The sequence below is a fragment of the Chanodichthys erythropterus genome, chromosome 24, assembly GCF_024489055.1.
Source record: "Chanodichthys erythropterus isolate Z2021 chromosome 24, ASM2448905v1, whole genome shotgun sequence".
Lineage (NCBI taxonomy): Eukaryota > Metazoa > Chordata > Actinopteri > Cypriniformes > Xenocyprididae > Chanodichthys > Chanodichthys erythropterus.
The window spans coordinates 6,223,494-6,344,182 of record NC_090244.1 but is presented as its reverse complement, the minus strand read 5'-3'; the positions used below and the strand labels follow the sequence as shown (position 1 = coordinate 6,344,182).

The 120,689-nt window shown below is 37.3% G+C and overlaps 3 protein-coding genes, 2 long non-coding RNA genes and 1 other non-coding gene across 17 annotated transcripts in view; 3 read left to right on the top strand and 3 right to left on the bottom strand.

The window, feature by feature from the left end:
• Positions 1-20,551: 20,551 nt before the first annotated feature.
• LOC137014747 (plexin-B2-like) lies at positions 20,552-53,904 on the bottom strand. 7 transcript variants are annotated; one of them, XM_067379256.1, is made up of 11 exons: positions 53,795-53,839; positions 53,635-53,696; positions 41,003-42,114; positions 36,458-36,646; positions 29,507-29,632; positions 28,896-28,996; positions 28,319-28,445; positions 28,059-28,215; positions 26,208-26,307; positions 21,642-21,758; positions 20,552-21,568 (listed from the first exon to the last, which is right to left on the bottom strand). In XM_067379256.1, exons 2-10 carry the CDS (start codon positions 53,648-53,650, stop codon positions 21,728-21,730), a joined length of 1,959 nt encoding a protein of 652 aa, XP_067235357.1. In that variant the 5' UTR covers positions 53,651-53,696; positions 53,795-53,839; the 3' UTR covers positions 20,552-21,568; positions 21,642-21,727. The 7 variants fall into 7 exon arrangements, with proteins under 7 accessions (XP_067235357.1, XP_067235356.1, XP_067235359.1 ...); XM_067379255.1 differs by having other exon boundaries at positions 20,558-21,543; XM_067379258.1 differs by having other exon boundaries at positions 20,561-21,543; positions 21,642-22,485; positions 53,656-53,696; positions 53,795-53,840.
• Positions 30,185-65,502, top strand: LOC137014749 (uncharacterized). The gene is made up of 4 exons (XR_010893890.1): positions 30,185-35,235; positions 64,425-64,517; positions 64,994-65,050; positions 65,347-65,502. It is a non-coding gene; the product is annotated as an uncharacterized lncRNA (long non-coding RNA).
• Positions 64,367-71,916, bottom strand: LOC137014750 (uncharacterized). The gene is made up of 3 exons (XR_010893891.1): positions 71,814-71,916; positions 64,619-64,717; positions 64,367-64,500 (listed from the first exon to the last, which is right to left on the bottom strand). It is a non-coding gene; the product is annotated as an uncharacterized lncRNA (long non-coding RNA).
• LOC137014748 (beta-1,4 N-acetylgalactosaminyltransferase 2) lies at positions 69,680-89,539 on the top strand. 2 transcript variants are annotated; one of them, XM_067379260.1, is made up of 12 exons: positions 69,680-69,818; positions 69,958-70,075; positions 71,610-71,666; positions 71,775-71,912; positions 73,170-73,276; positions 74,412-74,449; positions 74,683-74,863; positions 75,345-75,431; positions 76,595-76,776; positions 76,856-76,999; positions 80,726-80,951; positions 82,547-82,909. In XM_067379260.1, the coding sequence occupies exons 2-12, from the start codon at positions 69,966-69,968 to the stop codon at positions 82,726-82,728; spliced, it is 1,452 nt and encodes a 483-aa protein (XP_067235361.1). In that variant the 5' UTR covers positions 69,680-69,818; positions 69,958-69,965; the 3' UTR covers positions 82,729-82,909. The 2 variants fall into 2 exon arrangements, with proteins under 2 accessions (XP_067235361.1, XP_067235362.1); XM_067379261.1 differs by lacking the exons at positions 69,680-69,818; positions 80,726-80,951; positions 82,547-82,909 and adding an exon at positions 86,467-89,539 and having other exon boundaries at positions 69,825-70,075.
• Positions 89,540-92,098: 2,559 nt separating this feature from the next.
• Positions 92,099-92,239, bottom strand: LOC137015639 (U4 spliceosomal RNA). The gene has a single exon (XR_010894004.1). It is a non-coding gene; the product is annotated as a U4 spliceosomal RNA (small nuclear RNA).
• A 10,148-nt stretch (positions 92,240-102,387) lies between these two features.
• plxnb2b (plexin b2b) overlaps positions 102,388-120,689 on the top strand; it is a 195,003-nt gene continuing 176,701 nt past the window's right edge. For all 5 annotated transcript variants that reach the window (XM_067379119.1, XM_067379118.1, XM_067379115.1 and 2 more), the window contains exon 1: positions 102,388-102,638. The gene's annotated coding sequence lies outside the window, so the exon portion shown is untranslated. The remainder of the gene's footprint in view (positions 102,639-120,689) is intronic.

The following is a 120,689-nucleotide window of genomic DNA, read 5'->3' as shown; positions in this document are numbered from 1 at the left end:
GCAGCATTAGTTCAGCGTGAATGCCGCGAAAAACACATCCAAAACGGGAAAGAGCTTTGCGTTTGACTGTACAAATAGCTTTGACACAAACCCTGGGCTATATTTTTTAGAGACTGTGATGATATTTGATTGTTGTTACTTAAGAAAGCCACTAGATGGCACTGTGTTAAGTTATGTGTGGAGTACTATACAATTAAAATAAAAGAGAAGAAACCTAGCACATGTAAAAGCAAGAAATAAAAAGACAGACATGTTGTGACTGCACAGAAGACTCTTTATTAACAATGTCAAACAGAACATGGTACCAGGAGTTAAATCAAGAAAAGAACAGCCTTTTGTGAAAGCAACATAATGGATACCTTGAAGCCACCGGAGAATTTAAAGCTCACGGGAAATGTTGACAGCAACTGGCGCAGTTTCAGGCAGCACTTTGAGCTATACATGACAGCCATTGGGATGGACACAAAGCCAGAAACACGTAAGGTTGCTTTACTACTTACGATTGCTGGTCCACAGGCTATTGAAGTGTATAATACCTTTGTCTTTGATGAGAATGAAGACAAAAACAAGCTTGATGATGTGTTAGCCAAATTTACTGCTCACTGTTCACCCAAAAAGAACGAAACTTATGAAAGATATGTATTTCGTTCACGTGTGCAGCAACAGCAAGAAACGTTTGATAACTTCCTGACTGACCTCAGACTCAAAGCAAAGACATGCAATTTTGACCAGCTAAATGAATCTATGATAAGAGATCAAATCGTCTTTGGCATCAGTGATGCAAAGGTCAGACAACGTTTACTGAGAGAAACAGAGCTCACTTTGCAAGAGGCAATTAAAATTTGTCAGGCCAGTGAACTTGCTCAACTTCATGTGAAAACATTTGGTGAGATGATGCCAAAGACTGCGTCTTCAAATGCAGATGCCACAATCAGTGCAGTATCTTTCAAAGGAAAGCGACGCATGTCCAGAGCTGTAAAACAGAAGGATGGAGCTTATAGCTGCAAACGATGTGGTACCGAACATCTGCCTAAGCAGTGTCCAGCTTTTGGAAAACAATGTGCGAAGTGTAATGGTAAAAATCATTTCGCAAAACAGTGTTTTTCTAAAGGAAAAGTGAGACAAAAAGAGCGATCTGTCAAAATGATAGAAGAAACTGACCTGAGCGACACATTTTTCGTCGGCATGGTAAACTGTGAAAATATGCTAGAATCTGAGAACATATATAATGGACAGGTATCAATTGATGCACAAAGTCAAGAGGATGCTGTCAAAAATGACAAATGGATAGCACCACTGGAGATTAATGGAGCGCTGGTCACTCTCAAGCTTGACACTGGTGCAAAAGCAAACTTAATCAGCATGTCAGACATCAAAAAAATGACAGACAAGCCAAAAATCAAGAGAAAGTCAATACTGCTCAAGGACTACAATGGACAAAGCATTGACTCGTTAGGAATATGCAAGCTAAAAGTAGCAGTGAAAAACAAAGTGCATCATTTACTGTTCTCTGTTGTTGCTGAGAACCTGGAGTCCCTGCTTGGTGACAAAGCCTGCGAGAGCTTGAATCTTGTCAAAAGGGTGTACCACATTAACCATGACAACTCAGTGTTGAGCACAAGTAACTCTGTGGATGACATAATGCAGAGCTTTGCAGATGTTTTCAAAGGATTTGGTGTCTTACCTTATGTTTACAAGATCCAGCTGAAAGAAAGTGCACAACCTGTGGTGCATTCTGCACGTCGGGTCCCAGCACCTCTCAAGGATCGTCTAAAGAAAGAATTAGACAGGATGACCACATTAGGAGTAATCAAAAGAGTTGAAGAGCCAACGGACTGGGTGAACTCCATGGTGTGTGTGAAGAAAAAGAATGGAGATTTAAGAGTGTGCATGGATCCAAAAGATCTGAACGACAACATAAAGCGTGAGCACTATCAAATACCAAAGCGAAGAAATAATGAATGAAATGACAGGTGCCAAATATTTCACAAAGCTTGATGCCTCACAAGGATTTTGGCAAATACGTCTGGACGAGAACAGCTCAAAGTACTGTACCTTCAACACTCCATTTGGTAGATATTCGTTTCTCAGACTACCATTTGGAATTGTCTCTGCATCAGAAATATTCCACAGAGCGATGGAGAACATCATTGAAGGACTTGAAGGAGTCAGAGCATACATAGATGACATCATCATTTGGGGATCTTCACTTCAGGAGCATAATAACAGACTGACCAAAGTGCTGCAGAAAATCAGATCGAGTGGATTGAAACTAAACAAAAACAAATGTCAGTTTGGTGTGCAAGAACTTGTGTTTCTGGGAGATAAGCTGTCAAGTCAAGGGATACAGCCAGACAACGAGAAGATCAATGCCATTCTAGAAATGAAAAGTCCTACAGACAGAAAAGAAGTACAGCGTGTGATGGGAATGGTGAACTACATAGGAAAGTTCATTCCGTATCTTTCGGCAAAAACATCATGCCTACGAGAACTCCTACAAAAGACAACAGACTTTGTGTGGACAGATGAACATGAGGCTGAATGGCAGCAGTTGAAATTAACGTTGACCTCTGCACCCATATTGCAGTTCTTTGATCCAACTAAGAAAACCAAAGTGTCCACAGATGCCTCCAAGAATGGTCTTGGTGCAGTTTTATTGCAAGCTGATGATGATATCTGGAAACCAGTAGCGTATGCAAGCAGATCCATGACTGATTCTGAGTGTCGATATGCACAAATCGAGAAAGAGTGCTTAGGATTAGTCTTTGGGCTGGAGAAATTTCATAACTATGTATATGGTCTTCCCACCTTCACTGCTGAAACAGATCATCGTCCACTAATTGCAATAGTAAAAAAGAATCTGAATGAAATGACACCAAGGATTCAAAGACTAATGATGAAATTGCAGAGGTACGATTTCGATTTGGTTTATACGCCTGGCAAATACTTAGTGCTGGCAGATACCCTCTCACGAGCACCCATAAGAAGCAGTGAGAGTGCAACAGAAGAAGATGTTAAGATTCATGTGAACATGGTACGTACTGCTTTTCCTGTGTCAGATGCAAAGTCAAAGCAAATAGCAGAGGAAACCAAAAAAGACACTGAATTGCAAGCTGTCATTGACAACATGGATAATGGATGGCTGAGGGGTTCATCTCCAAAATACAATGACATCAGAGGTGATCTTTGTGCTGTGGATGGAATTCTCCTGAAACAAAACAGAATCGTCATTCCACAAAGCTTGAGACAAGACATACTATACAGAATTCATGAAGGTCATCTCGGTGTAGAAAAATGTAAGAGGAGAGCGAGAGATACAGTTTTCTGGCCTGGAATGAACAAAGACATCGAAAATCTGGTGAGACAGTGTGACACGTGTCAGAAATTCAGAAATAAGCAAATCAAAGAGCCAATGATAATTCCAGACTTACCAGCATCACCCTGGGAGAAGGTTGGAATGGATCTCTTCCATCTGAAAGGCAATAATTATCTAGTGGTGATCGACTACTACTCAAATTATCCTGAATTGGCTTTACTATCTAGCATGTCTACAAAGTGCGTAATTACACATGCAAAATCAATTTTTGCAAGACATGGCATACCACAGACTGTCATCAGTGACAATGGCCCATGCTTCAGCAGCAAAGAATGGCAAGAGTTTTCAGTGCAATATGACTTCAAACATGTCACTTCTAGTCCAGAGTATGCTCAGTCAAATGGCAAGGCTGAGAAAGGTGTTCATATTCTCAAGCAACTTCTGAAAAGGCTGCTGACAGCAAGTCTGATCCATACCTTGCTTTGCTCAATTACAGAACCTCTCCATTGGAGTGTGGTATGGCTCCAGCTGAGATGCTGATGAATCGGAAACTTCGCACCACACTGCCATCTTGTTCAAAACAAAAAGGGCATGTCACAATGGAGCAGAAACTCAAGCAATTGAAAGAAAAACAAAAGTTCTACTATGACAGGTCTGCAAAACGTCTGCGACCACTGGTGATGGATGACGTTGTCAGAATCAGGAGTGATGAGAACTGGAGCAAAAAGGCTACAGTTATGCAAGAAGTAGCTCCAAGATCTTATACGGTGAAAACAGATGATGGACAAATCCTCAGACGTAACAGACGTGATCTGCTAAAGACTGAGAAAGAAGTAGAAGACTTGGATCAAAGCAATGCTGTGTCTGACTCAACTGCGCTGTCCAAAACAACTGACCGCAAAACTGATTTGCACACAGATACTCAAACATCAGACAGTCACACAGTTGCACTTAGAAGATCTACAAGACATATTAAAAAACCTGATAGATTGAACCTGTAAGAAATTGCTTTAAATATAGGAGGAAATGTTATTATTTTTTTTTAGTTTATAAGTTTCATTAGCTGTTTAATAAGTGCAAGTTTGAATGTGTTATATAAATACATTAAGTTTATTTTTTGATGTTTTCTTTAAAGAAAGGGGGATGTGATGATATTTGATTGTTGTTACTTAAGAAAGCCACTAGATGGCACTGTGTTAAGTTATGTGTGGAGTACTATACAATTAAAATAAAAGAGAAGAAACCTAGCACATGTAAAAGCAAGAAATAAAAAGACAGACATGTTGTGACTGCACAGAAGACTCTTTATTAACAATGTCAAACAGAACAGAGACTGCTGAAAGCTACAGAAAAAAAGCAAATTGATCGCTGCAATTCAACGAAACAACTGGACTCCAGGAAGAAAAACATGGATTTGCAGTTATAATTGCCTACGAGTTTTAGGGCTGGACGATATATAACATTGATATAAGTGATCACTCCGATTTAGACCTACCTATATTGTATTTCTATAAAGCATTCACTTCACAGGCAGATTTGCTTAAATGTATTTCCCCGGCGTCGGAGTCAGGCACATTAATGTCACGATTCCTGGCAGATGTCAATATCCATGGATTAGTTTTCTTTGAAACGTTATAAGGAACACTTTCTAGCCCAACCTTTAGTGTAATTCGTTTGTTTCACTCTCGTTTTCGCAGTTTCCTCTATTGAATCCTGTCATACAGCAGCTTCTTTTGCCACTGAGGGAGCGCGTTCTGGCGGGAAACTTTTCTGTTTCGAATCGCTTGAAACACAGCATGTTGGGGACACCTGCTGGTCAAAACTATGTAAATGCAATGAGAACACAGACCTTTCACAAACCACGTTCTTATAAGCAGTAGCGGTTTTAGGCACGGGCGAACCGGGCAGCCGCCCGGGGCGTCATTTTTTCGTGACACATTGGGGGCGGCAGCACGAGCAGATTAAAAAAAAAAAAAAAAAAATCTGCGTCGCGAGGCGGTTTTTCATCATTTATATAATTTCACTGTGTGTGGAATTGGCAAATTGGCGCTCCCTGCAGCTGCCGGCGCCCCTACTTGCTGAAAATGTACCATGCACAGAAGCTGTGTGTTGTGAGAGAAGTGTAAAAGGGGGTGGGGCGAGAGGCGCGGGCGACATTTCACCTCTGGGTCTCTCTCAAATGGAACGTACAGGACGGGGGGGGGGGGGGGGGGGGACAAGGTTGCGTTCCAGTTCGGTTTTTAAATGCCCTTCCCTCGCTAACTTCACTCGGTCTCGTTGACTCGGATGTACATCATTGCTTACGTTGCACGAGTGCCCACTTCTGGCGGAACCTTTGTATGGGCTGAACTGGAACATCCTAAGCCCTTGATCACTTGGAATCCGCAATGGAACTGATTTATTATTTATTTTTTCCCCTTACAAAATTGTTTAATACAGCATTCTATGTATATATGTGTGTTTTAAATGTTTAAAAAATAATTCATATATCATAGAGTTGTTTGTGGTGGGGTAAAATAAACGCGATATGCGGTGACGTCACAATCGTGTTGCATTGTGGGTTATGGAGCTGCCTGAAGTGTACATATGAAGTAGACTCGCTCCCTCGGTCAAAATCGAGGGAGCGAGGGTCTGTCCATATAAACTTCCCTCGTCCACTTCACGAAGTGGAACGCACTTCAAAATGGCGGCAGGGATTCCCCCGAGGGGAAGTGTGTAGGGAAGTTCGCGAGAGCGTGTTTAAACCGAACTGGAACGCAGCCCAGTAATATAATTAATAATAGGCTAAAGTCAGTCACACACCTCGACTTTCTTCCAAACAATGCACATTTCATTCATAATGTTATAATACATATTTTATTTGTATAATATTCTTAATATTTTTTGTTGATAATAATATTGTTGCTCTCTGCTTTTGTTACTTTTTATATATCTGATTTTATATATTTTTGGCATATTAATATAGTGTATATTTATTTAAGTTCTGATAACTTATACTCATATTTTGTGCAGAATGGTGTTCATTGTCCTTTGGCAATGTTGGAGGTGGAAATTGTGCAATACCCCACAATACCCCACAAATTTGCCCCTATTTAAAAAATGGCTGGGTAAAAACAACCCAATCCATGGTTTTGTCCATATTTAACCCAGCAGTTTTTAGACTGTATAGCACAAAATTGTCCAGTCATGATTTCCTGTTCCACAGGAGTATAAACATGAGGAAACACAAAGGCCAAATTCCTGTAATCATTCATCACATGTGCAGCAAAAGATGGTTGAGCTTCACAAACTAGAGAGTGACTGTAAGAAAATAGCTAAAGGGTCATTCTACAGAAACGTCCACTTTTCTGTCCCTATGACTTTACAGAAATATTACACTTGAAAAAAACTTTAGGATTACAATTTTTTTTATATTTTAATATGAAACAATATGTTTTTTGAACAATTAAACCTTCTTGAGCCATCAGTGTGGCAATATATATATTTTTTTTATTAATTATAAAAATTCCAAACACCACAGAAGCTCTCGTCCCCAGCGTGCCGGACTGCGGTCAAGCCCGCCGCCACCCAGAAATGAGCGGTCAATCTAGCCGCCCCTATATTTCGCGGTCCGCGCATACACTTGGTATTACGGTAAGACTGTCTGTGAACCGATCTGAACGTGATTTCACATTCATTCATTTATTCAGTCAGTCAGTCAGTCAATAAAAATAACTAAAAAAAAAAATATTTCACAGCTCAATTTCACCTGAAAATGATAGTAAACCTCAAAGCCTGACATTGTATGCTGCTGAATTCCAAAATTAAAGCCCTCCAACACTCATACGCTGTTTTGTCCATACATTGTGAAACTGAATACATTTCACAGAACTATTTTACCTCGTGTGGAGAGGACACCTTATCACAGTGTTAACGGCATCGTTTCAGCAGGATATTCTGATGTTGGATTCCAAAATAAGAGCCCCCCAAAACTCATGTTTGTGCTGTTTTGTTCATATTTTCAGAAATTCATAAAAAATAAAATCCTAGTTTCCACAGACTAATTTCAACTCAGCTGGAGAGAACACCTTCTCTCAGTGTCAACTGCACCGTTTCAAGACATTCTGATGTTGCATTCCAAAATAAGAGACCCCAAAACTCATGTTTCTGCTGTTTTGCTCATATTTTCAGAAATTCATAAAAAATAAAATCCTAGTTTCCACAGACTAATTTCACCTCAGCTGGAGAGGAAACATTCTCACAGTGTCAACTGCACCGTTTCAAGACATTCTGATGTTGCATTCCAAAATAAGAGCCCCTCAAAACTCATGTTTCTGCTGTTTTGCTCATATTTTCAGAAATTCATAAAAAATAAAATCCTAGTTTCCACAGACTAATTTCACCTCAGCTAGAGAGGACACATTCTCACAGTGTCAACTGCACCGTTTCAAGACATTCTGATGTTGCATTCCAAAATAAGAGCCCCCCAAAACTCATGTTTCTGCAGTTTTGCTCATATTTTCAGAAATTCATAAAAAATAAAATCCTAGTTTCCACAGACCAATTTCAACTCAGCTGGAGAGAACACCTTCTCTCAGTGTCAACTGCACCGTTTCAAGACATTCTGATGTTGCATTCCAAAATAAGAGACCCCAAAACTCATGTTTCTGCTGTTTTGCTCATATTTTCAGAAATTCATAAAAAATAAAATCCTAGTTTCCACAGACTAATTTCACCTCAGCTGGAGAGGAAACATTCTCACAGTGTCAACTGCACCGTTTCAAGACATTCTGATGTTGCATTCCAAAATAAGAGCCCCTCAAAACTCATGTTTCTGCTGTTTTGCTCATATTTTCAGAAATTCATAAAAAATAAAATCCTAGTTTCCACAGACTAATTTCACCTCAGCTGGAGAGGAAACATTCTCACAGTGTCAACTGCACCGTTTCAAGACATTCTGATGTTGCATTCCAAAATAAGAGACCCCAAAACTCATGTTTCTGCTGTTTTGCTCATATTTTCAGAAATTCATAAAAAATAAAATCCTAGTTTCCACAGACTAATTTCACCTCAGCTAGAGAGGACACATTCTCACAGTGTCAACTGCACCGTTTCAGGACATTCTGATGTGGCATTCCAAAATAAGAGCCCCCCAAAACTCATGTTTCTGCAGTTTTGCTCATATTTTCAGAAATTCATAAAAAATAAAATCCTAGTTTCCACAGACCAATTTCAACTCAGCTGGAGAGGACACCTTCTCTCAGTGTCAACTGCACCGTTTCAAGACATTCTGATGTTGCATTCCAAAATAAGAGACCCCAAAACTCATGTTTCTGCTGTTTTGCTCATATTTTCAGAAATTCATAAAAAATAAAATCCTAGTTTCCACAGACTAATTTCACCTCAGCTGGAGAGGACACATTTTCACAGTGTCAACTGCACCGTTTCAAGACATTCTGATGTTGCATTCCAAAATAAGAGCCCCTCAAAACTCATGTTTCTGCTGTTTTGCTCATATTTTCAGAAATTCATAAAAAATAAAATCCTAGTTTCCACAGACTAATTTCACCTCAGCTGGAGAGGACACATTCTCACAGTGTCAACTGCACCGTTTCAGGACATTCTGATGTGGCATTCCAAAATAAGAGCCCCCCAAAACTCATGTTTCTGCAGTTTTGCTCATATTTTCAGAAATTCATAAAAAATAAAATCCTAGTTTCCACAGACTAATTTCACCTCAGATGGACAGTTCACCTTGTCACAGTGTCAACTGCACCGTTTCAAGACATTCTGATGTTGCATTCCAAAATAAGAGACCCCAAAACTCATGTTTCTGCTGTTTTGCTCATATTTTCAGAAATTCATAAAAAATAAAATCCTAGTTTCCACAGACTAATTTCACCTCAGCTGGAGAGGGCACATTCTCACAGTGTCAACTGCACCGTTTCAAGACATTCTGATGTTGCATTCCAAAATAAGAGCCCCATCAAAACTCATGTTTCTGCTGTTTTGCTCATATTTCCAGAAATTCATAAAAAATAAAATCCTAGTTTCCACAGACTAATTTCATCTCAGCTGGAGAGGAAACATTCTCACAGTGTCAACTGCACCGTTTCAGGACATTCTGATGTGGCATTCCAAAATAAGAGCCCCCCAAAACTCATGTTTCTGCAGTTTTGCTCATATTTTCAGAAATTCATAAAAAATAAAATCCTAGTTTCCACAGACTAATTTCACCTCAGCTGGAGAGGAAACATTCTCACAGTGTCAACTGCACCGTTTCAATACATTCTGATGTTGCATTCCAAAATAAGAGCCCCTCAAAACTCATGTTTCTGCTGTTTTGCTCATATTTTCAGAAATTCATAAAAAATAAAATCCTAGTTTCCACAGACTAATTTCACCTCAGCTGGAGAGGACACATTCTCACAGTGTCAACTGCACCGTTTCAAGACATTCTGATGTTGCATTCCAAAATAAGAGCCCCCCAAAACTCATGTTTCTGCAGTTTTGCTCATATTTTCAGAAATTCATAAAAAATAAAATCCTAGTTTCCACAGACTAATTTCACCTCAGCTGGAGAGGAAACATTCTCACAGTGTCAACTGCACCGTTTCAATACATTCTGATGTTGCATTCCAAAATAAGAGCCCCTCAAAACTCATGTTTCTGCTGTTTTGCTCATATTTTCAGAAATTCATAAAAAATAAAATCCTAGTTTCCACAGACTAATTTCACCTCAGCTGGAGAGGACACATTCTCACAGTGTCAACTGCACCGTTTCAGGACATTCTGATGTGGCATTCCAAAATAAGAGCCCCCCAAAACTCATGTTTCTGCTGTTTTGCTCATATTTTCAGAAATTCATAAAAAATAAAATCCTAGTTTCCACAGACTAATTTCACCTCAGATGGACAGTTCACCTTGTCACAGTGTCAACTGCACCGTTTCAAGACATTCTGATGTTGCATTCCAAAATAAGAGCCCCTCAAAACTCATGTTTCTGCTGTTTTGCTCATATTTTCATATTTTCAGAAATTCATAATAAATAAAATCCTAGTTTCCACAGACCAATGTCAACTCAGCTGGAGAGGACACCTTCTCACAGTGTCAACTGCACCGTTTCAAGACATTCTGATGTTGCATTCCAAAATAAGAGCCCCCCAAAACTCATGTTTCTGCTGTTTTGCTCATATTTTCATATTTTCTGAAATTCATAAAAAATAAAATCCTAGTTTCCACAGACTAATTTCACCTCAGGTGGAGAGGACACATTCTCACAGTGTCAACTGCACCTTTTCAGGACAATCTGATGTTGTATTCCAAAATAAGAGCCCCCCAAACTTCATATCTATGCACTGTTTTGTCTATACATTCAGAAAATCATAAAAATAAAAGTCTTAGTTTTCACAGACCAATTTCACCTCAGCTGGAGAGTACACCTTCTCACAGTTTCAGCTACACTGTTTCAGGACATTCTGATGTTGTATTCCAAAATAGGAGCCCCCCAAAACTCATGTTTCGGCTGTTTTGTCTATACATTCAGAAAATCATAAAAATAAAAGTTCTAGTTTCCACAAATCAATTGCACCTCAGCTGGAGAGTACACCTTCTCACAGTTTCAGCTACACTGTTTCAGGACATTCTGATGTTGTATTCCAAAATAGAAGCCCCCCAAAATCTCATATATACACTTTGTCTAAAGGATTTTATTTTTTATGAATTTCTGAAAATATGAGCAAAACAGCAGAAACATGAGTTTTGGGGGGCTCTTATTTTGGAATGCAACATCAGAATGTCTTGAAACGGTGCAGTTGACACTGTGAGAAGGTGTCCTCTCCAGCTGAGGTGAAATTGGTCTGTGGAAACTAGGATTTTATTTTTTATGAATTTCTGAAAATATGAGCAAAACTGCAGAAACATGAGTTTTGGGGGGCTCTTATTTTGGAATGCCACATCAGAATGTCCTGAAACTGTGTAGTTGACACCGTGACAAGGTGTACTGTCCACCTGAGGTGAATTTGGTTTGTGGAAACTAGGACTTTTATTTTTATGATTTTCTGAATGTATAGACAAAACAGCGCACTTTGTCTATACATTCAGAAGATCATTTAAAAGAAAAGTCCTAGTTTCCACAGAACAATTTAATGTCAGATGGGGTGTACACCTTATCACAGTGTCAAATACACCGTTACAGTACATTCTGACGTTGTATTCCAAACTGTGTATGAAGTTTGGGGGGCTCTAATTTTGGAATACAACATCAGAATGTCCTGAAACTATGTAGGTGACACCGTGACAAGGTGTACTGTCCACCTGAGGTGAATTTGGTTTGTGGAAACTAGGACTTTTCTTTTTATGATTTTCTGAATGTATAGACAAAACAGCGCATAGATATGAAGTTTGGGGGGCTTTTATTTTGGGACACAACATCAGAATGTCCTGAAACGATGTAGGTGACACTATGAGAAGGTGTATTCTCCATCTTAGGTGAATTTGTTTTGTGGAAACTAGGACTTTTATTTTTATGATTTTCTGAACGTATAGTCAAAACAGCGCATAGATATGAAGTTTGGGGGGCTCTTATTTTGGAATGCAACATCAGAATGTCTTGAAACGGTGCAGTTGACACTGTGACAAGGTGAACTGTCCATCTGAGGTGAAATTGGTCTGTGGAAACTAGGATTTTATTTTTTATGAATTTCTGAAAATATGAGCAAAACTGCAGAAACATGAGATTTGGGGGGCTCTTATTTTGGAATGCCACATCAGAATGTCCTGAAACTGTGTAGTTTACACCGTGACAAGGTGTACTGTCCACCTGAGGTGAATTTGGTTTGTGGAAACTAGGACTTTTATTTTTATGATTTTCTGAATGTATAGACAAAACAGCGCATAGATATGAAGTTTGGGGGGCTCTTATTTTGGAATGCAACATCAGAATGTCTTGAAACGGTGCAGTAGACCTTTTTCACAAGAATCGGAAATCACGTGACGCAGGGTAAAGTTAGTTCCGCTATGCGTCTACGGCTATTACATTGATATGCTCTTTTCTCAAATATCGCTTCTTACCTTTTCTGTTTTGTCTGTTTTCCAAATAGCTTTTGTATAATCTACAAATAAATTATTTTCTACTTGTTTGTAGCTTATACAGCCACTCAGACCGTTGATCGAATTTACCGGAAGATGGATTTATATCACCAGTTGTCATACAGCAAAGGCTACGCATTCAGCAATTTCCCAGATCGTATTACGTACTACGAACATTTATATAATTTATTAATTAAAAAAATTAACTCCCAATATATACTTTAATGTGGGATATAAAGTCGTGAGATACATAATATTGTCGTGAGTTTAATAGCTACGTTTTAAAAAATATATAGCATGTCTCATATGGCATCACATCCCACATTCAAGCATATGTTATCATTAATCCTGATCGATTAAAATGATTAAACTAAGACATAATTTCCAAAACCACACTGTACACAACTATCAGTCTTTGCATGTTGCAATTGCACAACAATGCTGCGCATAATACACACTTTAAGATGATGATGACAGGAAAATGAGTGAGAGATGACTGAATTGTTTATATCCAGAAATATCATGGTGCGAGCAGTCCTGCTTCACGAATCAGAGGATCAGGCTTGTGTGATAAGGGATCTACCAGTCGATCATTTCCCCAGCACGTCGCTAAAAACACTCTATACATCTCATTATGTGCATACTATCCACCCTAAATAGTACTGAATATTAATAATGTCACATAGTATGCACGTTTAGACACAGACACTGTCTTTACAGCACATGGAGCGCGATAATGCACAGCCGCGCCAAACATACACGAAGAATATAACCAGTTTAACCGCCATCACTTCAAATTATTTATTAAATTTAGCTCTTAATGCGAGCTCTGTAGTCTCACCAATAATTCACCAAGGCCGTTCAAACATTTTCAAGACATTTAATTCGTAAAACGACTTTGATTCCCGAACTGGTTCTGATCGAGGCTATCTATCACTGTAACCGGAAAATCTTTTACACTGCGTGGCTCATTCCGGAAGCCAAAAACCCGGAAGTGTGAAAAAGGTCTGTCGACACCGTGACAAGGTGTACTGTCCACCTGAGGTGAATTTGGTTTGTGGAAACTAGGACTTTTATTTTTATGATTTTCTGAATGTATAGACAAAACAGCGCATAGATATGAAGTTTGGGGGGCTCTTATTTTGGAATACAACATCAGAATGTCCTGAAACGGTGCAGTTGACACTGTGAGAATGTGTCCTCTCCACCTGAGGTGAAATTGGTCTGTGGAAACTAGGATTTTATTTTTTATGAATTTCTGAAAATATGAAAATATGAGCAAAACAGCAGAAACATGAGATTTGAGGGGCTCTTATTTTGGAATGCAACATCAGAATGTCTTGAAACGGTGCAGTTGACACTGTGACAAGGTGAACTGTCCATCTGAGGTGAAATTATTCTGTGGAAACTAGGATTTTATTTTTTATGAATTTCTGAAAATATGAGCAAAACAGCAGAAACATGAGTTTTGGGGGGCTCTTATTTTGGAATGCAACATCAGAATGTCTTGAAACGGTGCAGTTGACACTGTGAGAAGGTGTCCTCTCCAGCTGAGGTGAAATTGGTCTGTGGAAACTAGGATTTAATTTTTTATGAATTTCTGAAAATATGAGCAAAACTGCAGAAACATGAGTTTTGGGGGGCTCTTATTTTGGAATGCCACATCAGAATGTCCTGAAACGGTGCAGTTGACACTGTGAGAATGTGTCCTCTCCAGCTGAGGTAAAATTAGTCTGTGGAAACTAGGATTTTATTTTTTATGAATTTCTGAAAATTTGAGCAAAACAGCAGAAACATGAGTTTTGGGGGGCTCTTATTTTGGAATGCAACATCAGAATGTCTTGAAACGGTGCAGTTGACACCGTGAGAATGTGTCCTCTCCACCTGAGGTGAAATTAGTCTGTGGAAACTAGGATTTTATTTTTTATGAATTTCTGAAAATATGAGCAAAACCGCAGAAACATGAGGTTTGAGGGGCTCTTATTTTGGAATGCAACATCAGAATGTCTTGAAACGGTGCAGTTGACACTGTGAGAATGTGTCCTCTCCACCTCAGGTGAAATTATTCTGTGGAAACTAGGATTTTATTTTTTATGAATTTCTGAAAATATGAGCAAAACAGCAGAAACATGAGGTTTGAGGGGCTCTTATTTTGGAATGCAACATCGGAATGCCTTGAAACGGTGCAGTTGACACTGTGAGAATGTGTCCTCTCCAGCTGAGGTGAAAATAGTCTGTGGAAACTAGGATTTTATTTTTTATGAATTTCTGAAAATATGAACAAAACAGCACAAACATGAGTTTTGGGGGGGTTCTTATTTTGGAATCCAACATCAGAATATCCTGCTGAAACGGTGCCGTTAACACTGTGATAAGGTGTCCTCTCCACACGAGGTAAAATAGTTCTGTGAAATGTATTCAGTTTCACAATGTATGGACAAAACAGCGTATGAGTGTTGGAGGGCTTTAATTTTGGAATTCAGCAGCATACAATGTCAGGCTTTGAGGTTTACTATCATTTTCAGGTGAAATTGAGCTGTGAAATATTTTTTTTTTAGTTATTTTTATTGACTGACTGACTGACTGAATAAATGAATGAATGTGAAATCACGTTCAGATCGGTTCACAGACAGTCTTACCGTAATACCAAGTGTATGCGCGGACCGCGAAATATAGGGGCGGCTAGATTGACCGCTCATTTCTGGGTGGCGGCTGGCTTGACCGCAGTCAGTCACGCTTTATTTTGTTTTTTCTACCATTTCAAATACAATAATGCATGGGCGTAGGTTTAGGGGGGGACGCTAGGTACTAGTCCCTATCAATATTTTGAGATGACAAATTTGTCCCCACCAATATTTAGCAAGCTCCTTTGAACTGCTATTTGGATCTTTGCATTGGTTTTTGGATCGATTCTAACGGCCATGAGTCAGGACGACGACAGTACAAGAAACGCCAATTTGATTGGCGGCGAGGTATCTGACAGGCTACACGCGCGGGCGGGGACTACTTTTGTGCTTGCACTAGCAGGGCTGTCTCTCTGCCACATACAAAGGCCAGAGTAAAAAAACATTTTAATATTCCGGGTTTTTTTGCCCCTCTTTGAACTTTGTAGATGCCACCCAAGAAGAAGAAAGGGGACATAAGAAGCAACCTATTGACTAAAGATGAAAATAAAGCATCCAACTGAAGCCCAAAAATGAAAGCAGAAGATCATAGAAAATAGGCTAGTGCTAAATTACAAAAAGGGGAAAATATTTCAGTCTTTGCTGAGACATTATTATTATTAGGCTATTATTATTATTATTATTATTATATATTGCCCAAGCGTATTTACCCCATCGCCAGCTCTGCTAATGGTCAGCTACCGGGACTTTTCCATGCCTAGCCAATAAGTCTAGAGTTGTTTCTTTATTATTTTTTTTTTTACTATACATGAATTATCATGATGCACCGATCGAAATTAGCCTACTGAAAATATATTGTTAGACCAGCTAAAATAGCCTATATTGTAAGACCAAAAATATCTTATCGATTAATTAAGTAATAAAGACATGTAATAAAGTAATAAAGAAATTTATAAAAATAAATAAATAAATAAATAAATAAAAAAGGAAAGAAAGACGTCTATTGCTTCAGTCTTATTCAAAGGCCGCGGAAACATGGGTTCATTTGTTACGCAATCCATTCCACACTCGACGTTCTTGGTTTTCTTCCCATTTATTAAATATAGGCAATTGGTTGATGAAACATTGATTGAAATTAAGATACAATTTCTACAAAACGAAATTCACTTTAAAGAAAGACTTGCTATAAAACAAAACTTAATGAAGTGGTCAAACTCAAGTCTGACCCGCTGCATGTCTCCCAACATTGCGCATCCGTCATACTATTCAATTATCATAATCATCGAGATGAAATTAAATAATAATAATAATAAGCTATAGCCCACTATTGTTACAGATCCCGTGTTCCCCTGGACTCTATTTCCCAAGATCCTTCTGTTCTCCACACCTGCACTCACTTCCCTCGTCAGCTCCTCATCGTCACTCATCACCTGCACCTGGACTCTATTGTCAGCACTCCCCATATATTGCACTCACTCCCTTCACTCCTCGTCCGTTCTCTGTTTGTGTTAGTGTTTGTATGGTGTTCTCTGCCTTCGTTTATATTAAAGTATTGAATGTATTGTGGAAATCCGTATCTGCCTCATCTCTACACCAGCATCCGTAACAGAAGAACGGACCACAACCGACCGGATTTCCACAATCTAGAAATATGGAGACACTCCCCGGCTCCCTGGCTACCGCTCCTCCAACGCCTCTCACTCACCTTTCTGCTGGCGATCGCCTCATCGGGCTTCTTCAGGTTGGTCGTTCACTGGAGAGGTATGTGGAGGAGTTCGTTGAGCTGGCTTATCTGACTGACTGGCCCGATGCTAATTTAATCGCCCTGTTTTTGGACGGTCTGGATGACAACACTCTCCGTCTCCATGAACCTGATTATCGTCTCTCCTTAAGTGAAACTATCAATTTTATTTTGTTTTTGAATAATTCCAAATTCTATGTGGATGAGTGTTGGTCTCCAGTCCGTCCAGAAACACGGTCGGCTGGGCCAGTTAGTCAGCCTCCGTATTCCTCCGCTTACCCCTCTAGTGAACGTCCTTCCTGCCCCACGTTGGACCCAGACTCTCCTGCTGGGTCCGGAAAGCGGAAGAGGAGGAAAAAACCTGCTCCAGAGCCCGCTCCAGTGTCTCCAAAGCCCGCTCCAGTATCTCCAGAGCCCGCTCCAGTGTCTCCAGAGCCCGCTCCAGTGTCTCCAGAGCCCGCTCCAGTGTCTCCAGAGCCCGCTCCAGTGTCTCCAGAGCCCGCTCCAGTGTCTCCAGAGCCCGCTCCAGTATCTCCAGAGCCCGCTCCAGTATCTCCAGAGCCCGCTCCAGTCCCCACAGAGCCAGCTCCAGTGCCTGTGGGGATTTTAATTGTATTTGAGGGGATGAAATGGCCCTCAACCCCAGTCTCCGCCGAGCCAAGTTCTCCAGTCTCCGCCGCCGAGCCAAGTTCTCCAGTCTCCGCCGCCGAGCCAAGTTCTCCAGTCTCCGCCGCCGAGCCAAGTTCTCCAGTCTCCGCCGCCGAGCCAAGTTCTCCAGTCTCCGCCGCCGAGCCAAGTTCTCCAGTCTCCGCCGCCGAGCCAAGTTCTCCAGTCTCCGCCGCCGAGCCAAGTTCTCCAGTCTCCGCCGCCGAGCCTGCCGCTCCAGCCGCCGCCGCCGAGCCAAGTTCTCCAGTCGCCGCCGCCGAGCCAAGTTCTCCAGTCTCCGCCGCCGAGCCAAGTTCTCCAGTCTCCGCCGCCGAGCCTGCCGCTCCAGCCGCCGCCGCCGAGCCTGCCGCTCCAGCCGCCGCCGCCGAGCCTGCCGCTCCAGCCGCCGCCGCCGAGCCTGCCGCTCCAGCCGCCGCCGCCGAGCCTGCCGCTCCAGCCGCTCCAGCCGCCGCCGCCGAGCCTGCCGCTCCTGCCACCACCGAGCCCTTTGTTATGAACTTTGTAAGGACTGTGTTCCCTCCCTGCCTCCCTCTCCCGCCTCCCATGTGTTTCTTCACTGAACCTTCACCTCAAGCCCCCTCGCCCAGATCTCCACCTCGGACCTCTGGGCGATTACCTTCACCCCGGCTCCAACCTCCCTCTGCTCCACCGTTGTCCATCACTCCGTCCCTCAGTTCCAGTTGGCCTCCTCACTCCCCCCGGTGTTCGTTTTGTTGGCTGTCCTCCTGCTTCCACTGCGGCCTTCTGGAGCCCCGGCTGCGCTTCGGTCGGCGGAGCCTACAGTTCGGCCATCACCCGCCGGTCCCTCACCGCCGCCTGGGCTCAACGCCTCGAAGGCTTCGGCCCCTGACCCTGCATGGCTGCCCACGGCTCCTGACCCTGCATGGCTGCCCACGGCTCCTGACCCGCCATGGCTGCCCACGGCTCCTGACCCGCCATGGCTGCCCACGGCTCCTGACCCGCCATGGCTGCCCACGGCTCCTGACCCGCCATGGCTGCCCACGGCTCCTGACCCGCCATGGCTGCCCACGGCTCCTGACCCGCCATGGCTGCCCACGGCTCCTGACCCGCCATGGCTTTTGAGCCTGCCCTGGAGACCTCCACTCCAGTCTACTCCTCCCCCTGCTCCGGTTTGAGGTCTCCAGGGCGCCCGCGGAGGTACTGTTACAGATCCCGTGTTCCCCTGGACTCTATTTCCCAAGATCCTTCTGTTCTCCACACCTGCACTCACTTCCCTCGTCAGCTCCTCGTCACTCATCACCTGCACCTGGACTCTATTGTCAGCACTCCCCATATATTGCACTCACTCCCTTCACTCCTCGTCCGTTCTCTGTTTGTGTTAGTGTTTGTATGGTGTTCTCTGCCTTCGTTTATATTAAAGTATTGAATGTATTGTGGAAATCCGTATCTGCCTCATCTCTACACCAGCATCCTTAACAACTATAAATATTAAACTAAATTTGCTACATTTTATCCCTCTGGCCGACGAACGCGCCGGCGCTTTCTGATGGATTTTTTCCTCATGACAGCTGAAACAACTGAAAACAGGCCTTCCCTCATTTTTGGCGATAGCCTATAGACTAGTGCAAGACTACAAATGGTGTACTTTTATTTGTGTACGCTCACAATAACAACAAACCATTGTACTTTTGTAAAATAAAATAAATAAATGAAGAGAACTGCGTGCGCTTTCAGCTGTCTCTCTGCTAGAATTTTTCTGGAACGTCTCAGAAATTTTACTTAAACTCAGAGAATAATTGTACCTAAAAGAAAAAAAAAAAAAAAAAAAATTTCGATAAGAAATTCATAGGTCTGGTTTAAATAAGGCGATCAATCCGCTGGAACGTGTTGTTTCTGAAATCATGGCCAGTTCTCGTTGCTGCCGTTATCAGTTCTCTTGGCGCTCGTGCACACGCGCAGTTTTCACACAGACAATCGAGCGTTTCGTTCTGGTAAAAGCACAAAACAAAATGCACACAACGTGTCCTTGCTCTTGTTGTACAATCACTGATGAACACCTTTGGTTTTAATGAGTAAATTAGCCTATAGTTATTCCCACCAAAGCTGAGACCAAACCTACGCCCATGCAATAATGTATGTATAACTATCAAATATATGATTTAAATTACATTAAAAAAAAAACAAATGCTGAATAAATATTATAAAATATATAATGAATGTAGCGGTCCCCTGGAGTTGTGTCACTGGTGTTACCTTTAATAAAAAAAAAAATCACACTGATGACATCACTGGACTTCCCTCTTCCTATTTCCTGAAGATCCATGAAGAAAGGCCAATGGAAATTCCACTATCTCCTTTCAGTTATCAGACATTTTAATTAGAAAATCATAATTTCAAATGAAGCTTTTAGTTGGTCCCTGGTATCACCTTATTGTTAGGGAACTTTAAAAAACTATAATACAAATGGATTAAACTACTTAATTTAGTATATATATCATGATTGCCAACATGTGGGTTGATACCCAGCAGCAGGCATTTTGTAAAATGCATATTTCATAAAAAATGTCACTGGTGTTACCTGATAAACTTTATTCAAAGCTTTTTTTTTTTTTTTTATAAAATAGCACTAAGATTAGGTAGGCAGGTATGGCTAAATTGCTGAAAAGCAGCGACTTGACACAGAATATTTTACATTTTTAAAATGTTTATGATATTTTACTGACTGCTTTCACTAAGTGTCAGTGATAAGTCTTTGATTGTATACCTAATATAAAAATGTAGTGCCTTATACTTAATTATGGTTGAAGAAAAAGGATCTTTGGTCTTATGTATACGTCACTGGTGATTCATTGTATCACTGGTGTTACTGTTTTTTGTCTGTCACATTAAATAAAATGTGTCATATGTGTAATAATTTTACATTCACTGAATTCTGCTACACTCAAGAATTAAGATGTAAAGGATTGCATTATTACTTGTTTATAACTGTTTTTCAAATATTTTCATTGTTATAGCAAATACATGGTTAAGCAAATGAACTAACATCATTCAATCACTTTTAACAAACCAGATAAAAAAAAAAAATTTGCATTATCATTATTTTTCTGTAACTCTGACTGCATGTGCTGAAAATTAAAAAAATATATATATTTCATAAAAACATTTAAAATTGCCAGAGAAGGTAATGCCACTGACCAAAAAAATGGTACATGCAGTCTTTAAATAAATGCAAAAAAAAAAAAAAAAAAAAAAATCATTAAGCTGTCATTTATGTGTATTCATAAAGTCAAAATGTAAAATAATAATGTGGTCTAAGTTTAAATGTTAGAAAAAGAAATACATTTTAAGACATCTTGCCATACCAAAAGTGAACGTTTCTGTAGAATAACTAAAAAACCAATTTCCACCATCAGGACAATATTAATTTAATATCAACTAAAGATGTTACAAATCTGCCTAGAAAAGGACGTGTGTCTATATCGTCTTAAAGGGCTAGTTCTCTCAAAAATGAAAATTCTGTCATTAATTACTCACCATCATGTCGTTGTACACAAATTAAGATATTTTTGATGAAATCCGAGAGCTCACTGACCTTTCCACAGACAGCAATTAAATTTTTTGTAAGTAAAAACAAAACGAAAATAACAACTTTATTCAACCATCTCATCTCTTCCCTGTCATTCTCCTTTGCGAGTCGTTCCTGACTTTTCTGTCTCTATGATTTACTTACTCATATTTTCTCTAAAATGAGTCACATATAAGAAATGGCTTAAATTATTTAATTTAGGTCTTCCTTATCACTTAAACAGAGATAATAGGCATTAAAATACCATTATTTTTTTTTTTATTTTACACACCTTTTTATTGATATATGCATTCAATTTTAACCAATAATTGATCGGTTGTCTTTATTAGAGAAAAATAGCATATAAAACAGCTGGAAAACAACATTTACATTTTCGACAGAAAACAAATACAGCATTTACTTTGAATTAGAGCTTTCAAACAAAGGCAGAAAATAACATGAAATGATCTGTTCCAGCCGACTCGTCCTCACTGTAGCTCCTGTGTGAATCCACATCAACATCTTCCTCGTCTTACATTGACATTTCTGTCCTTCTCAGTGCTCTTTCTGTGTTTGTCTCAGTTTACCTCGTCTCCAGCAGCTGCAAAACAACAGTAACGTAACCACTGAAAACACTCAATCAAAACACTACAATCTAATAGCCTTTTTAAGAAGAGTTCCAGGCTACAGGAAACTTACTGTTTCTTTTTGGCTTTTTTTGACACAACCTTGATTGAGTGTTTCAGCTGGGCCTTCCCAAGGATGAAACTATGAATACTTCTTCCTCACAGCCTCATTATAAATCTTGCAAGATACCTAAAAGATATAAAATATGTTTAGTATCAGAAGATATTGTAAAACAATACAAAAATGTAAAGATTTCAACAACCTTCTGAACTTCTGAATCTCTGAAAATCAGTTGATATGGAAAAGAGAAAACATTATCGGAGAAAAATACAGTATATAGTTTTGATAATAAAATTTAATATATAAATAAGTTTTACACAATATAGATAATCAGTCTTACCTGGTTAGTGTATGATGTTGAAGTGGATTTGTGTGTGTGTGTGTGTGGGGGGGGGGGGGGTGTCATTTTATTTATGTAAAATATTTCTCAGGGGAGATACATTTTGAAAGCATGATTGTTTATTTATATGCAGTTTATTCAATTATTCATATATATGTATATATATATATATATATATATATGAATCATACATAGATATGTTCTCTACATGATAAAAAGAGATTAAAAAAAAGTGTTACGGTCGGTTAATAGCTATATTTGAGTTAAATCATATTAAGACTGCTGAGGCTGTTTTGTGAAACTTCCCTGGCTTACACCCATCCATCATCACAGGAAGCACCTTAACTGCTGGTCATTAACATGCAATGCCTTCATTCACAGCTGACAGCCATCAGCCATGTATGTCCGTAAAGTTTCATGGATTCCTGTCTGTGTACTCGGAGTATCTGGGTATTTCTGGAAATGTACTGTTCTGTTTAATTTGGTACAGGATTTTTCTGCATACATCCGGCAAACCTAAAATCACATGGAAGTTTTCCATGAACAGATATTACTGGAAATGACCCTTTTTACGCAGTGTAAGCAAGTCTCTATAGAAGCAAATTTATGAGTGAACCAGTGGTGTAGTCTACTTGATACGCAGGTATACGCCGTATACCCACTAGGAAAGATCAAGGATTTCCGTATACCCACTTAAAAAAGCACAAGGATACGTAACCATCCAATAAATCACAATAAGATTTGTGGTTTGTTGCTTTTGACATGAAACAAAGTTTCATATTTCAAATTCTGCCCATTTTGCAACTAAAAAATAAATAAATAAATAAATACCGTTTTGGCGCTCTTTGATGTGCCTTATCAGTTCAAGAGAAGCGGTAGCGTAAAGCACACATGAACTGACCCTCTACTCCGTTTTCATACCAGTTTCAGCGTTGAATAAACATGAATGAACTTCTAAAGGTATGTTAAAAGATACAGAACAACTTAATGAAATCCATATCATGTCTTGTGTATTCGCATAATCTGTGTTTCAACTGCGGAAAGACGTTAATAACAGCTTGTAAACAATGTCACGTAACGTCAAATTTAGGCTAATGTTCAGGCATGGAAATCCCTCACCTTTCGGCGAAATTCGCCGTTTTGAAACCAAAATAGGTGACCTACTTGAATCGTGTAGATTCGATGAGAATTTTTTTTTGAAAGGTGGGGGGGGGGGGGGAGATTCGGTGAACTGCGACCTGCGATTCAGTGAACTGTGAACAGATGCGCGTGTGTGCATGGAAATATTAAAGGTACAATTTGTGATATTTTTTTCCGCTAGAGGTCGCTAGAAGCCTATTCAAAACAAAGGCGTAGTTTGATGCCGCCAAGTTTTAGAGCGGAAACTTGGGACATGTGGTCTCCATCTCAACGGACGATGCAAAAGAATAGGGATTGGAGTCTGGAAGAACTCGATGCGATTATTAATGTTACTGTAGTATGAAGCAGAGCAGGACCGTGTGTTGCGGGAGCTGAACGAGGAGCTGGAGCGATTGATCAACACACGCCTCACGAGCAGCGGGACTTTTATTATGACACAGTCGCCGGCGCCGCTTCCTCTTTTCCGGTCATGAGTTTACGGGAGCTGTCCTTGTCGACAGAACCAGCGGCAGATGGTAAACAGTAATTATGTTCCATAAATAAGTAACACAATCCACCATAAAACGTGCAAGAAGTAAATAAGGAACTGCTTGAAGCAAGCTAGTGGTTTGCTGGACGCTAGACTCTACTTCCGCATTTGTCCACGGCACTGTTGTCATGTGGTTTCTACGTCAGTAAAGGCGGTAACAAAGGTAACTGCGTCATTGACAGGCGACTGCACTGCCCCGTGTCACTGTTTAGAATGGGAATTTTCTCATGATTTACAAGTAGTTGAAAACATTAGAAATATTGTTAGTAATCAGATGGACAAAATATATAACACTAGCCTAGTGGTTTTTGGATATTTTACTGCAAAAATTTTACATATTGTACCTTTAACGCGAAGGGCCTTGCATCACAGACCACCATCAGAAGCTGAAAGCACGCCTGGCCTCGGCGATTTACCTGACTGAATTTGGTGAGTGATGGCAGGGCTCGACAGGACTGCCCGATGGCCCGGGGCCAGTGTGAACGACGCTCGGGACAGTAGACGCACCGGTCACTTGCCCGATCGGGCCAGTGCTGTAGGGTGTGCGTTATATATCGTCTATAATATCGTAGGCTAATTGTTGATTAAACGTTCTGAAATTATCGAGTATGTCCCTCACTTTACAAAAACAGTCTTATGTTACTAGAAACAGCATAGTTATTGTTACGGTTAAAGTGTACGCTTTCACTGCGTGATTTAGTCTATTAAAATGCCCCCAAAATTCAAGATAAGGGGCAAAAATGGCCCTGTATATATTTCATATATAATTTAATAAAGTTTATCAATATTACACAAAGAGCTCCGTTTTTCTCCAAATATTAGCATGATTACAAATGTGATATTGATTTTATTCAGCATACAATTTAATGAACAAGAACTTAATATCAAGTGACTTACATTTTAGACACCAAATCGTCTGTTTCGCTGTATTTCACCAACGAAAATAGTTCCAAAGTCCACCGAATTGTTTTGCGTCTTTGAGCAACACTTCCTGAATGAATCAGCCGCTTGAATGAATCAGTTGAATCTCAATGATTCGCTCATTAACAGTGATTCAATGCCACCTACTGGCGGGTTAAATTTCACATTTAAAGTGTCTTCCTTTTTTAAAAATTTCAAATAACAGTATTTAACGTTTTATATTTTGAACATTAAAAACATTTTTATGCATCTGTAACTGCTCTTGATTAACTTTAATAAAGTTATCTATTATATAGTTATACATTAGATTACAATTTCTGTACCTGAAAATCTTCAAACCTACATAAAAAACTTGAAAAGCACCATTTCATAAATATGTTTGTTCTGTTGTATTTATTTGTGCTATTACTCGTAATTTGATTATTTGTTACTATTTTACTACTTACTGTTTATTTGTCTAATAATATTTAAAATAAATCTAGTAGCTTTTGGTGTCATAACCTTATGTATTGAAGTTAAATTTATCAAAAACAATGAAATCAATAACTATGCTTATTTTATAGGCCCATTTTCTTGTCTTTTACTTTTATTAATTTTTTTGTTGTGGGGCCCGGAAAATTTCGGCGGGTCAAGTAAAAATTTGAATCACTGGCCCAACTGGGCCAGCAGAAAAAATCCTTAGCGTTGAACCCTGAATGGTTTCAATAATTTTTATATTTTCTGGTATATAAGTTACCCAGGAGCTCTGTTGACATAGACTTAGCTAACGTTAGCTACAGCTTGATGAATTGAGTCATTGAACACAGTAGTAGAGAACACAACGTTAGCCAGCTAGCTAAAGCTCCGGTGGAAAATTATTAGCTAATGCTACCATTTTTGAGGAGTTAGATTTTGAGGTGAGGGGACTGACAAGGCAGAAGGTAAAGTGGTCCACTGTTCTAATAAGTAGACCTGCCAACCTGTACACAATTTACGTAGCGGATACGCATTTTGACTTCAAAGTACGCTGGTACGATTTGTAACTCTAAGCTACGCAAAAACCTGATGACGCCTCTGTGCACGCACAGTCCTCAAATCAAGCAACAGCAAAAGAAGAAGAGTTCGACCAATCATAGCGTTAGGTTCTTCCCCCAAATATACTGTAAATATTAGACCCAGTGACAGGCTGGCATGAAATGGCTTGCATAATACTTAGTAAGGAGGCCATAATCATTTTTGACTCATGGCTGAAGTTAAGTTTCTCCAGCTCTCCCCAGGTTGGCAAAAAAAGCATCTCAAAATGCATCGGATTGATGCTTTAAAATGTGGAATATTTAAAATTTTCTTCCGGGGGAGCATGCGCCCGGACCCCCCTAGAGGGATAATATCCTTCTCACCTTTTTCACCCCTGACCGGTTTTCATGCCTGTAATGTTACCTCAGAACAAATTTCAATATTCAGTGACCATAAACTCGTGACCAACGGGGGGGGGGTTCACAGTATACTCACTACAAAAAACTAGACTACACCACTGGAGTGAACCTCATTGTTACAGATGCTCATATTAATTATACACACTGTGGTGTCAGCATAAAGCGGAGACACACACACACACACACACACACACACACACACTTGCTGACAATAGAAGTAGAGACAGCAAACGTACGGTGCAATTTCTGCCGCTGTGCAGTTTTGGAAGTTGTACTCGCTGGACGCGACCTCCACGCTATCGTTCACAAAGATGCGGACCGGAACCGCCACGAAATCTACAGAGACGCAGGGGGTCAGATTAGCCAATCATAGCAAAGGTTATCTGCACACAGATGTCTTAAAAATAAAGTAGCAAAAACAACCTGAGGGTCAGAGAGAGGATGAAAAATGGTCATGAAACATCTTTGCTTCAAGAAACCCTGATGGACATAAATAGACTAAAAGCACCATATCTTCCAAATCTTCCAAAGCTGTGATGCTTCCAAAGCTTTCCAAAGCAAAACAGGCTGAATTTGAACTCGTATTGAGTTGAACTGATTCAGTGAAATGAATCAGCTAAAAAAATCATTCACAAATCAGATGCCTCCATTTTTCGAGGTAACAGTCAAAGGAGCTTTTTTATGCTGATTTTTGCCCTTTTTGTAGCTTGACAGATGTGGTTGAAATACAGGAATATGAAATTTCTCCTTTTAATGTTCCAAAATAAATAACAGCATATGGGTTTGAAATAACATAATAAAATGCAATAAGAAATAAAATTATTATTAAATGTACAATAACATTTTTTATTGTTTTTATAAATAAATGTTTTTATTACTAATAAAAGAAATAATTATTTTATTTAAACCTGCTTTAGAAACGTGCTAAATTATATGCAGCCAATTAAATACAAAAATAAACAAATATTATTTACAAACAATTTTAATTAAATTTAAATTAAATAAAAACAACAAGAACAATAACATTGAATATTTATTACAAGAAAAACAGGCGAATCTCAACATAACACCGACTGTGACGTAACAGTCGGGATCATTAATATGCACGACCCCAATATTTGCATATGCCAGCCCATGTTCAAGGCATTACACAAGGGCAGCCAGTATTAACGTCTGGATGTGCAGAGCTGAATCATCAGACTAGGTAAGCAAGCAAGAACAATAGCGAAAAATGGCAGATGGAGCAATAATAACTGACATGATCCATGATATCATGATATTTTTAGTGATATTTGTAAATTGTCTTTCTAAATGTTTCGTTAGCATGTTGCTAATGTACTGTTAAATGTGGTTAAAGTTACCATTGTTTCTTACTGTATTCACGGAGACAAGAGCCGTCGCTATTTTAATTTTTTTAAACACTTGCAGTCTGTATAATTCATAAACACAACTTAATTCTTTATAAATCTCTCCAACAGTGTGTAATGTTAGCTTTAGCCACGGAGCAGTATCAAACTCATTCAGAATCAAATGTAAACATTCAAATAAATACTATACTTACGCGATTAGACAGGTTGCATGACGAACAATTTGTAAAGATCTATTTTGAGGGTTATATTAGCTGTGTGAACTTTGTTAAGGTAAGCGCGAGTTCCGTGGGTGGGGAGCACAAGATTTAAAGGGGCCGCAGCCTGAATCTGCGCATATTTAATGATGCCCCAAAATAGGCAATAAAAAAATTAATAAAAAAAATCTATGGGGTATTTTGAGCTGAAACTTCACAGACACATTCAGGGGACACCTTAGACTTATATTACATCTTTTAAAAAGACGTTCAACGGCACCTTTAAACTTTAAACTCCAATTCTGGATTCAAACTGGATTGCTACGTTACATGTAGCCAAACAATAAATAAAATATTAATAAAATAAATATTTAAAAAAACATTCTTTATAGAAGAAGTAAATATTATATAACTATAATTATTTATAGAATAACTAACTGAATTAAATATGTAATTAAACTGTGTAAACAGTGTGTAGAGAGTCTGTAAACCTCTAAAAGGCTGTTGACAGTTCATGACGTACCTTGGTGTGCAGGTGTCGGGGGTATACGAAGCTGTTCAGGTGAGGGGCAAATGATTCGGCCGTCCACCATCACGGCGCTGCTGCGATAAGAGCCAAAGACGCAGTGGACGCGGTCGGAGTCTCTGAGAATCGGCAGCAATCGGACGTTTATCTCCACCTGAGGGACATTTTACAAACTCTGAACTCACACAGTTGTGTTGATATTACAGAAACCAGAAAACAATCCTTCATTTCAATCCCAGATCTTTGAAGGCTGGTACCTGCTGGGACTTCAAGCAGCTGAGATTTGGCGGGTGGAAAGAGACGATTTTCACACACTGTTGGCTTGGACTCCACAGCCATCCGTTCTTTTCCTCCGCACGACTGCACTCCGATCGCCTGGTGCATCTACACAATCGATAACACATTACAACACAACGCCTCTCACGCAATTAAATACAACAATATTACAATACAACACTTGTGTTCAGGGAAAACATGATTGTGTCTGTAATTTTGTATTCTGTAAATAATAGGATAAGAATCATTAATTCAATTATATATATATATATATATATATATATATATATATATATATATATATATATATATATATATATATATACATACATGCACATTCTCACACAAAATTATTTTGTATTATTAAAATTATGTCACATTTATTTAGTTATTTATATACATATTTCCTATTTTGTTTGCCAAGTACAGTGGAAATAGACAGGAAATACAGTGAGAGATGGAAGAATAGGGACCTATTTCTGGGTTAAAAACTTTATCTCCCATATGAACACCAGGAAGACATAAGCTATATTTTAAGAATGTTAAAAACGAAGGTACCTTCCCTCCAGGACACACCAGCCACAGTATGGATCTCTCTGACTGACGCAGGTCTGGCAGTCCGTCTTCAGATGGCAGGCCTGTACGGACACCTTCGTGATCTGCATGAACACAAAATAATACAATGATTCATTAAAGCTGCACTCAATAGAGCTGTACTGACCAATCAACATCCGCAAAACCAATCACAATTCAGTAGGCAAATTCGAATGACGTCTGTTTTAAATAGTTTTAAAACCCATGAAAAGTGAGGTAGTTTCTTAACTTTATACTGAAATGAACTGATCTAAACAAAGCCTGTATGTGAAGCAGTTCAAGCTGAATTAATTGCAGAAAATTACAGAGAAAACGACAAACAAAAAAGCTTGAGGGATTTGAATACATCACCGCCTCATTAACACTGCAATTACATCAATGTAAGGTCATAGACTCAGCAAGATGTACACTATACCGATGCCTTTTAAAAAATAATAACGTATATTTTGCCACCAACAGGAGCCGTAACAATAAAAGGCGCTGGAATAGTGGCAATCGTGTGTTTCCTGAGGTTGAGATAATCAAAGAGCAACTACTGAGCACACCGTCTATGATAAATGACTCCAGCCTCGTACCTTTTTCTCTGTGGTGATGTACAAGTGCGCCTTGGTTTTGTCAAAGAAAAGGTTCTTATTTACGTAGCCGCTGGTTTTGTAGCCTGGACCGGGGTTGTACGCCTCTGACTTGGTTGACAAATGTACCTGTGTAAAGAGAGAACAATAGACACAAAGAAGCCCATGTCAAGAGAAATGGAGTGTTCTCTTCCAAACAATTTGATAAAGATTTTAAAAGATATAATAAAAAGCAAAAAATTGCTAAACTTGAAGAATCTCTGGGGTCTATGAAGTTATCATAAGTTAGACAAAAACACATGCTGTGAGCTCGAGTGAAATGTATACCACATCCTGTAAAGGTGACAACTGTTGCATTATGTGTGTAGGTGAACATGGGTTCTGGGGGATAGAGGCATTGTTGTGTGTAACCGATAAGAATGAAGACAGTTAGGAAATCAATGTCTAGTAAGGTAGAAATCTGAAAAAAAATTATAATAAAAAAAAAAGTGTGTATTGCTTAAGCCATTGACGCAAATAGGAAATGCACTGACGCAAGTGAAAAAAGGTGATAAGACAAGTAACCTAGCAATTTCACGCAAGTAGAAACCACATGTGCGTAAAGGAAGAGATAAATTGCGTCAAAAGAGAATACAAATATTGGGGCCTTTTAGCTCTCTGAAGAGAGTAGTTGGAGTAGTAGTAGTAGTTGTGTAATTTTGATTAAGAAAGAAAGAGCATACAAGCAAGCAGCAAGAGGAAGACTTCGCCAGACCACGGCCCTCAGAAGATCAAAGAAGAGACCTGATTTTCTTAGAGAAGAACATATACTGAATAGAGAAGAGGGTAAGCTTTAAAAATGTAATTATTTATCTGGCCCATGGAACTTCCAGCTTAGCTGGCATAAAGTGGTGTATTTAGCTTTTGCCTTTGCAAGAAATAATAAAATGAGAATGAGGACTGCCCTCAAACTCTGATAGTATTGTCTCAGTCTGTTTATTGTTGTAGAGTGAGAATCCATTTGGGGTATCAGAAGTTGACTGTCTGAAAAAGATAGATTTTTATAAAGATATCCCGACGGACTTTACAAAGTCAGTCAAGGTTGCCAACCAGTCGCAACAGAGTGGGCTGTGGGAGTGCATTAGCAGGCATAGCTGTCCTCTGAGGGCGAACGGGAGGCTAACCCACCCCACCCAGGTAGGCTTGGTTGAGATCTGAACCGTAGGCCTAGGAGGAACGGTAGTGATCAGAAGTAGACCCTGAGATAATATAATCTAAGAAGAAAATATTATATGCCTACCTGACTCCTCCTGAATCTATAAAGGTAAACCTATTACAGGAGTAATATGAATATAGGAAGTGGCTCGTGACCAAGATAGTGTTACGTGGTCGCGGCAGAAACCACCCAGGGGGTGACGCGGCACATTTTGGCGCCCAACGTGTAGGGCACGAGCGAACTCTAGTGTTGAATGTAGGTGGCTAAGGGAAATGGCCAGCCTTTTGTGTGTGGATAGTTGTTTCTAATAGGATTGCTAAGGAAACGAAGTAGAGGGCGCCTCGGACAGAGCGCAACCAGAACTCTGCTGATCGAGTCTACTTAGGGCGTTTGACGCAAGTCTATTATTTGAAAGCCTCATTAGTGCGAAAATGAAGGTAAAACTATCTATTGTGCTGGTGGGACCTGGATGGCAAGGTAAAGACCATAGGGTCAGAAGGTTGTTACAGGAAGGTAGCCTGGAGGATAGGCAAATACAGAAGGCTCTTGAGACCAGAGCAGGGACTGTGGTCTGTGGTATTTGTCTGGTCAGGGCCCCTGAGGCAAAGGGGATCCTGATATGTTCATGTTACTTAAAAGACTCAAGAGGGCCTACACTCAGTGTGGCATCACCTCCTTGTTGAATGGATTAGATAAAGTTATATGTAATGCAATGTAGGGCCTAATGAAAAGAAATGAAACTATTACAACTAAGAAAGGCAGAGTAGAGGGGAGTGTGCAGAAAGCGGAGGTGCAAGCACTGTTGGAGGGTATGGTCCTATGTGAGCAGCTTAAGATCAGAAGCTATAAGGTAATCCTGGATAGTTATTATTGCTACCAGGCCTTGACAGATGACTTAAGTGTATGGATGGAGAATGGATTCAGGACAGCAAAAGGTAAAGCCATAAGTCATGAAGGAGAATGGCTGAAAATAAATGAGTTAAGACAAAAAGCAAGTATAGAAGTGCATCATCAAAAAAAGTCATGTAAAAAAGGGAGATTATTGGAAAGGAAACAGCGAGGTAGATATGTTGGTACAAAGTAGAAGGTTAGTGGTAATAGGGGCTAAAGATTGGAAAATGAGCGAGTCAGGAAAGGTTGCCGTACCGGAAGCATTAAAAGAAGAATTGGTTATTAGAATACATGAAGAAATAGGACATGCATCACGGGATGCAACTTTTAACAAAATTAAAGAACTGAGCTATGATTTAACTTCGCGTGAAGTAAGAAATGTATTACAGAAATGTGAGGTTTGTTCACAGCATAATGCAGAAAGAAGGGCCAAAAGGAAGGAAATATTGAGTATCAAATCGAGAATTATATGGGGCAGGGTAGGAATGGATGCGGCAGGACCATTATCAGTAAGGGGAAAAAGAGGATAAAAGTACTTTATAGTGTTGGTAGATGATACACTGTTGTAGGGTAGTCAATGCAAATAGTGTGAAGACATTATTAGACAGAGCAGTGGGAATGTTTGGTCCACCTTGAGCTTAGAACTGACAACGGGACGCCGTTTAGGAATAAGCTAATAGATGGGCTATGTGCAGATCATGGTATTGAGAGTTTATTCCCCCTGTTACGCTCCACAAGCTAATCAAGAAAGAACAATTGGAATAATAAAAAAATTATATAGCAAAATAATTTTAATGTGAAGGAATGGTCTGAAATAATAAATCAGGAAATCTACAAAATGAATGGTAGATAAAAAAAAAAAGGAATTATGGAAATATTGAAAGATGCACAGGAAGGGAAACCAATTAGAGAAAAAGAGATAGTACAGCCACAAGGACTTAGGGCAGGACAGTGCTGGGCTTGCAGTAGGCAAACTGATATACCAAAGTTCCATGGGCCAGGGAAAAATATGCCTATGATAATTAGGCAAAATACAGACCCGCTTTGTGTTGGGTGGCCTTGACTACTATGTACTTACATTTAGATTAATCATTTGATGCAATGCACTTGTTTCTACATTGTCAGCAAAAGTGTTTTGCAAATCAATATGAGCCCAATAAGTGCATTGTACTTATTTTTTGATGTGGGTGCATGGTGGTTGGGGCTGCTTGATATAAAGTGGGACCCAAAATACATATAAAAAGCAGACAGGCTTCGCTGGAGAGCTTGCTAGAGGTGTAAAACCACAAGTGCAGGTGAAGACGAGGTGAAAAGGGCATTCTAAGAAGAGTAAGCATTGACAGTGTTCCAAACAATAGGTTCAAAGAGCTAATGTTCAAAAGGCCATGACCGAAAGTTAACTTGAGGGGTAACTTGCACCCAGCGAGTAGCAGGAGGGGGTGAGTATAAAAAGGCAAGTATTGCAATTTACACATATTATTGACCAAAGACACGAGACAGATAGGGTCTAAAGAAAAAGAGAACAATGGCAAGCAATTCAAGCAACTTCACCAGAGCTTATGAATGCACTGAACACAATTTGGAATAGGTGAGATTTTCCTTAAGAATTTTTGTTTGGTGGATGTATTGCATCCTACCAGGGTCCTGGTACCCAAATAAAGGAAAATAGCATGAGGATTGGAATTGGACTTTTAATGATAATTAAACAAATATTAAGATTAGTCTACAACAGGTTTAACCTGATTATGGAATTATGGATTTTGAGTTTTATGACCAGATTTAAATTTGTAAAAGGGAGTATGGGAGACTTCCAAAGAACAATGCTGGTTATATATGGATTTTTGGATTGTGTAATTGAAATTCCACAAGAAAGAATTGAAAATCTGACGATTGCCTTCAGTGTGCTAGAGATAACAACTGCTATAATGTTAGTTTCAGATCTTGTGAACCCAATTATGCAATTAATGAAAGGACATGTGAAAAAATTGGAGACTAAAATAATAATAGGTAAAGGAATAATGTGGGTAATGGTGCTGACCATATTGGCAATTGCACATAAAGTAAAGAGAATTTAAATGTTGATAATTTTGTGGTTGGGATTATTTGAAGTGTTGTTCCACAGGCAAAAAGTAGAAAGAGTTAACGACATTGGACTTTCTTAGACAGGAACAATGTCAGATGAAGACGGGAGCTTCATGAGCAACAGAGGAGAAGAGAGGGGGCGGCTCAGGGGACCTATGGGCTCCTCATTAAGAAGAATTAGAGGGGTGATGGATCTCACTGAACATGAAACCTTATCCCAAAATGATTTAGATTACCCTCTTAGAGAAATTGACAGTCGTACATTGATGGAGATCAATGGGGGTGAAAATAAAGAAGATTTCAATGATGATGATTTTACTGATATAGAACCCTTAGATTTATCAACACCTGAAAATGATAACTTTAAGGATTTTGGAGGATATGATCGATTGGCTGATTTGATCAAAGAATGTGACCACAACTCTAGACAGAGTGACACAGTAGAGGAAGAGTATAGTTATGAAAGTAGTGATGATTCTGCCACAGTGAGAAAAAAGAGCACGAGTAGAGGAAGATACAATTTTGGAGAATATTGATAAATTAGAAGATTGTTTAGCCAATTTGATTGGGGAAAGAGAACAAGAGGAGATAGATTTGGCAAGAGAAATAGAAGCAGTGATAGTTGGGTATGTTAGGATAGTTAGAGGGTTGAAGTACAGGAATCAACGGGAATGGCAGATGGTAGAAGATAGAAAGCAAATGTGGATAGAAGATGTGGCAAAAACTGTAAAGATTATGATGGAAAAAATAGTACCAATTTGGAGTATGACAGAGAGCAAACTTAAGGAGAAATTGAAAATTGTTATAAATGAAGAAAACCCAGAACCCAAAGTAATTGAACAGAAGCAATGTTGGTTATGTGGTGAAGAAAAAATGTGTTGTCAAAACTCATGGTCCACAGAGATAGGAAAAATTCATGATGAATGTCTAGAAGGGAAATTAGATGTAAAAAAAATATTAAAAATCAGAAGGTGGTGAATGAAATATCAACCACAATAAGAGAAATTTTAGTTAAAGGACCTTATTATACGAGAGATTTAGAACTAAAAACATGTGAAATAGTGTGGAATTGACTTTCAGGGGGTTTCACAGAAAGATATATCAGCCATGGAGGAAAAATATTAAAAAGTATAAATGAAAAGGGGAGTCCTGAGTATTGGCAGCTGAACTAACAACTCTAAAAATTCAGGTCTAGCATTTGGAGTGCGAGATCTGGGTTAATTGTGAAAAACGCACCCTATGCAGAACCTGTCTTAAAAGGGGCCTCACCGGAAAGTGAACCTCTTTGACAAGAGAAGTTGAGATGCCAATCAACAGGATAGAATTGGCTTTAATAAATGTTATGTTTTTAAGAGACATGATTGTGGCATCTAAATTTTTAACTCCCTGAATTCAGGTCCAGTGTGGGGAATGCGAGCGAGGCACACCAGACTACGGGATTTGGGTTACTCGTGAAAAACGCATCCTCTGCGGAACCTGTTTGAGAGGAGGACCAGTTGGTACCAAGGACCAAGGACCAAGGTGGTTCCTCATTAATGGAGTGGTTAGGTTACCAATTACAAAGGTAGATATAGATTTGTTATTTAAAATAAAAACAAAAGGTCGTTTTTTTTAAGAAGTTCTTGGCTGGTATACCGAGATGAGACTTCACTGAAGCAAGGAATTGAAGTTGTAACTTACCAGTTGTAAGGAAAATTGTATATTTTATTGGAAACTATAGTAATTCAAGAAGGAGAAGGAAATCATGGAGGGAAGATCACACTCCAAGGAGGGGGTGTCAAGAGAAATGGAGTGTTCTCTTCCAAACAATTTGATAAAGATTTTAAAAGATATAATAAAAAGCAAAAAATTGCTAAACTTGAAGAATCTCTGGGGTCTATGAAGTTTTCATAAGTTAGACAAAAACACATGCTGTGAGCTCGAGTGAAATGTATACCACATCCTGTAAAGGTGACAACTGTTGCATTATGTGTGTAGGTGAACATGGGTTCTGGGGGATAGAGGCATTGTTGTGTGTAACCGATAAGAATGAAGACAGTTAGGAAATCAATGTCTAGTAAGGTAGAAATCTGAAAGAAAAAAAAAAAGTGTGTATTGCTTGAGCCATTGACGCAAATAGGAAATGCATTGATGCAAGTGAAAAAAGGTGATAGACAAGTAACCTAGCAATTGGAGTAGTAGTAGTAGTAGTTGTGTAATTTTGCTTAAGAAAGAAAGAGCATACATACAAGCCTAGGCTAACCCACCCCACCCAGGTAGGTTTGGTTGAGATCTGAACCGTAGGCCTAGGAGGAACGGTAGTGATCAGAAGTAGACCCTGAGATAATATAATCTAAGAAGAAAATATTATATGTTTATTATATAATATAAAAGTTATATTATTATATTATTATATTATTATAAAAGTTTATTAAGATGTTAAGATATTAAGATGTGTTTAAATAATATGTGTGTAAGTTTTATGTTAGATCCGATTAATCGATTTGACAGCACTAATTGAAAATTAACTGTTTCTGTTCCATAGAAGACAAAGCCGTACATATTTAGAACAACGTAAGAGTGAGTAAATGCTGACAGAATGTTCATTCTTGGGTGAACAATCCCTTTAAATGAATAGTTTATATTGCACATTCAAAAGTTATTCTGGATTGTGATTCTTACATAACATCAACACTTTCCCACATTTATAGAGGTCCGAGCTTAACTCTATGGGGTTATGGCACCTCAGATGAGGGTTTGAGCACAGTGTGAATGTAGTTTCTAGAATTTAACACAACTTATCTCACCTTGATCACCTCTCCAGCACTGTGCCCCAGAAAGGCAATGGTGTGATCATTCTCGACAGCCACAGCCACTGCGGTCAGCAGGTTTTGTCTGATGAAGACAGGATTGGCCTTCAAGGCAAACTCCTGCCGACTGGCCAATGGAGACGGAAGAAAATCAGCTCCGCACTTAAACTGGTTCACAATGTCTTTCTGCAACATAACAAAGAGTAAAGGGAAACAGACACTTAAATGAACATTAAATGTTATAAATGTACAAAATAAACTTCTTAACCCTCATGTTGTGTTCGGGTCAATTTGACCCGAACACCAATTTTCTTTTTCCCGAAAATACTAGTTAATGTTATCGCTTTGGACTGAAACTTAGTGACTTTGTTCCCAAAGGGTATAACTAAATCTCAATATTTTTTTGGACATTTTCTTAATTTTTTGTGGGGGTTTTGTTACCTTGTTACACTCGTGGTGTTCCCGGTCAAAAATGACCGGCCCATAAAAAATAGCTTATAAATCACTCATTATACCATATTTTCACCCAATCTTGGATTCAATCTTTTTGTCAACTTGTTCTCTTTCAATTAGGACTGGTTTTATATTTCTGTTTGCATCTGATTAATCATGGGCCTCATTTATCTGAGAGTAGGCATCTCATTTTTTGAGTAAATTTTTTAAAATTTTTGAATAATTTTGGAAATATTAAATAAAATCTGAAGAAAATTGGTATTGTTGATCACACTAGTCTACTCTAATGTTTCACCAGGAATTTTGTTTTGAAACTTTTGTTTTGTAAAAAATATGGCACATAGTCACACTTGTGGTGTTCCCGGTCAAAAATGACCGGCCTATAAAAAATAGCTTATAAATCACTCATTATACCATATTTTCACCCAATCTTGGATTCAATCTTTTTATCAGCTTGTTCTCTTTCAATTAGGACTGGTTTTATATTTCTGTTTGCATCTGATTAATCATGGGCCTCATTTATCTGAGAGTAGGCATCTCATTTTTTGAGTAAAAAACAAATAATTTGTGGGTAAATTTGGAAATATTAAAAAAAAATATGAAAAAAATGGCTACTGTTGATCACACTAGTCTACTCTAATGTTTCACCAGGAATTTTGTTTTGAAACTTTTGTTTTGTAAAAAATATGGCACATAGTCACACTTGTGGTGTTCCCGGTCAAAAATGACCGGCCTATAAAAAATAGCTTATAAATCACTCATTATACCATATTTTCACCCAATCTTGGATTCAATCTTTTTATCAGCTTGTTCTCTTTCAATTAGGACTGGTTTTATATTTCTGTTTGCATCTGATTAATCATGGGCCTCATTTATCTGAGAGTAGGCATGGTCAAAAATGGTCACAATGGCCGATCATTGAAAGTGAATGGGAGAGACTGAAAATAACAGAACAATTTAGTTTTCAGGAGCATGTTCATTATTTTCATGTACATATATGAGCATATGTGCTTGCAAACATCGAGCCCTTGGACCTGTGCATGTATCGATACATTTATACACACGCTACCCAGACACACACACGTTAAAACATACAAACTTTTTTGAGTATTACACACATTCTTTTCCACAGAGAGAAATTTGATCCTACCCTAACCTGCATCTAATATACATTTATCCATCTGACATTACCACACACACACACACACACACACACACACACACACACACACACACACACACACACACACACACACACACAAACACAAACTGGCCGTGACTGCAGTGACCCGGCTTCAAAAGAAGAAGGATTTGCTTTATAATTAAAATTTCCTGATAATTCACTCACCCCATGTCTTTCTTTCTTCAGTTGAAAGGAAAATAAGGTTGAGGAAAACTTTGCAGGATTTTTCTCCATATTGTGGACTTCACTGGAGTACAACGGGTAACTTCTTCATGAGTTTGACAACACATGTGCTGCAAAAGTTCACAACGCAACCAAATACAAAAACACGCTGCAAAAGTTCACAACGCAACCAAATACAGAAATGCGCTGCAAAAATTCACAACGCAACCAAATACAAAAACGCGCTGCAAAAGTTCACAACGCAACCAAACACAGAAATGCGCTGCAAAAATTCACAACGCAACCAAATACAAAAACATGCTGCATAAGTTCACAACGCAACCAAACACAGAAACGCGCTGCAAAAGTTCACAACGCAACCAAATACAAAAACATGCTGCAAAAGTTCACAACGCAACCAAACACAGAAATGCGCTGCAAAAATTCACAACGCAACCAAATACAAAAACATGCTGCATAAGTTCACAACGCAACCAAATACAGAAACGCGCTGCAAAAGTTCACAACGCAACCAAATACAGAAACGCGCTGCAAAAGTTCACAACGCAACCAAATGCAGAAACGCGCTGCAAAAGTTCACAACGCAACCAAACACAGAAACGCGCTGCAAAAGTTCACAACGCAACCAAATACAAAAACGCGCTGCAAAAGTTCACAACGCAACCAAATACAGAAACTCGCTGCAAAAGTTCACAACGCAACCAAACACAGAAACGCGCTGCAAAAGTTCACAACGCAACCAAATACAAAAACGCGCTGCAAAAATTCACAACGCAACCAAATACAAAAACGCGCTGCAAAAGTTCACAACGCAACCAAATACAAAAACGAGCTGCAAAAGTTTACATGCACAGGTCCAAGGGCTCGATGTTTGCAAGCACATATGCTCATATGTGTACATGAAAATAATGAACATGCTCCTGAAAACTAAATTGTTCTGTTATTTTCAATCTCTCCCATTCACTTTCAATGGTCGGCCATTGTGACCATTTTGACCATGCCTACTCTCAGATAAATGAGGCCCACGATTAATCAGATGCAAACAGGATATAAAACCAGTCCTAATTGAAAGAGAACAAGCTGATAAAAAGATTGAATCCAAGATTGGGTAAAAATATGTTATAATGAGTGATTTATAAGCTATTTTTTATAGGCCGGTCATTTTTGACCGGGAACACCACAAGTGTGACTATGTGCCATATTTTTTACAAAACAAAAGTTTCAAAACAAAATTCCTGGTGAAACATTAGAGTAGACTAGTGTGATCAACAGTAGCCATTTTTTTCATATTTTTTTTTTAATATTTCCAAATTTACTCATAAATTATTTGTTTTTTACTCAAAAAATGAGATGCCTACTCTCAGATAAATGAGGCCCATGATTAATCAGATGCAAACAGGATATAAAACCAGTCCTAATTGAAAGAGAACAAGTTGACAAAAAGATTGAATCCAAGATTGGGTAAAAATATGTTATAATGAGTGATTTATAAGCTATTTTTTATAGGCCGGTCATTTTTGACCGGGAACACCACAAGTGTGACTATGTGCCATATTTTTTACAAAACAAAAGTTTCAAAACAAAATTCCTGGTGAAACATTAGAGTAGACTAGTGTGATCAACAGTAGCCATTTTTTTCATATTTTTTTTTTAATATTTCCAAATTTACTCATAAATTATTTGTTTTTTACTCAAAAAATGAGATGCCTACTCTCAGATAAATGAGGCCCATGATTAATCAGATGCAAACAGAAATATAAAACCAGTCCTAATTGAAAGAGAACAAGTTGACAAAAAGATTGAATCCAAGATTGGGTGAAAATATGGTATAATGAGTGATTTATAAGCTATTTTTTATAGGCCGGTCATTTTTGACCGGGAACACCACAAGTGTGACTATGTGCCATATTTTTTTACAAAACAAAAGTTTCAAAACAAAATTCCTGGTGAAACATTAGAGTAGACTAGTGTGATCAACAATACCAATTTTCTTCAGATTTTATTTAATATTTCCAAAATTATTCAAAAATTTAAAAAAAATTACTAAAAAAATGAAATGCCTACTCTCAAATAAATGAGGCCTATGATTATTCAGATCCAAATCAAAATATAAAACCAGTCCTAATTGAAAGAGAACTTGTTGACAAAAAGATTGAATCCAAGATTGGGTGAAAATATGGTATAATGAGCGATTTATATGCTTTTTTTTATGGGCCGGTCATTTTTGACCGGGAACATCACATGTGTTATAGGGTTTTGAACACAACCTGAGGGTTAAATATTTGTTCTTGGACTTTTTGTCTTGTTAATCTTTCATCAAAATATAATTTGCTCTGACTCCAAGACATTTCCTTGTATCTTCTTTCACTCCATCACAGAAATAAAAGAGCACATTTTGTACACCTCTACCCTATGGGTGCTGTATGTTAAGCACAAAAAATCATTAGTTTCCTTTATTTCTAAGTAAATTATAGATTTAAATTAACTTTGGACATTTAAAGCCCTTTTAACTGACATTTAAAACATTTGGGTAGAGGCTCCCCAGACAGCAACATGGTCCGGATCTGGGCCGACACTATGTTTCTATCTGGGTCTTAATACATACAATGCTGGGTTTATAAAGACACTAAATAATTGTTAGTTGCTAAACTACAAAGAAATAACTTTTCTGCCTCAAAACAGAAGTGTGTCATTGATCAATGTTATGAAAAGCTGCTACTTACAACGTGTTTGACACATGGCTCATCTTTACTGGATGTGTAGGGACTCTCCACAACTAATCTGTCGTCAATCTTGCCGTTGTCCGTGTAACAAGCGGTAACTATGGCCAACAGTTTCTGGTTGATGTTTTTAAGGGGGTACATACACAGAGCTGATTCAGTGGCCCCTTCCTCTGAGCTAGCCACCACAAACAGGACTTTATCCCATTCCCGAACATTCCCGTACTCTCCAGATTCGGACATGGCCTGAGCCAGCTCTTTCCCCGGCTCTGTCAAATACGCGGCCTGGACTTTATTGTAGCGATTCTTCTGGCCGCAACTAAGCTGAAGCTCAGTGTACGAATAATAGTAATGGTCGTTCTCGCAGAGGCGTGAAACGAAAGTAAAGTTCTTGTTGTCCGTTCCACCAAGAGTGCGCGAAAAGAGGAAATAGACGAAGTCGTCGTTTTTGAAGGCAAAGCGGAAATCGTGCAGGTACTTCGGCACGAAGGGAACTTCTTGGACCGAAGACTCCTCGATGATGCTCTCGAACACGACCCAGTCTCGATAGTTCTCCAGGATTCTGGTGCTGATGAGATTCGCGCTGTCCATGCTTCCATAGCCCTTGCCGACCAAAAAGACGTTGAATGGTTTATCGTCGATTTCGAGCGTGGCCATGACGCCCACTACGGAAACGTGCTCTTCGGTGCTGGCGGCATAAGTCCGCTCCCCTTTGCTGTCGCTGTAGTATATCTGCTCTTTGACGTTGGTGAGGTTGAGCAGAGAGCAGATTCCTCGGTACAAACTTCCACAGACTATCAGTGACCCGTTAGCCGAATTAACCAGCAACAGTTTATTGGTGTTGTTGGTGTCTCTCAGGTCCTGGCAAGTAGACACAGGAGGTGTGCAACCCTTCGCATCTTTCTTAGGCCCCGTTTCTGCTCTGGCCTCAAGGTTCAATGAAGAGTCCAATTGATAAATAGCATTGACCGCACCCAGGTAAACAAGCCCGGTCTGGGAGTCCTGTGCCACATTATTGATGGTCGTGTCTGTGGAAAACTCGAGTATGGGCTCTTCAGAGGATGCAGCGGTTACTTGTAGCACCAGTAGGACCGCTGGTAACCAGGTGGCCATTGCTGTAAAAAGAGTTTGAATTAAAACAAATGAAAAAATGCTAAGTTCAGATGTTGGGGTCTCAGTGAGTATGAAGATGTTAATTAGTAGGGCTTGCTAAGGTAGACATCACTATTACTATTTTTCATATGCTCTTGAGCCCTACACAGCAAAATCTCCAGAGTTAAATCAACTCTGCTCAGAGTACATTTGGTCCCTCTCTAAATAGCGTTAAAGAGGTCATGAACTGTGTTGGTTTATTGTTTTATAATGTTTCCTGGGTGCACTTATAATGTTAGTAAGCTTTTTACATCCAAAATTGTCATAATTTAAAAATAAAAGGCATTTTTTCCTACCCTGATTTTTGCCCTCTGTTTTGAACGCTCTGTTTTAAGGGGCGTGTCTGCTGTGAGACTTCAGTGTAAACGCCCACTGCTGTGATTGGCTAACATCTTTGCATATGAAATGGCCAAGTATTACTCTGTCTTTTAGCGCGTTTTTACTATTACAGAATACAGATCTCAAGGTTAACTAATCGTGAAAAGTGTTGCATTATATTTAGATCAATGGCGTTATATTTAGATTGTGGCATGAAAGGTTGCAGAGATGAACACTGTAGCTGATCACAGACATGTTGAGTGAATAAAAGCAGTGATCTCCTCATTGAAACTCAATTTCTGCACACTAACAAACAGAGGTGGGTAGTCCAGGGGTCAGTGAGTAAAAGTCCTGCCATATTTTTATTCCACCCACTGAAGCATTAATGAGATCAATAAGTGTTTAATTAGGTGATGATTGAGCATTATTGAAGACACCTGATGATAACAAGCAGAATCACCAAAGGAGAAAATCACAATTTTTAAGTTACCATCATCGAGGTCAGGGTTTGTTTTAGTTGAGCTCTCGACCCTTGACTTTTTAATATCAGGTTTTGTTTGTGCAGTTTTAACTGCATTAAAACCAACCAGATAAGCAAAGTTAAAAGATGATCAGGTGGTGTTGGTTATGTTTTCACTGTTTAGCCCCGCCAACCAATTCACGCATTATATGAAATAACATAGGTAGCCTAAATAAAGAGAACACAAGAGGCGACACTTTGATACTTTTTGGGAAACAATCACTAGATAGCGCTCCGGTAGCGCGGCCGCCATTATGGGGTGAAAATACTAACTGGACCAATAGAATCCTTCACATCTTCACAATTTCACCGCCAAATCAGAAGCGCAATAGAACAGTGTTTTTTAATTAAGTCATCAGTAAATTGTATGGCTCCTACACTAAAAAAAAAAATCCTAATTTTATGGAAAATAACTGTGATTTTTTAGTCATTTTCTTTTATTTTAAATTATACTCAAAACTCTGTAAAAATACAATGTATGTAAATTAACAACTCGGCTGTTATTTTATGTTATGACATTAATGAAAAATTACATTAATTCACATATTTTTTACAGAAAATTTACTGTATTTTTTATACAGTATTTTTTCTGTTTTCTTAAATTACAAACAAATGTAAAATTACAAAAATAACCAGTAATTAAACAGTAACAAAACAGTTAATTGGTAAAAAGGTCAAATGAATGGCAGCCAAAAAACCCTGAAGAATTAAAGTAAAATATGCTAATTTAAATAAACTGAAAAACGCTGTTATTTTACAGGTATTTCCTGAATTATTACGATCAAATACCTTCACTTTAAAAAGCATAAAAAATGGTCAATCAACAAAGCTTTTTTTTTTTTTTTTGTGAGTTGATCTGAATTTTTTGTTGTATTTGTTTTTTTGTTGAGATTCTTATGCTAATTCTTGATGTCTGTGTGAGTCTGCATGACCTTAACAGAAAAATAAAATTGTTTATAGTACTGCAGCACTGCAAAAGTTTTGGTACTTTAAATTACAACTGATATTAAACACTTTAGATAGAGACCAAACTCCACTATCAGTGAGTCAGAACACTTTATGATGACTATCATCTGAGGATTTTTTTCTTTTTTTGCTATAACAAACATGCATCAGAAACACACAGTTAAAGCAATCTGAAAAATACCAATGTTAAAATGTCAAGGGTAACTCAACTAAAGCAAGTACTGATCGCCAGAATGGTGACTTCAAACTTTATTATTTTATTCAATAAAACATCAACATCTAAACCTCTGTTAATTCTCAATAATAAATTTAATATGAAAATATAGCTGCAAGCAGCAATTACGGGGCCAAGCACAAAAGCGGCACAACAAGCCAGCCAACATGGCCGTGAGCATCAGACCAATGACAACAGTGAGCAATTAAAGACTTATTAGGATCATTTTAGGCAAAAGAGCTGAAAAATCACATATATAGTCAATAATAGAGATTTACTGGTTTATCACTTTCCACCAATAGGTGGCCCTGTGACCAAATTAATGTGGTATGGTCAGATTGAGGTGACAATGACATTTGCAACGTTTGGCACCAATATGTCAAAGCATTGCAGAGATACAACTTCAAGAGTCGTTTTTGCGTCATGCCTCAAATCCGTTGCTCCGGTATACGAAAACGGTTTGACATCTACTTGAAACTATTTGTCGGCATGGTCTGAAGATGATACATTTCAATTTTGGTGAAAATCAGAGCAACGGTCTAGGAGGAGTTTGAAAAAGTAGGTTTTTAAAGAAAAACAATATGGTTGACAGGAAGTTCAGCCAGCTATGGCAAATTTGATATCTATGTTCTCAGCATGACCCAAGAAATCAACTGAGATCAGTTCCATTACAATCGGTTAATATAGTCAAAAGTTATTAGCATTTTTGTAAATTTTGTTATAACTTTTGACCACAAGGTGGCGCTGCACCAAAACTTTTTGAGTATTGTCAGGGCATGGTGTCAAAGACCCATACCAAGTTTTGTAACTATACGCTAATGCGTTCGTAAAATACAGCATTTTTGCACAAAATTCAAAATGGCCGAAGGTCAAAATGTCCAATATGGGAAAATTGGATTTCATTCGACTTGGCATGGTGCCTTGAATCTAAAACAAGCGATGTATATCCAACAAATGTATATCCAAATTTATGATTTTTGGACAAACCCATCAGAAGTTATAAGCAAAAATAGCCATTTTTCATATCTCCGCACCAGTAGGTGGTGCTGCACCGAAACACTGCAAGATGTCTCAGGTCATGCTTGTGATGACATGTACCAAGTTTGGTCTGAATACGATAAAGCGCTGCGGAGATACAGCCTTAAGTCTATTTTCGCAAGCGCTACGTACAATTCTTTCGCGTGTTTTACGAAAACGGTTTGAAGAATCGACTTGAGTTCCATAAAAATTGGAAAATTCGTGAAAATCAGAGTAACGGCCTAGGAGGAGTTCGAAAAAGTATGTTTTTCAGAAAATTCAAAATGGCGGAAAATTTTTCATGACGGGAATAATAGGGTGCATTCTAATCGGCTTGACCCAAGGAATCAGAGGAAAAATTTTGTTTCTAGCCCTTACGGTTCAAAAGTTATTAGCATAAACATAAGTGCAACTTTGGACAGCTGGTGGCGCTAGAAGGATTGAGTTAGAGACTCAAATTTTGCTATGGACAAAGGTCAGATTGTCCTCTAACTGTGTGCCAAATTTCACAACTTTCCCGCAAGCGGTTCTAAGGGCTGCCATAGACTTCAAGAGCGGAAGAAGAAGAAGAAGTAGAATCGAAAATAAAAATAAAAAGAACGCCAACAGATACAATAGGTGCCTCCGCACCTTTCCGTAACTTAAAGTCAGGATTGTAATAAGTGAAGATGCTGAGATCTTGAGAGATCTGTTAGGGTTTCATGTTCTGTTGGGATCTAGTGGGTTTCTATCATGTGTTTTGTGTGTCACCATTGTGCTGGAGAGTAGAGCCTGTGCTTCAGTCAAGGATGAGCCAGAAAACATCAATGTTATGCTGCATGTTGCATTATTTCAGAGGCAGTAACATATAGTTACAGTCATTCATGCATTCATGTGTGTTTTTTCTGGTTAAATACAAGAGATTTAACAGACATTCGACAGCACTGCAAAATTGAGTTGTTTATTGTTCAACACTCCCAATTTTTCTGATGTATGTTCTTAATTTAGTTTCATATGTTGTTATTAATTCACTGTTTATAATGCTAATAGTTGAACTTCAAAGAATTTTAACCCAAACTGAATGGTTTTCCAGAGAGCAAAGGTTTTGTGAAAAAAGTGGAAGACTTAAACACAAAGTGTGTAAAATAAACTGTAAAAAGGCTTTGATGATCACTAGTGATAGTATTTTATTCTGTGTTGTCATCGTTCAGGTTGGATTTCAGCTTTAATATACATTTTTTTTTTTTTTTTAAACAAAGCAGCTGATATTGCCAGAAACTAGTGGACCACAAAACTTTCACCACAAAATGGCGGAAACGCAGGGCTGCTGCTGGGCGCCGGTGTTTCAAAGGAACTTTCTATTGAGTGTCACTTCTTGTTAGTGTATATTCTTTGGCCTAAGTAACATAGGCCTACGTGGTGCTAAACCAGATCGAGCTACCAAGCAATAAACAAGCCGTTGTTGAGGATTATATTGTGCAGAACCTGGACTCAACAGTAACGCAACAACATGTCAGTAACTGTGTCCATTCTAATGCCTGATGTGATATTAATGATTCATGTACAGTCACCCACAGAGCAAACAGACTTGGCCCAAATGTGGCCTCATAATGGCACTGCTGGCATGTTGCCGGCACTGGCATGCATCATGTCAGCCAACTGTGGGCCTTCTCCCACTGAAGGGTGAAGACGTCTGTCGGACAACCGCTGTTCTAGGTAAGTGAAGTTATGTTGTGTACGACCTAACATTAGATGTTATGTTATGTTAGATGTTTTGAATCAATATTTGGCCTTTTGGAAAGAATTGAACTTTTTTTTTTTTTTTTTACAAAAAAGCCGCCAAATGCGGTTAAAACTCGCAGATTATTTTGGTTATTATGATTAATGAATTCCATCACTCTTTATGTAACAGCTATCTTTAAAAATAGAATAACAATCCATTTTTGGCGCTTTTTGAAATACATGAAACTCGGATGCCACTTTGTTCTTTATTGAAGTGAATTTTGCCTATAAGGTAGCTGATTCACTTCCCCTTGAACTTGAGAACCCAGATATGAGGATTGACGAGACCAGGGTGAGATAGACCGGCCTGCGGGATGTCCGAGGCGCGGTGCTTCCTGTCCGGTGTGGAACAATATAGCCTATTGTTGTTAAAATTATAGGAAAAATCACAGCAAAATCAGCAACAGTAATTTACTTGAAAGCTGAAAGTGATTCAAAGGTTGTACAATCAGATTTAATTATATCTAAATCTAATCTCTGACTTTGATAATCAGGATAGGTCTATGTCTGATATGTTTGTTTTAGCTAGTAGACATTCTTAAAACAATAAGAAAGCAATTTGTTATTTCGTAAGCATTTTGCATCAGTCATGTAGAATCAAATCTGGAATAATCATTGTGTCACATAAACAAAGACATGTTTTTGGTATTTGTAGGAGGTCATTGTTAGTTTACATTAACCTATGCAATAAGTAACTGTTTAAGACAGACCAGTACATTTTGAAATTAAATGCACTTTTTTTGAGGTGGAAATAAGATGTTATGCTTTGAATGCGTTACATTATCAGTACTTCAACAGTGCATTGGTTACTCTGTTTACACCACAGTTTCCATATCTCAGCATTTTTAAGGTTTTTGTTTGCTAAAATGGTCTTATTTGTCATAATACTGTTGTCAAACTCTGAAAAGCCAGTTAGTCATTCAATAGTGCCATTTTATTGGCAATCATTTCCTGTAAAAAACACCAAAGCAACCTTATTTTTCATTTGTTACTTACATTTATTTACAGTAGATGGATGAATGTTTGTATATGTATTTATTAATTTTGTATTATTATTTTGTCTTTTAGCTGCTTTGAGGAAAAAATTGTCTGACACCACCCCAGACAGCAACATAGTGTGGCCCGGATCCGGCCCACATCTGGTACATGTGGTTTACACGCGGACCAGATGTGGGCCGGATCTGGCCCGACACTATGTTGCTGTCAGGGACAAGACTAAAAGTCTACTCCTGATAGAGATGGAATAAGGAGAGAGCACTTGTGGAGAAATGAGGGGCTGCAGAGCTGTACTTCACTTCCTGAGGACAGTCCTAAATATGATCATGTTCTCCCTCACACATACAAACATTCTGATGTGTAAATTTGTTTTAACTATTTTTTTTAAATTTGCTCTATATGTGTTTAGAGTAAAATTATATTATCTTTACATTTCAGTGCTAGATTCATTCATATATTCATGAGGTGGTAATAAGATATGCTTTGATTGTACTCAATAAAATAGCCTTAACACAGTTACACAATTCTGAATGTGGTTATTATTATTATTGGCTTGTGCAATATTGTTAAATAAATTGAATTTTCTTGTGACTCATTTCACATGGTTTGGGTAGGATTAGGCTGGGTTATGGCTCATTTTTGGGGTTAAAGGGTGGTGGTGATATGGATAACATATGGCTGAGAATTGGTACCAATAATAAAACCTGTATTGGCCCAGTTCAGGGCCAGTTAAGGGTGATTAACTGGCTGAGATTCGGGCCGGTTATGGCCCATGTGTGACCCCTGTCTTTAATCCAGTTCTGGGCCACTTCAGGGCCGTCATTCTTTGCGGTACTTGGGCCGAGGGAAACGTGATTGTGTGGCCCGGAGCTGGGCCAGAAAACATTTGCTATGTGGGCAGATGATCTTTGTCTGTGTCAGTAAATCAAACCCGTGACTAAACGTCAACTTGCGTTGTTTCTCTTAGTAGGATGAAAATAATCTGTTATTTATCAGTGACTAATTTATATAAAGAAAGCGATCAAAGAAAGCCCCTTTGCAATCGTTGGAGCAGCGTGTGCTGAAGCTGTCAATCAAACAGCGCGAGTTTATCAGTGACTGACACGCAAAACTCCCGTTTTATTTAACAAATCTTTTAGTTATTTTGCGTTTGTACTGTTAGTGAAGATGAAAGCATTTGTTAGTGTGCAGAATTTGAGTTTCAATGAGGAGATCACTGCTTTCATTCACTCAACATGTCTGTGATCATCTACAGTGTTCATCTCTGCAACCTTTCATGCCACAATCTAAATATAACGGCATAGATCTAAATATAATGCAACACTTTTCATGATTAGTTAACCTTGAGAGCTGTAATAGTAAAAACGCGCTAAAAGAGAGAGTAATACTTGGACATTTCATATGCAAAGATGTTAGCCAATCACAGCAGTGGGCGTTTACACTGAAGTCTCACAGCAGACACGCCCCTTAAAACAGAGCATTCAAACCAGAGGGCAAAAATCAGGGTAGGAAAAATGCCTTTTATTTATAAATTATGACAATTTTGGATGTAAAAAGCATACTAACATTATAAGTGCACCCAGGAAACATTATAAAACAATAAACCAACACAGTTCATGACCTCTTTAAATCTCTTGTATTTAACCAAGAAAAACACACATTAATGAATGACTACAACTATATGTTACGGCCTCTGAAATAATGCAACATGCAGCATAACATTTTCTGGCTCATCCTGGACTGAAGCACAGGCTCTACTCTCCAGCACAATGGAGACCCACAAACACATGATAGAAACCCTCTAAATAACAGAACATGAAACATTAACAGATCTCTCAAGATCTCAGCATCTTCACGTATTACAATCCTGACTTTATTTCATATTAAAGTTATTATTGAGAATTAACAGAGGTTTAGATGTTGATGTTTTATTGAATAAAATAATGAAGTTTGAAGTCACCATTCTGGTGGTCAGTACTTGCTTTAGTTGAGTTACCCTTGACATTTTAACATTGGTATTTCTCATATTGCTTTAACTGTGTGTTTCTGATGCATGTTTGTTATAGCAAAAAAGAAAAAAAAGAAAAAAACTCAGATGATAGTCATCATAAAGTGGTTTGCCTCACTGATAGCAGAGTTTGGTCTCTATCTAAAGTGTTTAATCTCAGTTGTAATTTAAAGTACCAAAACTTCTGCAGTTCTGTAGTACTATAAACAAAGTCATGCAGACTCACACAGACATCAAGAATCAGCGTATGAATCTCAACAAAACAACAAAAAATTCAGATCAACTCATAAAATAAAAAAAAAAGCTGACCATTTTTTATGCGTTTTAAAGTGAAGGTATTTGATCGTAATAATTCAGGAAATACCTGTAAAATAACAGTGTTTTTCAGTTTATTTAAATTAGGATATTTTACTTTAATTCTACAGGGTTTTTTGGCTGCCATTCATTTGACCGTTTTACCAATTAACTGTTTTGTTACTGTTTAATTACTGGTTATTTTTGTAATTTTACATTTGTTTGTAATTTAAGAAAACAGAAAAAATACTGTATAAAAAAAAAAATTTTCTGTAAAAAATATGTGAATTAATGTAATTTTTCAATAATGTCATAACACATAACAGCTGAGTTGTTAATTTACATACATTGTATTTTTACAGTTTTAAGTATAATTTAAAATAAAAGAAACTGACTGTAAAAAAATCAGTTATTTTCCATAAAATTAGGATTTGTTTTTTAGTGTAGGAGCCATACAATTTACTGATGACTTAATTAAAAAACACTGTTCTATTGCGCTTCTGATTTGGCAGTAAAATTGTGAAGATGTGAAGGATTCTATTGGTCCAGTTAGTATTTTCACCCCATAATGGCGGCCGCGCTACCGGAGCGCCATCTAGTGATTGTTTCCCAAAAAGTATCAAAGTGTCGCCTCTTGTGTTCTCTTTATTTAGGCTACCTATGTTATTTCATATAATGTGTGAATTGGTGGGCGGGGCTAAACAGGCAGGAATGAAGTAGGCGTTGATCTTCTTCTGCAGAGGCGGTGCTTGCTGCCCTTTGACGTCATAGATCCCCACTTTGTAAATCCTGTCGTTTTCTGGGTCTGGTGTCAATTAAAGCTTTTATTGGACTAACAAGGAAGTTTTCAGCTCTGAAACTTACAGGATATTCTTAAAGTATGATGACAAATGATATGTCAAAAGCTCAAGGAAAATTTGATTTCTCAGTTCATGACCCCTTTAAAATAACACTGAAGCAGATTTAAAGTTAATGATATAATTAAGCAATTAATTAAGTGATGATTGAGCAATAATGATAAACAGCTGCTGTTAACAAGCAGAATCACTGAAGAAAAGAGAAACACAAGAACTACAACTGACTTCAGCCACAGCCTTAGATGAAATCAACTGATCAAATCAGATCTGATCAAACAGCTCCAGAAACAGCATTACCAGCTTCACATATTACTAACCAGACCGACTTTTTAGAGGTTTATTTGTTAAGAAAAGAAAAAAGATGTTTTCATGTATAAGCCTGAATAGTAATAGTTGTTCATTTTTAACACTGAAGCTTTATGGTGGCATTGGTACATTTTTTTTTGTTGCAATTTTGTAATAGCTGAATCTCAGTTAAAGAACCAAAGAGAAAGAATCTTCTTTGTGATGCTAATTTGAAATGGCTTTCAAAAAGCAAATTCAAGCTGATCTGCTGCTTTATTCTTTTAACTCAGCAATACACAAATGTTTGCTGTGAAAAAGTTAAGAGCTCAACTGAAACAAACCATGACCACCACGGTGGTGGCATGCTTTTTTGACCAATAAAACACCAACATTTAAACCTCTGTTAATTCTCAATAAGAACTTTTTGTGACAGTCTAGGTTAGTAATAAGTGAATCAGATCTTCTAATCAGATCTTGAGAGATTTAATGTCTTTTACCTTCAGTCGATTTCAATTAAATGGTTTTGACTGTTGTAGTTCTTGTGTTTCTCTTTTCTTCAGTGATTCTGCTTGTTAACAGCAGGTGTTCATCATAAATGTTCAATCATCACTTGATTAATAGCTTAATTATCTCATTAAGTTTGTACCAAATGTACTCTGAGCAGAGTTGATTTAACTCTGGGGAATTTACTGTGTAGATAACAACCCAGAACACCACAAAAACATCCTAACCACCACCTAGAACCCTCAAGAAACCACCCAGTACACAGTAGAATCCCACTGGAACCACCTAAAACACAATAAACCCACTAAGACAACATAGCATCACCCCAGGAAATATGATATGTAACCAATTTACCTAATATTTTGCAGTCAAAACTGACTGCATCCACACAAGTAGCGTGCATATGATCGATCTGAAGCTGAGGAAATGGTTTTGTGCTTATCAGAAGTTGTGAAAGCAGAGGTGAAAAGATAGAGGAAGTGAAAGAACACGAGTGGAAAGGGAGGCCCACTTTTTTCTTTAGTCAGCAGGCAGTGGTTTGTGGCCAGCTGTTGATCATCAAACGTGAGAATGAATGCAGTCTGTCATTATGTCCGTCATTTCCCACGATGCTGTTGGTGTAACTTAGCCCAGGAAAAAACTTAAAAACCTTAAAAACTACTCTCTCGACTTCACACATCGCCCCTAACCTGATTAATCCATAGATGAGACCTTATAGGACTGACACACATGCCTAAAGACAATGAGCCAATCGGAGTGAGACAAAATGGAAAAATTAATTGTACAATCATGGCTGATAGCAATAATTCAATAACTATTTTCATGTTATAAATCTATTCTACTATTCAAAAAGAAAGAAAGAACACAAAAAAACTGTGTTTCATGCATAAATACTGAAATTTGCTTTAGAAATAATGGCTGATGCCAATTTTTAAAGAAATGTTGAAAACCTTTTGAACAGGATAAAGATGTCCAAATGTTTCTTATTTTGTTTAAATATCTTTTCATTTAGTACTGACTTTCAGAAGCAACAGCAGACACTTAAATGTTTGTCAGAAGACAAATTAAGTAGCTACAATATTCCTTGATCTTCAAATTCAAATAGTTTTCACTCCCCGGCTCCTAATGCATCGTGTTTTCTTCTGGAGCATCAGTGAATGTTTGAAACTTTTCTAATAGTTGTGTTTGAGACCTTCAGTTGTTCTCAGTGTGAAAAGATGGATCTCAAAATCATACGGTCACTGCTGTAAATGGTTTAAATACACAAAAGATGCTGGAAAACTGAAAAATTTTCAGGACCTGGAGGATTATCCAGGTAAGTTAACCACACACAGTATTAAGAAACAATGGTTCACAAACTTTTGAGCGGGGTCATGTTAATAAATTCAGCAATTTTTTTTTTGTCTTGTGGACCATACATTTTTAATGTAAAAATAAATACATTTTTAATGATTTTATAAAGTATATGTAAGATAAACATTTACTGGACTGAAGCAATTAGGGTTTACTTGATTATTCATGCATCATTTTTTAATGTAAAAAAAAAAAAAATTACACACAAAAGGTAGACCCACCGGAAAGTCATACACTGCATACTTACTACTACAGTCTATTGAATACTTATTAGTGAAAATAAGTGAATAAATAACATTACCTGTTAATAATTACATTAAAAGTCGCAAGAACAGAAAAAACTGCACTGTAGTTTCGGAATGAATGTTAAAACGTCTATTCACAACAAACCCAATCGGTACATCATCTCACATGCAACATGCGTCTCGGTCAGTCCGGGATGTGCGTCCCGTCTGAAACCAAACACAACCGTGAACTGCTGTATACGGTCTTTAGGAATGTGCAAAGCAAAATATTCCGAGTCAAAACACGCAAATACAGACTTACTTACCTTGGCAGTACAATTTGAGAGGAATAGATTCCCGGTGCACGGAAAGTTCACACGTCACTCACGGATGGAGAGAATGTTGTGCCGAAATTCGACTGCTTGCCAGAATTGACTTTCCTCCGCGTGCACGCGCATGGCGTGTTCCGTTAACATCGGTGTAGCCAATGAATTTATGTGTTGCACTTTCATTTTAATTTAATTTTATTTATTTTAATTATTATTTGGCTGTAAATAACAGGATCCATTTGTAGGCCAGTTTTCATAAAATCCAATGGCTCAGTGAGGTTTCGATTGACAGCAAGATAATTATCACTTTCAATGCCCAGACACTGCCCTACTAAAGACATATTTAAAACAGTCCATGTGACTACAGTGGTTCAACCATAATGTTACGAAGCAACGAAAAAACTTTTTGTGTGCCAAAAAATCAACAATATCTAGGGATGGGCGATTTCAAAACACTGCTTTATGAAGCTTTGAAGCTTTACGAATTTTTGTTTCGAATCAGTGGTTTAGAGCGTTTGTCAAAGTCACGCCCCCAGTGGTGAACCATTGAAATTTCGTAAGAAAGCCTCGTTAGAATATTGCACACACTCAAAAAAATAACTTGTTGGTCTAACTTAATTCAATTATGACACCTATTTCCACACAGTTGAACTGATTTATTTGAACTTAAGCTAGGTTAATTGTACTAATGAGTGAAATTCATCCTAATTGAATGAGATCACACCAGTTTCATTTGACGTATTCTGTGTATGTTTCCTGAACATAATTCATTCTTGTTGATCCAACCAGTGCTTTTTTTATTTTTTTTTTTTGTTACCATCATGGTGAAGATGTGCGCTTGTGCTTAGGTTTTGAGTAGCTGTTGTACACAGACATACATGTTTCATTACCATTGAGAGGGGAAAAGCTGATGACCATATGTAGACTGTGTAAAATTTGTGCTGGCCCTCCAAGTAATTTATTTATATTTCTATAAAAACTAAACTAAAATAACACTTATTCATATGCTAAGTAACATTTATAGCATGCAAGTAATGATCAGATAAAGAACTTCTCATTACTGGCTTGAGCACAGTTAATGCTCGTTAAAAACAATATAAATTTGTTTTACATAGCCACCTAGAGCCTAACCACAAGGTCTACACTTCAGCATAATGGTAACCTCAAAAAATCGACATAACATAAACTCTTTTAAATGTCAAATATAACTGAACTTCAAACTTTAAAAGGTATTTCCCTTTACTAAAAAACACATTAAACAGCACTTAAGTTCAACATTTACTGTCCCAATCTTTCCCTATGCAAAGCATGCTGGGAACTAGAAATCCACTGCCCAGGTTCAATCAATGCAACATAAATGATTCATGTAGTCCCAACACAAATGGTTTAGGTTGACCTAACATTTTGCAAATTTAATTTCATTTAACATAATACAATTGAGTGCGAATGCCAATTAAGTAAAAAACTAAAGATTTGTGTTGGTTCAGCTTATTTTATTTAAATAAACTGAACAAGCAGCTAGAATCATTTTTTTGAGTGCATGCGCGACTGAACGAATCACCCCCCGAGACGACTCGTTCTTCCCGAGTCACATTAAAGAAAAACAAAGATTCGCAAAGCTTCGAAGCTTCATCAAAGTCCCTTTAAGACAAGCCATTTCACTTGGCGGCCATCTTTGAAACGCCTCTCGGGCATCCAAGTGCAGCTCCTATCTCTTTGAATGGGGAAACATCAAATTCTCTAAAGCTGTTTACCAAGCTTTTGATTAAATTTCATATTTGAAATCAATGAAATCTGATAACATCTGTCTCATAAATTTTGTTTCTAAACGCTCGAATCATGACAAAAAACTGTATTTTTCAGGTTGAATCAACCTAATGCGCATGCGCAGTCCTAAATTTGCGTCTCGTGCCTCATTTCGGAGGTGTGTGTCTGACTGTTTATATAGGAACCGGTGCTTCTAACGGCCGCTGCAGTGATGGGATGCAGGGGCGTAGGAGCGTTTTTGAACCTGGGGGGGACAGTAAATGCCAGGGGGGTTAGGGGGAAATCCGGGAAATTCCCCGTTTATATATATATGTATTATATATATATATATATATATATATATATATGTGTGTGTATTATATATATATATATATATATATATATATATATATATATATATATATATATATATATATATATATATATATATATAGCACTTAAATGCTAATTTCCAGTGACTTTTGGGAACGGATTGTTTCCCACAGGATTTTGTGAGACTGTGGTGGGTGGACATCGGTTCCTCTAGGGGGGTCCGGGGGCATGCCCCCCCGTAGGAAAATTTTGTACATTTTAAATTTAAATGCATAAATCTGGTGTATTCTGAGAGCAAAATTACGTGACTAGATCAATGAAGAAATTTGTTCTCTTGTAAACAATTTTGTGCTCTAATTTATTTATTGGTGATGGTAGGGCACATCACGTACACAACATATAGGCCTAGTAGGCTAATTGATAGTACATAAGTGGTCAAACATGTAGAGTACACATTTAAACCATTAAAAATATGTAGCAAAAGAGGTTACCTTTGTTGAATTAATTTATTAGTGGGAGCCTGTATCTTTGATTTGTTAACCAATCCAGAATGCACTAAACACAACATCTCATTATAGAGAAAAATAACAAATTAATAAAAATATATTCATAAGCTGACCAATAAATAAATAAGTAAACTAGGTGAGTATATAATTCAGCAGCAAAAAATTCAGCAGTAAAATATTCTAGCCTAAAAACTTTGCACAGTAATTTTATAAATCCAAATGTTAATAAAAAGTTTAAAATTACTATTTGTATTATGAAATTAGATTTATATGAAAATAATTATATGTATTTATATTAATGTAACATTAAAAGACGCTTATTTAAAATGTATTGTTCAGCTTTTTAATGAGGCAACAAGCTATAGATACGACAGAACAAAATAGGCTATTAATAATCTTTCAGTGTGCAAAACCATGATAATATGAAACGCTTCAAAACAACAGCAAAAAACCGCTAATGCGCATCCCGGGTGCAGAATGATGCGCTTGAAGCAATATCGAGTCAGAGCGCGCAGTTGTGCTGCGCATTGAAAAGTTCACGGTACAAAGAGAATCCCTGTGTATATCTGCATCTAACAGTTTATTAATCATATGTTTCTTTCATTTTTAAATTCCAGTTATTGTGCGTGTGACACGAATTCATAGTCCGATCTAACAGACATCCTGTAGCCAGTATGATGACATCGTTCAGAAACAGCAATAAACTCCAGCAAGATAAAGTCATTTTATGCAAATCCACAGCTCTTTATCTACATATCAAGTATTATAATGGGAATATATCATATTGGAGGGCAGAGGGAAGACGAGTTTCTGACCGTGAACTTATCGATGCACATTTCTTCTGTCCCTCACATGAAGCTATGGAATGGTTTCAGATGACTTTGAATATAGTGCCCTAAAACTTAATTGGTGCTAATCTACTTACTTTGCTCTGTGTCTCCCACTTTTGCCATATAAAAGAGCGCAATTTATGGTGCGTGTGTGTGTAACCATAGCGACAAAACGACCAACTTTCGGAACCTGCACTTATAATTTCGTTTTTAAAAATTTAATTATGCATTTAAAAGTTGCAGAATGGATTAATTTGGAGACTCCGAAATCGGCAGAGATAGGCAGGCAATGCAAAACAAAATCTGACATTGGGAAATAGTGAGGGGGACAAAACTTAGATTTTGAAATGTGGGGGGGACGTGTCCCCCACGTATAATGGCTCCTACGCCCCTGATGGGATGCCTTTACCAGTCGGGGATTGGCTCTTTTTTTAGAAAGCTGGTCTTATTCTGCCATATTGCGCTTTGCACTTTCTCCCATTCAAAACAACACGAGTGACACGTCTTGTGTTATAGTCTTTGGCTTCATGAAGCACTGTTTTGAAATCGCCCATCACTAGACATAGATATCTCCTGTACAGTAGAGCTGTAAAAGGAAATATAATGTTGGCAGTTAAACATTAATGCTGCCCCACTGGAAACCACTTGGTGTGTACAGTCACAGTCTTCTTAGCAAACACTTGCCATGGTCAGAAATCCCCAGTGTGAATGTGATATGATTGTGAACCTGACTGTACAGTGAATCTGGGGAGTGTTACAATGTGTGTTACAATTTCTTAACATTTTCTTGTCGTGGTGTAACTTGGGTGGAAAAGACTTGGTTACATAAAGCTTTGAACTTTCATTATTTTTTTTAGCATAGTGGCTTTGGTGAAAACAGCTATATCTGATGAATCAGTTTCAAATCGCTTAAAAAACAGCACGGTGGCGACACCTGCTGGTCAAAACTGTGTAAATGCAGTGAGAACAGGCCAGATATGTTTAATAACACCTTAAGGGCTACGTTCACACTGCAGGCTGAAACGACCCAATTCCGATTTTTTTGCCCCTATGCGACCTGTATCTGATCTTTTCATGACAGTCTGAACGACACAGATCCGATCTTTTCAAATGTGACCCAGGCCACTTGGGTATGTGGTCCTGAATCCAATACGTATCCGATCTTTTGAAATGCGACCTCCGTCTGAACGGCCAGACCACATGTATCCGACCCGTACGTCATTGATACGCTACAAATGTCATAATTGTGCATTGAAGTAGGCGGGAACGAGAAGATAAACAACAACCATGGCGGACGATGCTGCTGAGACCAGTCAATGGAAGGGAAGCGAGGTCACAGATTTAATTAATATTTGGGGTGACAGCTCTATTCAGGCCAAACTCGAGGGCTCTTATCGGAACCGGGCGGTTTACGAAAACATTTCCAGCAAAATGGCCGAGCGTGGTTACAGACGATCCTGGCTCCAATGCCAGCGAAAAATAAAAAGCCTCTGAGCCAAATACAAGGAGGTTAAAGCCTGGAACAAACGAGGTGGCCGTCTACTTCCGCAAACAACGAGTGACGTTGTTGACCGTTGCGTACTCTTCTGCGCATGCGGGTCACTTTTGGGTCATTTCACGTTCACACAGGAGATCACAAAAGGTCGCATTTAATTGAAAATGTGAACAGCTTTGCAAAAAAATCAATTTTTTTCAAAAAATCGGAATTGTGCATTAAGCCCTGCAGTGTGAACGTAGTTAAAACAGCCCAAACAAAAACTATTATTAAGAAGTGAAGGGTCAAGAGCCCAACTAAAGCAAACACTCATCTCCACGATGGTGGCTTAAAAATTGTGATTTTTCTCCTTTGGTGATTCTGCGTGTTCGTCTATATCGGGTGTCCAGAAGACGTCAAAAAAAGACGTCATAAAAACTTTCATTCTGGCCCCTCAGTGGACGTCTTTTCAACCTGAGACAAGACCTCAAAAAGACGTCTTCTGGACGTAATTTGCTCAGTGGGTTCACAAACCACATGTTTTCAGGGTATTCTATTAAATATAATCTTTAAATAATTGCCTAGATCACCAGAAAGATCACTAGACTGCTTCTCACACTGATAGGTGGACAGAGTGTGCAATTAAAAATTTTAAGAATAAGAATATAAAATACATTCTATCAAATTAAATAAGATTATATCAGCATGTGTTTCTTAGTCTTTCACTGATGAAATGTGTTAGTTGTTAAAGATCTGAGAAATTGTATTTCAATTAGCCTGCTTTAAAGGTGCCCTAGAATTAAAAATTGAATTTACCAACTAACAATCACTTAGCTCGGATCATGCCAAACCGTTCAAATTATTATTACTGTTATATTGTTCTCAAATTGTTAATGTTAACAACATCAACACTGCGTGACTGTGTATTTAGTGTGTATTAGCATAACCTGTAGATTTCAATTTCTGTATCTACTCCACAGTCCGAAGTCTTTTGCTTTTTGACTACAGCTGAATCTCCAGTTGTCACTGATGATTGTCATTTGGACCTTTCTGGATCTCAATCGGCCATCAAAATGATAAGTTTAATTATTTCAGCTGCTGTGAGAAAAGGCTATAAACGTGCCGCTACCGGCAGCTTCCTCACATGATTTAATTGAGCCTCTCAACGGGACTCCTTTCTGTTTACGGACGTGACGTAATGACGCACAGAGGAACTGCTGCATGCTTGAATTTCCCGCGGAAATCCGCCAGTTCGCTCTTATTATAAAACATTATTACAAGCTAACCGTCGTGAATCAAGACAAGATAATTAGATAGTTTTGAACACTGGCTGGTTATGTACTTGAGTAAATAATGCCAGAATTTTCATTTTTGGGTGAACTAACCCTTTAATGCATGGTGAGGAGGAGAGTTTGAGGGTGCGTTCACACTTGTCATGTTTGGTTCGATTAAAACGAACCCTGGTGCGATTGCTCGGATAGTGCGGTTCATTTGAACATATGTGAACGCTGCCATCCGAACCCTGGTGTGCACCAAACAAGCGGACCGAGACCGCTGAAAAGATAGAGACCCTAAAAAGGACAGGATCCAAGCGCATGTCAGTTTTTCTTGTCATAGTCGCGAGCGGTGTTTTGACTACTTTACACATTTTATAAGCTCTTCACGAGTTCCCAGCTGGCCAAAATACCATCACATGCAGGCTACGCACAAACAACGAGCGCATTTACCTCAGAAAACAGCACTGTTTTGGATGCTCGGTAAGTTCCGTTTCAAAATAGGCAATACGTCATAAAATCCGACCAATCACGTTGTGAATGTATCCCTATGCCTATAGGTTCGGTATCTTTTGGTTCGGTGATAAAATTGCCAATGTGAACGCTAACCGGACCAGGACTAAATGTTTTTTTTTTCTTCTTTGGTCCGGACCAAATGAACCAAACGAACCGAACTACAAGTGTGAACGCACCCTGAGTGGTCAAATCTAATGATCACAGCTGGGGAATTGCAAAAATTAGTTGAGTCTTGCGGTCAGAATTCCCCCCAAAAATGATCAAACAGGACCTACATCACCTCAAGTTGTTTAGGAGGGTTTCAAGAAAAATCCTCGCTCATCCAAAAACAAACTCCAGCATATTCATATTGTGTCACTGAGTGAAGCTTCTGCCACGGCCATCCCAGTCCCCTGACCTGAAAGCTATAGAAAACGAGTGGAATGAACTGAAGACGAGAAGCACCAACATGGATCTGGGAATCTGAAGGATCTGGAGAGATTCTGTATGAATTATTTCTGATCTTTTGTTAGGTGTTCTCCAAACTCATCAAGCATTATAGAAGATAATTGGGTGCCAATAATTATGTCCAATGTGAACTAGAAAAAAACTTTTATTTCATAATGAGATTTCCCCCACTTTCAATTGTTGTACTTCAATGAAAGGTTATTTTGTGATTTTTTAATAAAAGGTCAAAAGGATAAACAATGCAGATTTATTTTCACAGCTGCCTTTGCTCATATTTACCAAGGGTGTCAATATTAGTGGAGGGCACTGTACGGTATATTCACAAAGGGATATTTGTGTAAAATTTCTTGTCAAGCTCTCTTTTAATGGCCTACATGTGAGTCTTTTTTTTTTGTACATATTCAAACATATTAATATTTTTGACAGTAATGGAAGAAGGTGCTGGCAGGAACAATAACACTTGTAACCTACACCCTACAGTGACACACCTTCAGAATTCAACAAAGAACTGTGTACACTAGCACTACTGTATTACTTAGTGAACGTGTATTTAAAGAAGATCTAAAAACAATAACCACTTGTTCTGCCATAAGTCTTTCAAAAGGAAGCAAGTGAGAACAAACTGGATGGCACACCAGTAGATGGCAGCAAATCACTGTTATTTGACATTTTGATTTTTTTCTTGCCCTCTTGTCGTGTATTTTACAAGTACAATTCGAAAACCGCAGGCTTTAATAAAGGGTAATAATACAGTATGTGTGGCTTTCCAGTGAAGGGTGTAAAATCATTCTGATGAAATTCCGATCAAAAAGGGTGAGTCTGTGGCATTGGCATTTTCTCTAACAGTTTGACATTAATATTAAGCAGCCATTAATCCACAAGAAAATAACAAAAGTACAGGATCATAGTTAACATAACATACTTAATTTTCTTAGTCCACAACCACCAGCTCTTCCCGGAGCGATTCATGTGTTGCACCACTGATGCATGGAAGCTGTGGTAATACATTTCTTTCATAACAGTCTCGCATTACTGTTAAACAGCCATAAATCAAACAAGTAAACAACAAAAATACTGGAACACAGCAGAGTCTGTGCAAGTTGTTTTTGGCTCATTTTTTTATATCCACCACTCCCAGCTCTTCCCGTAGCATGCCTCAGGTGTTCCGTCATTGCTGCATTTGGGCTCCGCCTCTTCACAGCATCTGAGGGAACAGAAAATGGTTATAGAAAAAAACCAAAGGCAATATTTGGGGTAAATGACATGCACTTATTTTGAAAATATCTTGATGGTCCTAAATTTAACTAAATTTAAAATACAGTGGAACAAGATATTGTGTCCATTTCATGAATGAAGGATTAGAAAAAGGTATTCAACATGTATTACATGTTATTTTACTGTATGATAATCTTATGTCAAAATTAAATGTGTGTTAGACTGATTAGATCAAGGAGGCTAAAGGCTGCAACCCTTAGCATCAGTCGCTAGAGCATCTCTTGAGATCAGGGGAGTGAGGTTTACAAGCACAGCTTTTACTGGCCTACGTCTGTTATACTCACCCTCCTAAACTCCCATCCGGGTCATGGCACCAATGTAGCCCATCAAATTCACACCTGCCCTCTCCAATGGGAGTTGGACACTCTAACAAGGAGGATAACCCCAAGCGTCAGTCGCTAGAACATCTCTTGAGATCAGGGGAGTGAAGTTTACACGCACGGCTCTTACTAGCCTACGTCTGTTAGTGTACTTGATTGTACTTGTCACTGTTCGCGGGTTCACTGGTTCACTCTGTCTCTCTGTGAGTGTGTGTTGCTGCTGATGAGCTGATCAGTGTCAGCTGGGGCTCAGCCAGTCCATTAGATGGCAATGAAACACCATATACTGATCATGTCAAGTCACCTTTATTTATATAGCACTTTTTACAATGCAGATTGTGTCAAAGCAGCTTTACATTGATAACTGGTATATAATTTTGGCTGCACAGCAGCTCTTAAAGAATAGAGTCAATGCAGGCAGATCAAAGTACTGTTGAATATCAAATGTCAAGTGTCCCCAACTAAGCAAGCCAAAGGCGACAGCGGCAAGGAACCCAAACTCCAACAGGTGACATCAGGTGGCAAACAGGTGTTAAAATGGAGAAAAAAACCTTGGGAGAAACCAGGCTTAGTCGGTTCAAAGTATTTATTCCAGTTCAATCCAGTTGAGGATCGTATTCATCACGCCGGTATGGACGTTTTGTTGAGGAACTGTGCCACTGGCTGTCGTGTCGTTGAGGCCTTCACAATGGATGATCTAGTCGACTCAATCTCTGCTGGCAATTCAGGGCTGCGTTGTAGTCATGTCAAGGCGCAGGTCCTCGATCTCACTTGGATACGGCCCGGATCCGGTAAACCTCAGGATAAACAGAGAGACTAATATAAGCGTAGATGCCATTCTTCTTCTGATGTAACAAGTACATCTGGTGTTATAGGAAGTGTTCCCAGTTCCGGCTGACCTAATTTCTGCAGCCTAACAATCCTTTAACGTATCTGAAAGTATAAACTGATAATGTGTTATGTGTATGCCAGGTTAAAGAGATGCGTTTTTAGTCTAGATTTAAACTGACAGAGTGTGTCTGCTTCCAGAAAAATGCTAGGAAGACTGTTCCAGAGTTTAGGTGCCAAATAGAAGAAGGGTCTACCACCTGTGGTTCATAATACACATGTGCATCATGCCATGGCCTTTGAAACCTGTGTTCAAAAGCTTGCGTTTTCAGGCACCCAAAATGCCGTTGTCGTGTAAATTAACAGCCAAAATGCTTTAAAAGTTTTATGTTTTTAGATGGAAACAGCATCAAAAATAGAGCACTTTAAGTACACTAAGTGTACTATGTGTCATGAAAGTAAGTGTATAGTGTACTTTTTTTCACCTGGGATTGTCAACAGTGACTGGAATTCAACAACAGTTAATGTGACTGCAACTTAACTGTAATAAGGAAAGATGTTAAATCATGACTTGTTTAGTGAGAATACTCGACAGCCGTTTTTGAGCACTGTTGAATCATAGCACACATTTAAAGCTGCAGTGCTAATGAGCATTACCTGCACGCAGGGCCGTCGCTAGTGAGGTGAAAGGTTGTGACAAATATAGGTGCCCCCACTGCCCAGGAGCCCCACTAAATCCAGTAGTTATGCTATATATTCTCCTACTCTTATGAATCATTATAGTATATACATTTGTATGCCTGAGAATCTTGCGGAACAAAAAAGTTATTGTTTTTAATATTTATAAGCAATATCACATGAGCAAAAGTGCTGTTTTGAACCCGATGCAGAATCTGGGTGAAGAAATCTTCAAGACGTGATATATAAGAACAAAGATAATAGCGACGCCATTTTATCGTGGTTGAAAGTGTGTGTGAATTCAAGGAGCTATTGATGAGAAGTTGGAACATTTGTTTTAGCCAGTCCTACAGACATTTTTCCTGACATTTACCATTATATTGTCTCTTTTTCACTCAAGGAGCTGTTCACTCTTCGTCAGGAGTGTAAACTTTGTTTGAACCTCCGGCCGGCGCCGCACACAATGGCCGTACTTCCTGCAGAGGAGAATATGGTGAGTAAAATAGGTTAACGACCACATTTTATTTCAACACGGATAATGATTGAAAGATCAAAGTTAATTAACAGTTTAAACACAAAAATAGATGGATGTACTCCTGTTTTATATAAGTCCATAGCCCTCTTTAATGGCAGACTCTCTTGTGCTGCATGTCAGAAAGGGATGCTTTGGAAGCATAAGTACTTCCCTCATAACTGTAAAAAAAAAAAAAGAGAACAGCTATTTTAACATTATAGGCTCAAACAAGAGAAGTTATACAAGAACAGAACAATTTCCTTGTTTTCATCTGGAATGTTTGTACATTTAAATCACTTAATGCTCAATATGTACTCTTATGCGGGATAACCAAAACATATCAGCAGTGTCACAAGGGTTTATTCATGTTCTTTATTCACCTGCATACTGCACAATTACATGTAAACCATAATGTCAGATACCATTATAAAGATTATAATGTTTGCTCTTCACAGAAAAGGTGTCAATGCCAGATGGTACTTCACTGGCTAGCTCTTTCTACGGTAAACCAGGTGTGTTCAGGTACATTCACACCATGTCGTAATTACCACGATTATGAGATTCCAACTTGTGAAAAGCATTCACATTCTTGTAGAACTCATAATTACAACTGGGAATTTTCTCGTACTTGTACCACATGACCACTGCAGCACCTGACTACTGCGGATTCAATTAGCCATTGATAGTGTTGCCATCAAAACGCATAATTCCCAGTCCACAGTCCAATGACATGAACAGCTCCGAACATCACATGTTGTCATCTCGATCATCACATTTGTCTTTGTCGATCTGTTTCTTTCTCTGTTAGGATGCAGCTGAAAAGGACTCGTACAGACAAACTCTAGACTACCCTAACTGTATAAATGTTTTAACAATGCCTGAGCAGAGCACTGTCAGATTTAGCTCTGAGCTCTGGAGACACTGGAGAAAGTGCTTATATGTTTCCTGATTTGTTATTGTACTGTGTTGTTGTATTGTTATTGTCTCTTTGTATTGTTTTAAATGTTTTCTTTTATGGACCTTTTATGAGTCTGAAATAAAGTTTTGAATTGAATTGAATTTCTTTCTTCAGTCGAAAACATTCCAGGATTATTCTCCTTATAGTGGACTTCAATGGGCACCAAACAGTTGAAGGTTAAAATTACAGTTTCAGTGCAGCTTCAAAGGGCTTTAAACGACACCAGATGAGGAATAAGGGTCTTATCTAGTGAAACCATCAGTCATTTTCGAACAAATGATCGCCTTGCACGTGCATCCGCCAAAACCGCACTTTCGCATTCTTCAAAAAGCTTACACTGTATGTCCTACGCCTTCCCTATTCTACTTACGGAACGAATGCTTCGCCAGTTCTGTTTTTTTCCGATCATCTTAATACCATGTGTAAACGGCCTTGGAGACAAATCTGGACTGCAGGCAGGCCAATCAAGCACATCCACTGTAAAGTGTCTACAAAACCACTCCGATGTAGCACGTGCAGAATGAGGCCTGGCATTGTCTTGCTTCCTAGAAAAGATGTCATCTTGATGGCATATACGTCTCCACGTCAATGGTACTTTCACACTAATGTAAGTTTCACACCGATGCTGTTTGCACTGCATGCAGCCATATACATGACAGATGTTTGCTTTTGCACCTGTCGCTGATGAAAGTCTAATTGGTTCTTTTCGTCTTTGGGACTGAGAACTCGATGTCCATTTTTTTCCAGAAACATGCTGAAACATGGACTCATTGCATACTTTTACACTGTATTTTGGATCATCTGAGATGAGCTCGGGCCCAGAGAACTCGACACCATCTCTGTACAGAATCGATAGCTTTCTCTTTGTGTAACAGAGATTCGAGTTGCATTTCTTGATGCAGTGGTAGACTGTGTTAAGTGACAACGGTTTACAAAGTACTCCCGAGTCCATGTGGCTGTTTTTAACACAGCAGCATGATTGTTTCTCATGCAATGCCATCTGAGGGCTTGAAGTTTCCTGACTTGCCATACACAGACTTCTCTGGATTTCCTGAATGATGAAAGACCTAAATACTTTGCAGTCTTGCATTGAGAAATGTGATTTTTGAATTGCTTGACAATTCTCCAATTACATTTGGCAAAAAGTGGTGAGCCCATGACCCATCTTTGCTTGCAAAACCGAGTCTTTGGTGGATGTTCCTTTTATACCCACACACAATACCTTCACCTATTACCAATTAACCTGCCAATTGTGGACTGTTTCAAAACCGTTTAACTTGGATATTCTGTAATCTTTTCACTATTTTGTCTCTGTCCCAAAGTGTTTTGCAGTCATCAAAATCAAAATTTGTTTATTTTTATTTACAAAATACAATTAATTTGGCCAGTGAAAACATTTATTTATTTATTTTTGCTTTTGTCAGTTAAAGGATTAGTTTACTTTGAAATGAAAATGACCACAAGCTTTACTCACCCTCAAGCCATCCTAGGTATATATGATGTGTCAGGATATTTATTAATATATCTCCAATTATGTTCATCAGAAAGAAGAAAGTCATATACACCTGGGATGGCTTGAGTGTGAGTAAAGCTTGGGCTAATTTTCATTTGAAAGTGAACTAATCCTTTAAGGAATGTTTCAAGAGAATTAACGAATCACAGTTTCTTGATTTTATTGATCAAACAGAATAGGTGTGATGTAGGCAGAACCTTTAGTGTTAGTATTCTTGCAGCAGAAGCTCGTCACCAAGACACATCCAGTGTATGTGTAAGCATACTTGGCAATACAGCTTATTGAAAGGCTAATAGATTCCTTTACCTCTATTACTATTATTCACCGAACAGTTGTAACATCATGTGACCGCACCCTCTAACCATCGCAAAGGTTCGCAACTCGAGCGCTCGGATTGGAACAGTATAGCCTACTAAAGTCTGTCATTATCACATGAAGTTCGGTCAAATCTTTGTCACTTCATACAAATTGACACATATAGCTAAATGTATCACAAACACTTTTAGGGGTTGTTTAAAATGTCTTTAACATATGCTATGTGCGTTATAAAGACTCGCGAAAGCCGACGCCTCAAAATGACAGATATGTCTTTAAAGGAACACTCCACTTTTTTTGAAAATAGGCTCATTTTCCAACTCCCCTAGAATTAAACAGTTGAGTTTTACCGTTTTCAAATCCATTCAGCCGATCTCCGGTTCTGGCGGTACCACTTTTAGCATAGCTTAGAATAGTTCATTGAATCTGATTAGACCGTTAGCATCGCACTTAAAAATGACCAAAGAGTTTTGATATTTTTCCTATTTAAAACTTGACTCTTCTGTAGTTAAATCGTGTACTAAGACCGACAGAAAATGAAAAGTTGCGATCTTCTAGGCTGATATGGCTAGGAACTATACTCTCATTCCAGCGTAATAATCAAGGAACTTTGCTACCGTATCATGGCTGCAGCAGGCCAATGATATTACGCAGCGTCTCTCACAAACGTCTCCATGGTTGCAAGGCACGTTCCCTGTGTAAGCAGGGGCTCACGGGCGCTGCGTAATATCATTGCACTGCTGCAGCCATGGAACGGCAGCAAAGTTCCTTGATTATTACGCCGGAAAGAGAGTATAGTTCCTAGCCATATCAGCCTAGAAAATCACAACTTTTTATTTTCCGTCGGTCTTAGTACACGATTTAACTACAGAAGGGTCAAGTTTTAAATAGGAAAAATATCAAAACTATTTGGTCATTTTTAAGCTCAATGCTAACGGTCTAATCAGATTCAATGAACTATGCTAAGCTATGCTAAAAGTGGTACCGCCAGAACTGGAGATCGGCTGAATGGATTCGAAAACGGTAAAACTCAACTGTTTAACTCTAGGGGAGCTGGAAAATGAGCCTATTTTCAAAAAAAGTGGAGTGTTCCTTTAAAAATGATCGGTGAACATTCGAAACAACACGCAAGCTGCCATGGGTCTCTCCAAACATACCTACCACTTAACCCCGCTAGAAATTTTACGTTCCCAGAACATTTTCAGAACGTCCCCACTGGTGTTATTATGAGAACAAATTCGTAATTTAACAACTTTATTTAACGAGTTTATTCTTAACATTTTATCTCAACTTTTTTTTTCTTTAAATTTAACGAGTTTATTCTCAACATTTTATCTAGACTTTTTTTTTCTTGAAATTTAACGAGTTTTTTTCTCGTAATTCAACGAGTTTATTCTCAACATTTTATTTCGACTTTTATCCTCGAAATATAATGAGTTTTTTCCTCGAAATTTAACAACTTTAATCTCGAGATGGTTTTATTTTTGTATTATTACTTGGCCCTAATCCTCTTCCGTACTTCCTGACAATTTGACTTTACTTTTTTCTCCAATTGTTGTAACTGTGTTTTTCTAAAGTATTTGTTACAATAAAAAAAAAAAGTGAGAAAATAAAAATCTGATCAAATGATGATTTAATCATCATACAGTGGTCTTATACACTGATCTTTAAATATTGTCTTTTTTTTCATGTAGTCATATGATATGCATAAGATCCTATTCTTCTTTGATATTTTGAAAGATTTTATCCTTGTACAGAAATTATTATTTAGATTCACACAGACATCAAGATTCTGCGTATGATCCTCAACAATAGTGATAAAATTTTCAGATAAACAGATCAACTCTGAACATCCCAACATAACTCCACATCGTGACCGTCTCTGAACGTTCTGTGAACGTTACTAGACAACGTCCTTAATACCAGTGGACGTTCTGAGAATGATCTAGGAACGTAAAAATTTTAGCGGGACAACCTGTCAACTAGTAACGTGCAGAGACGGCCACGATGTGGAATTCTTTTAAGGTTTGGGGAACGTTATTTGGTGGACCTTCGGGGAACATTCAGGACGTTCTGGCAAGAACGTTACAAAGAGGACATTTGGGAAGTTAACAGAACATTCTATAGTATAGTGCCCTAAACATTCCCACTGCATGACCATAAAATAACCAAAATGGAACGTTCCCCTAAACTCATATCGATAACGTTATTAAATGACCAACAGAGGACCGTGTGGGAACGTTCTGTTAATTTCCCAAATGTCCTCATTGTAACGTTCTTATGTGATCATAAAATAACCAAAATTGAACGTCCCCCTAAAGTAATAAGAACCTTAAACTGCAGCACTTTCATTATCAAAAGAGGACGTTTTAGGAACGTTCCGAATGTTCTGTAAAGGTTCAGAATTTTCATCACCTTTTGAGAACTTTTAGGGAACGTTGCCTTACGTGAGAGAGTCCTACCCCTCCCTTATTCACCTGCTGCTCTACACCAGGTAACAAACACCTCTGCTAATGTCTTTAAACATTGCTTTGTTTTGACTCTTATTAGCGCAATTTGATGTTTCAACGATTCATTCCTTTAAGTATAAATATATATATAACATTATTTTAACCATGATTTAATCATAACAGATTTAATCATGCACGAAATCCGCAAAACCTTATTCATCGTCATTCTTTTAATGGGTTTGCTCTGGTTCTTTTATACTGACCGGGAGTTTTGGAGTAAAACTTCAACACAGATATTAAGGTAGGTCTATGTTTCGTCTTACCTACATCCCTCTGTTCCTGAAATTACCATTAAAATGATTTTTGTTGTTGTAACCTAATGTGTTCCTTTTTTGATTCGGTCAAATTAAATCTTTTTTTTTTTTTTACTTGGATGAATAAGAGTCGATTATGACGTTATGATTTTAAAAAGGGGATTTTAAAACGTTTTGATGTCTGATGTGATATAATGCTCTTAAACTGGCCTACTGAAATGTAAGGCAGAAATATTTTCACGTAGATCTGGCAAAAAATCTAATTTGACACTAATTTCAAAAACAATTAGACACTGATAAAACATTTAATGTGATGTAATATTAGAAATGGATAAAAATCGCAACAACATTGCATCAAATTAAATGCATTTCTCAATTTTTGAGTCTTTTACGCAGCTAATTTTAGAGATCATGTCAAGAAAACACTATAAATGCGGAACAAAGACTGCGCTACAATATTTACCTTTACGAAAGACAAAGGGAAATAGAGAAGTAGAAAAAAAAAACACCTTATAGGTGTCAGTTTCACTCAGTTTGAACTTTGTTTTCCTGTTTGCACTATGGATTTGGATTTACCAGTGCAAGTTATATCAAACTCTGTTTTGAATGAACTTTAATATTCTTCGTGTGCTTTCTACCACACAACCGTGACAGAAGACCTGACCTATTTAGTGTTTCTCGTCTTTCACAAGGAAGCTGTTTGGAAATTATTAACAAATGCCCCGCTAAATGCCACAATTGCAAGAACTATGATGGCAAATACAAATAAGGGCTTTTTTGAATCGTGCACCAAGCCGGTTTTCATCTCTTTTAATGATTGTTATTATGAAAAACCTTGCTCATTGATATCCAAAAAGATAAATCATAAAGAGCCATCATGTAATGGAAGCAATATCTGTTAAGAGCAGAAAATAGGAGTTTTTAAATAGAAGAAGTGAAGTTAGTTGAAGTTAAACTACTACCAATGCAGGCTCCAGATATTTAAATAATATATAACTTCATATCTGTGTACCATTGCAAACAAGGAATTATGTTAATTATCAATTACTTGCAGTGATCAGCTTTTCATATGTGGTTTATAAGAACACACATTTTGCAAAAAAAAAAAATATATAAAATAAATCTCACAAGGTAGATGCCCCATAGACTCCCCCAATGTTTAAAACAAATCTATGCCTTTAAGCAGTCAACAGATGGTAAAAATGTACAGTTGAGAAACATTTAGAAATGAATAAAATAAAAAATTATCTGCATATTTGATATTTAATTCTTCATTGTGATTTTTCTTTCTCTCTAATTCCAAATCTCACCTGACAAATCACACGAATGAACCCTACAGGAACCATATTACAAACAAAAATGTTATGAGTTATTAGGTAACACTTAATGTCTTACATCCCTAAAAGTATATTTAATGCTGGTGAGGGAAGAAAATTGGAGATGATTCACTCCTGCTTTGGTTTTATTTGGTTACAAGTCTATGTAAATTGTACTCAAATGTTTTTTTTCCACTCATACAAGTTTCTCAAGTTTACACGTTCTCAAAGATCCAGAGATTACAGACTTCCCCAAAACAAAGTGAGTAGATTGAATTTCACTTTGATATGCACCCTAGAACCTGTAACTTATTTGTTTTTTTAAATGTATTTTCATGTTTTTTTGTTTTGTTTTTTTTGTATGTCTCAGTATAGGGCCTTTTCATAATGAGAATCCAACACCCTGTACCTGTCAAAAGACTGCACCTGCAAACCAGTTTGTGCCGGAAGATGAGCTGGATGACTTGCAGAAACGCCGGGCAGAGGAGTTCAGACAACACCAGATCAGGTTCCTCTCTATTCATCTGATCTCTTCAGTGTGGCACAAAATCAGCCACACCCTATCAGGGCTGGGTCTAGCACGCAAAATGTAAAAAATACACGCTCAGCACTTCTGGTGCTCACACCATTGCCATAATTACAAGATTTCAACTTGTAAAAAGCATTCATGTCTTTATCCACATACTTTTTGTAAGGTATTTACACACCTTATCTGATCACTTCTCAAAACAGCCACATGAGCAGGTGACATTTAGCGCCTTCATAAATGCGCTCTAGTTTCTATTTAAACACACGCACACCACTGATACATGGCTACACCATCATGGAACACATGGAAATTTAACTTGGAATTTTGTGATTTCCAAGCCATGAAAAGTCTCAAAAATAAACTGTTACAAATGGTGAAAACATTTACTGATACTCCAGAAGGAAACAATGCATTAAAATTCAGGGGGTGTAAACATTTGCACAGGATGGATGGGGGGTAAATTGTTTTCATTTTGTCTTCTGGAAAGTATTTTATATGTAGCTTTTGTAGGGCAGTACTAAAAAAAATAGATCTTTAAATTAAATAATAATTTCCAGTCATCCTGTTCAAAGGTTTACAGCCACTGGCTCTCGTAATGTGTTACCTTCAGTGAATGTCTGCAGCTTTTGATCATCCAGGTAACAACCCACACTATTAAGAGTCAAGTATGTAAACTTTTGAACTGGATCTTTTGTGTAAATTCAGTTATTAATATGTCTTGCGGTCTTTATTTTTATATAGCCAATACAAAAATCACATGAAATCACTAAATAACTGAGCACAACTCTATAGAAATGAACCAAAAATAAAGGGGGAAAAACAAGAAAAAGGGAAAAATTATGCAACCAGGTCTTCTAATGGTTTAAATTTCTTCAATGACCCAAGTGGTCTTTTTCCACTTTAAAATTTTAACATTCTTAAAGATTAAGAGTAAATCCAAAATTCTTTCTGAAAAACAGAAAACAATGGCTTTGTTTTAAGGCACTTACAGTTATGAATTTTTACACTTTCAGTTTATGATTTTGCCGGGCCTGCACCCTATAAAACAAACTATCTGTGGGATTATCCACTTCGTTGTTACCAAAAATGTCAAGCACATGGCAAAAAAGATTTTTAATTGTATTCATATGAAAGTACTAAAATGTAATTTTTTTTTGGTTGAAAATTATTAGGCCTATTGTATTTTAAACATGTCATTTATAAATGACTTAACAATGACTTGCATATGTTTCCCAGGACAGGGAAAGAAAACAATGTTCTTATTCTCGCCCCTGCCAACACCCCACTCCAGTATCCAATCAGAGGATTCAGAGTGACTCCCATGAACAAAACACTCATTCCTGGTGAGTCTGATTTCTGCTGATCTTTTATTTGATTTCTGCTGATCTAGGCTTTCTCAAACAGGTCAGGTTACAGAGAGACATAATGAAGATCTTTTGATGTATTTGAAGTCTCTTCTGCTTACCAAGACTGCATTTATTTGATCAAAAACACAGTAAAAACAGTAATATTGTGAAGTATTATTACAATTTTAAAGTGACATAATGCCCCTTTTACAAGGTGTAATATAAGTCGCTGGTGTCCCCAGAATGTGACTGTGAAGTTTCAGCTCAAAATACCCCATACATCAGTTATTATAGCTTGTCAAATTTGCCCCCATTTAAGTGTGAGCAAAAACACACCACTTTCCAGAAGAGGGCGGAGCTTTAACAGCTCGTGCTTCGGTCGCTCAAAAACAACAAAGCTGGAGAATCTCACGCAGCCAAAATGAGGATTGTCAGTAACGGTGTTCAGCCTTACATTGTTCAATCCGGAATCGACACTGATGGAGAGACTCAGGAAGAAGTTACAACTTTTAGGATGTTTCTGAATGGTTAGTGGATAAATTTATGTAGTTGCTGTGGAGTTGATTTAGCATGTGCCGTCATGTTAATCTTTTGTGCATATCCAGTGTTGAATTGACCCTCGTTTGTGAAGCAGTCCGGCATAAAATGACAACAACACTCTACTACAACAACTCTTCCTCTTCTCTAAATCAGCCCAACATGACCTCACCCCCTTTGATGGGTGTTCTCCGGGGCGGGGTTTATGTAAATGTTGGGGTTTGTGATGTCACACAGTCCTTTAGTCCTTAAAAAGCAATTTCTTTAAAAGAATATATATATCTCACACTAACTAAAGTTAACTAAACTATTTTTCAGAAATAAATTTAAAATTGTATTTTGTAATTGTAATAATATTTATCAATATTTTTTGTTTTACTGTAATTTGATCAAATAAATGCAGCCTTGGTGAGCAGAAGAGACTTTAAAAAAAAAAAAAACATTTTAATGCAAACTTTTAACCAGTAGTGTGCAGTATATAAGTAAAAATAGTCTTTATGTGTTGCTATTATTGTTAAGTATAAACAAATTCAATATGACATACTATTAATGCATTTCTATCTATATTAATTGAAGCAATGTATCATTATTAAAGGTCTAGCGCTGCAAACACAAAACAGAGCAGTTTACAAGGTTTGTTCTGCTGAATATGGTTTTCTTGTTACTGGTGGCGGGGTTTTTATATCTCAATCATTAGTTTGTTTCAGGCGGTCTCTGTATGGGGGTCTACTGTGTTTTTCCTTCTTTTATTTGAGGTCTTGTGCACTTTTGATCGAATATTGTTAATGTGGGTGATTTTGTTTTTTAAAAGGAGTCATGATGTTAAAGTGAATAAAATGAGCTCATAGGATCTGAAACCTCTCCAGGTGTCTCTAAGGGTGCAGAAAGGGCTGCTCTCAGTGCTGGACGTTCAGGAGGGTGAGCAGGTGGACGGCCAAAATGAGGAGCATCTCAGCATCTCATCCAGCAACCTCCAACAGCTCAATGAGCTGCTGAGCAGAGTGACCTACACCAGCACCGTCTACCACATCAAGACCCAAGACCTCGGTACGCAACACAAGAGATAGTTCTCCTAAATTTAGTCATTATTTACTCTCATGTCAAACCTGCATGCTCCACTCGTCACCATAATGGGAAACCCCCGAAAACCCACATAACAGAAACTCTTCTAGCAAAGCATTAAACATTACTAAATCCCTCACTTAACACTAATCTTGCTCCAAAACATTATATAACACTTAATTTTAGCATTCATTCTCCCTTTCGAGTGTCATGGCAAAGCATGCTGGGAAAGTTTCAGCCCAGTTTCAGGTAAATTTAAGTTTGTCTAAATGAAAAGAAACAAGTTCATAAAACTCAAAACTATGAAACAATTCAGATTGCTTAAAATGTGCAAGTTCCGTGAACTCAAAAGGAAAAGAATGTTGAGTGAACTGTTTTACTGTTTTTGAACCACTCAAACCAATTCATTATTTTGAGCATTTGAGTTTATAGTCGGATCATTTTACATATGCTTTCATGTCTTTAGCGTACTTCTCTTTTGAGAACCATGAAGTCATATTCCCGATAGAGATCAGACGTTTGTCAGTTCCTGTTCTGTTTGACCCAGGCAAAGGTGAGTTCAAGTGTTAACATATTATCTAATATGATTAGTTTCTGAACAGTTATTTTTTTTAAATTTTAGTTAGTTTTAATTTTATATGACGTTTTAGAAATTTTTGTCTGCTTTGGTCATTTTTTTTTAAAGATTTCTATTTAGCTTTAGTTTATTTTTAAGTAAACTTCAGCGTAAACTTTATTTCTGTTAGTTTCCAAACAACTTTTTTTTTGTTCAAGTTTATGATTTTCATTTAATATTTATGTTTTATTTCAGCTTCATTTCAATTAATAAAAATGATTTTTAACATATTTAGTTTTAGTTAACAGTGGCTATGATTCCATCCTATAAAATCTTTTTTCTGTCACTAAATAAAAAAGGTAATTGCGACTTTTTATCGCGCAATTCTGACTTTTTTTTCACAATTGCGAGTTCATAAATTTATTTTTAAAAAAGTCTGAAATGTAAGATATAAACTTGCAATTGTGAGACATAAGTCAGTCTTTTTTTTGGTCCCTCAGAACTGGACTTTATAACTTGTAATTGCGAGTTTATATCTCACAATTCTGAGAAAATAAGTCAGAATTGCGAGATAAAAAAAGTCGAAGACGTGCATAAACTACAATGGAAACGTATTTACCATATAAATCATGCATGACTTTGTGTCAAAACAGGATGTGATTGGATAACTGGACTAACAAGTGGACCAATCAAAATGCCTGAGCCAAAGTCTGTCATCAGAATGATTTGGTTTAATTCCATCCCAGAAGCCTCTCAAACGATTGCGTTTCCAAACACCAGGCATCTGACTGCAAGACAAATTAACATGGGAGCGTTTATTGCTTTTCATCTGCTTGCTTTGAGGCACAATTCATTTATGATGTATGAAAAAAAAAAGAGATAAATTGCTTCCCTGATTGCAACACCTTCCATTATTATTTCAGACATATTGTGCCAGTTTTTCAGACAGTGATAATTTTGTTCTCTTAAAGGCATAGGATGGAAACTGTGCTTTATTGCAAATGCTTTATGCAATAATTACAATTTTGCGCAGATAAATTTGCACCTTTGGATGGAAACATAGAATCTGATCACATAGAATCACAGAATCTGTATCATGTGAACACAATCACCACACTGACCTGTTATGGGCACATAATTCTCTCTCTCTCTCTCTGCAGATGTAAACTCCCAGGTCACTGTACTAATTAAAGCATTTCTGAGATATAAAGAACTAAGAGTCCTCATCGATAGTATTCGTCGCCTCTACCCCAAAATAAAGATCATTGTTGCTGATGACAGTCTGAATCCAGAGAAGGTGGTCGGTGACAATGTAGAACAGTACATAATGCCCCCGGCACAGGTACAAACGTCAAGTATGTGATTTAAAATGGAATGTTGCTTGAAGTATAAAAGTTTAAATATATTGTTTGGCCTTTCAGGGCTGGTTTGCCGGCAGAAATCTGGCAGTGTCGCAGGTCACCACTAAGTACTTCCTGTGGGTGGATGATGACTTTGTTTTCCTGAATGAGACGCGTATTGAGAGCTTTGTGAATATTATGGAAGCCGTTCCTGAGCTAGATGTGGTAATTATGTCAATATATCATCTTGATGACCTCATATAAATACAAAGTTTGGACTAAAAGTTTATTGTTTTTGAAAAAAGTGTCTTCTGCTCACAAAACAGTATGGTACAGTAAAACAGTAATGTTATGGAATGTTTTTGCAATTTAAATAACTGTTGTCTATTTCAATATAATTTACAATGTAATTTATTCCTGTGATCAAAGCTGAATCTTCAGTGTCACATGATCCTTCCAATGCTATCTCACGACCAATTCGTATGTATTTTAGTGTAATGCGCAATATGGCGGAATAAGTCCCGCCTTCTAAATAAGAGCCAATCGGCGACTGGTAAAGTCATTGCGTCACTTCAGTGGCCGTTAGAATCACCGGTTTCTATAGAAACAGTCAGAGGCATTTAGGTCTGCGCATGCGCATTAGCTTGATCCAGCCTGAAAAATATTTTTTTTTGTCATGATTCGAGTGTTAAGAAACTAAATTTATGAGCCGGTTGTTGTAAGATTTCATTGGTGATTTCAAATACGAAATTTAATCGTTAGGTTGGCGAACAGTTTTGGAGAATTTGATGTTTCCCCATTCAAAGAGATTGCATGATGCCCAGGATGCCCGAGAGGCATTTCAAAGATGGCCGCCGAGTGAAATGACTTGTCTTAAAGGGACTTTGGTCAACCTTCTGTTGCCCTAAATGAAAATTCCCTTCATTAGCCTTCACAGTCTAAGTACACTTAACTAATGCCAAGCGTTAGTCAGAGCTCTAAAATCTCAGTTGGCTTGCCCCAATGCTCCACTCAAAACTGGACTTTAGTTCAGTTCTTTTTCTTCAGGATTTTTTAATGAATAGAATGTTAATTAGAACAGCATTTATTTGAAGTAAAAATCTGTCAACTCTTTATCAATTTCATGCGGAATAAATGTATTAAAGGGGACCTATTATGCAAAATTTTCACAGAATTGCGAAAAGGTGTTTGAACACATGTGTGTCCACAGTGAAACAACCAGGTTATGATAAAATCCACCTGCTCCTTTTTTATAATCCCCATAAATCTCCAAATGAGCGGTTCCAGATTTTCCTTATGTAAGGGTGCTTTCACACCTGCCTCATTTAGTTCGGTTGAATCGTACCAGAGTTCGTTTGCCCCTTTGGTGCGGTTCGTTTGGGCAGGTGGGAAAGCAGCAATCGCACTCGGGTGCGCACCAAATGAGGACCAAACAAGCGTACCGAGACCAGCTTGAAGAGGTGGTCTCGGTACGCTTTCAAACGAACTCTGGAGCGGTTCGCTTGAGATGTGAAAGCAATCGACCCAGTTAACGGACCAACGAACCAAATTATATAATTTTCATAACGGAAAATATGATAAAATCAGTAATGTCTGATTATGTGAGTGAGCACATTATTTACAATATCTGAAAGCCAACGATCGCCTCTGGTGTGTAAATACACTTCTCCGTGCGAGAATGCTGTCCCGACGAAGTCTCAATTCCCGCTCTGCTTCATTATAAAATTCAAATGGTCTCTCTCGACAGACACACGGACAACAGGTCGCCTACTAGACAGCGCTGGGAAATCCAGAGATGGAGAGAGAGAGAAAGAGCGCGGGTTTGAATTTGCCGCAGCAAATATGAATTAACTGCGGGAGAGACGGCTACATTTATAAAGTGTTTGTGTGTGTCTGGACAGTTACAAATAAAGCCACAATAAACTCATGGAGCGAACTTGTCAATCATTATTTTGATGGATGACGCAGAGAAAATTCTGACCAATAAGAGGACAGTTTTACTCCCATGTGACTTACCTTAACGCATTTTGGTACGCTTTGAAATTTTGCCATGTGAAAGCGAACCGAACAAAGAAAAAAAGAAACATTGTAACAAATTTAGTCCCTGTTTCGGAACAAAACAAGCGATCCATAGGTGTGAAAACACCCTAAGAGTAAGGGGAAGCCCTGCCCATGACTGGGACAGTATCTGCCCTATAATCTTAGCTCATGTACACCTGATGTACACCTTGTTTATCTTCTCGACAGAGCATTCAACAGCAGCATTCAAGTAAAAATGTATTCTTATTAAAGCTAATAAAGTTATTCAGTCAAGAGCAGTGAGAGATTTTCTGTTTTTCTTGTGTATTCCTGTGGGCGGAGGTTAGTCAAAAAGTTTTAGTGACGTCATTAAAGAAGGAAGTAGAGGGATGTAGTCCAAACTGGCCGTTCGATGTAGGCGACTTCTGTTAAATAAAATATCTCGCTTGGCATTGAACTTTGAGCTTTAAAATTTTACAGATTTTATTTATACTCTAACAACAACATTACACACTAACTAAAGTTTGAAAGATGGGATCACGAAGAACGCAACCTTTAATACTCAAAGGATGCGCCGTCTGACAGGCAGCTTTCTGTGCGCGTACTTCGGATGTGTGCGCTCAGAAAACAATATATCAGGAGTTTAAACTGTTATGGCTATAAAACATATAAAAAATGGGGCATAATAGGTCCCCTTTAAATTCTTAAGCCTGGGACACACCAAGTCGACGATCGGCTTTTGGGCAATGTTGGACCGTTTTTTTTGTTGTGTTGGCAAGTTTTCCCACTGTGTTGTGCACCGTTGGCTCTAGTTGGATGGGTTTTTTGGGCCGATTCAGCATCAAGAATGGGACATTCTAAAACGCTTAACGTGGCTTAATGTACTAAGACAGTGATTTTTAGATGAGCTCATCTGATTTTTTGCACATAGTATACTTTATTAGTATGATATTTAGTAAGTTTGGTCTGTTAAAATCACTGTCTTAGTACATTAAGCCACGTTAAGCGTTTTCTTATAACGGTTTTCTATGGGAGGAAAAGGCTTAACGTGTTATTAAATGCGTTAAGATCATATTTTGGGCTCATCTGATTTTTTGCACGTAGTATACTTTATTAGTATGATATTTAGTGAGTTTGGTCTGTTAAAAATCACTGTCTTAGTACATTAAGCGGTTTTCACATTAAGCGTTTTAGAACGTCCCTGGAGAATTGACCCTTCTCTGGGAATTTGATTGACAGGCTATCTAACCAATCATAATGCTGAATCTGCCATTTTGTCTGACAAAGCAGTCAGGGGAGTATGAGTACTGACTTCTTTCCGTGGTTGAAATGTGGTTCGTGTTTATTTGATGCTATAAATTAACTAGTAAGAAGAGATGATCGGTTCATGAGCCACTTGATCGGAGGCGCTACAGCGATCTGTCACGACACGTTAAAGTGGCATGTCAGACATAGCAACAGAAACTAAAGGAAGCGGGTCTTTGCAAATGGTCTATTGGTGTTGGGCTGTCAGGCGAAAGAGAGAACTCTGATTGGCTGTTCAGTTTAGTGAACGAGTTGAAGCACGAGATAATAGCAAACAGTGAGCAAACAAGTCAAGGCAGTACAGACAGAAGACTGTTTTAATTTTATGTCATGTACCTGAGTGTTCCTGGACAAATGTTAAATATTAACATGAGTCAAGTGGAATAGGCTATAGAAAGCATGAATGATGTTCACAATGGTAAGCATGCGCTGCTTTGTTTATGGTTTGTGTATCTGCAGCCTGCAGTGCCGGTCTCCCTTTCTGAATTACGAATATAGACGAATAGACAGCGGTCTCCTTACACGCAGACTCAGATTTCAGTCTTATTTTTATGTTTATGAAAGACCTTGTTTTTTTGACATTCTGTTTTGTAGTGATGATTCATTCATTCTCTCTTTCTCCATCAGGTTGGTGGTCAGGTAGAAGGAAATCAGTTCTTCTTTAAGCTGCAATATGAGGAAGGGAGCAGTCAGGAAGGCGGCTGTATCACGCGTGTCATTCATACTCACGCGCCTCTGCCAGGTTTTGACGGCTGCTTCTTTGCAGATGGAGTTGTCAATTACTTCATGGGCCGGACAGAGGCTGTGAGGAGGGTCGGTTTTGACCCGTTCCTCAAAAGAGTGGCTCACACTGGTAGGTGGACTTCAAAGTGTTTATTGAAAACATCCAGATCAGATGAAGTCACCTGATTCATTTTGAATGAGGTCTTTTGTTAAATTATTTCCCAGTAGATCTGCTTAAAGTGAAACAAGAGAAGAGATAAAAGAGATTTATGGTATCATGGCTTAGGTCATCATAGCTCATTTAATACATGGACGTAGATGTAGTACAAACAAAGCAGGCAATCTGGATTTACAAACCAGGTTTTGACAAATCTTACGTTAATTGTGCTCATTCATGATGAACAATCTATGGACATTTTTTTTTCTTCACAGTTGTACCATAGAAGAACCATTTTTGGTTCCCCAAAGAACCTTTCAGTGAACATTTCTTAACCATTGTGCGGTCTTCGTTTGGGAAGTATACTCAGGGTCTTCGCGGTCTCCAGACTCTAGGCAACAAAATGCAACTTTTTAACAAAATACTTGTTTTTTTAAACAAATGTAATTTTGCTCTGTTTATTAATGTTTTTACTCCATGTTTGTGTAGTTTTTGGAGGATTTATCATATTTTCAAAATTTATATAAATAAAGTAAAAAATATATTTTTAAATAGGTTTTTATACAAAAACAGCTTTTTATGTAAAATTCATTTTATAAAAGACCCACATTTCCTAATTTCATTCAAATTCATCCTCAAAAAAAAAAAAAAAAAAAAAACATTTTTGAAAAACTTTTTTTTTTCAGTACAAAAAAAATGTTAAACTTTGAGAAAAAATATTTTTTATTGTCTTTTATTGTCATAATTGTGATTTCATAATATTTACATATGAATCCAACTGAAAAATACTTGTGAAAAGATGTCTTTCAGTCAGTCAAATAGCAAATAGTGGAGCTCTGCAGCCATCTACTGGTAAAAGTGATATATTTTTTTTACTTTTAAAACTGCATTTTCCAAAAGATGGGCAAAAATCTTACACTAAACCATGTCAAATTATCCATGTTATCCCCATTAATGAAAGTTAGTAATGTGGGTCTTTTATAAAGTGAATTTTACATAATAAGCTGTTTTTGTACAAAAAAATATTTATTTATTTATGTAAATTTAAAAGATATGACAAATCCTCCAAAAACTGCACAAATATGAAGTAAAAACATTAATAAACAGAGTAAAATTACATTTGTTTTTTTTAAAAAAACAATTATTTTGTTACAAAATTACATTTTGTTGCCTGGGGTCTGTGGAGACCCTGAAGACCCTTAGTGTGACCTTTTTTTTACACTAACATAAAAACAAGATATCACTTCCTATGTTTTTTTTTCTTTGTAGATCTAGAAAGTTTTAACAACTGTACAAAGTTTCATGTCATTTGGACAAAGAGAACATTTTTTATTTTTTATTTGAGCAAACGTCGTTTGGGGTCTGTGCAGACCTGAAAGACCCTATAAGGGTTAAAAGAACCTTTTTTTTAATGTGAAGAACATTTAAATAATCTAAAGAAACTTCTGTGCAATGGAAAGGTTCCAATAATGTTGAAGGTTCTTTATGGAACCATCAATGCCAGTAAAGAACTTTTATTTTAAAGAAACAAGAATCTGTTGTAATTTTTTTCCCTCAATTATATACAGAATTCTTCATTGACGGACTTGGAGATTTATTAGTTGTCACCTGCAAAGGTCTCAGAATTGGTCACCAAAAACACGGTCACAACGACAAGTACGGTTCCTTCAGGAATCCTCCCAAAAGTGATTCAGAAGCAAAAATGACCCACCATTTTTTCAAGAACCATCTAAAATGCATCAAATACTAAGGAGCATGAGGTTAAATGTGCTGTTCCTCACACCTTAATAATTATTTGTTTTTTTCATTTACTCTGTCAATCAAAGACTTGGACACATCTACTCATTCTTTATTATGACTGTTTGGTAACACGTTACAATAAGGTTCCATTAGTTACACAGTAAAATCCCCAGAGTTAAATCAACTCTGCTTAGAGTACATTTGGTCTCTCTCTAAATAGTGTTAAAATAACACTGAAGCAGAGTTAAAGTTAGTGAGATAATTAAGCAATTATTAAGGCTGTTGTAGTTCTTGTGTTTCTCTTCAGTGATTCTGCTTGTTAACAGCAGGTGTTCATCACTAATGCACAATCATCACTTAATTAATTGTTTAATTATCTCATTAACTTCAACTCTGCTTCAGAGTTATTTTAACACTATTTAGAGAGGGACCATATGTACTCTGAGCAGAGTTGATTTAACTCGAGATTTTGCTGTGTAAGGTTACTTAATGCATTTATTAACACTGAGCATTGTAATACATTTGGTACAGTAATTATTTATCTTTGTTACCAAATAGTTAGTAAAAAATACAACTGTTCATTGTTAGTTTGTGTCTGTTAAATAATATTAACAAATACAGCTTCTAATAATGTATTAGTAAATGTTGAAATTAACATGATCTCAAAATAATAAAATGCTTTATAAGTATTTTTCATTGTTAATTCATATTAGTTCATGTTAACAAATGGAACCTTATTGTAAACTGTGACCACAATTTTTTTTTACATTTTATAATAATAGCAAAATTATCAAAACTATAAAATAACACAAATGGAATAATGAGAATTATTTATAGTGATCAAAACATGTTGAATTTGAGCTTCTTCTTTGTGTAGTTTCCAGCTCTGTTCACTCTGGACATCCACTTAGCCAACTTAATGCATCCTGGGATGTTTTTAAACACTATTTAAGTTCAAATGTAAGTTGCACAATTGTCAGCTGGTTTTGACTTTTCCTTCAATATCCACTCCATGTTTTGTTTTTACTTTAAGTAATACGAGTTGGTTCTTGTAACCAAAGAGCATTTGAAATGTTTATGAGGTAGCAGGTAATGTGCTCAGGATAATGAATGTGAAAATGATAGTGTTATTTTTATTGCCTTTCTTAGAATGTAATTCATAGGGTTTTTAATGAACTGCATAGAAAACTTAATTAAGTGTGCATTGCCGAATGTTAAAGTTACACTAAATGAAGGTTGTTAAAAGTGTAGCCAAGTGAATCAGGGGCGCCGTCATCGGGTTGTATAGCGGTCAGCTGATATTACCACGGGTAAATTTCAAAATGGGAGTCCATGCACCGTGTTGAGATATTTAGTCTGTGATGTAATGGACATATATATATGTACCGACCATTCAGCATCCAACTCAACATAACCATGAAACCATTTAAACCATGAAAGCATTTAAAGCACACATCTAAAATTAACAGAACTTGTTATTCCCTTCCAGCGACCAACAACCACAACATGACTTGGCTACACAAGTTTACAAAACTCAACATATTTACTGTATATAAAGCTGGGTCACTTTCATATGACATCCAGGCTCTCACTCTCTCACTCTCTCTCTCTCTCTCTCTATTTATATATACATACACAGTATATACACTATGCTTAAAAAATGTGAAAATTAAGTCTATTACACTGGTATGGCCCGTTAAACTGCTCACCTGCATATCACCTGCATTTCTCTACACAGTCAAACTGCATTTGCATCCTTTATGTAAAAAGGCCCATATATAAGCAAGAGTTGGTTGTTAATCTCGAGCAGCAGAGCAGCTCCAGACAAACAATCACATTCAAAACTATCCTGTTTCTATAGCTAACATTACAACAAGAGCATATCTTGGTTCTGTGAAAATTGCAAAACAAATATTACTCACTGGAGCACATCCTCCGCGTACGTTTTCAGGCCTGTCCGCTATTTCTCAGAAATTGGTTACTTCACCTTTAAAGGATTAGTCAACTTTCATATAAAATTTTCCTGATAATTTACTCACCTCCATATCATCCAAGATGTTCATGTCTTTCTTTCTTCAGTCGAAAAGAAATGAAGGTTTTTGATGAAAACATTCCAGGATTTTTCTCCTTATAGTGGACTTCGATGGACTCCAAACGGTTGAACGTCAAAATTAGTTTCAGTGCAGCTTCAAAGGGCTTTAAACGATACCAGACGAGGAATAAGAGTCTTATATAGCGAAACGATCAGTCATTTTCTAAAAAAATAACAATTGTATATGCTCTATAAACACAAATGATCACCTTTGTAAGTGCCTTTCTGCATTCTTCAAAAAGCTTAAGCTGTATGTCCTACGCCTTCCCTATTCTACTTACAGAACGAATGCAATGGCATTTTCGTTTTTTTTCCGCAAGTAGAATAGGAAAGGCATATATAAGCTTTTTGAAAAATGTGGAAGCACGTGCAAGGCCATCATTTGTGTTTATAAAGCAAATACAGTTGTATTGACCGAAAATGCCCGATTGATTTGCTAGATAAGACTCTTACTCCTCGTCTGGTATCGTTTAAAGCCATTTGAAGCTGCACTGAAATTGTAATTTTGACCTTCAACCGTTTGGAGGCCATCAGAGTCCACTATAAGGAGAATAATCCTGGAAAGTTTTCATCAAAAACCTTCATTTCTTTTCAACTGAAGAAAGAAAGACATGAACATCTTGGATGACATGGGGGTGAGTAAATTATCAGGAATCCTTTTGTATTTTATTGTTTAAAATCTTTAGGACTGTAAAGTCACTGATGCCACCAAAGAGGGTCACCAGTCCTTCAAGTGTGCCTTCTCTGTTTACTTGATTCTGTTGTCATTTTGATAAAATATATTGTTGTGCCAATAAAGAGTTAATTCTCTGTTGTCATTTGATTTTTTGAGAAAACAATATGTGTTAACTTTCTTGAACATTGTTTAATTCATTATTTTTACATTCCCGCGTTGTCCCATGCCGCATCCACACGACAGATGACTTGCATCCAGTTCGCGCTAAGCAGTGTTGCCAAGTCCGCGGTTTTCCTGCAAAATTGGGTTGCGCTGGTCCGCCAACTTTGACATGCGTCGTCGCCTAGTACGACACATGGGGGCATGGCTTTCCGGGTTTGTAAGGAAGCCCTTCTCCCATTTTAATGGCATCCGGAGATGCAGATATATATAATAGCAAAGTCCCTTTAAGACAAGTCATTTCACTCGGCGGCCATCTTTGAAACGCCTCTCGGGCATCCTGGGCATCATGCAATCTCTTTGAATGGGGAAACATAAAATTCTCCAAAACTGTTCGCCAACCTTACGATTAAATTTCACATTTGAAATCACCAATGAAATCTAACAACAACCGATTCATAAATTTAGTTTCTAAACGCTCGAATCATGACAAAAAAACTGTATTTTTCAGGCTGGATCAAGCTAATGCGCATGCGCAGACCTAAATGTCTGACTGACTGTTTCTATAGAAACCGGCGATTCTAACGGCCGCTGAAGTGACACGATGCCTTTACCAGTCGGCGATTGGCTCACATTTAGAAGGCGGGACTTATTCCGCCATATTGCACGTTACACTTTCTCCCATTCAAAACCATATGAGTGACATGTCTTGTGTTATTCTATAGTCTTTGATAATAGTCAGGATTCGTACTTACCACCATTGTATAGACCACGCATGAATGATGTGATACCGCATGTTTCGTCACTTGTAACCTCTCAAGGTCCATTCTGTGGAGCAGTAGGCGTGTAATCAGCACAAGATCTTACATCTTCCCACCTCCACTTCCTGCATCGACACCCTTTGGCCTTGTCACTATCTGCAACGAAAGAAAGAAACAGCTTAGTAGGGAGACCCAGCCTACACCAGACTAGCTACTTAAACACTGTTGCCGCGGGTTGTTTTTCATGTCTGTGGGTTTAAGCGATCCTAAATAACATGATATTTATCCCCTGGAATGTGAATTTTACAAGGGGAGCCCTGCCAAAAACGCAGGTTTTGCCCCCGGAACACAGTTTTGTTTTGTTTTTTTAACTGGGGATCCCCCCGAAACACGATTGGGCTAGTTTTGAGTAGCAGTTGGGTAGGTTTTGTTGTGAAAACCTGGCAACCCTGGTGCTAAGGTATCTGCATTTTCATCTTTCACCGTCTGTTGTTGTTCGCTGCAATGTGTCATTTTCATCTTCAACTTTAGAAGGGAATTGGCTGTGGGAATAGAGTATCTGTTGCTCTTAAAGGGATAGTTCACCCAAAAATGAAAATTATCCCATGATTTTCTCACCCTCAAGCCATCCTAGGTGTATACGACTATCTTCTTTCAGATAAACATAATATATTTAAAAATATCCTTATGCGCAAATAGATTTGCAGCGGAAGAGTGACCTCTGACCCGATGCATTACGTAATGACAAATGCGGAAGCGCAGAGGATAGAGCAAAACAAATCACTGGTCACGGATTAGAAGTCTAAAACGATAATTTTTAAAGAGAAATTTCAGTGGATTTCCATATAAGAGAAGAGGAGCTTAAATTTGTTGCTCAGCCCTATTTGTTTGAACCGCGAGAGGTGTCTAAGCTTATGATACTCCTACATCCTGCGTCATACATCGCGTCAGAGGATTACTCATCTGTTTGGTCGTCTGCTGGAAGCTAGTTATTTGCATTTATAAAGTTGTAAATATGGTTATTTTTCTTACAAAATGCATCGCTCTGCTTCAGAAGATGTTTATTAACCCCATGGAGACATGGATTATTTTTTTTATGGATGGATGCATTATTTTTTATTATAAAAAAAATAACAACCATTATAAACCTTGGAGGACTAAAGATATTTTTAAATATTGTGTTCGTCTGAAAGAAGATAGTCATAAACACCTAGGATGGCTTGAGAGTGAGTAAATCATGGGCTAATTTTCATTTTTGGGTTAACTATTTCTTTAACTGGAGGAAATCTAAACCACAAGCTCAAACAGAGTAAAGGGGATGGGCACTTTCTGATATGGGTTTGGCTTTCCTACCACCTGTCTATTGTACAAGTCAGTAAATCTACTTTGCTTAAAATTTTGCTACTGACCTTTACTATTTTTAATCTAATATCATATCTAAATGCACTAAATATGCTAAAATAAGGGGTAAATCCTGTGTGGATAATGGAATAGTTATGTAGGCAACCCCAGTTGCTCACTTCTTTTCTTTTAGTATTTGCATAAAAGGTTTACATAATGCAGTTCATTTGCATTTATTGCCTAGTTCACCCAGACATGAAAATCCTGTCATTAATTACTCACCCTCATGTCGTTCCACACCTGTAAGACATTTGTTTATCTTTGGAAAACAAATTAAGATATTTTATATCTTACTATCAGCCTTCCGTATTCAATTTACAAAAAAAAAACAAAAAAAAAAAGAATAGGGAAGGCGTAGGACATACGGCATAAGCTTTGTGAAGAATGCGTAAAGCAGAAGCTTTATATAAAGCATATACATTTAATTTTTTTTTTAGAAAATGACCGATCGTTTTGCTAGATAAGACTCTTATTCCTCGTCTGGTATCGTTTAAAGCCCTTTGAAGCTGCACTGAAACTGTAATTTTGATCTTCAACCGTTTGGTGCCCATTGAAGTCCACTATAAGGAGAATAATCCTGGAATGTTTTCATCAAAAACATTAATTTCTGTTCGACTGAAGAAAGAAAGACATGAACATCTTGGATGACATGGGGGTGAGTAAATTATCAGGAACATTTTATTTGAAAGTGGACTAATCCTTTAACCCCCCGGTTAATGTTTATGATGGACGGATGTGGATGGAGACCCTTTCTTCAGCTCATACTCATTGATCCCGTTCACTCCTATTATAAAGCTTGGATGTGTCAGGATATTTATTAATATAGCTCTGATTGTGTTCATCAGAAAGAAGAAAGTCATATACACCTGGGATGGCTTGAGTGTGAGTAAAGCTTGGGCTAATTTTCATTTGAAAGTGAACTAATCCTTTAAGTTGAGGAAAAAGAGCATTGCTTAAATATCTGTGACATACAGTACTGCTTATATTATTTCGGAATCTGGGCTGGTGTCTTTTTGTCCCAGTCCGCCCCTGCACAGGTCTCATGTAAATAATCATGACATCAGACTAACAGCCTTAAAATTAGGAAGAATGAAAAAAGGAAATGAATATATTTACAAAGAAAGAGGAAGATGGGAAAAACAACTAACTACATGCAAATGGAGTTCACTTAACAAAAAGCTACAGAGGATATTTTATATGATTCTATATTGATATTTTTTTTTCAGTTTTTTTTTTTTAATATATATTTTAATAATTAAAAGCCATCTCTTTGTATATATTTTATTATCATTGTTATTATTAATGCTAGTTTTTTTTTTTTTAATTATTATTCTAGTATTTCTATGTTGAAACTAGACAATTTTATATTTAGGAACAAAATCTTTGTAAGGCTAGTGTTTGGTTTGGGCTCGCTCTCTCTCTCTCTCTCTTCTTTTTTTTTTTGCTTCATATTTCATGCCCGAATGTTTTCCATGCCATGTGATTCCCATGTACCCCATGTGATCATGCCATATGATAATAGGCTTGTTGAACAAGTCTTTTGTTTCCTGTTGTGTCAAGTTCCCATTGTTTCATTGGATTCAGGTGTCCTGATATAACCCTGTTTCCTGTTTACACTGTAACCTGCTTTTGTGATTTTATGTCCAGGCGATATCAAGTCAAGTTCATGTTTATATTCAATTTATGCTTATTTTTTATAGTTATTGTTTTGTTTTTGTACACTTTTGGAATAAACCGCACTTGGGTTCAAAACTCTGACTTGAGTCGTTACGATCTTATTCACATGGATATCATATTTCTTTCTATTCACCAGCTGTTAGTCATCAAACACAGTGCCACCTCACCTATGCTAAATTTAGATCACTGCACTACATTATTTCTTTGTTTTTCTTTAGTGTATCAAAGTACATCTTATGGTCAGTCTGACGAGGTAATACATGAGGTTTTTTAGCTGTGAATGTAAAAAAATCATTAAAAGATTATTTAATTTTGTTTTTCGGAAACACTGGGTTTCTAAACAAAGTACAATATCATACAGTTTAAAATGTAAAGCTTTGTCATGTCCATTTTAATGTCAATCTGAAATTAGAAATGGCAACAGAAAAATAGATGTTCATTATCTTTAGCATTAGATAAATCTACCAATGACTATACATTTCATAATGTTGGTGTGGTTTTGTATCTGAAAGGAAATCTTAGAGTTAGCATATATAATGCTGAGTTAATCTGTTTCAGTATGAACTCTCATCAAGTTGTTTTGCACTGGAATTTCTCCCCTTCTCTTCCAGGAAAAAGGGATCTGGGCGGAGGTTACACAGTATTGCTAGGCAAGAGTCAAGAGACATTTATTTATCATTTGCATAGTTAATACTGGGGAAAAACAGTGCATTGAAATGCTTGTGATGAGGCTCAGATATACAGTGACAATAATAGGACCATACATAAACCATACATTAAAAAAAAAAGAAAAAATAAGTGCAGCATGACCTGTTTTTTATATCAACAAAATCCTGTTTGCTAAAAATCCGGTTGCTGAATTAGCAGCAATTCAGCATATTAGAATGATTTCTGGAGGATCATGTGACACTGAAGACTGGAGTAATGATGCTGAAAATTCAGCAAATTAGTCTACATTTCAAAATATATTCAATTAGAAGGCTTTTTTTAATTTGTAATATTATTTCGCAATGCTAGTGTTTTTACTGTATTTTTGATTAAATAAATGCAAAACGTATTACATATTATTGCCCTGACATGTAGATCTATATATCCAGTTTTTGTCTCTCATTCCATGGCTTTTCATTACGGTGTGGCCATCTAGTGGTCATAACAAGCATAGCACGTACCAAACTGTGGCGTTCGGGGGGTTTTTTTGTAAAAAAAAAAATCCCTTGTAGCATTGATGTTCACTTATTTTATTTTATTTCTGAAGCAGTGTTAAAGTTAATGAGATAATTAAATGATTAATTGAGTGATGACTAACCATTATTGAAGACAATCAAAATTTTAAGTCATCACCATGGAGATCAGGGGATGCTTTACTTGAGCTCTTGACTTATCAAAGACTGTTCTGACACACACACAGACATCAAGAATCAGCGTATGAATCTCAACAACGGTGACAAGCAACATATTATGATCAAAAGATCTACTCTGAACATTAGAAAACAAGCTACTAAAAAGTCACATAAAAATAGCAAAAAATAAAATAGTGAGAATAAAAGGAAATTACTGAAACAATTAAGCTCATAATTTATTCATGCAGCAATGCATGATGGGAGCACCAAGATTGATTGGAGGCACCCAGAATGCATTGCAACATGCTTTATTATTCTCACCACTGTTGAGATTCACAGACTGATACTTCATGTCTGTCTCTAAATTGGAGACTTTTTTTTTTTTACTTCAAAACAACTTTTGAGAAATCCTTTGGATTATGTGAAAGCTGATCTTCTGCTGTAATCAATAATGTTAATGTAACTCAGAGATTGGGCTCTAAATGAGTTACCAACACCACCTGATCAGCTTTTCTCTTGGTTTGTGTGGTTGTTATAACTCAGTTACAGACAAACAACATGTAGTATTAAAAAGTCAAGGGTCAAGAGCTCAACTAAAGCAAACCCTGATCTCCATGATGGTGACTTAAAGGTGCTACAGAGGATGTTTTTTTTTTATACATTTTTGCAATATTAATTGAAATTGTTATCATCAGGCGTCTTCAATAATGGTCAATCATCACTCAGTTAAACACTTAATTATCTCATTAACTTTAACACAGCTTCAGCGGGTTGGAATAAAAATATGGCAATTACTTTCTGACTCTCTGCCAAACAGTTGATGGACCGCATTGACTTCCATAATATTTTTTCTTCCATACTATGGAAATCAGTGGGGCCCAACAACTGTTGGTTATATTCCATTTTCTTCTAAATATCTTCCTTTGTGTTCAGCAGAAAAGAGAAATTCACACAGCTTCGGAAGAACCTGAGGGTGAGTAAATGATGACAGAAATTTTATTTTTGGCCGAACTATCCCTTTAAGGAAAACCCGCGCTGGTCCTTTACAGACAGATACTGAACCAGTCACGTGGTTTCAGCGAAGCCTCACACGTCATAGAACACGTGTTTTAATTCACAAAAGTGAATCAAACTTCATTACAACAATTTAATTTGAATCTTTATTCTTCTGTCTTACTCCCCACAACTCAAAAATCGAATTTTACATTTAAATCGTCAATTAAAATTGACATAAGCACTCTCCAGGTACCATCTACTTTTCACCAGCTGATCAGTCTCCGTAAAGACCGTCAAAAATTGCCAGTGCCGACTATATTTCAAGTCGTCACGGCGGGGTATTGGGTAAAGTTTTCAATTAGCAATAATCGCGCCTCGGATAAACCTCATAGGCTACGATACTGCCACTGCGCAAAGCTAAAGATCACATGTCCAATGGTCAGGATTACCTCAAACATGCAACACTTTACAGAGACGGTAACCACATGACGCACGCCACAAGTTAACCAAGCGAAAAACGATTAAGACTTTAATAGTGATATCAATAGACTGGTGTGGCTAAAATGTGCAAATAAGCAAAAATAGCATTAATAAACATATATTTTCGCTTATTGTCGCGTTGCATCACGGGAACGCAGTGACGTAGGTGACACGTAAGGTCGGCTAATGGTGGTGAATTTAGTTTCAGAGCAATAACAAGCAACCGTGAATCCGAATATCCGCGGACTTCATTACACATGCGAGTAATGCCAGAAAACAACCCAAAATATGACATAAAAGAGTTATAAATCCGAATTTAAGAGCATGTGACATCACGGCTACGTAAGCGTCACTCTGATGCAGTACATTTAACCACCGCTAGATGTCAGCAACAGCTCAATTATGAGACCATCAACCGAATAACGCTAAAACTGCAACGACAAACAATCCGAAATCAAGAAGTTTCAGTGCATAGAGAATTATTGTACAGCTGACTGCTGTTATATTAGTGTGTATAAAGAGTGGGTTGTCACTGTCAGGTTGTTCATTGTGCTGATGATGCTGCTGACAGAGTTCAGTCTGTGATGACGTGATGTCAGCGCTTTGACTGACAGGATGACGTCTTCATGATCAGCGCAACTGTCAGTCATCAGGATTTCAGCTCACGTTGACCTACATAACCTAAAAGTTTGTGTTTGCATTCTTTAAACTCATTAATCACTCAGATAAGAACTTTCTCAAACCTATTTTATGAAATGCATTCTATAGTTTTTAGGGCTGATAAATGTAGGACACATCTGTCTTGATTTATTGTTGCACAGTTTCTCTATCCACAGTGTTTGTCATAGATGTCACTGCACACTTACTGTTCTAGAAATCTCTTTTTAGCAGGGATAAAAATGTGATGTTAGTGCTAGTTCCTGTATATATATATTTATTGTTTTTTTGTACCAATACTACTTCTCTATGGAGCTTCACACGATAAAGCACATATGAAAGCAGCCTGATGGCCCTGTCATCCCTGCATTGATTTGGATCCGGATCTCAGGGCTGGAAATAGAGATGAACAGATGGCAGACTGATGGCACCGGATCAGGCTGAGCGGCCGGGCCGGGCCGCACCCACGCCATACCCGCTGCACCGTGAAATCACTGGGGGTTTTGCACCATGCCCACACGAGAGCTCTTGCTTTCTCTGTGAGAAATAGCTGCTCTGAAGGATAAAATTTCCTCATGTCATGTAGGAACAACTCCGCAGCAAATACTGAATTGCTTTAAGCTGTAAAGTTACTTACTTTTATTAAGATACTTCTTAATATTATAAAGAAATAAAATTAAAATATGCATACATATTGTTTTAGTAGTAGTAAGTTACTTTAAAGTTGTTATTATTATCATATTTTTACAGAGAAATTATATTGCACTAAAGCAAAAATAATTCATTATTATTACTTATTAATATAATAAATATAAAATAAAAAATAATATATTAAAGGAATAGTTACTTATATTTATTACATTTGTTATTATTGTAACATATTGATATTATAAAATAAATACAAATATACATTTATCACAAAATATTATTATTATTAAATTACTTATTAATGTTATAAAAAATAAAATAATATTTTTATAGAGCAATATTGCGTTATAGAGCACAAGTTAATTATTATTATTTTTACTAATATAAAATAATATTTTATAGGGCATTATTGAATTATAGAGCAAAAGTTATCAACAAGTTACTTATTGATATTATAAAATGAATATAACAATTATAACTTATATATTTATTTATTTTATATACATATATATAAAATAAAAAATATAATTTATAATTATGTTTTATATATATTATATATATATATATATATATAACTTATTACTACTATATATTATATAGTAGTATATATATAACGTATATATATTATATAATAAAACACTATATATTATATAGTAGTATATACATATAAAACATAATTATAAATTATATTTTTTATTTTATATATATGTATATAACATAAAAAATATAATTTATAAGTTTATATATATAAAACTTATTACTACTATATATTATTTTATATATTTATCTTATTAATATAAAATAAAATTATTTAAGAGAGAAATTTTTATTAATAAATAATTGTATTAATTAATTTTTTTGGGCAATGTTGCATTAAAGAGCATGAGTTTATTATCCTTATTATTTTTTACTAACTCATATTATAAAGTAAATATAAAATAAAAGTATTAGAGAAATAAAGTTACTTATAATTATTAAGTTTTATTATTATTATTATTATAATTATTATTGGTAGGCCTATTATTTATATTATAAAATAAATATAAAATATAATTTGATTATATATTATTATTATTATTAAGTTACCTAATAATATTATAAAAAACAAAAAATATTTTTTATATTGCATAATAAAGCAAAAGTCAATTATCTTTTTTATCATTACTAATAAATATGCTAACATAAATAAAAAATATAATTATATTATAAAATATTAGTTTGTTATTTAAGCAACTGAAATGTAGCAAAAATGCATGAGAACTGAAATCTGTAGAAAAAAAACTGAAAACTGTAGGAGATCAAAGCAAAGCCCTGGTACAGTATAAGGTATTAGACTGATTTAAAAATGAAGACTGCATGATGAAAATGCCTTTGTGCTCTTTGATCAAAGTGATGACAACAACCTAGTTATCTGAGTGTGTGTGTGTGTGTGTGTGTGTGTGTGTGTGTGTCAGTTCAGTGAAGTTGGGATCATTATCAAGAAATAACACTGACATTTCCGTTTCGGCTTTCCAAATGCAGGTTATTTATGTACGAGTCGGAGTCGGCATGAAGTCTTACATTAGATCTGTGTGAATAAGAAACCAGAACTAAATGAGGTTGAGTGGAGGAGTGACTGTCATCTCTCACTCCACTGAGTCATAAAGCTACACAACTCACAAACACAACGAAGGACGAACAAAACCAACAGATGCAAGTGTGGACGCATGAATGGAGCTGATCTCAAAGCACACAGGTGGGCATACCTGCGCAACACAATTAGCATATGCAGCTGGTCAAAAGCAGGATCTTAGTCTTCAAACACACACACACACACACACACACACACACACACACACACACACACACACACACACACACACACACACACACACACACACACACACACACACACACACGTCTTCAGACTGTGTGGAACTTGTCTGTGACAAACTGCTATGGGGATACAGCAAAAACCACTGTGTCTAAAGCATAGCTATAGACCTTAGTCAGGTAAATAGGCACCATACTGAATTTACTGTGAATGAAAAGTCCTAGCTTTCAAAATGTGTAACATTTTAAGAAATTCGAACAATAAAAACTTTTGGCTCTTTAATGTGTTGTGACAGATCGCTGTACAGCCTCAGCTCAAGAGGCTCATGAATCGATCATCTCTTCCTACTAGTTCATTTATAGCATCAAATAAACATGAATGAACATCAGAAGGAATGTTGTTTCAAACGTAGAAAGACGTCAATACACACCATTTTTCAAGTCCACCGAGGTTAATCTTCTAACTGCTTTGTCAGACAAAATGGCGGATTCGGTGTTATGATTGGTTAGATCGCTTGTCAATCAAACTCCCGGCGAAGGGTCAATTCCAGCACGAACCGAATCATCGGTTTAACGTTGAAAGAGAGTGAAGTAAGATGTAAATAACGAAACAGTTAATTCATCAACTGCTTTGCGATAGAAATGGTAAACAACCAACAGTAACATCCAGTGATGCAAACTACTCAACTTTTTTCTCAGATATGTCCGTTTTGAATTTTGACATGTTAGGCATACAAATAAAACTACATGTGTGCAAATTTGAATGCAAATTGATGCAAATATTATTATATTATTCAAATATTATTATTTTTTCGGCCGATTCGACATGTTGAATCCGCGTCGGAGCTCGTCGGGCCATCTGAACATTCTGATTGGCTCTTCAGCTACTGCCACCTGCTGGTACGGAAAGGCATTTCATCTTACGCAGGCGCAGAACGGACGTGCTACTTGTCCGTCGGTTGTCGAGCGTCGGTTTGGTGTGTCAGGCCAACTTTGGACCCAGAGGCTGCCGACGTGAGCATACCCCGCAGTCTGCTAGTTCGTCGGCCTGGTGTGTTCCTGTCTTAATAAATGACATTATTTTCATTTTTGGGTGAACTAACCATTTAACAGTGTTGCTGCAGGTTGTTTTTCATGTCTGCGGGCTGAAACGACTCCAATAATGTGATATTTAGCCCCTGGATTGCGAATTTTACCAGGGGAATCCCACCAAAAAATGCGGATTTTACCCCCAGGATGCAAATGGGCTAGTTTTGAGTAGCAATTGAGTGGTTTTGTTGTGAAAACCTGGCAACCCTGGCCTTGTCCTAGTGTAGCCTATCATTTTTTACATTGTATATAGTAAAGCTAGTAATTTCAGGATGGTACTATGACAATACAGTGCTTTTGTTTATGTATACCAATCCCTGTATAGCAAAACTCCTCTTAAACCAGCCTAGTTCTGGTCAGGTTGTAGCAGAGTTTTGGAAACTTAGCTTGGGAGACCATCTTAAACCACGACCAGCAAACCAGTTTAGGCTGGATTAAAGGTTAAGTTAACTCAAAAATGAAAATTCTGTCATTTATTACTTACCCTCTTGCCGTTCCACACCCGTAAGACCTTCATTAATCTTCGGAACACAAACTAAGATATTTTAGTTGGAATCCGATGGCTCCGTGAGGCCTTCATAGGGAGCAATGACACTTCCTCTCTCAAGATCCATAAATGTACTAAAAACACATTTAAATCGGTTCATGTGAGTAGAGTGGTTCAATATTAATATAATAAAGTGACAAGAATATTTTTGGTGCACCAAAAAAACAAAATAACGACTTCTAGTGATGGCCGATTTCAAAACACAGCTTCAGGAAGATTCGGAGCATAAATGAATCAGTGTATCGAATCATGAGTCGGATTGTGTGTCAAACTGCCAAACTGCTGAAATCACGTGACTTTGGCGCTCTGAACAGCAGATTCGACACACTGATTCATTTGTGCTCCGAATCTTCCTGAAGCAGTGTTTTGAAATCGGCCATCACTAAATATTCGTTATTTTGCTTTGTTTTTTGGCGCACCAAAAATATTCTCGTCGCTTTATAATATTAATATTGAACCACTGTACTCACGTGAACCGATTTAAATATGTTTTTAGTACTTTTATGGATCTTGAGAGAGGAAATGTCATTGCTGGCTATGAAGGCCTCACGGAGCCATCGGATTTCAACTAAAATATCTGAATTTGTGTTCCGAAGATGAATGAAGGTTGTGGAACGGCATGAGGGTGAGTAATAAATGACAGAATTTTAATTTTTGGGTGAACTACCCCTTTCAGTGTTTATTTTAGCAGGGATATCATATTTTTTGACATTTAGCTCCCATAGTCTCTTGAAGAGGTTCTTAACAATTTAGCTTTTAGCTCGACATAAATCTGTGGCGCTCATGGCGCGAAATGTCTGTCCAGCGCAAATTTACATTGAGGAAAAAAATAAAAACAGCACAGACATATGCAAGAATACGACCCCTGTATTATTCAGAATTTCGTTTTGTACCAATCAAAATTCGACAAATAGTCAATTGCCGCTTTTCCAGAGGGACTGGAGTCTCTGAGAGGTGTGCAATGAATCAGATGCGGCGCTTTAGCGATATGTGTGTCTAAAAAAAGCCGCCTAGAATGTGTGATGAGTTTTTCTCAAGACTGCGATCTCACGCTATGCCACCTTTCTGCGTGTAAGAGTCTCCATCTGCCGCACAATCAGTTTCCATCGGCCCCGGGAAGCCACCTGACTGGGACGATTTACAGGCGCCAAGATCCTTCACTTGAACACGTAGAGTCTGAAGCTTTGAGGGGAAAAAGACGCAGGAAAATTCAGCTGTCAGGGAAGTAAATCATTATAAATCAGGCTATGAAAACGGAATCGGCAGTAAGGCCGTATTGACTTTATGCCTCAAGGTCTGAAAGAGGATGGATGAGGAATTCACATCTTTTATGGGTAGTTAAATTTAACCAAGGCCTCCTTTTTCTGGTTTAGGACACACGACGAGCTCTTGTTGCTCGTCTCGGCCAGTAGAGGGCGCTCTAACGGCGTCGAGCTCGAGCACATAAACAGACAGATGGAAACGATACTTTATTGATCCCTGAAGGGAAATTCAGTGCAAAACGGCAGCAACATCAAATAAAGTGTGCATAAATACACAACTTTCAACAAACAACACTAAACATTACATAGAGTGCAGCCACTCGTGTCATATAGGGCCATATTGCTATCCAGCCCTGTCATTAATGGCTCAAAATCAACTATTATGAGCTGAAGCCTATGGCTTATTACAAAATATACTATATTTAATGCTTAGCCCTCCAATGCACTTACAAAACAGTAATAAGATACTTTGGTACTGTAGGCCTATAGGTGCTTCAAAGAATACCGGGGTATTAGCATGATACACGTTTAAAAAAAGCAGGCTAGTAATTTTTGTGTAAACTGCAGCTTTACTTTGAAGAGAGACTGATGTAGTTTAGAAATGCATTGCTGGATTTAACCTCTGACTCAAATATTTTTGTTACAGCATCATGATCTGCTGTTCTGCAGAACTGTGTTGTTTAACAATCCAGTCACACTTAAAAATAATTCAGTCGCACATGTGTCTGTCCGCTCTGGCCTGTAACTCATCACTCACATGGTTCCAGTGAAGGCCGTTTCTCTGCACGGATCTCATTACCCAATCTCTCTCTTTTTCATTTCCTTATCTTGCTATCCATGTCTCTTCTCCCACACTCTCTTTCTCTCACAGACACACACACACACTTCCATCTTGTGTACAGCTGCCTCAGCTGTAAGTCTGACTCAGGGCCGCCACTCTTGATTCATCCCATGAGTCTTTGGGGCAGTGCCCGCTCTCTTCCCAGACGTGCACATTTGCATACCCATAAATCACTCACCAAAAGTGACACTCGGTAAACAACAAGGCTCTGGATCTCGGCCTCTCTCTTTCTTTCTGGACAGCTACAGGTTTCAGTTAAAATAAAGAGATGAATCTTACAAAACATGGCTTAAAGGACATGCCCAAGTTGTATTTCACCTCCAAAATCTAAAGGAAGACATATAAAATTATATTTTGCACAAAGAAAATAAAGCAGGGATTAAAGGGACAGTTCACCCCCATCATTTACTCACCCTCAAGTTGTTTCAAACCTGTATGAATTTCTTTCTTCTGCTGAACACAAAAGAAGATATTTTTGATTGAATTTCATTTTTGGGTGCACTATCGCTTTAAGAATTATGACAATTAAGCATATCTCTCCTCCCATTTCATTACCATAATGCAAAGAAATGTCATTATCTGTAAAAGTAATTATATTATTTATTAAATAATATTAATGTAAAATATTAAGTAATAATTTATATTTATGTTTTTATTATTTTCATGACAATTAAGCACATCCTTCCTCCCATTCTCGTTAGCGTAATTCAAAGAAGGCTAATTATGTATAATACGAATTATATTATTTATAAATATTAAAATATTAATGTACTATAAATTAACATTATTTTATTTTTTTGCATTGTGACATTATTTTCAACACAGTTAAACACAACCTTCCACCCATTTTCATTACCGTAATGCAAATAAATCTCATTCACTGTAATAGGAATTGTATTATTTATATATATTATTAAAATATTAATGTACAATCAGTTTTTTTGCATTGACATTATTTTCAACATTAAGCACATCTTTCCTTAAATTCTCTTTACCGTAATGCAAAGAAGTCACATTAGGAATTATATTATTTAAATAATATTAAAATATTAATGTACTATAAATTAACATTTTTATTTTATTTGCATTGACATTATTTTCAACACAGTTAAGCACAATCTTCCTCCCGTTCTCATTACCGTAATGCAAATAAATGTTATTTTCTAAAATATTAATTATATATTTGTTTTTATTTATTTTATTTTATTTTTTGCTATATTATATTATTAATGTAAAACATATAATATGTTATTTTTAAATAGTAAAAAACTTAAAGTAAAGCATGGTAGTGTAATCGTTATGAAAATAATGCAAAAGTTCTTAATAGTCCTAAACTAGGCTTCATTTTCTATTTTGCAAGATATCAACTAGATAAATCGGTGGTGTGTACGTGGAGGATGATTTTGTGCATGGTTATATGAGGTGTACACATAGAAAATGTTCTGGAGATGACGCCTGGATATCCAGTGCATGTAACGACCTGTTCGTAATCTCTTGGGCCCTGCACAAGAATGCTGGCAGAAAGCATTTAGAAACAGCTCTCAAATTTACAGTCCCACACAATAGAATCCCATATAGAGATTCATGTTTGACACCTCGTGTTTGATTGAACACTTCATATTTTGCTTCCCCACACAGAGCGACAGAAATAGGATAATTTATTGTACGACCCCTGACAGCAATAAACTACACAATGTCCTACTACAGGAGATGGATGTGACTGTGTTACACTTTCACAGGTGACTTGAACTTTTGACAGATGATACACACAATAGAGTTTGATCCATCAGAAAAGTGGAAGCTGTTTGAGTTCAGCTGAATGCTGACTGTGCTGCATAAATGCCGATATAAAAACACAAATAAAGCTTATGGTATCAGAAGGTATTATCACGCCATGGTACTTTGATATAAAACATGATACTGAATGATTACCATATTTACATCCATATTAACCACCTACAAACAAGTAGGCTACTATATTACCATAGTATTTTGGACATGTACCATGTAAAGTACCAAAAAATGTAATATCACCATATCTCTCTGTGCGTATATAGGCTACTAATAGTGGAACACGGTTCATTGACTAATAAGGTTTTTAAAGTGTAAAAAAAACAACTAATGGAGATATAATTAATTTTTAAGTTCATTAAGTGTTAACTTATGTGGTTTTTATAATCAATTAACACTGCTTTTGTCATTTTTTACAAGACGGACAAAATTTGTCACCAAAAAAGTCATTCGGTTTAACCAAAATTTCGGTTTTACCAAATGACACTTGGTTATACCGAATGACAATATTTTCAAACAATGCTAACAGGCTAATATCGAGCCAGCTAGCAAAAGGACAATCAAATATATTATATTTAGTACAAGTTTTTAAAATATTACAACATTTTCCATGTTTTATAGCGGTTGCACCAAATGACCTAATGTTTCGTATGATTAAGTGAAAACATTTTTTTTTTTACTTCGCTTCACGACCATGTGGTCCTTTGGAGGTGTCTGAATGATGTCACATCCTGTCACATGATACTGAACGCATGACTTGATCCAAAATGGTCCCTTTAAATTGGTTACTCCAAATGACATCAATGAAATTCTTTTTTCCAGACATTCTTTCTCTTAACGACTTCTACGCATAATTTTAATACCATTTTGCACTATGTCGATATATGATGTTATAAAATCATGTCAGAATAAAAAAAATATACATTTATTACATTTTAATCACTAATGAAATGGCTGTATTGGCCTTTGGACGGTTAAACCGAATGACCATTTGACTCTTCAAAATCTTTCAAATACCTTTATATGTAGCAAAATATATTTAAAACCTTTTGGATTCAATAAAAGAGATCTAGCTGTACTACTTTACATACTTTACATATCTTTGTTTATTATTATTATTATTATTAAGGCCACAAAAAATGACGTGTCACGTCATGCAAGAAAATGCATCTCCAAAACAACATGTTTACCATATCCAAAAACAGAGAAATACCATGGCACTTTTGGTGCCAGACCAGAGCATTGAAAGTACTAGATTTGGAAGAGATGCTCTTTTCACTAATCTACTCTAGATTAAAAGCATTTAAGATCGAGCTCTCCCTTCCATCAGGTCTTCGCTTGTTCTGTGGTTTAAAGCTCTCAGCGCGGGGAAGGGGAGGAGACACACACACACTCACACACACATCAGCTCCGTTCCTCCGTTCTCGAGTAACCGGGCAGGAGGAGGCGAGCGCGATCAGACCTCCAGGTGTGTGTAGATGTATGTGTGTGTTCCAATCACACCTGGATGCATCATGTGATCAGATACCTGGGCGTGGAGCTAGCGTTCAGTGTGTTATTCAGTAACGGGGATCACGGAAACGAAGATCTGTGTCTCTCCGCGCGTGAGTGACATGTGAACTTTCCGTGCACCGGGAATCTATTCCTCTCAATCTGAAGGGAATCCGTGGTCTGGACGCTGTACCGCCAAGGTAAGTAAGTCTGTATTTGCGTGTTTTGACTCGGAATATTTTGCTTTGCACATTCCTAAAGACCGTATACAGCAGTTCACGGTTGTGTTTGGTTTCAGACGGGACGCACATCCCGGACTGACCGAGACGCATGTTGCATGTGAGATGATGTACCGATTGGGTTTGTTGTGAATAGACGTTTTAACATTCATTCCGAAACTACAGTGCAGTTTTTTTGTTCTTGCAACTTTTGATGTAAATATTAACAGAATGTTATTTATTCACTTATTTTTTCACTAGTAAGTATTCAACAGACTGTAGTAGTAGTAGTAGTATGCAGTGTATGACTTTCCGGTGGGTCTACCTTTTCTGACTGTAATTTTCGGGGCGCGATCGGTTGAGGTTAACGTTAGTTAGTTTCGCGCGATAACGGCAATGTCTTGTGGCGCCCCTAGCGATAACCGTCAACTATCTTGAAGACATTTGGTGTCACTTTGTGTGTAAATCTATATTTAAAGTGATTAATAATGACATTAGGTTAGCTGGTTTGTCGATATAATGTTCTATAGCCTAATGATAACGGAAAGTGATCGTTTTTGTCGCACTGTTGCTAAGCGACATCGCGAGCGTCTATTAGCACTCTGACTAACTTACTCTTTTGTGGTTACTTTAAATGGTTAAAAATACTTGTATTCAAAATGAAAACATACTTTAAAGACCCTCAATCCTTTGTTTTGATGTATTTTGAGGGGTTCAGATAACCCAAACCCCCATAATTCTTATGTTTTTATTGAATACAAGTACGTCTCTTTGCTTCAAATCGCTATCCCAGCAGTGGGGAGTAAGTTTTGCCATTGTTACTTATCACAGTTTCAATTTTACTAGTAAGTTAGCTTTAAAGAGATAGTTGACAGAATTTTCATTTTTAGGTGAACTATCTCTTTAAAATCCGTCTTTCTTTCTCAATGGTTGATGTCCAATTGTTGATCCTGTTATATATTGACCATGACGATAAATTGGTTGCTGTTTTGAGAGAACCATTCATTTGACAAAAATTAGTGAGTTCTTCCTTGTCACTTCCAAAACAACCCTGTTGACTTTTTTTTCTCTCAAATGTTTTCAGTGAAATTGTATGCCAAATGGCAATTTAAGCAATTTTATGTCTCATTTGCCATTTAATTATTTATGCTATAAACCCATATGGGTCGACTACTAGTTATGACCTTGATTTGTCTTAATGGATGGATTAATTTTTAATGTGTTGGATCTGGTTAATAGTTCCTTAGTCTTTTCTCTGCTCCTCTGAGTTCACAGTGTTGTGATTTAAAACCACTAGTTAGGTTTCTGTGGTAAAAGGTTAAATTGTGCTTGTTTAACAGCAGAGGACTCTGTGCTTTTCCCAAATTGTCCCTCACTTCGCATGTGTGCTCGCTTACAGTGCGAGTACAACAGGTCCGGAGACAAGCTCTTTATGTGTCTTTAACTGTGTAAATCCCGCTGTTTGTCTCGGCACACTGGCTCCTTTCAGCCAGAGCTCTGAAGTTGTCCGTCTCTCACATTGTACTGTGCCTCTAAATTGTGTCTTTATTGGGCTCTTCTGTATTTCTATGCCGAGCTCTACAGTGAAAGGGAGGAGACATCTCGGGGGGATTATCCTCATTAAATGGCTTTAAACAAACGAGCCAGATTAGCTGGGATCGTTCTCCATGTGGGGGCAACAGAGTCGAGGGTGGGTGTGGTGTGGTGAAAAGAACAACCCCAGCAGCAAGAGGCAGCGTCTTCATAAATGCACACCATCTGCGCTCACACACACACACACCACGTAGCCGGCGTGAAATCAGGTCCTGCTCCTGCCTACAGCGCTCGGGCTTATCTGCCGTCCAGCAAGCGTTTAGAAAAGAGAGACTGTCCCTTATCTGAGCCGCGAAACGCATGATGAATGTCCTCTCTGCACGGAGCTGAATGATTTCATTCACCTTCCGAATGTCCCTGTGTTTTACACTCAGAAATCATCTATTACCCACAATCACCTGCAGGGCTGTCAGCGAAAGCACTTGGCTGGAGCACTTGGGTTTATCAAAAGCTAAATAAAGAAGTAGCATTTGTCTGATGTTAGCCTGGAGGATAGCAGGATGGTGATGTTTAATGTTGTATACCATCACCTTTTCTCTGTAGCAGCACCCGTGACTTCCTTTATTCGGAGGGGGCCTGTTTTTCCATCAACAATGACTTATTGAGTATACCTCGCCAAAGAAGAAATGACACAGAATAAGTTCCCTTTTTTCCCCTGTGTTTTGGCCCATTACAGGCTTATAAGCATGTGCTCATGTTGCCAGCTTGTATCTGAGCAACTTTGATTGGTCATTTTTGTTGCCTTCAACATGTCAGACTGCTCTGCACTTAAAGTAATGCATGTTGATATTGCAGATTCTTGGAAACGTTTGATGCTTTTCCACATACCAGTGTGTTGAGTCTGCTCTAAAATGGCTTTTTCGCACTGATATTCTGAAATAGTTTGGCAAGTGTTTCTTAACCCAGTCTCGATTATTTAGTCCAGAGAGCTTTAGATTCTTCTCATAGTTTTCAATTTAACAGTGCATGCTCTAATAATTAGGTAAAGTAGATGTGATGGAATTAATTACATCTCCTCCAGATTCCAGGCTGTGTTTTTGCCCTATCTGACTGTGGCAATTGACAGGCATGTTGTTGAATGCTTTGTTTTGGTCATGCATTTAGGTAGCCCCGCCCATAGTGAAATGTCATTGGATCACTCCACCTACACATTTAAATGTAAATACCAATTAATATATATAATATAATACAATTTTTCCCTCACAATTGCACGTTATAACAAGCAAATGCAAGTTTATATCTCAGAATTCTGACTTTATAACTCACAATTCTGACTTCATAATTTGCAATTCTGACTTTATATCACGCAATTCAGTCTTTATATCACGTAATACTGACTTTAACTTGCAATTTAGACTTTAATTCGCAATTCTGACCTCATAACTCGCAATTCTGACTTTATAACTCGCAATTTTGACTTTATAATTCGCAATTTTGACTATATCACACAATTCAGTCTTTATATCATGCAATTCTGACTTTAACTCACAATTTTGAATTTATAACACAATTCTGACTTGATAACTCGCAATTCTGACTTGATAACTCGCAATTCTGACTTTATATCTCGCAATTCTGACTTTATAACTCGCAATTCTGACTTTATAACTCGCAATTTTGACTTTATATCACACAATTCTGACTTTAACTCACAATTCTGACTTTATATCATGCAATTCTGACTTCATAACTCGCAATTCTGACTTTTTTTATCATGCAATTCAGTCTTTATATCACGTAATTCTGACTTTTTACTCGCAATTTTGACTTTATATCACGCAATTCAGTCTTTATATCACGTAATACTGACTTTAACTCGCAATTTTGACTTTAACTCGCAATTCTGACCTCATAACTCGCCATTCTGACTTTATAATTCGCAATTTTGACTATATCACACAATTCAGTCTTTATATCATGCAATTCTGACTAACTCATAATTCTGAATTTATAACACTTATGACTTGATAACTCGCAATTCTGACTTTATATCTCGCAATTCTGACTTTATATCTCACAATTCTGACTTTATAACTCGCAATTTTGACTTTATAGCTCGTAATTCTGACTTTATATCTCACAATTCTGACTTTATATCTCACAATTCTGACTTTATAACTCGTAATTCTGACTTTAACTTGCAATTTTGACTTTATATCACACAATTCAGTCTTTATATCATGCAATTCTGACTTTATAATACTCAGTTCTGACTTCATAGTTCATGATTCTGACCTCATAGCTCACAATTCTGACTTTAACTCGCAATTTTGACTTTACATCACACAATTCTGACTTCATAACTTGCGATTCTGACTTTATAGCTCGCAATTATGACTTTGTTTCTCGCAATTCTGACTTTAGAATAGGGCTGCACTATTTATTGCGTTAAAATCGCACGTGATATGGCAAAGGCTGAGATTATTTAATGCGCAGCTTGTCAGAGCCGTACAGCTCTGTGATCAGTAGTAAATGCTTCTCCATCTGAAAGCCAGAGGGCGCTCTTGCGCAGAAACTCAAAATATGCCCTGCCACAGAAGTTAAAATGCATCATATCGATGTAGCTGAATAAACAGAAGATTGAAACGCTTTGACTGATTAAACATGACTAATAAACAGACTGCCTTATTCTATGTAAGAAGCCACATCATCTCACTGAAGGATGCTCAACTGTCATTACTAAGTGAGTTTGGAGTAAGACGTTATTAAATGTTGTCTTTTGTTTGACAAGATGTTAATAAATGCTTCTCATGTCTGGAAAGATCTGTGTTGATTTTACAAATGTACATTATAAGCGACTCAAACCCGCAGAGCTTTCAGATGGATTAGCATTTGGAGCCATACTTCATTGACAAGCTGCGCATAAAAAAAATATTTACAGCTTTTGTGATTTCATAATCGCACCAAGAATCGCATTTAAGCAATAATCGCTATCGAGTTCAATGTTTTTTTTTTTTCGTATTAAGCGATATATCGTGCAGCCCTACTTTAGAACTTACAATTCTGACTTTATAACTCACAATTGTAGGTTTATATCTCGCAATTCCAAGAAAAAAAGTCTGAATTGTTTTATTATATCTCAATTTATTTTCTCAATATTGATGTTCTGATGCCTGAATTCACATGTAGTTTTTTTTTTTTTAACATTTTTTTAAATTTATTGATTGGCATCAGCTATTATTTCTAAAGCAGATTTCAAAATTTTTATGTATAAAAAAGTATTTGTGTACTTTTTTTTTTTTTTTTTTTTTATAGTTAATTTTTCATTTTGTCTGATTGGCTCATTGTCTTTAGACTTGTGTGTCAGTCGTATAAGGTCTCATCGATGGTTTAATCAACTTATTATGGCATCTTGCCGACGTGTGAAGTCAAGAGTGTAGTTTTAAGGCCCCTGAGCCCCCTAAGGGCCGAGTTACATCAGATTACAACAGCATCATGGGAAATGACGGCCATAAGGTGAGATCGCATTCATTCTCAAGCTTGCTAATCAACAGCTGGCACAGATCTGACCGCTCGGGGGTCTTTATGCAGCATTGCTTGAGTGTCATACATATAAACCGCTGCCTGCTGACTAAACCAAGAAAGTTGTGCCTCTCCCCCCACTCTTGATCTTTCACTTCCTCCATCTTTTTCCCTCTTTTTTTTTATACCATCTGCTGATGGGCACAAAACCATTTCCTCAGCTTCGCTCTGGTCACGCAGATGGATTCCAAGTGAAAAAGTCAGTGTTCTAGGGAAAATAAGACTGGATTGTGTGGGAGGGACTTTTGCATAGGCACACAAAACCTTTGCCCGCAGGAGAACAAGATCTCCGGCTTTTGCTTCAAAGAGTCTCGTTACAAGCATAACACGCTATCAGCGCAGGCCGAGACTATGGCGTAACATTACAGCCGTGTGTGAGAAAGCCAGTGCTCTTCCCCTCAAGACAGAGCGATGGCATCCGTGTCAAACCCACAGAAACGCTCTACTGTACAGATAGAGAATTGGACTGAGCCCAGGCGGGCGCTCCCTTTGGAGCAAATGGGGCAAGCGGGGATTAAACCCAGTTTGAGAATAAAAGGGGAGCCTCCGTTGACAGCCTTAATTAGTCCAAGACTTGCCTCATTCTGGGAAACTGCCAGGTCCTTGACTGTTATAGTGGAAAATCCAGTCGGTTTTCACTTGAGCGCTACCAATTCCAAACACGCCCTTTTGTTAGATTGGACTGAAAGTTTTCAGGCACGAGCTGCTTCTTTCTGTGTTGGAAACTTGGGTTGAGTGGAGTAATTCAAGAATACAAAGCATAAATGAGCTTTTTGTGCCTATTATCGGCACCCAGTAGAGTGCAGAAAGCCCAGCAGATTTACACAGACTCTGACGCCCGTCATCCACAAACATCTAGATATTTTTCACCCCTTGGGTGTTCATGTATTACATATTTTGGCTAATTTGACAATGCCTTCAGCTGCCAATAGGAGTGCAGTGCTCAGATTTGTTTTAATACATTTTAGCATGTTTAAATTCATTGTACAGATGAACATATCGGAAACATATCGGTTATCGACCGATACTGGGTTTTTTAAAATTAAAAATGTCTTTTTAATACATTTTTAATTATTTAATGTTTTATTATTATTATTTTTGTTAAAAGCTTTTTATACATTTTAAAATTCATTGTCATATCGGTTATCGAATGGCTTTTTTAAAATCAAAAAAATATTTTTAATACATTTTAATTATTAGATTTTTTACATTATTTATTAATAATATTATTAGTTTTATTAGTAAATTTGTTAATTTTTTACCTTTTTAAATATCAAAAATGTATTTTTAATACATGTTTAACTTAATGTATTTTTACATTAATAATTATTTTAACTTATTTTAATTAATGTTATTAAAATGTATTATTTGTACTGTTTATTTTTATTTATCAAGTAATCGACAATATTCAAACAATATTTTTTATAGCAGATTTTAAAAGTAACAGTTATTATGATGAATAAATTCATAAGTAGCATATAAGTGATTTATTTTATTTATTTATTTATTTATTTGTATCTATTGATGTATCTTACAACAAGTTTTACAAAGATCTATAATATGAGGCATTTATCATATGTAATTATGGATATTTACCAGCCAAAATTTCCATGTCAGTGCACTTCTAATCTATAATTTGGCTCCAAAATGAAAACTGCACCAAAATGTGTCTACAGATTGTGTCTGGGCCTGCCCCTTATTTTATTTTTATTTTTTGATGGTAGGTATATTAAGGCTGCCAAAATGTTTCCAGCACAGTTTAACTAACAGCGGTTTGGGGTATTATTTCAGAAGCTCAGGTGAACTGATGCATGCTTTATTTATCTTTGCACGCAGAGAGATTTTACGGTTGATCCCGCTTCAGTCAAATGGATAAGTGCAAAATGATAGATCCCCCTGATGCAAGTGACATCGCCGTTCCCTTCACCTTTGTTTCATTTCTTTTTCCCGCCATTCCAGCGAGGAGTTCACTTGGGCACTGAAGGGTGTAATTCATTTCTACAGATTTGAGTAATGTCTTGTTCAATCTTCAAGCAGAGCATTTGCCTCACATGGAGATTGGTTTTAATTACTGACTCTACAGTTCTCATAATGTGGGCTTCCATGTGGCAGCGGTGCGGGTAATGTTTGTGGGGTTTCTTTGCATGTTGAGGAGGGGGTAACTCTCCAGGCTGTTAATTAAGGAATAGACGAGTCCCGGCGGAGCCAAAACGCATGAGTGAAGGGTCAGACATTTGCCAAACAGCTGGAAACCAAGGTCACGCCAACCTGTGCGAAAAAGATGGAAAGAAGGAGGGGCAACCTGGCAAGAAGTCTGTGAGGAGTTGAGGCAGTTGCCAAAGGAGGAGGTGGTTGCAATATTTTATTTTAGACATTAATCCGAGGCTTTACGGTGGCTTTCCTTGGACTCAAGTGTGAAAGACACTCAAAGAAAAGCAGAACTGGTTCACACAGTATTTTCAGCGTGTCTTAAAAGCGTGGAGGGGTATCATGGGAACGCTGTTGTTTTTCCTTCCTTGCTGAAAAGATCAGCTCAGACCAGCATGAATGTCCCTAAATGCCCTTTTAATACATGTTATTTATATTATTATGGACTGCATAGGCCCACTGCTAAATTATTAAAAGACAGAGGCTGAATAAGAAAATTTCATTTTTCTAAATGCATAAGCAAAAGCAGATATGAGTCATCAAACTCACCACAAGCTCTGGGTGAATATTTGATTTTTTTTTTTTTTTTTTAAGCTGTATTACGTGTGTGTGTGTAATATATATATATATATGTGTGTATATGTGTGTGTATATGTTATAATTTATAGATAGATAAATTCTAAAAATATAAATAAGTTTATAAGATTATTGTGTGTGTGTATATTTTATTATATATATATATATATATATATATATATATATATATATATATATATATATATATATATATATATACACACACACAATAATCTTATAAACTTTTTTTATATATTAGTACATTTCAAAAGTAATATTTATATTTTGATGCATCACATTCTTATATATATAGTATATCATTTTATATATAATGTTTATATAAAATATTTAGTATATAATTTTATTTATAAAATTAATAAATATTATATATTATAAATAAAACATATATATATATATATATATATATATATATATATATATATATATATATATATATATATATATAATTTTTTTATTATTTATATTAGTACATTTCAAATTATATTTTGATGATTCACACATTTTTAAAATATTGTTTATATATACATATATACATGACATTTATATTTCTTATAATTTTTCTATCTAAATTTTATATATATATATAATATATATACACACACACACACACACACTGTATATAACACACACACACACACTACACATTAATATTACTATTTATGTCATGAATCATGCTTCACATGTTGCGTTCATGGCTTTTACATCAAGAACTGATAATAAGGTTAGTTGCTTTTTTGTATTTAGAGTTATAACAGAGCTGCGATCCATCTGTAATTGAAGCCATTGTTATGTAATGAGACCTCTAATCTCCCTGTCTTATGAGGTCATGACCTTTATATCTGATACTACTGATATCAGTAATGCTTTAGGTGGGGAGATGTGTCAGACGTGTGTTTGGAGGTGACCCTGACGGGTTTAGCAGCAGGCCGTGGGCCTGCGGAGGTGGAGGGGAAGACTTGTGCTGCTCTGGGACTCTCTGTGGAAACATTCCAGAGCTGATTCAGAGCCAGGAATTCCAGCTATGTGCATGAAAACAGACAGACAGAGAGGTGGCCGCTTGGCCTTTGATTTTCGTGTTTGTTATTTTGCTTCCTGACCTCTGTAACTGCCCTCCTGAATGACTCTCTTCCTTCCTGCCTGTTCTTTACACATTTTTTAGTATACACGTACTCAAAATATTTAGGCCTAAATTTATGATTTGTGTATTTAAATTGCATTTGAAAATTCAATCCATTTGGATTATACAGTTTTAACATAAAAGTGTGTGTAGTCAGAGGAAGATCGCAAGGGCTTTTTAGGACAGGGTCTGATTATAGCATCACCAAATAGATTTGAAAAATGAACACCTGATCAGGCCCCTGTCTGCCATTGGTCAGCCAAATAGATAGCCACGCCTCCAACTCACACCATTGGTAGAGCCAATGTTGCTGTTTTGGTCTAGTAAGGATGATCAAACCAATAAACTTTTTGTCTTGCTTATAGTCATATTAAACTGAGACAGAAGAAAGCATTTTAACATCCCAAAAAATTACACACTTCAGCTCTAAATGAAAGAGAAGCATGTAAATGAGTCAGAAATAGTTCCTTCTGGGCCTTTTGTGCTTTATTCATATTCTTTGCGTAATTTTCTTGTTCTTCACATCTTCATGGTTTTGCATCCCTTCTCTTTTTCAGTCTTTTGTCATGCTCTCTGTTTGTATTTTTCTCCCCTCCCTTATCCGGCTGCCTCGGGCTCAGGATCCGTCCTCGGATCTGTGGCTGGCTGATGGTGTCGTTATAGCTGTGTGTCTTCAGTGTGTCTCCAGCCGTCCGGGTGCATGTAGCCTGATCCGATCGGACACGCACCCCACTCCATGTGACTCATCTGGGTCGAGACTCTACCACATTGACCTGCAGCTCTTTATATAAACACACATTTCTCATGTCTGTCCTGTTTACACCTGTTTACCAAAAAAGTGCTGTAGCGGTACTGATGGTATCACATGGTAATACTTTAAGATTTACCATGGCACTGATTCATGTACCATAGTATATACATGTTACTCTAAGTAATGGTACGTTAAATTAGGGGTGGATACAAAAAAGTGCCATGGTATTACCATGTTTTTGGATGTGTACCACAGTACTTCCATAGTATTTTGAACAAGTACCTTGATATTCTTAGAAGGACCATGGTAAATGTCCAAAAAACAACTGTAGTACCTTTTAGGTAAATGCCATTGTATGTGAATTTCAGTACCATGGTATGTTTCAAAGTACAATAGTATTACCATCTGATATCATCACAATATTTTTGTTAGGGGTTGGTACAACATTACCTTGGTGTATATATGTCCAAAAACATGGTATAAGTCCAAAAAACCATGGTTGTACCATGGTACCTTTTGGTAAATGCCATCTTATATGAATTTCAGTGCCATGGTATATTTCAAAGTACCACAGTATTACCATCTGATACCAACACAGTACTTTTTGTGAGGGTTGATTCAACATTACCTTGGTATACCTTGGTATAAAAACATGGTTTTACCATGGTACAAGTCCAAAAGTCCATGATACCTATTGGTAAATGCCATTGTATATGAATTTCAGTGCCATGGTATATTTCAAAGTACTATAGTATTGCCATCTGATACCGTCACAGTATTTTTGTGAGGGTTAGTACATTACCTTGGTATATATGTCCAAAAACATGGTTTTACCATGGTACATGTAAAAACAAACAAACAAAAAAACATGGTACCTTTTTGTAAATACCATTGTATATGAATTTCAGTACCATGGTATATTTCACAGTACTATAGTATTACCATCTGATACCAACACAGTAGTTTTTGTGAGGGTTGATTCAACATTACCTTGGTATATGTCCAAAAACATGGTTTTACCATGATACAAGTCCAAAAATCCATGGTAGTACCATGGTACCTTTTGGTAAATGCCATTGTATATGAATTTCAGTGCCATGGTATATTTCAAAGTACTATAGTATTGCCATATGATACCGTCACAGTATTTTTATGAGGGTTAGTACATTACCTTGATATATATGTCCAAAAACATGGTTTTACCATTGGTACATGTTTAAAAAAACAAAAAAACAAAACAAATTGGTGTTGTGGTAATAGCAAGGCACCAAGCCCCGAAAAACATGGTAAAATGATGGTACTTTTTTAAAAGTACAAAAGTGTATTGAATGATACATGCCAAGTATGTCAAAATGCTATGGTATTACCTGGATACATGTCCAAAATATTGTGTACCTCAATGTACCATAGCATTACCATCTGATACCCTCACAGTACATGTCCCAAAAAACAAGGTACGATTATAGTACTTTAAAAAACGGAAAGAGTGTATTGAATTATACTTGAGTAAGTGAATATGCTATGCTTTCAGCTTTGTACATGCCCCAAAATACATGGTAATACCACGGTACTGTTTTGTAATAAGTGTAAGGGTATGTTGAATACTCATCTCACTTTGATGTTATGAGACTTTTGCTTTTGTGTATTTCACATTCTAGGTCTTTGCTAATGCTATAGAATCCTTTGCCTTTAGGCGGTACCCCAGAATTCAGATTTAGCATTTAGCAAAGCTCCAGTCTCTGTGGACCAGTTTCCTGACTTTAAACACATACAAATGGCCGCCTTTAAGCAAATGACATCACAGTCTGTGCCGCAGACCCCATAAACATGTCTAAACGCACGCTAGCAACAGCTCACAGATGCTAAAAACACACCACCCTGCATTTGATGTGACACCAAATGCTTTTACACGCAAACCAAGAAATAAACCCACTTCTCAGACCTGCGCACAGACAGTTCCTACATTGTAGTTAAGGTGTTGGCATATGTTTAGCATCATTTTAATCTGTTGCTGTTCAGACCTTTAATTATAATGATTAGCTTTAGAAGGGCTGTGGTGGGTTTGGGGAGAATTACGACTGAGCTCTTGGCTCCTAAAATCCTACTCTGTTGGCGCTAAGCTAACACAATGGCTAAATGGGAAATAAGCATTCTGCTTTCCCAGATACTCTCTCAGGAAATGTGGACAGGCTCGTCTGCACAAGATTAGCTTGTTTGTCTGCTAATCGGCTAAATCAAACTTGTAATGTTAAGGCCTACCAGGATTTCCAAACTAGTTTGTAGACTCTGATGCTGATCATATTGTGCTGAATGATTTGCATCTGTTGGGATATTTAGGGAGCAGCTAACTTCCTTGCTTTGTTTCTCCTTTTTTATAGGCGGTTTTTGGGCGGATTGGTTACTATTCCAACCCTTGTAAAGTTGGTCCTTCCGCTGTGTTTAGTGACGGATATTGTTTATTTGCAGTTGTAATAAAAACGGCCCGCATTTCAGCATGTACATCCACTACCTCATTTGCATAACCTCAAAAAAAAAAAAACACTAAAATGACATTCAATTTCTAATGTGACCATTACAGAGGTGTGCAGAACATTGACATCCTGTGTCAGCTTTTCGCTAGCGAATCTTTGAACCTTCCTATGAAAAATAAAACCTGAAAACAACATAAGTCAAAATCGTCACCATAAGTTCTTCAGTTTTCCTGCGGAGATGCTGTTATTGGTCTGGGGGTGGATGATACTTCACCATAATCCACAATATATTGTGTTTCACAGTCTCCTCTCAGACCTGCTCAGGGTGTTAGTGTGAGAAATTTGAATCTGAGGTGATTATGGGTTTTTCAGAGTTGAGAAGTTTTTCACTGCTGTTCTTGGAAACAAGGTTATTTGACAAAAAAAAAAAAAAACACCTTTTTCTGATTTGGAATGTGTGTTAAGTGCTTCTGTGGATTTGAAATGTATGCGTTATGAGTATTCATTGTACCCAGAAGGGGTTCTGATGGAGTTCTCGGTTATGTCTCATTGAAATATCAGCTCTGTCTTGGAAGTTTCTCCTCAAAAACTGAGATTATAAATGGCACACAGTAAGAGTTTAGAGCTATAAAATGAATGTGAATAGCAGCTCAGATTATTTGGTAATGGATTTGATGATTATTTGAGCTCATTGAGATCACTATTGTTTGCTTCTTGAAAAGATTAAAGGGTTAGTTCACCCAAAAATGAAAACTGTCATTAATTACTCACCCTCATGTCGTTCCAAACCCGTAAGACCTTCGTTCATCTTATGAATACAAATGAAGATCTTTTTAATGAAATCTGAGAGCTTTCTGTTCCACAAAATATTACACTTCAATGCGCGTTCACAAAACAAAGCGCTCGCGTCACTTCATAAAATTGAGATTGCACCACTGGAGTCACATGGATTACTTTAATGATGCCTTTACTACCTTTCTGGGGCAAAAGTCTCAGAACCACTGAACTTACATGAACTGTTTTAAAGGGTTAGTTCACCCAAAAATGAAAATTGTCATGAATGACTCACCCTCATGTCGCTCCAAACCAGTAAGACCTCCGTTCATCTTCAGAACACAGTTTAAGATATTTTACATTTAGTCCGAGAGCTTTCTGTCCCTCCATTGAAAATGTTTGTACGGTATACTGTCCATGTCCAGAAAGGTATTAAAAACATCATCAAAGTAGTCCATGTGACATCAGAGGGTCAGTTAGAATTTTTTGAAGCATCGAAAATACATTTTGGTCCAAAAATAACAAAAACTACGACTTTATTCAGCATTGTCTTCTCTTCTGGAATCCTTTCCATTGAATTGATTCCATTGAATTGATTCAATTGAACTGATTCCATTGAATCCTTTCATCTGTCTGCGTTTGTAATGCACTTTCACGTCGCTGTGGTTGTTTTTGGCGATTAGGACATCCGAGTCATGCACACTTATGCACCATTTTAAAAAATATAGCAATACCAAAATACAATGTAGAATAGCTTGAACACAGCGTGCGTCTCCCTCAGACTGTAAACGAAGCTCTGGCGCACCGGATAACACGTCAGCAGCGTCTTACATCAGCAGAGTCGTGAACCACACTCCCGAGCAGAAGGGGGCGGTAATGCACCAATAAGCTGGATGCCAACCGCCGTAAAACAGGAAAGAAGAAGAAGAAGAAGCGGAGTCGTGAACGCGGATTGACAACAGACCCGGAAGAGAATACAATGCTGAATAAAGTCGTAGTTTTCGTTATTTTTGGACCAAAATGTATTTTCGATGCTTCAAAATGTTGCGGATGTCCTAATCGCCAAAAACAACCACGGCGACGTAAAAGTGCATTACCAACAACGACAGATGAAAGGATTCAATGGAATCAATTCAATGGAAAGGATTCCAGAAGAGAAGACAATGCTGAATAAATAATTTTTGTTATTTTTGGACCCAAATGTATTTTCGATGCTTCAACAAATTCTAACTAACCCACTGATGTCACATGGACTACTTTGATGATGTTTTTATTACCTTTCTGGACATGGACAGTATACCGTACAAACCCTTTCAATGGAAGGACAGAAAGCTCTCGGACTAAATCTAAAATATCTTAAACTGTGTTCTGAAGATGAACGGAGGTCTTACGGGTTTGGAACGACATGAGGGTGGGTCATTAATGACATCATTTTCATTTTTGGGTGAACTAACCCTTTATATATGTTTTTAGTACCTTTTATGGATCATGGGATTTTGGCATTGCTCCCAATAGAGGCCTCACTGAGCCATTGGATTTAAACAAAATATCTTAATTTGCAACCACTTGTTTGGAACGACATGAGGATGAGTAATTAATGACATAGGGTGAACTTATCCTTTAAGGTCGTTTTGGTATTCAATTTTATAAGTATTTGAGTTCATATTGAGATCTCTGACATTTGCTTCCTGGAAAAGTTTAAGATCATGTAATATTGGATTCTTAGAGTATTTGAGAGTTCATATTGAGATTTGCATCAGATCTCTTCTGAAAAAATCACATTAGATGACTCAATGTAATAGTCTCCATTGGCTCTCTATTAAATCTCAGAGAAATGTTTGAGGTATTACAGAGATCTCATTAGCATTTTTTCTTTCCCATAGGCACATTTAACAAACTTTACCCCAATTTAAAGCATCCGAACAGGGAAGCAGCTGGATTTGTTGCGCAAATTCAAGCTCCAAATTGGGTCTGTGCTGGCCGCTTTCCTCACTGACTCCAGATCTCGTTAGAAATCTCCCTGTAAGCTCATTAAACAAAACGCCGGCGCTGTGTGACATGCAGTCAGTGACAGAAAGTGACCAGAGCTTAGCTCGAGGACCTGTTCAGGGATTCCTATGTGAAGCCTCAGACATATGGATGCTCTGTGAAGCCCTTTTGATTTGTACTGCAAATTCTCGTCTTTTTAGTACAAGGGTCAAAACTCCTGCTGGGTTAAATGGCTTCTATAAGCACACGCTTTAAGTGACTAACTAAAAATAACGCTGCGACTCCAGAAGTAATTGCGGTGGAGAGGCTAATGGTGTGGCTAGCCCCCCTGTCGAGCCCAGCAGCAAGACCTTTCTCTCGCTGATAGGTTTTAAGACCTGTGGATTTGATTTCGACCGACAAGAGCTCTGACTGAAAGCTCGAGCCAAATATCAGCCTGCTGTTTTCATTCACAACAACGACGATCGATTTTGTTTACCTGAGTATTAGCTCACACGCTCACAATCCCTACATTTCTTTTTGCTTTTATAAATCCTGTGAATTCTTTCTTCTCCTCTTCCTCATCCTGGGCTTTTTGTTCCCGAGCCCAAGAGGAGAGCCTTAAGCATACAGATCCATGAATTCCTCATCGCTAAATCTGTTAGCTGATCAATAATTCAGTCTCGATCCAATCTCACCTGCATCTCTGCGGCCCTCGCATCAACAAGGCAGACGTCCTTGAGCCGAGCACGTGTGCAAGCGCATTGGAGCGTGTTTTGTGTCTGCCTCATGTTCCCCGTAGGCGCGCTGGTGTATCAAAGGAAGCGATCTCGTTACCAGGTACGGGACGCGTGGAGCCGCCAATCTAACTGTTGTGATTAGTGGAGCTGGTTGAAGGGGGTCTGGACCCCTGCTGACGGCGACCGTCTCATCTCTTTCCAGCACCGAGCGGGGAGTTGTTTCCTCCAGTGATGACCGCACGGAGTCACGGTCGCAGGACAAGGGCACGGACACCCCCGCTTCATATCAAACCGGTGCTCTCTTCTCATCTGCATCCACACGTGTCCAGTGGTTTTATCAAAAGCCAGGCATGTTTTTATTTACATCAAGTACTTTCCGAATGTCCCCTATGTCATTCGGCCTCAAAAACCAGTGCTGTTCTCCTCCTGAACACTTTATCTTATCGTTAGCAGAAGCCTCTTTCTGTGTCTCTCACTTAGAGGCCAATAAAGGAAGGCTTGAGGCTGAACTTCAGACTCCAGCCAATACTAACTCTCTCACTAACTCTTTGAACATCATCTGCCTGCTGACTCCATTAGAGACCTCATACTGACGATGCCAATCTCTGCTTCAGTTTACTCAAAAACGAGAAATATAAAGCCCTTGAATTTTGGTAAACTTTCTCCATTTTTATTAGTTGTGCTGCTTTAACAAGAATCACAAACTTTAATATTTAAAAGGCTCCAGGCTGTTTGTGTTACAGATATAAATGAAACCTCAAATCATGTTGCATTTTTTTTTTTTTTGTCTTTGTATTCAATTTTTGAAATTATCATTATTTATTATAACATTTTTTAGAAAATGATTAAGAAAATCTAATTTTTTCCTGATTTTCTTTTATTTTTTAATTTCTTTTTCTTATATCTTAATTTTGTCTGTTCGGACTGCTGTCACTTTTGGTAGCACATTCATATTGATCGTTATGATTCAAACTTGTGTAGGTTTTTCATGAATGAGACTTGAGTGATTCAGTATTTGAATCATTGACTATGTTTACATGTGCACCAATAATGAAAATATCGCAACGAATAAATGAATATCGCAATGCTGGTGTTGCGCCGAATTTCGACCCCCCCTTTTGTTTATTGTGATCTAAAATCGGCGTACACCACCTAGTTGAATGCGATTATGGTTACCAAGATTATGAACTTAATCGTACTCGGTCGAAGTATTGCATATATAGGGCCCTATGATTTCCGCCATGCAGAAAATGCGGACGGAATCCAGTCATAAAAACGGAATTTAGTATATAACACGGAATGTCATGGAATTTGTCAAATTTTGATGAATGAATTAAAAGTAGGGCTGTAAAATGATTAAAAGTTTACCTAATATAGAGTTTGCCTAATATATGTGTGAGTACTGTGTGTAATTAATATGTATATAGAAATACACACAAATTAATGTATATATTTTAAGAGAAATATGTTATGTACAAAATATTTTTATTTATATATAATATAAATTATATAAAAATATAAATATTCTTGTAAATATTTCTCAAATAATAATTACACACAGTACACTCACATATATTAGGCAAACTCAAACTTTTATTTTGTATGCGATTAATCGCGATTAATCGTTTGACAGGTCATATCTAAACACATTTGTTGTTAAAGTAAAAAACGGGAAAGAGTGGCATATGTTTGAAAGTTTGTTTCTGTCTTTGAGTAAGCGATAAAAAAAATAAATAATTGTAAATGGAAGTTTAAAATAAGAAATAAAGTCATGTTTTAATTCATGTATAAAGTCACAATTATGGGAAACAAAATTACTGTTTGTATGAGTTTCCATACATATGCAGTGTTTTAATAAATTCATTAACCCCCCTCCCCACCTATGCTATAAATACCATTCAAAAAAGAGGCTTTTGGAATGCTAAGGGGTTAATAAACCAAAGAACCTTTTTTTCACTAAAGAATCTTTTTGTGGTATGGAAAGTTTCCATGGATGTTAAAGGTTTTTTAAAGAACCATCAATGCCAATAAACAACCTTTATTTTTAAGAATGTAAATTGATTTGAGTTTGATATGCAAAATAAATGGGACTTTAGTGATCAAACATATGATTCGACCTTGAAAAACCCCCAAAATATGCCATTCCCATACCTAAAATACATATTGTACAGTCAGTGAACCTACTATATCGTAGTGATCACAAAACTTAACATCTAGCAAAAGTTTATCATTGGTAGAATATAAAATATTTCAATTCAAGTATTTCAGTCACATATAATTTATACAGTATGTCAAACTGTTAACCCATAGGGGAAAAAACAACCAGAGGCAACAGTTGTTGTAGTCCAATTA

Bases quoted from the DNA above. Each gene is read 5' to 3' on its own strand.
- LOC137014747 (XM_067379252.1), bottom strand. The intron at 28,997-29,506 runs GTACGAGGCTGG...GTGTTCATGCAG, and splicing joins ACATCACCACAGAGAAAAAG to ATCACGAAGGTGTCCGTACA. The intron at 28,216-28,318 runs GTACCAGCCTTC...AATGTCCCTCAG, and splicing joins GCTGCTTGAAGTCCCAGCAG to GTGGAGATAAACGTCCGATT.
- LOC137014748 (XM_067379260.1), top strand. From the start codon at position 69,966: ATGCACGAAATCCGCAAAACCTTATTCATCGTCATTCTTTTAATGGGT. The intron at 75,432-76,594 runs GTGAGTTCAAGT...CTCTCTCTGCAG, and splicing joins TCTGTTTGACCCAGGCAAAG to ATGTAAACTCCCAGGTCACT. The intron at 80,952-82,546 runs GTAGGTGGACTT...AATTATATACAG, and splicing joins CAAAAGAGTGGCTCACACTG to AATTCTTCATTGACGGACTT.